At 40.9% G+C, this 125,638-nt stretch overlaps 1 protein-coding gene and 1 non-coding gene across 2 annotated transcripts; both read right to left on the reverse strand.

The window, feature by feature from the left end:
- Nucleotides 1-3,251: 3,251 nt before the first annotated feature.
- Nucleotides 3,252-121,372, reverse strand: KCMF1 (potassium channel modulatory factor 1). The gene is made up of 7 exons (XM_027846131.1): nucleotides 121,348-121,372; nucleotides 48,505-48,672; nucleotides 33,360-33,499; nucleotides 14,469-14,570; nucleotides 11,320-11,494; nucleotides 7,696-7,978; nucleotides 3,252-3,877 (listed from the first exon to the last, which is right to left on the reverse strand). Exons 1-7 carry the CDS (start codon nucleotides 121,370-121,372, stop codon nucleotides 3,616-3,618), a joined length of 1,155 nt encoding a protein of 384 aa, XP_027701932.1. The 3' UTR covers nucleotides 3,252-3,615.
- On the reverse strand, nucleotides 81,001-81,224 carry LOC114031135. Its single transcript, XR_003567704.1, has one exon. It is a non-coding gene; the product is annotated as a small nucleolar RNA SNORD17 (small nucleolar RNA).
- Nucleotides 121,373-125,638: the final 4,266 nt, after the last annotated feature.

Below are 125,638 nucleotides of genomic sequence, written 5' to 3' on the forward strand. Positions count from 1 at the left end.
CCAATAGAACTCTCCCACAGGCTTTGTGGAAAGTGGAAGGTTTCCAGAGCTCTGCTTGCCTGCTGCTCTAGAAAGCCTTGGGAACAAGATTTGGTCCCATCGGGAGCTTCTCAGAGATCCCCACCCCCTTCTATGGGTCAATTCTGTCTCACAGCTCAGGTAATGCAGGTATGACTTTTCAAGACTGAGTGGCTCTGGAGGATCTCCACCAGTCCTTCCTAGGAATAAGAAGGAACTTTCATTCACCAGGATGCTTTTTTGGGAGGGGGGGGAAAAGAGGGGAAAGTTGAGGTTATCTAGGCTTAAAGCCCGAAGGGACCTTAGAGGTCCCCTAGTCCAGCGCCCTCATTGAACAGATTGAGAATCTGAGGATGGGGGAGGTGATTTGTCCAAGGTCACAGGGCAGAAAGCTAATATTCAAACACAGGTCCTGTGACTCCAAACCCACAAGGTACAACTGCGCTTCAGGATTTGCCGCAATTATTGCTTCCATTTCAGTTTAAGATATGGTAAGGGAATACTTAAAGAAAAACAACCCCCAAAAAGTTGGTGTTTTTAAAAAAAACTACTCCTTTAGTAATAAAAAAAAAATCTCAGCTCTATTCTTTTTTTTTTCTCTGCAGTTTCTTTAAATCAATCCAATGCAATGAAAATTCGATTTGGGATATGACTGTTATCACCCTACAATTTCTATTTCATGACCCTTTTGCTCCTTGGGGGAGCTTTGCTATTTTCTTAAAATGAAATCCCCTGGCACTTCTTTAGCTACATTGAGTATAGTGATGTCTCTGGAAAATCACTCCTGTAATTATCTTACATTTTACTATTAGCTTTGGGGATACCAGAACTCACTGTGTATACAATGGTATAGATTACAAAGGAGCAGAGACAGTAAAGGGTTCACCCTGGACAGTCAATCACCCTTCCCACACCTCAGTTTCACTGGGAAACATCTGGCACTGAACTTCTTCTAGCGCAAATGGGATAAGACGCTCTTTTACTGATGTCCTAACAGAAAGCAAATGAAAAATGTCAGAAAATATTCCAAGATTATAACTAAGACAGTCATCTCCCAAACCAAGTCAGGGCTAGACCCGAGTGATATGAAAATGTAAGCTAAAACAAATGCCAGTGTCTACCCATTTGCTTGTTTTTCCCCCATCAGTATTTGCAGCACATTTCTATTCAATAGTATGAGAGAAATCAAACAGTGTGATGATACGAATTTAAAAAACCAAAGCAAAAAGTGAGGGTGCAAGAGCTGGAACAGCTTAAGTTATGAAAAGAAAGCTATTTTTCTATATATGTGCACCTAAATCTAGACACACTCATTCACACTTGAATACACTCTTTGAGTTTTTCTGTCATACCCATATTCCATTTATCCTGGATTGATGGGGGATGAAATATTTGTAAAATGTTTGCTAAAAACAATATAAGGATGCCATGTACCTTTGGATATCCTGAAATGTTCAATTAGCATTGAGACTGTCCTCAACAGACTTGCACATTGGCCTCCAATGTTCAAAAAGAACAAAAAATGGCTTTTCCATTTTCTAAGAAATTCTGAGGAAAAGGAGTGAATATTAATAACTTCTACTTTGCACACCCAAAGGAATTAATTCATACAAAACCAAGAATGCTCTGTTTAGGATGAAGGGGAAAAAATACCTGGACTGGAGAGTCCCAATTTGAAATCCTAGAGTAGAGCAGTCAGCATAGTTCACCAACACCAAAGAAATTCAATTGAACAACAGTCTTGAAAATGCTTTATTGAACTGTGTGTCTTATTGTAATGTGCAGAAGATGTGTTTGAAAAGACTACAGCTTGAAAATTGTTTTTGAAAATCCTCAACAATCAATAAAAAAATCCCTACTGGGGTTAACTGCTAGGATGACCAGAGGCCTAGTGTAAAATTTTTCCCTTAAAACATTTTTCGTTGCAGAGACTAAAGAAAACAAACCTATTATTATGTGGAAACCATTGGAATCTGAAGCTTCTTTAGGAAAATGAAAATGAAACAAACCTTTTTTTTTTTTTGACATGTGGGATGAGCTTTTTTTTTGGGGTTACTTTAGATTAACATACACGTCACAGTTCTCTTAAGAACACCAGTGGGTATTCAAGTCTGTAATTTAATTCTAAAATGTTTGAATCATTACAGAAATGGAAGGACACAGAAAAAGAAGGCAAGTGAAGGATGGCAAGAGAAAGAGAGAAAGGGAGAGAGTAAAGGGAACTGGAAAAGACATGATTATGGATAAGCCTGGTTGTCAATTTCTCAGAAGCTGTGCGAACTTTGTTTGAATGTCCTAAACTGACATTCCAAAACAATTCCCTCCCCATCCCTGCCAACCCCACCACCCCATCCCAGCTGCTGTCCCTGCCTCAGGGATATTATGAAAGTCTATGCACAAAAAGAACCCCACTGTACATTTTTTCCTTTTTTTTTTTTTTACATAGAGGATTAATAATATAGGCATGTAGGTGGCATGATTCAATTAAAAGGCTTTTACTTTTTATGCCAGAAAACCCCAATAAATAAAAGGTGCTAAAGTGAGCATTAAGAATTCAGTTGTAATATATTGACAAAGTCTGGGAAGTCACATCCTCAAGCTCCCCTGGTACTGACAAGTCTTTGCAAACTAGAAGCAAATACATAAATAACTCAAAATATGATTGAGAAGGTGAGGCTTTTAAAAAACTAAGACAACATAATCCAGGTTAACTTGTTGAACAGTGAATAAATGAATTCATCTACACCTGAATAAAACATGTTTAACAATCGAAAAATTTGAAACAACCACAAAAAAGTAAAAACTTTAAACAGATACGAACAGGATTTGATTTTGAGGGCACACAGACGCCCCTGCAGCAGATTTCAACAGTAGCTTTACTGTGGTGTCTTCTCGGATGCATTAAAGAGGCTGAACTCCACGTGGGCAGCCGAGCAGACCAGTCCCCCAGGGCGAGGGGCTTCGCCCTGCAAAGGGCCCACTCCACTGCACAGCTGGCGTCCCGTGCTCGAGGCACAGAAAGGAAGGGGGTGATTCAGTCAGATGTTAGGACATTATTCAAAAGCTACTTCATGGCTACAAACAGCTAGCGCACACTCACTCTTGGGTCATGTAACCTTTGAATAATGTTGGGGAAAGCTTTGGGTCTCATATAGTTTTACTCCTTGTATTTAAGTTTTTAAATGACAAGGTCACTAAAACTCATGCACGCTGCAAAAAACCTCATGCAGTAGTTAAGGTAAACCATCCAAGCAGTTTTTATTCATTAATATTCATAAATACACACAGCAGCTTCATTAGAGATTTCAATTTTCCTCTTCAGTTTGAATGTGGAGTATTAGGAGCCTTTTGCATGTCAAGGTACAGGAAGCAGGATCACCCCTGCACTGCTACCTACATTTACCTGCTAGAAGTAAAAATTAGTTAAGTGGAAATGATTATCATATATATTTTTTTCTCTCTTCCTTTTGAATGTACACAATGTAACAAGAGTGACAGACCTGAAATTACAATCACCAAAACAAACCCAAGATAGTTGTTGTCCACTTTCATTGGCAAATACAGCACAGAGGACACTGTCTGCGAATTGGGGTGTCATCAAAGAGGAGGTGGTGGAGGCTCATTCCCTTTATTACTCTCTTTTAAATTTAGGTTTTCTAAAGCAACATCTAAAGGCATAATATCTACACAGCCCATAGCACCAAAATCGGCAATTTCCCCCCGTTCATCCTCATCTGAGGAGGAACTTTCTTCACGCATCAAAGTGGACAGTAGAAGCTCTTGGACAAACAGGCTACGGTCTGCCCGCTCACTTTCCATCGACTGACGCTCCGTTTCAGACATCTTAGGATCATTTAACCTGGAGGACAGCAAATGAAAACAGAATTGGTCAAAGTCAGCAGATGATGGGCTATGTACAAAGGCCCTAAGAGGGAGGCCAGGAGGCAACACCTATGCCCTCTGCCAAAAGCCGGTAACGTCTGTGCAGCTCAGGCCATTTGTAAAAAAGAGACAGTTCTCTGCCAAATATGTTTTCGCATGGGCAGATGGGTCCTTTCTTTGGTATGATGGAGATCTGTGCTATACCAAGGTAAAATTTGGTTTAAAAACAGGGTTCATGTGGTAAAAGAACAGACCCTCAGAAGCTGAAACTCCTGGCCTGCTCCGATTTCCAGACATGAGGACCTCCCACGCCTCACATGCTGCACAGGTCCTCAGAGGCCACAGCGAGGACACCCTACTCCAGCAGGTCCTCCCAAGCGCACAGGCTTTTTCCAGGAAGGCTGGATGCCTGGTGTCTGAGGACAAGACTAGAGAAGGTCAGAGGCTCCTCGGGGCTGGCCACAGGTCGATGATGTTCTCAACCACAGCAACTTTTGGAAACCAACCATCTCCAACTGTGCCCTCAGGAGTCACTGCTGTGCCGTTGGAGGGAGGGCCATACACTGAGAAAACCTTAGAACTTGCAAGTACTGAACAGAAACACTCCTTGGGCCTCAGTTTCTTCATTGTAAAACAGGAAGTAGGAAGTAAAAGAGGAAGTAACTTACTTCTCTGCTATGCTGAGAAAGAAGTACACGTACTTAGCAAGGTTCCATATGAAATTGGGCCATGAAAAAGCAAACAGATGTTTTTATAAGTAAACAGATGCTTTTATAGAAAGCTGGATTTGCAGGAATAGCACCTGGCAATTGAAAGGCTAGCAAAAAATATCCTCCATGAGACATGATCTAAATGTAATTAAAAATCTGGGGAAAAGGGGCTTAGCTGAGTCGTATTCCCCAAAGACATCTTCTTTCTGACCCCGGCTCCACCCATTTCTTTTCTTTGCTACTAAAAAACCAACGTTAACTATTTGAATACATTTCTTTTACTTACAGGTGGAGTTGGGGAAGGAGTGGAGGGCAAGATGAGGATTGCATCTCCCAGGTTTCTTGCTCAGAGCTAAGAGCTGTCCACCCCTCAGGGAGGGACTGGACTTCAGTATTGGCTCCAAAGAAACAAAGGGAAAGAGATGGAATGGGGATGGGAAAATGGGGATTGGGGACTAATGGAAGAACAAGGAGGAAATGGGAAGTGGCAGGACAGAGATTTTTCCATCAAATAATCCCAACGTACCCCCAGAAGAACAAAGGGCAGTTTTTGTTTCCAAGGTTCTTTTAGCAACTGAAAGCAATTGGTTTTCTTGTGGCCAGGCTGCTGCACAGACACAGGAGAACATGACCCAGGAGGCTGGGGCAGCAGGACACTGGGCTCTTGGAGTCAGATCAATGCTGAGGGGACAGAGAATAATCCTAAATCACCTGTGGAATGACTTGTTCTCAAGGCAAGAAATTGAGCTAAGATAAGGCTCTAAAGAATGGACTTCAGGGGGTAATTTCTTAGTGATAAGAATGCAAATCAGGAACTGACAGAAGCCATGAACCAGTATGATGGCAAGATGGTGCCTGGTGAGGTAAGCTGTAAATTTTCAATCAAAAAATAAAGTATCCAAAGCCTAAATAAAGCTCAGATCTTTAGCCTGAAGAAAAAGGTTTTCCCTGTCCCTCCTGGGACAGCAGTGAAATGGTTAGTAGGGTAGGTGAAGGTGTACTAAATGTACCTTCTTAGTAGGAAGCCAATCTGAATTAATCAGGGCAGGCTGGCCTTCCTTTGGAAAACTGTCCAGGGTTTGCTGAATCTATGGACAAAGCTAGCACCTGGAAAGGCCACTCTTAGGAATGGGACTGGGTAAGGGCTTGCCACGCTCCAGAGCCAGGCTACGTTTGGAACATAGAGGCAACTGCATAGTCCCTGGCAGGATCAGCGAATCCCCTGGCTGTGAAGGCCAGGAAAGAAGAGGCGAGGTCAGAAAAATTCGACTACACCTGAGGCCTGACCCACCAATAAGCAGTGTCTATTCTGATGCCCGCGGACACGCTTGCCCTAGCAGCTTGAGGTTCCCCTTCTCCTGGATGAGGTGAAGGTTAAGGAGAAGGAGACCGGTATTATTTGTGGGCACCTGACTGACTAAAAGGTCAGGCTCTCTCTTGAAGCCTGAGAGCTCTGTCTTCCTAATGGTGTTCTGGGTAATTTCTGGTATATCATCTCTCCTAGATGGTGGCAAAAGCCCGTGGTAAACCATAGACTGAAGGTGATTAATAATGAACCCAATCAAAAAACTTTTTGAGTAGTAGAAAGCATAGTAGGAATACTGTTATGGCACACTGGATCTTAAGAATATGTGCTAGGCTCCTCGGGCAAAGTAATTCCATATTTCAGAGGATACCAAATCTACTGGTGGGCAGGCGAGTGAGGTCAAGGGCCCCGGTGAAGAAGGTCCATCTTCAGACCAGCACATCCCAGGTGAACACAGACCTGAGAGAGGAACCCTGAGACAGGGTCCCAAAAGACACAGTGAGTTCTGCTTTAGGAGATGACAGGCCTATCATCTGAAGAAATGCATCCATGTCTGAGTAGTGGTGGCTGTCACTTGGGCCCCTCCATAAACTGAGGGTTCGTCTGAGAAAAGAAATCTAAGTTGGGCCTCTGGTTGGGTGAGTGAATCTATGTCTAATGCTTCCCTTTAGAAGAGAAGAGAACAGGACATGTGGAATAAGCTGACCCAAGCAGTTAAAACCCAGTTTAAGCTCATGACAGATGCTGGTCTTCCTTTCCTGATTCACTTTTCCAATTTATATTCTACCTTTCTCCACTTTCTGAAGAGGCTCAGTTTTCTTTAGCTTTAAGCTCTGTCAATACAAAATAAATCCACAGCTCATCATTTCATTTTTTTCCCTTTCCTGTATCCTTCTGAAAATCACATATGTGAATGGTTGTGCGACTTGAGTCCAGAAAGTAGGCGATGCCCTAGAGGCCAGCAAAGCTGGCTTCAGTTGCAAGTGAGCATGGCTGGGTTACTGGCCATCATGTGCACACACTGACCCTGGCCTGTTATTTAACCATGCTGACATGCCAAGTCCCAACTGTGCACGACCTACACTCTAAGTTTCTTTGATAGCAGGGAAGGTCTATAACATCCATGTCCGTTTTAATAACTCTCAGCAGCAGGAAAGATAACAACGAGAAAGCAATGTGAATTATGCTCACAACTTTGCCTAATATTACCTGTACATGTACTATCATGATAGGTAAGCTTTTTGGACAATAAAGAAAATGACACCCAGATTAGATGGAGAAATACAGAAAAACACTTTCCAAATAAATATCTGGCCAACTCCACTTTAAGGAGGCAGCATGGAATGGTAAAAAGGATGCTGGGCTGGTAAGGCAGAAGACCTTGATCGGCGAGATCTGCAACAAACTCGAGTCTCATTTCTAAAATGGGACCATAATAGATGCACAATCTACTCGGGTTTTTGGAGGAATCAATGTGATCATGACAACAATCCACAGCGCATGTGATGGGCTTTGGAAACCCTGCAGCATTTCTGAAAGAGGAGCGCTATTCATTGTCACACCAGGCCAGTCAGCAAGGAGCCAGTCCTATGTCTCCAGGACAACTGAGGGAAACATTTAACATGCAACTTAGCCTTGGGAGCTGTGGGTTTCACAACTGATAGGAATGTAAGGCTTTAGAGTTCCAATGGAGGGGGAAAGGTAAAGTTAATTTAAGATGAATCCTCCCATATTCAACGTCTAAACAAAGCCCCAGGAGAAGGGCCAGAAGGCAGCTACCTTGTAAGCAGGAACTGGGAGTTCTGAATAGTCTGCTGACTGTTCTCCGTGTTGGTCGTGTTGGTCGTGGCCGTCGACTGCGTGATTGTAGCGGTGACGCTGCTCGCGTTGGTGCGCCGGGTGGCATTGCGGGCGGTCTCCAGCTGCTGCCGCGCTGCCTGTGCGTGCTGTCGTTCTAGCTGAAGCTGCATCTGCAGCTGCTGTAGCTGAGAAGCTGAGGGGCCAGAAGAATTGAGTTGTCCTCCCGCAGAACGTCTCACTCCTGATAACTGAGATAAAAGCTCTGCCAAAAGAAATGGAGAAAGGCTGTAACCCTGCGTACTTCAACGGGCACAAAGCAAATGCGCCAGATCGTGGTGAAAAAGCGCAACAAAACATGCCAACACCCAGTGCAGGGACGCCTGGATAAAGGCCCCCTCCTCGTTCTGACTATTCAGCACAAACACGAAATCGGAGGGAGGCTTCCCCTCATCACTCAGCACTTCTGGGCTGTCTGCTCATACCACTAGTGACCTCCACTCAGGGGAGGTGAACCTAGTATCAGCCAAAATAAAATTTTTAAGAAGAATGGCTTAGAATAGTGCATCACAGTCCTACAGGGGAAGGAGAGGCAACAGTTCCTGCAGGAGGTCCTCAAACCCACATGCACACTAGTCATTTTCACTTTGCTTTTCAGGGTAAACAGAACAGATTCAATAAGCAACCAGACTTTCTGTTGACTGTCTCATATAAATATCTACTATTTTTTCAAATGTACATGCATACTACTGTTATCAATAAAAACAATTAATTTAAGAACATTTGCTGAATTCATGGTAGTTTTTTTAATCAACCATTAAAAATGGTTGAATGAAAGATTGCTTTGTTAAAGCAACAGACAGATCAGAGATGTTTTTCTGATTCCCCACTATTTTGGTGTGTGTATGTTACTGATTTTCTCCTGCAGAGAAACAAAGAAGTTGAGCACATAAGAACAACGTCATACTTTTCAAAAGTTTTAAAAAGCGTACCGATATCTTTTGTCTTTACGTCACTTACGTTCTGAGCTTAGCATAGTACCTGGCACATGACTTGACTTTCATTTCTGAATATTTCTCATTCCCCCTTCCTACCTGGTGCTTCATCTCTAGTAACGAAGAATAAAACGAAGCAAAAAAGCCCAGTTCAACGAAACTATCCAATACATCAAACGAGTCTGAGAGGGCATGCATTGAGCAGCTCAGACCCGTGACTGGGCAAGCCACTCCCCAACTCTGCTTCCAGAGTTGAGCCCTGCTGTGTTCTATGGCAGCGCAGGAGGTTATAACCAGAGCGCCGTGCTCAGGAACGGGCACCAGCTGTGAAGTCTGTCCACAAAACGGTAGCTACCATAGGGAAGAGGGACTCAGGAAGCCTGTCATGGGGAGGACAGGCTGAAGAAACTCAGACTGTTTAAGCCTAGAGAAGAGAAAACAGAATATGCCCTAATTGTGCTCACCTCTCAGCCGGCTCATACCAGCTGGAGAAACAATCAATGAACTATACAAATCATGGCTTGAGTTATTGTTCGGCTGTTTAAACTTAAAATGATGGACAAAATGTAAATATTCCAGATGAACCTTAAAAGTGTGTTTTGTGGACATTTTTTTTTCCTGGACAGTTGGCTGTTAGCCTTCCTTAGCCCACCACTGATTGTTCTTTTCAGTTATCTAGGACTCAAGGGAAACAAATTTTGGCTCAGCACAAGCCAGATTTTTCTAACAATTAGAAGGGCTCAAAACCAAAATGGGCTCTCTAGAGGGAAGTGAACTCACCCACGGATGTAGTAGAGGACATTCTGATAAGAGGTCATTGGAAGGGACTTTAGAGAGAGCATCTAGTCTAACTCTTTCACAATAAAAGGTGGGGAGACTGAGATGAGAGATGAAGCCACCTGTCCAAGGGCAACCATGTAATAAACAGCAGACCTGGAATTCAAGCCCAAGGACTGTGACCTCCCATCTGGAGCTCCTTCCCCTTCTGCCAGGATCTGCTCCCAGACTCCTGCACTATCTTCGCCATCTTGGTCGAGTGCCCCTGACTATCTGCCAGGTCCAGATTCACCTTGCTAGACTCACTTCTGCCTTGCCTTTTCAACTCTGACAGATCCCAGAAGTCCATCCAGTCCCCTTGGATTCTGAGGCATGACCCCCTTCTTGGGACAGAGAAGACTCCTGTTTCCCTCACTGAGCTCCTCACACTGACTGCTGACTTCTGACACGCTAGATGCATGTATGGGCTTGCCATGTTGTTCGTCTGTCCCTTCTGTCGCTGGCCTTGTCCTCAGGGTACATGTGGTACTCCAAGCTCCACGCAGTGACCAGCAAACCTCTAGATTACAGAACCAAGAGTTGGAAGGAAGCCCTCAGAAGGCCATGTGATGAAGCCTTGCCAAATAGCCTGGTCCTGACTAATTCACAGTTGGGCGGAAATGCTTCAAAATCAGGGCAACAGAAATGTGTGCTGAATCATTCTTGTACTCCTCAGCCCTCAATCCCAGAGGGAGCTTTTTCACTTGAGGAGGGCCTCCCATAACATTCTGACAGGAGGGGAGGGAATCTACTACACGGCAGAATTTGGACTGACCTAAAGGTAACAAGGAAGAATCATCTGCATCAGCTAATCCAATTCCTTTTTAATTTTAGCAGCAAGAGGAAATAGAAGCATTTGTCAAGTTTGCTGCTTGCCCAAGGAAAAGAACCCCATCCTGTGAGATAAAAGGGGGTATCAGGCAGCTCTTCTGCTCCTCCAGGTTGCTCCCACTCACCTCCCCCTTCTTCGTGTCTGACTGTTCCCCAATACAGAACTAGTCCTGTGGCAAGCATCACTTCAGCCCAAACCTGATGGACAAATACTTCACAGGGCTGTGTTTTTAAAAATTAAAACATTTTTTAATTGGCTTACAAAGGAGCCACAGACTATAAATGACATAAGCAGGGAAGTAGTTTGAGTGCAGACATCTCCAGTTTGCTGTAACAAGCTTTCACTCTTAGCCAAGCCCGTGGCTTCAACAGGAAGGTCTGGTTTTAAACAAAAAGTATTTACAATCATTGCTAGTTGTCCTTTGGAGTTCAAGGCAGAATTACAGGCTCATGGTTTCTGGAATGGTGGGCAAGGAGGATCAGTTATGAACTTTGTGTCCCAATATTTTTTCACTTATATCGTCATAAGCTATTAGAAGATGCATTTTCCAATATCTTGCCTTCATATTCTTGTGTTTTCACAAGATTCTCCTGTGATTTTATACAAAGACAAACATGTTCTCATTTGACTTTTGTATAAGAAAAGACTAATTTTTTAAGTTTTTTTTTCCTTTAGGGCATAAAAACATAAGAGAAAATGTCATCAAAAGAAGTCACTTGTTTTTTCCATTAGTTACTCAGTGCTTGGGAAAAAACCAAAAAACCATAGTAAAGGAAAATGATTCATGTTCTATATTATCATCTTCTAACATTTTAAGAATTTTTTTATTTTAAATGAAAATATACCAAAAACTGGTAGCTGTTTGATGGTAAGGGAACAAAAAACATACATGTCGGAATCAAAATTTTAAAAGGAAAAAGACAAAGCAATTTTCTTTAGGAGGCAAATACAAAAAGGTCTTACCAGCGATAGGATCCATGGCTTCCCTATTGCTTGGAGAATATGAACTCTGCGAAGAAGAAAGCCCACCAGTAGAACTGCTAGTAAAGTGCATGTTTGATCTACGGGCCCGAGGACCGCCTAGCCCCCGGCCAGGGTGAAACATTCTACGTACATGTCGAACACCACTCGATTCATCGTAACCCACAAGTTAAGAAAAGAAACCAAATGGCTTGGGAAAATCAATACAAGCTTAATCTTTGCTAGGCAGGCAAACAGATTCTTCTAAAATGGCTTTTGACACTTGAATGAAACGTCTTGTCTTGGTCTTTCAGTTACAACTCAAATGGAAAACAAGCCATGCTGCTTGAAACCAGTGGAAGAGTGAAATGTCAGCATTTGAATACAGGATCACCTCACTCACTCTGGGCAGACTTCTAGCAGCCTCCCAGGAGGACAAGAATGTGGCTGGCCAGCGGATCCCTGTCATCAGGCTCAGATTCTCTGACTTGTGAAAATCATTTAAAACACTACATCTACCTGATGGTTACAATAAACCAAAGGTATCTTCCCTAGTCAGCTTGCATCCACTTTTCCAACTTATTAGCACTAAATTTATTCATGGATTGTAATCTCACTATTACATGAATTTGTGCTAAGAGGTTTTAGAGAGGGATCACACGATTACAGAGTTGGACCTGGAAAGTATCCAGAAGTCATGTATTCTAACTCATATTTTACAGATGAGGAAACTGAAGCACACAGAAGTTATGGGACTTGCCTAAGGTCACATAGGCAGTAAGTGTCAGAGCCAAGGTTTATATTCAGGTCTGCTGAACCCCAAAGCACTGTTGTCTCCATCAGACCATGCTATTCTTCCCCTTAAAACCCTCTGCCAGGTACGTACATCAAAGGCATTGTTGAAGGAGCTGGATTTAGAACCAGAGGGCCTAGGTTCAAGTTTTAGCGCTGCTGCTTAGTAACTGGAACCTTGGGCAACTTCCTTAATCTCACAAGGCCTCAGTTTCTTCACTTGTTAAAAGGAAGGGGAGGGAGTTGGATGACATGATCTCTAAGGGCCTTTCCAATTCTAAATCTCTGGTGCTAAGAGCAACTTTCTCAGACATTTTTTCTGTAATGATGTCTCATATTCTGAACTTGCTCACAGGTTAAGTGAGATTTGCTAGGTAGGAAGAGAGATGGCAAAACAAATTTAAGACACTAACTTCTTCAGGAGTGAGCTTTATAACTACAAAACTGTAACTGTAAAGCTAACTTTTGCCATATTCATTTCAGAACTCCATGTTGTATTCCTGAGTAGAATATATGCTCCTTGAGGGCAGGACTCTCCTTCATTTTGTTTTTGCATCTCCAGTGCCACCCACAGAGTAGACACTTAATAAATCCTTTTTGGTTTGAATTATCGCTGTAAGCTTATCTTTCAATGAAGGTAAAAAAAAAATTAATGACAGAGCTAGTCAGAAAAAAATATTTTTCCACCTATGAATTAGATTATGTTCTCAGAGAGCTCAATGGATGCTGAACTGTTTTGGGAGTCTGAGGTTTGATTTGGTGGCACTCTGAATCATTATTAGGAAATGACAAAACAGTCAACCTGTCCTTAACCACACTCAAACTCCAGAGGGCGGAGTATTTGATTCACTAGGAGGTATCACCAAAATACACTGGATTCATTGGCATCTTTTGGGATAGATTATGTTGAAGAGGAAAAAAAAAGTTCTGCTGCCTCATGATTTGCTGTTTTTTATAATCTATATCTAGTTTTCTAAAGTCTTGTTTGACTTTCAAACAAACACAAAATGACCTTCGGACAGCCCGCATGGTTCAATTCATTGCCTTTGCTCAGAAAAATATTTTTTGCTTTCTGATTAACACTGGGTTGGAATTAGAGGGCACCCTCTAATTTTTTTTTTTTTGTTGTTGCTAAGAAACAATTAAATAAAACCCAATCCAGGTACTCTAATGGTACCTACCAATCAACATGTTCCTGGGCTCCCCATTTCAAGTTGTGGATAGATTTCCATTTTCTAAGGTAAGCATACCTTTCTTACACTTGCATCTTTCACCAGTTGGTTAGAATCCCTACCTATCAAGGGATGGCTTCTAAAATGTGCTAATTCTGTTCTGCTACATGTGTATATCCAGCACTCCATTTGTATCACAGTTTTTTCTGCCTCATATACATGCAAGTGCCAGACACTCACCCTCCTTGTGGTTTGGTTTCCTCATTTCAAAATGGGAGTAATAATGCTTTGACTAACCCCTGGGCAAACCTAAAGGGCGTCACCCATCTCTCTTTCTCTCTGCTGTTCTCGTCATCTGCGTCTCTACTGTAGGCACCCCTCTTTGCCTCTGGGTCAAGAACTGTTATCTCTCACTGCTCCTTGTGTGTCCATTCTACTCCCATTTTTATTCTTCCTTGTCTTGTCTGTAGTAGATTTTTCATAGACATCATCAATATGAATTCTGAGTGCCTCTTTCCCTCTGCTGAAAGAGCTAACCAATAAGAGTGTGTTGTGTAATCCTTAGCTCTTTGGCTCTTCTTCGTTATTTTCCTTGGCAATAGATTCTCAGGTTATGCTGCTTAGCGTCACTCCTTTCCTCCCCTACACTTACTTCCCATCCCCCTTGCCATATTTAGGTTTGGCCTCCTTCTACATGTTTGGAATTCCTGAAAGTCTGGTTTCCAGGGCCATGGGATAACTGAGGTGTTACTGCAGTACACTGGTTGTCTAGTATCAGAGAGGAGACTCTGGCTTTAATAAAATATACTGATTATAACAGTTGTTATTTATCATATAGAGCAGATCAATTTTCAAAGAACTGAAATGCTGACTCTCTTGATTAAGGAAGGACATGGGACATTTAGTTCTATACAAGGCCATATGTAATGGCCAGATGATTAAAAATCTACCTACGTGAGACGTGCCATTTGATTTTTTGAATTATATTGAAAATAAGAGGACTAATATGCACAGAAGTTCATCTTTAAATGAGTTTTGTTTTTTTTTTTCCATTGGGAATAAACAGTTCGGAAGTTTGGTCTTTTCTCTGACTTGCTTTTTAGACAATTAAGCACGTTAGTAGCTAGAGCCCAGAATGACACATGCAATTTCTTCCTTTCTTTTCCTTGCTGGCACATAAAAGGATATTAAATCTCTAGGGGCTCTGTGTTCAAGTGTGAGATGAGCTGCAAAGTCATCTGTGACATGATTAGGATCTCCGCCAGGTAATGCTGCACAGATTGGACAAATCTGCAATAAAAGCCAGAAGAACAGGGTCAGTAAATGGCTTTTTAACAACAGAGACACACGCCAGTGAGAACCGAAATGTGAACATAAGAGAATACCAGCTTGTCATCACTGATCACATTACAACTTAGCAAACACAAACACGATAAAGAGCACGACTGAAGCATCCCAAGGAAGTGTCCTGGCTCTCAGTGTCTGAGCTCTCTGATGTCACTGCTAGCTTCAGACGAGCTTGAGTACGAAGAAGGGCAGGCTTCACTCCCAGTGTGGACCCATGAGAAAATAAAAATGGAAAAACGCTCCTCGTGTTGTCCACGGTCTTAGAGAAGTGCTCCGCTCAGATTGGTGCTGGACACCCTGCCTATACGGGGTCTGCTCACAGACTGATCCATTCACACCAGCAAGGTCAGAGCTAGAACCAGAGCCCCTCCCTAGAGAGTAACCGTACAGTCCTGGACAAGAGGCCAGGCCAGTATTACAATGTCAATGTAGGGTCTGAAGAATTTAAATGGAGGGTGGGAAAACAAGTAAGGTTTTTTCCAGGGGAAAGGAATACAAATATACAAATACAACTGTAAACTCCTGTAGGATAAATAAGATGAACTGAGCCCACATAAATGATACCAGCTGTTAAGAAAATGGTCTTCCCGTCTCCAAAGGCCTCGTGATGGAAAATGCTATCCACATCCAAAGAAAGAACTAGGGAATTTGAATTGCTATTTTTTTCCTCTTCTGTTGAGTTTTGTTTCCTCTTTCTGGTGGCTCCTCCTATTGGTTCTAATTTTTACTTACAACATCATTAATGTGAAAATATGTTTAATAGGAATGTATATGTATAGCCTATTTCAGATTGTGCGCCGTCTTGGGGAGGGTGGTGGGGAGGAAGGGGGAGAAAAATTTTAAACTCAAAAGCATATGGAAGTGATTGCTGATGAATCAAAATAAATTAATAAAAAATTAAAAAAAAAGACAGCCACAAAAAAAACGATCTTCAGGAAAAGACACATACAGGGATATGAGAATAAAAATATAGGAAATGTTCATCTAAGGTACAAGAGCTAGGGGGTTAGCCCACTCACTATAAAGAATCCAGGACCAAAAGGCAAGGAGCTTCGAGTACAAATCTCTGACATAGAGTGCAGGGAACTGGGAGAAGAGGTATCACGTGAGGCCAAAGAATAAGAATCTGAGGAAAAAGGTAGAGAAGCAAAAAAGATCTAAAAGGCAGATTCCAGGGGGAATTGGGAGGAGAGGGATTTAACCAGAAAGGGAGCTCCCCCCTCCAGAAACCCAGGGGGTGTTGAGGGTTCATAGCAACACTTCAGCTTTTAAAAAGCTGGGAAAACCAGAGCGAATATGAAGAGTTGTAACCTTTCTGACTTCTTTGGCTGGGGAGGTCCTTCAGTTGAGGCTCCTGCTCACTGCAACAAGCCCCAGAATATTACACTGACTTCTCAGTGAAATATTAAGCACTTAAGCCACTTTCCAAAGAGTTCTGTTCAACAATCCAAACAGGAAAACCAAGTGGATGAAGAATTTCTTTCGTCCAGACAGAGAATGGGATGAACAGCCCATTGAGTACCATCAGTATGAAGAGGCAGAGAACTGACTGGCCTTTATTTGGGAAAAGGAATGGCTATTTCGGCAACCTCAAGCTGCTTCCCTGAGCAAAAGCCCATCTGGGACGCTTCATTGCTATGAATCGTGGAACACCATAATCTCCAAAGAATTTAAATTGTAGGTGACACCAAGGACAATGGAAAGACATGATGGGCACAGGTCCACAGAAAGTATCAAAGATATCCTCCAGACCAATCATGTATCAAGAATGAGGAAAAAAAGATCAACAGCCCCAGTGCTACACTGGTACCTGCAAAATAAGGTTTGTTAGGGAGATCCCCTAAGAAGAACACAAAGAGTCCCACAGATGACCCCACGGATGAGCTGCAAACAGGATCGTGACAGCAAGACCTTCTACTTTTGCAACCAAAGTCTGATTATGTTTATTTGGTGAAAAAACCCTTTCTAGAAGTAGAAACAGCAAAATAACATGGTTTAAACAGAAAGGGAGAACTTTAAAGGGTGGCAGGGTCCTTCCTTGCCATCAGCCCACTGCTGGAGCTCATCTGCCCCACCTTTCTCTCCTCTCTACCAAGCAGCTGACATTTTATTGAATACTGTTAGGTTTGCAAAATGCTTTACATACATTATCTTATTTGATCCTCCAAACAACTTTGTGAGATAGGCACTCAATAAAATAGTGCAATACAGTACAAAGCAGAGGCGTCAGACATGCAGCCCCCAAGTACAGCTGAACCAGATGAAAATGTAATTGGGAAACAGTTAACAAAACAAATAAAATAAAACACAGGTAAGACTACATTTCAAAACTAAGCCAATAAGGGGCTCACAGGGCTCTTTCCACATGGTTTGGTGGCCATGGTTCTATGTGAGTTTCATACCAGAGAACACAGATTCAAAATCTATTTCAGGTACTATTTAGTACCTGGGGAACCACAGGCAAGTCACTTAACCTTCTCTCTCCCTCAGATTCCTCACAGGTAAATTGAGAGGGAAGAGCCCCCTTCAGTTTAAATCTCTAATCCTATGCGTTAATCCTATTTACAAATGAAGAAACTGAGGCTCCAAGAAGGCAAGACAGAAGCTTATGGACTGGAGGTCGGCTTCAAATCACTGGAGAGAGAATCTCTATCAATGAGATCAGGGTTCTCTGTTGTGGAGTTGGTGCATCACTGAAAGCCATCCTGATGACAGGACACAGAGCTGGAAGGGGGCTCAGAAAACACCTAGTCTAACTCGGAAGCCTACACAGAGCATCAGGCAGGATTCTGTTTCAATTCAATGCAACAAGCGCATTGTCTACTGTGTGCAAAGCTTTGGGAAGCTAGGTGGCACAGTGGATGCTAAGCCCAGAGTCTGGAAGACTCATCATCCTGAGTTCAAAGCCAGCCTCAGACAATTCCTAGCTGTGTGACCCTGGGCAAGTCACTTACCCCTGTTTCCCTCAGTTTCCTCATTTATAAAATGAGCTGGAGAAGGAAATGGCAAACCACTCCAGTATCTCTGCCAATTAAACCCCCAAAAGGGTCACAGAGTAGGACCCGAATGAAAAATGACTGAACAAGTGTGCAAAGCACGATGCCACGCCCTGGGGCTAGAAAAGAGTTCCTGCCTTCGATGGCCCTCCTTCCTGGAGCCAGGAGGGTGCCTCTTGTCTTGCTTTCTCCCACTACACCAAGGTGCCTGAACTAGCTGGCCTGCGCTAAGACAAAGAAGACATGACCAACAATACGGGGTTGGCAGGAAGATGGCTCAGACTCCCAAGAAGGTGCTGCATTCCCTTTCACCACGGTTCTAACTCTTCTCAAGTCTGATTTTGCAGGAATTCTGGATCTGAACACAAGCTTGCAAAGGCATTCTGTCTTGTAAGTGAAAAGGTCCACTGTAAGAAAAGGTGCTGCTATTTCAATCAATGAAGCAATGAGAAGCACCTACCAGGGGCCAAACAGTGTCCCAGGTGCTGTGGATACAGAGATAAAAATGAGAAGACCTGCACACCAAGGAGCTTAACTTGGAGACTGTAAATTTAAAATTTTTTTTGATAATTGTATTTCAATATAATTGGTTTCCTTGGTGGTTATGTATGTATCCCTATATATTTTATGCTAAGCATTTAAAAATATCATTCTGAGAAGGGTTCCACAGGCTACCAAAGGTGTTCCTAACACAAAAAAAGTTTAAAAAAAAAACCCTTGAGAACCCAGCTACAGGGGAAAGCAACATATATACATGTCAGTGTATACAAAAATAAATACAAAATAATTTGGAGGCAAGGAATTAGAATCTGGTGGAGTACAGGAAAGGCCATATGCAGGAGATGGCATTTGGGCTGATCTTTAAAGAAGCAGAGATGAGGTAGGAGGATATTCCAGGAATGGGGACAGCCTATACAAAGGCATGGAGATGAAAAGCATTAATAAGGCCAGTTTGGTCAGACCATTATGAGTGCGAGGGGCTCAGGGCATCTGATCTCTAGAGTTTAGTGAGCAGAGGAGAGGCACGGTCAGATAAGAGCTTTAGGACCATGGTGTTAGCAGCTGTACAGAGAACACCCTGGAATGGAGAGAGACTTGAGGCGGGGAGGCCATTTCCTAGGGTGGGTGAGAGGTGGGGAGAGGCTTGAACCCAGGTGGTAGCTGAGGGAGCTGCGCTGTCAGAGGGGCAACTGACAAGATTCTGCTGCTGATTCGATCTAGGGGACAAGGGGACCCAACAGGGAGGAGTCAGAGAGGGCCTGAAGGTTTGAGTGGCAGAAGAACAGAGGCGTCTTCCCTGCATGTGTCCCCTGTGCCTAGACCAGTGTTCTTCCTTCCTCATCACTATCTGCTGGCTTCTCCAGCTTCCTTTAAGTCCCAGATAGCCCCTGCCTTCTACAAGAAGCTCCTCCCAATTCTCCTAATGCTACTGCCTTCCTTCTGCCGATTATTTACAATTTAGTTTGCCTATAGCTGGTTTGGACACAGTGGTGTGCATGCTGTCTCCCAAATAAGACTGTCAGCTCCTTGGGGGAAGGGACTTTCTAACCTTTCTTTTTATCCCCAGTGACTGGCACATAGAAGGCACTTAAAAATATTGCTTGATTGAGCCTTGAGAAGTTCAGAAAAGAGGTAGTTTGAGGGAAAAATAACGAGTTTTATTCATGTTTGAGATGCCTACAAGACATCAGGGGCAGCTAGGTGGTACAGTGGACAGAGTACCAGGCCTGGAGTCAAGAAGACCCAAGTTCAAATCTGACCTCAGACACTTCTTAGCTGTGTAACCCTGGGCAAGTCATTTACCCCTGTTTCCTCAGTTTCCTCATCTATAAAATGGGATGGAGAAGGAAATGGCAAATCACTCCAGTATCTTTGCCAAGAAAACCCCAAATGGGGTCACAAGGAGTCAAGCATGACTGAAAAGACTGAACAACAAGACATCAAGTTTAAAATATCCACCAGGCAGTTAGTGCTATGGGATTAGAATTCAGGGCCAAGGCCAGAGATGGATATCTACATCTGTGTAGAAATGTGCCTGTGGGGAAAGCCATTCAACCACTCTGGGATTAAGTACTAAGATCTCTCCAACTCAGTTATCCCTTGGGATACCTACAGTGTCTGATAAAGTTATCTTGCCCCTCCCCCTTTACTTCCCTACATAGGCTCCAAAGACACCTTGCCTTGGACTTCAGGCCTGGGCCCTTGGAAGCCATTCTCTTCCTTTAACCTAACTTCCCTATCTTGGCTGTCCCTGAAGTGAATTTTTGTGGCTGAGGTCTTATGGATTGGCTTGACAGTGAAACTGCCTTTTCTACCTCTGGCCTATCTCATCAGGCTTCCTTAGGTATGGGTTTCCATGCTGCTGAAAGCCACAACATGGCCTTTCTTCCCAAGACTCAATTTTTATTTCATTTTGAACTTGTGCAACATGACTCACTGACCAACAGCGGGGCCAAAGGACAACTTTCCTTATTCTCAGTCATTGGCTCCAACTACTTTCATATTTTATGATGAATCATGGCCCGTGTGTAAGCCCCTTCTTAGTGGAAGAGAAAGCATGAATTTTGCTGATCGTGTGCATTTTAAACTGTAATTACAAAGAAAAAATACGTGAATATACAGTATTATCAACACAATTTCTCACAATGGCCCAAATCAGAGGGGATTAACCCATCATACTTGGCTTATTCCCAGTTACACAGGATCCCTACATAGATAGTAGCCAAAAAAGGTAATGTGCTCTTAGGCTACATAAAGGAATAAGGAGACTGCAATCTGGAGTTCTGCATTCAGTTTGAGGGACCACATTTTTATGCTGGAGAGTATCCAAAGGATGACAACCAGAGTTATTATGGGCATGGGAATCATGCCATATGAGGACTGGTTGAAGGAACTGGAGATATTTAATTCAGCTCTGGTGTAAGGAAAAACTTACTAACAACTGCAGCTACCCAAAAGTACAATGGGTGTCTAGAAGTACCAACAACTTCCTTCCCATTGAAAGTCTTCGAGAAGCTGCACGATCACTTGGCCATGATGGTAATAGGTCAGAGACTCAACCTTTGTGTCATGGGACATTTTTGGCAGTCTGGTGGAGCCTAATACTACTGTGGTTTGTTGCCTAAATTCTGAATTGAAGGAAATGCAAAATTTCAGTTAGAGCTCAGGGAAAATAAATATATAACTTTCCCCCTTGAGTTAAGAACCCTTGCTATAGAGGGCATATGTTTAAAGGTATGGGATGTATTAGAAGGCCACTGAGGTCTCTCGGAACTTCAAAATTCTATGATTTTGTGATATGGCCTTCAACTATCAAAATCACAGGATCACAGATTGAGCGCTGAAAGGGACTTGAGAGAATATATACTCATTTTTACAGATGGGGAAGCTCAGGGTCAGACAGGCTGGAAAGCCTGCCCCAGTCCCCCCAGATGGTTCAGTAGCAGGGCTGGGGCAGGACTTCCTTCTCACAGACTGTGAAGTGTCTGAATTGGGGGCAGGAGAGAGTGGACAGAGGGAGAAAGATACTACTGTGGTCTGTGCTCCTTAAGTGAGGAAAGAAATGTGTGGTGGTAGTGAGAGGTTTAGGGATTCAGTATTCCAATCTACTGATGGGGAATTTTTTGAAGTTGACCATGCAATTAACTCAGAGCAACCCTTCAAAACTAAAAGTGGTGCGTTTCATAGTAAATACATTAATGTCCTATACTTTCCTGTACTTGTCAAGAGGCACTCAAATCCATCTCTTGGGGAAACAGAGGCGGAAGAAGTCACAGACGTGCTTGCTCATTAATTAAAAGATTTTAACACATCATGTGAACCTATCTCTCCGTCGAGGTAAAAACACCAGCGTGTGGCAATTGTAAAAATGAGAAAACCTTTCCTCTGAACTCTGGGTGTACTGACTTTGCTCTTCATTTGGGACTTCATCACATACTGCCTCTGCCTTGGGACTGACTGCTGTCCAGCATCAAGTCTCACCTCTTCAACTAGACTGTAATAACAAGTTTCTTGAGGGCAGAGAATGTTTCATACTTCTCTGTATCTCCCACAAGGCCTAACATAGGGCTGAGGACATGATAGATGATTAGGGTTTGTCAGGGAATAAAAAGCTAAGTGTTTGGAGTTTCAGCTTCCTTATAACTCTGATCTAAAAAACGTATATAACTTCTCAATTTCTGTTAACTTTTTAATCAACATAATCACTTTGGAAAGTTCATCTATTTTCAAAAACTGTTATTCCCCTCATTCTAAACTGACTTCTGTTTTCTCCCTTACCCCAGGTCAGGCCTGGGGGTTTACACATGCCAGCAGCAGGGGTCACACTTGGCATCTTCCTCCCACCTGGAGTCTCCTTCCATCTGTCTCGTCCCTTCCCTCCCTCCCCCCTCCCTTAGAAATACTGTTTGGGAGGTGTCTTAAGGAAGCACCTCATAATGCGTGTTATGTTCCAAGAGAGTAGCAGCTGCATATCAAAATCCAAGGATCAGGGAGTTTTCAGCAGGGCTATGTTAACATGCTGGCCACTATTTTAGAGGGCAGGGATAAAGAGGCCCACATGGTGTAGAAGCAGTAGCTTCCAAGAGTGAACAGTGCTGCAGAGTGCATGTCTGGGTGTTACTAGGTGAAGAATGGGCAAAACATATTCATAAATGTTAATCTTTCTTAAAAAAGAAAACCGGAAACAAAGACCAACAACCGACATACTTTGTTGTATATTCAAGTCATTATGATACTGAGCATCTGGCTAAGTGGCAAAGCCCTGGTACGATATTCTAGGTGGGATTGATTCTCTCTATTTAACTCATTTGACTCGTTTTGCATATAGTGCCCGGCACCATGTTAGAGGCAAACCACAGGCAACTTGGTCTAGTGAAAAAACAATGACACTGGGGCAGGAAGCCCTGGGTTCCCATCCCACCTCTGGCATCCCCACTTGGCTGGCCCTGGTCAAGTCACTCTGGTCCTTCCTCATCTACAAAGTGAAGAGCTTGCATAGGGCGGCCTCTGAAGTTCCTCCCAACTCTAAGTCTACAGAATAAAAGCCAATTCATTAGAGTCATTCCTCATTCAACAGCCATTTATCAAGATGCTACTATGTGTGAGATAACTGTGTTGGGCTTTGGAAGTTAGAAGGATAATTAAGACAGGTCCCTGACTTCCAATTGACAGTCCAGCAGGAAGGACACGATATATGTACACTCCATTGTGGTTGTTCAGTCATGTCTGACTCTTGGTGACCCCATTTTTCAGGCAAAGATACTGGAGTGGTTTGCTCTTTCCTTCTCCAGCTCATTTTCCAGATGAGGAACTAAGGCAAACAGGGTTAAGTGACTGGCCCAAGGTCACACAGCTTTACTAGCTTGCTTACTGTGTCTGAGGCCAGATTTTTTGTTTGTTTGTTTGTTTTCTTTGCTAGGGAATGGGGTTAAGTGACTTGCCCAGGGTCACACAGCTAGTAAGTCTCAAGTGTCTGAGGCCGGATTTGGACTCAGGTCCTCTTGACTCCAGGGCCAGTGCTCTATCCACTATCTAGCTGCCCCTCATGAGGCCAGACTTGGGGGCGGGGGGGGAGAAGAAAAAAAAAGAACCTTTGAGATCATCAGCTCAATGGGACACTGTAGAGTCACTGTAAGAGGTCCATCTCATTAAATGACTCTGTATAACAAATAAGTGAATCTACCTTTTGAAGACTAAACCATTTCTTATCGCTGTTGTGATTCATAAAACATAAATTCATTTGCCATTATGTACTTCCTCAATCAGCAGATATTAATAATACAATTATCGTTTGGCTTTATTTACTGTGTCTGAGGCCAGATTTGAACTGGTCTTCACGATTCCAGGCCCAGTTCTCTGTCCATTGCACCACCTAGCTGTCCCATGATATACACAGACCAACACATAATATTATAAATCACTATTGTGAAAAGTAGGATATAATAAACATAAAAGAAGTACAAAGTGTTACCTAAGTTCAGAGGAAGAGGGGAAAGCCCTTTCATAAGAGCTGCACGTAGGAGACGGCATCTAAGTTGGGTCTTGAAAGATAGGCAGAATTTCATAATCTGCAGACAGGGCATTCCAGGAACAGGGAAGCATGAGCAAAGGCAGAGAGGCAAAAACTACTAAACGTGTAAAGCAGATGTCAGACACACAAGTGGGTAGTAGGTTAGGATCAAGGAGATCCCTAGAGATAGGGATCATCGGGAATTTCACATTTCCCACCTTTTTTCAGAAGAGGGAGTGAAAACTACGCTGACACTTTCCTATCTGGTCCCCTATAATCAAGAAACAGATCACTGCAGTTCTGTTGATTTTCGCCTAACAAAGGGTTCCTTTTCACAGAAGCAGGAGCAGAAGGCTGATAAATAAACCGTCGCCTAGGCTGGAGTGCCAACCACAGCTCTGGATTGGCACCTCACTGTGACCCCACTTGGTGGCTGGCATGCTGCTCCTCTGCTCACCCTCTGAGGTTCCTGACAAAGGCCTAACTGTACTTCTTCACACTATCAGTCACTCGGTTCAAAGTTTCCACTGAGAACCCCCCAAAACATGGCAGCGGGCGCTGATGTCACCATTTTGTCATGTTGACACGCGTGTGCCACAAAGCAAGCAAAACAAGGTTCTTCCCGGGGGATTCTAAGAACGTGTCAGAATGTGAGGGGCAGGGGCACATGCTTATCTATCAGAGCATACTGCACTATAAAAGCTGGGGCCATCTATGTACAAGATTTGCCTCTGGGGGTGGGTAGGTTAGAGGACACTGCCAGATCAACTGCAGTGATAACAAGAGCAACGGGAGTAACAGGCCACGTTCGGCGGTGCTCGTCGCCTCCCCTTATCCCCTGTGCTGGCATCTCATTCTACAGATGAAGACGCAGGCTCAGAGAGGGGAGGTCAGCTGCCTAACACAAGCCAGCCAGTAAGAGGGAGGGAGGGCCAGGACCCAAAGCAGCAGCTCCTGCATTTCTGGGCTCACTGACAAAGTCAGGCGGTGATGGAGAAGGAATGGAGGTGATTCTCCACGGTCACGTGTTTGACTCCAGTACTAAGCGGGGAGAAACGACAAGGGATAGAGCTTGGTGGACTTCCCAAGGTTCGGATTCAGGATGGCAGAAAGAAGAACTTAGAATGATGAGGGTAAAGCAGGCTGCCAGTCCCTGCAGTGGAGGAGCCAGAGCTTCTGGGAAAGTCTGGCTTCCTGCCAGAGATAAATGCTCTATCAGGATCCTGTCTAGTGAACGTCAAAAAAACAAAAAAAACAAAAAAAAAACTATGAGGTCATGACAAAATACAAACATATATCAAAGACGAATATAGCTTAACTGCTAATGACAGTACATTTTATTTCACTATTTTACTTGTCCTTAGGATCTCTGCCAAAAAAACCCCAAGACAATAAAAGGAGAATGATGTAATGCGTTGCATAAGGACTATTGTAGAGTTTAAATTTAAGAAGATGAAAGCAATAAATTCTGTTCTCAAAATGGTTATGACAGGGACAGGAAGAAAGATGGTCAGTGGTCACCAAGAGTGTGCTTTACGATGGCAGGCACCATAATGCTACGAGGAGTGGGGGCCGGGAAGAGGATTTATTGGTTACCACCACAGTGGAAAAGAAAGCTCTCTGTCGGCTGTAGTCATGGTTTGTTCTGGCTTATCCAGTCTGACGTGACTACCTCCTGGCAACAATGGCCTGTCTAATAACTTCCAAGACGAGGGGATAACGCTAAGAATCTCTGATTCCACCACAGTGGAGAAGAGTGAGCTTGACACCAATCCCAAGTTTTCCCTTCTGTAAAATGAGTAACCTGTAGATTTAAATTTATTACACAAGTGTTTGATTCTCGGTGACCTCTCCATCCATAAGGATGCTCCACAGCTTACTCATAGCTCTACCACCTCCTTCATTAAAGTGACCTCCCCCTAGAACCCTCCAATTTTATACAGTTCAATACAAACCTGTGTAATAGTTTAATTTCACGGGCCCATCAAAGTGCCATTCCCACCTTCCTGCCTTTAGGCATTACCTTCGTGACTCCTTTCCAATTAGTCAAAGCCTACCCATGCTTCAAGGCCAGCCCAGGTCTCACCTTCCCACGCAAAGTCTCTTGACTACTCCTGTCCACAAAGATATTTCCACAATTGAATAGTCTTATTTTGCTAGCTGGCTACATCATCCATTTTAGTTTTGTCTCACAGCACTCTAAACTCCTTATGAACAGAAAAACCTATTAAAATTTATTTTTACTATCCTCCTTTAGCCCCTGACACACTGCTTAACAAAGGAGGTGCTCAGAAAACACTTGTTGAATTGAACTCAGAGTGTGGTACATCTGGATCTGTTGTATAACCAAAGCATTTTATTTTGTTTAAGGTTATTTGCTAATGCTTATATATAAAGTTCTTTAAGCTTATAGGACCATACATCTGGAGATAAAAGGGCCCTCAGACACCATCACATCTAACTCCCTCCTTTTACAGATGAGGAAACTAAGGTCTAGAAAAGTTAAGTGATTTTCCATGGATTTACTTCAACAAGTATTTCACGGATCCCATCACGTAAGCACTGTACTCAATACTTTGGAACTTTAAATGGGAAGCATGTACGACCCTTGTCTCTGACTGAAACACTTACAAATTTAGAGCTGAAAGAAATCTTTGATATCATTAGCTCAATGGGACACTGTAGTCAATGTAAGGGGTCCATCTCATTAAATGGCTCTGTATAAGAATAAGCAAATTTACCTTTTGAAGACTAATGTCTTACTGCTGTTGTGATTACTAAAACATAAATTCGTTTGCCATTATGTACTTCCTCAATCAACAGATATTAATAGTACAACTATCCTTTTATAAAACCAAGATCTAACATAACCCACTTTCATTTTACAAAAGGGGAAACTAACGCCCAGAGACGCAGAATCACTTGCCCAACATCTTTCAGAGTTAGTGACAAACTGGGACCGGAAGCCACATATCCTGATCTTGAGACTCCTAGTCTTAGTCACTTAACCAATCAACTAGCATTGATTAGGCATGGACTACATGCCTGGCCCTATGACAAGTGCTGGATTAAACCAAGTTGTAGTGATAAAGCTGCAGGCTTGAGAGCCCATGAAGGAACACAAGAAAATTCAAATGCTTTTGTTCTGAATATCCCCACAAAGCCAACTATACCTTTCATCAGTAAGCTGTGCTCAGGGTTACACAAGCTGGTCAGCTATGGGTCATCCAACAGGTCCCCTTCCTGTAGCCTTGCCCACCATGCCGTCTACAGACCAAAGCCTTTCACTTCAATGTACTGGCTCGCCTGGATAATTTACTGACTTCAGGTCATCAGAGCTAAAGTTACACCCGAGCCAAGCTAGGTGCCAGCCACCTCACTCTGGACTGGCATCCCATTTTTCATCTAATTAGTACATGTTTTTATGCCTCTTATTGCCAATAGTGCTAGTTAATCCGATTTATTTTCCTCTTCAGTTCCATCTATCAACTCCAGGACCTCTCTCCCAGAGTTGGTGTGAGGACCAAATGGGATATTTGTAAAGCGTTTAGCACAGTGCCTGGCACATGGGAAGCAAGATACACAAATTTAGAGAATTCACCCCAAATGTTCACATGGACTATTTGTGCCCGACCTGTGGTAGAACATTCCAAGATTGTACTGGTCTGATCAACCACAGACACACTTAACGTGACTCTAGCATACTGATGTCATTTTGGTCTTCTTCAAGAACAGTGGACAACAACCAACCCACCGTTACTACTACTACTAGCTCAACAATGCTTCTGGAATCCTTGCTTCTTTCTATAAGTGGCCTTAGAATATCTTAAAGTTTTGTTCATATAGCAAGATAGTTTATGCCTTCCCACATCTTTTACATTATTTACATTACATGTACATTTTACATTGTCAAAGAAACCCCCGAATAATTTAGTTTTGACTTTTGAGTCCTATTTTAGACTTACGACTGAAATATGGGTGTGTCTGGTGTTCTGGGAATTCAAACTTAAAACGAAAAAATGAAGCCACTCTGTGAAATACTGACTCATAACAAGATGGGAAGGAAGTTGGTTAGCTTCCTAAATCTGCCTACTACTTTTCACTCTGTGCTCCCTCTCTCAGACTGAAGGTAAGCACTGAGCTAAATGGCTATAATCTTATTATTATCATTATTCTTTTAATTTTGATAGTTGGGAGAAATAATTAAGCATTCATTCAGGCTGCATGAAGGAGTGAGAACTAAAAGAATCAGAAACAGTGCTGACAAATAACCTACTCTATTTTATTGTAGCACTAAGATCTCAAAACTAAGGCACTGGAATATAACCCCCAGAGCCACACACACTGGAGATTCTGGCAGTCAGATATGACCTAACTCTTCTAGAATTTGAAAATGAGTGAGAAATTCAGATGAGACCTGGGTTCCAAATCTACTAATTATTTTTACCATCTCTTGTTGTTCATTGGTTTTTTAACCTACCTTCCCTATAAAAACACTACCCTTTTGAAAGTATACAAATAAAAAAATCTAGTGCTAACAGAATTCCTTTCAGTCGACAATTTCCCTTATCTCAAGATATCAGTGAAGTGTATTCTACGTAAAAGATCCCCCCCCCCCAACAGCCCTCTTGTGGAAATACTAGGGAATCTGGGAATTTTTTTTAACAGCTTCTTTCTGGCTGGGGCTCCCAAGCACTGAGGAGCCAGATTCTCTTTCATCTTCTGTTCGCTGCCTGTGATCTCCTGCCATATTTGACCTCAGTTCTTCCAAAAGACTTCCTTTGTGAGGGCAAGGCATAGAAAATGTTTCCATATGGTTTTCTTGAAATTAGCATCTGCGCACAGACCTATGCTAACTCCAGATTTGGCCTGGTAAACCAGAAACCATCACCCAAAGAAAACGCAAGGCGAAAGCAAGAAGGAAGCGTCTCGACCTGACTCTTGCTGCTACTTTTTAAACCCACATCTTTTCAGAGTAGCTGTTCTCAGTTGTGATCACCCTCATTCTGGAGAAAACAAATCTATCACGTTAGAAACAACAGCAATGGTAGTTATTCAGGGACATTATCCAACAACCACTTCTTAAGCTCCTTCAGAACTCTGGGTGAGGAGCTGGGGAAGTGGAGACTAACAAACACCAGTATTTGGAGAGCGCTTCAAAGTTTCTCGAGTACTTGTGCCTCCCACCAACCTGGCGAGACAGGCTCCATGGAGAGAGCAGAGAAAGCGCTGGCCTGGAAGTCAGGAGACAAGAGAGATCTGCATCTCATCTCTGCCATGTCCTAACTATGTAGTCAGCCCTCTGAGTCACAGCTTTCTCATCTGTAAAATGGGGAGAGTGACACCTATGGCCCCTACCCCACAGGGCTGATGGGACTCCTACCCAGGGCAGTGTCTGCAGGCGATTTTCAAACACTTAGGTGCTAGAGAAATGCCGCTTACGCTTACTAGGACCACGTTACTTCAGAGAAGAAGAAAAGGAAAAGGCCGTGGAGAGGGTAAAATGACTTTCCCAGGGTCTCATAGCTAATGTCTTCCTGTACCTCACTTGCAGGCCTGGCTCAGCAGTGTCTGCAGGGCGCACAGTAATTCTGGAGAAATGCTTGGTGACTGACTCCAAGGCCATGTGCAGCACGCGAGATAAACAGGATATGGCCCCCGAGAGTAAGCTCATTCTGCTGACAGTCTAGCATAGGGAATGCAGCAAATGCAAATTGGCAGCATCATAAATCAAATATGCAAAAATTACATACCAGAACAATTGTTTACTAACTACAGTGCAGAACAGACTGTAATGGGGTCATCAGTACAAACCAAACGCTATTTGAGGTCATGTTTGTCTGTACTTGCATCCGAAGGCTTTCACACAGAGCGTAGGCAAACCCTACGCTCTTACTTAATAGATGTTTGGTGAGCATACTAAAGGTGGGAAACGCGGTTTCTGAAAAATATGACTAAGAGGGCTAGATCAAATGCTGCAGTCATGCCCAGTAAAATGAATGAAATTAAGGTTCACTGAATTAACCCAGCAAAACTGTTATTTGTCTTACGCTGATCATCAAAAGGGACAGATTTGGGGGGCGGGGCCCTCCCATTTCAATGAATATATCTTGTCCACAGGAGCCAGGCCTTCCTACTCTCTTTCTCCACAATCTTTCTAGATGCATATAGTTGAATAGCCAGGAAAAAAATGGGCCTGCCCAACTCCTATTTGGAGTATTTAAACAAAGTATGTTGTTAGTTCACAAATACAAAAATATTATCAATTTGCTTTCCTCAACAAGAGATACATTGTGAGTAAAAATCAAAGCAATATCTTCTGGGCTCATTCAACCTAAATTTTTACTTTCCCTGACTGATGGTATAGATAGTGAATTGCATGGTAAACAGTGTGCCTATCAAGGAACTTCAGAATTACAGAGAAAAACTGGATTATTTAAACAGAGATTTGCAGAAGCTGTGGTGGACAGAAGCCATTGCCTCTTCTAACAGAAGGAGATGCTTTGGAAAAAAAGTTTTTAAAACCTCAGATTTAATGATTCTATACTAAAAGGGGAGTTAAAAGTCAAAGCTGCTAATCCATTCCTTTCCTTCTCCTTTTTAAAAATTGTATTTAATTGGTAAAATCAGGATACAAATACATCTAGTATTGTCTTCATTTACAGGATGAAAATGAAAATGAATTCACCACAAACCCTTTTAACTTCCTTAGACTATCCATGAACAATTTAGTTTCCCTGTCAATTATGGGTTATGCCAAGCATACCCATAAGTTATGGATCTACTGCTTTCTGGAAAGGGACAAAAGCAACCTATGTCAACATGCCAATCATGCCACAAGCATTGAACTGTCTACTACATGCCAAGCATGGTAGGAAGAAAAAAGACAGAAAAAACAACAACAACAACAATCAGTCCTCTACGGAGTAGAAGCAAACTGCCATTAGGCAACAAAGGACAGCTGAGGCAGCCAACAAAATGTGCCGCAGGAGAGATTTCTACAGTGCAATTGTATGGAGACCCTCACATAGCACAACCAACAGGAATGGCAAAGAGGAGTCAATAAGCTGAAGTGTTTGGTCATCCTTTTTTCAACAAACTGTTCTTTACACAAGCAGCAAAGGTTCACTACCAAATCAAAGGATGATGGAAGCACATATGACATACACAGGCTAAGCGAGCTCATGTATTGTTTGAGACAAAAATCAGTTTATTTCAAGGAAGCCACTCTCAACCTCAGGCGTCATAGTGGAAGGGGATGAGTGAAGACCGATTCCAGAGCTTAGGATAGTGCCTGGCATATAGTACGCACTTTATAAATGCTTGAAGCAGTGGGGTGACACACTAGATAGAGCACTGGGCTTAGAGTCAGGAAGTCCTGAGTTCAAATACGGCTGCAGACAATCCTAGTTGTGTGACTCTTCACATGTTGCTTAACCTCTATCTGCCTCAGTTTCCTTGTCTGTAAAATGGGGATAATGATAGCATAATGTTGTGAGGGTCTAATGAGATGTCTGTAAAGTGCTCAGCACAGTGTCTGGGCATTATTATTCTTGCTGCCTGACTGATGGTCACTAGTCCATGAGGCTACTGAAAGCCTTGCCCACTGCCATACTGGCCCTGCTGCCTTCCTCCAACCTTCCAAATGTTCCCACTGTGCTCCTAGCCTACGGTTGATAGATATTCAGAGGGATGTTTTAAGGTCTCCTACTATGAGATTTATTTCTTTTGAAAAAAAAAATAGCAGCTATTTGCATGTTAGTTCAATGTTTGCCTCAGAACAAAACTCTGAGTTCCTGTTATCCCTATTTGGGCAGCGTCACACATCTGGTTAAGTGTCTGAGACCACTCAGGGCTGGGTCTTCCTCTCTCCAGGACACTGGCCTGGACTGCCGTGCTTTTCCATTGGCAGTCTACTCTGGTATTCTCACATTTCAGTTACACCTAGTATAGTGTCTTGCATACAGCAGGTGATTAATATAGATCTGCTGAACTGGAACTGAAGGACTAGGAGCTCATATTCATCTTCTTAAAATTCTAAATTCACTTGATCATGATACTGTATATATGGTATTAGAGAGACTACTTCAGCTCCTATGTACTTCTCATAACCCCCTTCTCCCTTTCAGGTACTCACAGGATCACAGATATAGTTGGAAGGTCCAACCTTCTCTTTTTTTTAGATGAGGAAAAGGGGACCCAGAGAGTTAAGTGCCTTGCCCAAGGTTCACGGGTAGGAAGTAGCAAAGCTAGAATTCGAACCTAGGGCAATTGGCTCCAAGCCTAGCACTCTTCCCAGCCCCCTTTGGTGCTCTCCATCACCAGGGCTGCCCAGGTAGGTGCTATTTCTGTTCTCACAGTTTCCCCTCAGCCTTTTCACTCTCAAATTCAGCTTGTAGGTTCTTGACCAAGGCAGGTTCCTTCATGTGTCCATCCAGGTATGTGCACAGCAGCAAAAGGGATCCAAGAGAAGGAGGGTTCCTGCTCTAAAGGAACCCAGGCCAGAGCCAGGCAGGAGAACAGAAAAGAACCTAAGGTTCCAATGGAATAAAAGCAATTGCCAATCTAGGCAAGGAGACAGGACACACACAATCTGAGAAACAATCAGAAAATACAAACCAGTGCAAGTCGAAAACACTTCCATGCTAAGGAAGTGAGGAATGTGAGTTAAGGTTAACGGAAGTCAGTCTTGACTTGGGGGCCGGAAGAAATGATGGATATCAATGAGCAGAGTACAGCAAGAAATGACTGAAATAGGCTACACATCTATTTAAATCAGAAGAAACCAGAATTTCTTACTGCCTGTGTAAACTATGGTAGGTGTCATGGTGAGGCTGTAGGCAAACATTCACTAGTAATGACTCAGACTCCTCGGGGGGGAGGAGTTGTGGGAGGAAGAAGATGAGTCTGTTTCGCCAGATTCTGTCTCTACCACTCGATGCCTGCTCAGGCATGTGCACAGACAGGATATCCCCCTGCCATGCCCACCCCACTGGAGACTGTCCCAAAGAGATGCAGGCTAGAACAAAGATACCCTGGAGTTCTGCAGGGAGACACAGAAATACACCCTGGAAAAGGAAAACACAGCAAAGACATATGAATTAGAATACAGGAAGAGGAGAAAGAGATAAACAAGGAGATCTCATTCATACTGATACCAAAAGACATTTATTAGCAAGAATGAAATAAGCCTTTTTCAGGTACCACTGTTCTCAAATTCCTTTAATTATCTTTGGAAGCAAGTGGTCCAGGCTTTAAGAAAAAGGAATACGGTCAGGTATATGCTTTAACTGTGGGACAGAGCAGTGTATTATTTTTCACTTTTTGTTGGTTATCATTTTGAAATACATTTTAAAATTTTCTTGGTGAAATTCATTTTTTAGAACAAAAACTGCTCAAACAGCTAGCATAATTTATTGGCTTAAAAAAACAGAACTCAACTCAAGGTACAGTAATCCCTTTAGGCTGATTCAATACTCAATGTCTAAACTTCCTTTGTTTTTTTGGATTAAATTAGAAACTTGTATCGTTTAACATGGATAGGCAACAGAAAAACATACTGCCTTCGGACATATTTACAAGAAACACAGTTTACTCTGTGATGAATAAGAGCAAAACTTTTGACATGGGTATCTTAGAGACATTCTCTTGCACTAATGAAGATGGCTTCCAAGATGAGTAATATACACATAAATACCATTTCAACACAACACTGCTTCTGCTTACCACTTCTGTTGATGTTTCCGCATGTTCAGAAGTAACATGTTCTTGAAGAGATGTCTCCGTATAACCCATTTTTCCACAATAGGGACAAGTAAAAGACTGCGGCTGCTCTACTGAGAAAGCTTCTCCACCATAGTACAAATCTGAAAAAAATATGGTTGAATGTCATTGAAAAACAGTAACTAAATATTACTTTAAAACAGAAAAACTGATTATGTAGTGGAGTGACAGGGGGAAAAGCTGTTTCCACTGTCTATGCCTAACTCGAGTTCATTATGGTTAAGTCTCTTTGTTCCTTCTTCAATATTCTCCCTCCTGACATTACCTGTATCTGGTCATCTTGTCTATGAAGAACTTCTTGCCATCCCTACAAAGTTTAAATAGATCCTAAAATCCCACATCATATGGAGCTCTTCCATTTAAGGAGAAGCAAAGTTTCTATTTCTCCCTTTGGCCTCAGTTTCCTCATCTGTAACATGAGGAGGCTGCACTAGACTACTTGTAAGATTTCTGTTAGCTCTAGATCCATGATCTTGTGTGTGGAAGAAAAATATTTTAGGCACTAGGGGCAGCTAGGTGGCGCAGTGGATAGAGCACCGGCGCTGGATTCAGGAGGACTTGAGTTCAAATCCAGTCTCAGACACATAACACTTACTAGCTGTGTGACCCTGGACAAGTCACTTAACCCCATTGCCTAACCAAAAAAAAAAAAAAAAAATTTAGGCACAAGTCTGCCAGATACAATTTATTAGTTAAATGATTATAATTCTAAGTATCTCAGTTTTGAACATAAGTTCTTAACCTTTTTTTGTATCATGGAGTCCTTTGGCAAGTCTGGGGAAGCCTATGGACCCCTTTTCAATAATGTTTTTAAATGTATAAAATACATACAATTAGAAAGGAAATCAATTATATTGAAATACATTTATCAAAGTATATTAAAACAAACAAGTTTGAATTCCCCACATTAAGAACCCCAGGCTTAGAAAAAAATCCAAAAAACAGACTGGAATCAAACCTGCCTATGAAATCTCTCCCCCACCAGCCACTCTGGAGTTATGGTAAAATAGTTAGATTTGATTCCTCAAGGAAGGAAGGGAAGGGAGGGAACGAGCATTTCTATATGGCACTTACTACTCTGCTAAACACTTTACAATTATTATGTCACTTGAGCCTCACAAAAATCCTGTAAGGTAAGTGCTGTTGTTATCCCTATTGTACAGTTGAGGAAACTGAGGCAAGCAAGTTAAGTGACTTGCGCAGAAACCACATTTGAACTCAGGTCTTCTTAACTCCAGGCCCATAGTTTTTATAACAATCACTTAAAATGTAGGTGTAACCTGAAGAATAATTTTCCTAAAACATTCAATCCCTCTTTGACCATTCCCTCTAAGGATTCTTCTTTAATCTTATCAAAGGTGAACTCAAGAGATATTCCCACAAACTTCTCCCTTCACCAAGTCCGATCATTACCAAATTCATTTTGGGGAGAAGCCCTTCAGGCTAACTGATTAGGCCTTTAAAAAGATTTCAATGCAGCCCATCTTTTTGGAATTGATCCTTAAAGACTGATAAGAGTGTTTCATTCAGGTGGGACCAAGGACTTCAGACCAAAGTATTACCTTACTATTCTGTAATAAGCAGCTTCAAAATGGGAGAGGGGCTCAGTTTGCTTCCGCATATGGAAGCACAGATTATTGAAATCTCCAAATAATAAACAATCCACACTAAGCCAACAATACCAAACAAACACCTCATACGCTAAAAACCTCAAACGTAAGACATCAGTATTTATTTTTACCTTTCCACTACACTAGTGTCCTATGATCCTAGTAGTTAATGTAGATTTATTAATATATAGTTGCTTAAGGGAAAATAGCAGAACAAGCTACTTCACTATTTTGAATTAGACCTGAAGACCTTGGGATAAAGTCATTTGTCCTGGTTCCTTTGTACAGGAAGCGCTGCTTGGACCAACTCCTTACACAATTATGTCTGAGAGGATAAGGAGGGAAAAAAAGAACTAAAGTATAAAGTATATAAAATATATAAAGTACATAAAGAATTAAGTATATAAAAGTGTAAAGTATGGAACTGGTTAAGCAATGGGAGCTGAGAGAGCAAGTCTAATCATTTCATAGAAAATGTTCCGAACATCTAGTATAGACATCCCTAAATCAAAAATAGTATCATATGTAATTAAACATAAGCGGTACAAAGGGAGATTTTTCATGGTAAAGAACTATCCACTAATATTACAAGATATAGCTAACCAAATGTGGGAAGATACAATTGTTTTTGTGGTCAATTGAAGGAAAGGGCAGTATACTTCACTTTATTCTGATGAAATAGTAATCTCACATCCATTTCATTAGCAAAATTTACATAGTGGGAACGGTGATTAAAATTTTAAAATAACTTTAAATGGATAGTAACATTTTCCTAATTCAAAATTACTTGATTAATCAACAAGAATTTATTATGTCCAATACTGGACATATGAGAAGTATAAGATCTTTTCCTAGACCTTAAAAAGCTCCATAGTCTAGTCCAGCAGGGAATTCACAGGGAGGAAAACAAGGCTTTATATAACCAGATGGTAAGAAGAAAGAGTGCTGACTGAAAGGACAACAAATCAACCAGCATTTTACTAATTGCATACCAAGCCCAGGTGGTGGTGGTGTTCACTTGTTTCCTACTCTTTGCAACCTACGGACCATAGTATACCAGACCCTTCTGTCCTCCACTATCTAGTCCATGGGGTTTTCTTGGTAAAGATACAGAGTGGGATGTCATTTCCTTCTCCAGTAGATTAAGGCAGAGTTTCAGTGACTTATCCAGGGTCACACAGCTAATAATGTCTCAGGCCAGATTTGAACTCAGGTCTTCCTGGGTACCCTCCTTAAATGAAAGTTCTGGAAAGAGCCATTCAATGGGAGTGGGAGGATGGAAGGGGCTGAGGGTACTCCTGAGGTATGAATTTCAGGGCTGAAGTGATTTTCCAGAAGTTTCCATGATTACCATCATGAAGGCATGATGAAGTCCTGAGTATAGTCATTCAACCCAACTGGCCCTCCATCTGCTGTGTCTACTCTAGGTCATCCCTTTCTTGGGTTTTGCAGTAGCAGGGATGGTGTGGTCAGTGAATAAATACTGAGCACCTACAATGTGCCAGGTACTGTGCTAAATGCGGGGGATTCAAAGAAAGGCAAAATCTAGTCCCTGCTCTCAAGGAACAAATAAGATATGTAAAGGACAAATTTCAGATAATCATCAGAGAGGAGGCACTAACAATTTATTTTGATTTATCAACAATTACTTCTATAAGTTTTTGAGTTTTAAATTTTTCTCCTCCTCCCTTCCCAAGATGGGCATAATCTGATATAGGCTATACATATACATTCCTATTAAACATATTTTCACATAGTGACGTTGTAAGGAAGAATTAGAACCAACAGGAGGAAACACCAGAAAGAAGAAACAAAACAAAACAGAAGAAAAAAAATAACAAATAGTATGCTTTGATCTGCATTCAAACTCCATAGTTCTTTTCTTTGGATGTGGATAGCATTTTCCATCATGAGACCTTTGGAGATGTCTTAGATCCTTGCATTGCCGAGAAGGGCTTAGTCTATCAACATTAGTCATCACACAATGTAGCTGTTACTGTGTCCAACATTATCCTGGTTCTGCTCACTTCACTCAGCATCAGTCCATACAAGTCTTTCCAGGTTTTTCTGAAGTCTGCCTGCTCATCATTTCTTTTTCTTTTTTTTTTTTTGCTCATCATTTCTTATAGCACGATAGTATTCCATTACATTCATATACCACAATTTGGAGAAGGCACTAACATTAAAAGGGATCAGGAAAGGCTTCTTGTAGAGGGTGGGATTTTAGTTGGAACCTGAAGGAAGCCAGAAGGTGTTGTCAATCCGGGACCTCAGTGTCAGCTCAGGCTATACACCGGTGAGCTTTCAGTGTTCTCAGAGTAGTCTGATCCCGCAGAAAATCTGACTGCTGCCTACCTGGCCTGAGTTCGGCAAGTTCCTGGTCTAGGCTGTTGGCTCAGGCCTGGCTGGAAGTTCCAGTAGACTGCTGCTAGACTCAGCTGTTGTGAGGCAGCTGGAGAGTTCTGCTGGTTCAGAGGGACAGAACTACAGGCTCTCCTTTGGTCTGGTTATTCTGCTGAAGGCTTCAGACTGTGCTGAAGACTAGAGCTGAGATTCTGCTCAGCTCCTGGGGTCAGAGCCACAGAGCTGCCAGTGCTCCTCACTCAGAACGCGGCCTAAGGTCCCCAGTCGCTCTCCATCCTGGAATACCATGGCTAGACACAGGCTCCCTACTCAATCCGTCCGACATCTGTGACCCAGAACTGGGTAGTGAATGGCAGAGCTACCAGGCGGCACCTGTTCCTGCAGCTTCCACAAGGGCATCTCCCTCTATGGGTCCGGGAGCGTTTCTTGTCCTGGTGCAGTCTCAGGCCTCTTTCAGTTCCTGTGTGCTGGGATATCCATCAGCACGTCTCCGGCTACAACTCGTCCCCAACCTTCTCTGTTTCTTCTCCTATGCCGACCTGCGCTAGCAATGGCATTGTGTTTCTTTTTCCTTGGATTTCCTGCTCAGGACTCTACCTAATGCATTTTCTAGCATGTGCTGGAGGGGGGGAGCTCAGCTGTACTTCCTCCTGTTACTCCATCTTGGGTCCACCTCCCTCCTTGTCTCTTTAATGTTGCTTTCTACTTAGGATATAACTGCACATTTCCCAGATGAGAACGTGCATTTGGGTTATACCACAGTGTTTTGGACGATTCCAAATTACTTGCTACTGCAAAAGTCCATCATTTGACACCAATATTCTCCCATTACAATTAGCTTAACAAACCCCCCGTCACTCACTTATCCCTCGTCTTCTTATTTTTACCATTACACTACTTCTCATACACATCCCCTTCTCTCCACTCATACAGCCACCATGCTGGCGCATGGCCTCATCACCTCGTGTCTAGACTATTGCAATAGCTTCCAAACTGGACTCCCTGCTTCTGGTCTCTCCAAATTCCAATCCAATCCATCTTCCACTTAGCTGCCAAGGTGGTTTACCCAAAGAATAGGTCTGGAGCCCGCTCCCTCCTCACCTTCACCTCCAAACTTCCCTGGCTGCCGTTAAGGCTTAGCTCATATCAGAACCAGAAGAATGACTTATATGACAACAAGAACGCTGTGAAGACAAACAACTTTTAAGACTTACAAATTCTGATCAGTGCAATGAGGAACCAGGATTCCAGAGGGCTCACGGTGAAACATGCTACCCACTTCCTCAGAGAAGAGTGGACTTAAGGTGCCGAAGGAGGCGTGTTTTTTGGATCTGGCAAATGTATGGATTTGTTTTGCTTGACTAAATTTATTTGGAACAAGGGTTTTCCCCTACTACATGGGGAAGAGAGAGGGGGAGAGATAATAAATGCTTATTAATTAAAAAGAAAATACAGCTCAAATCCTGATTTCTACAGGTCTTTCCCAGTCCCTCCCACTGTTAATACCAGACCCCTAAGCTTACTTTCCACTTGCTCTTCCTCTGTGTGATAGGTCCATAGCTATCTGCATGTTGTCTCTAGCACACAGCCATCCTCCCAATCACGTAGGCTGGCAACCTCAATGTTGTCTTCAACTCCTCCCTTACACATACCTCACATATCCATTCTGACAGTAAGTTTTATCCTTCCTGCCTCCCCATCCCTTCTTTCTACTAATACAGCCACCACCCTGGTACCTGGCAATAGTGTTCTGGTCAGCTTCTTTGCCTCAAGCCTCTCCTCCCTCCAATCTATATTTCCGTCAGCTGCCAGAGTAATTCTCCTAAAGTGAAGGTTTGACCATGTAACTCCTGATTATTCTATAAACTCTGATAGATCCCCAGTCCCCAGGACTGAATATCAAATCCTTTGTTTAGCATAAGCTTTTTGAGGCCAGGGACTGGGGTTTTGGGGTTTTTTTTGGCCTTACTTTGAATCCCTAGTGCTTAGCAAAATGCCTGGCACATAGTTGGTGTCTAATAAAAGCCTGATAATCAGAAAAATCATCACTATAATGACCTAAATAATAATGAAAAGATATGCTCAAAAAGTGGCAGAAGAGACATCAAAACGCATGTGGCTGGAAAAGGACAGGCTGGCCATGTTTCAAGAAGGAGTGATATAAAATGGAGAGCATAATGCGGTGTTCACAAGATGGTAAAGAACTAGATGAAGTCCTCCAATGCACTAGGCAGATCTACTGTAAGAACAAATGGACAAAAATCACATAAGAGTCTGGGCTTCAGTGTCATGGACTTAAGATGCAGAATGCTGGAAGATATCCTCACATGGAGATCACAAACCTATTATTGAAATACTCAATAATGAGACTATTTGCTCTTTAAGGGCGAGTAAAGTGTCTTAAACCAGAAAAGTCGAAGCTCCTTAGCATGGAACCATTATGCCGAGCATATAAAACATATCCAACAAAGCCTAGTTGAATAGTTCTTTTATATCAACTTCCATGGTACCCACATGCCCAGTATTTGAGTCACTCCTTGGAGTTAAAGGTATACAGTACAAACAACCTGTTAAAACACAAATCTCTTTCCTGAGGACCCTAATCCTATTTTATCCATTCAAATGCACTGGCTATATTAATACAGATTAGTTTATCTCCTGGACCTCAAAAATGTCTACTGTGTCACATCTAGAGGGTTAGTGTGATTACAGCTTGGCCATGTATTCTAGGAGTAACTGTATTCCCATGAAGGGCAGGCTAATTTTTCCTAAAAAGGGATTAAGGTGAGAACCACTGACATAGCTTCCTACTGGCCTAAGTACAAAAGTTTATAATAGGTATTATAAGGAGTAAGGACACACATTGCCCGACCAAGGCAAATGCATATAGAATCCTTCCTGAATATCCTTTCCATGCTAAGGCTAAGTAAACTTCCTTTAATTAACTGTTGGTCTATGAATGTCTCATACCTTTCCAATCCAAACCAGAACCACCAGAGTAGCCTGATTCTGCCCTGGCATATAATAGCATATTACAGCTGCTACAGAAATTCAACTTTAAACTTTTGCTCTAGTAATTGGTATTTTATGAATTTTTTTTTAATACCAAAAATGAGAGGATTTTTAAAATGGCAATAGTAGTTGGAAAATATGAAACTATATGTTCACACATTCAGGTATGCAGTCAAATCCAAGAATGTTAGAACAGTAGATTTGAAGAGGGAAGGACAAGAATTCTAGAAATGAAAAGTGATTATTTTTTTTGGCTGGGATATTAACTTATTCCAGTTACAAAGATAACATCGAGTCATTTAGTTCAATCATATGTTCTCATATTACTACTTATCTCAGCAAGACATGTGAAGGCCTGGCCAGTCTTTGTCAACTTCTGGAGGGCTCTGCCATCTCTCCCTCTACCCTTGCCCCTAAATATGTGTGTGTGGGGATGGCTTTTAAAAGGATAATTACAAGGATTTAAGAATGTTCATGTTTTGATTCTTAGGTCTGTATTTACCCACTAAACATTTCTAAAAACTCTACAGTAAGGACAGACTCTAGATATTTAGATGGTCCCTTCATAGGAAGAGTATAGTAGAGAAAGGTGATTCCCCTTTTTGCTGAACCACAATAGACACCTCAGAATAATGGATTTGATGCCACCTAACAAAAATGGATGCTCCACTTCTCACCAACCTCATTCACTCACTCACCCACTTTGTGGCTCCTACCAGCGTTTTCATAGACATGAAGTAACAGGCCATATGCAGCCAGGGTTTCACCTCACAGAGATCTGCCTTAAGGTATCATTCTTCCTTTTTTTCTTTTTTCCAGCTAGACAATGGGGTTAAGTGACTTGCCCAGGGTCACACAGCTAGTGAGTGTTATGTGTCTGAGGTAAGGCACCATGCTTACGAAGGCTGCACAAACCTCTCATAAATAGGAGAGCAAATTAGATTTTGGATTTCTTCCCCAAGAGGGTAATGGTATTTTCACATGAAAAGGGATTTTCTTCTGTTTCTTATAAAGCAGAAACTATGAAATGCTGGACATTTTAAAGTTTGGCAGCTTATAACTCCATTTGTAATAAAAATTAAAAACATCTAAAATTAAAATTAATTAGTGAATTTGATATTATCGCCTAAATAAACTACACTTTTAAACTCTTAAATGATCACTTTGGGAGCAAATCAAGTTATATACAATGTACTTTTGTGTTCCTAAACTAATGATATTACTATGTGTATGGTGGATATTTTAGAAGTATTATCTACACTTTAATCCCTACCTCCTGCATAATTTTTCTCTCTAGGTATTTTCCCATGACTTCAAAATTTCTAGGAAGTCTCTATCTCGAATGCCACCTCATCCACTCCAATTCTAATCTAGGAGCTCTTTGTCTATTGAAAGCTTCCTGTACTAGCCCATAGGTAAAAATAAAACATTCAGAAGCCCCTAAGCAACTCTGCTTCCTTCTGGTGGGCTGTAGGAGAAGTGAATGGAGAGCCTGATTTAGAGTCAGAAAGGCCTAGGTTCAACTCTCACATCAGGCACATCCTAGCTATAGAACCCTAGGTACCCAAGGCACTCCTCTAAAAATAAATTGCAGAGGGGCAGCTAGGTGGCGCAGTGGATAGAGCACCGGCCCTGAAGTCAGGAGGAGCTGAGTTCAAATCCAGCCTCAGACCAAACACTTGACATGTACTAGCTGTGTGACCTTGGGCAAGTCACTTAACCCCGATTGCCTCACTAAAAAAAAAAAAATAAAAATAAGTTGCAGAATAACTGTTTATCTACATTGGCAGAAGGGATTTCTTCCCCTGGAGCCCACACACTGACAAAAGCACGAGGCCAGAGCCCTCCCCTCCAGAAGGAATAACATCCTGGTGCAAGATTGGTTACTGGTAAAGAAGATGCCCTCAACTGCCATTTGTGTCTGCACAGAAGAGATTCAAGGGTTCGAGAGCATGGCCAACTTTAGCACTTGGCTTTTGAACTCAAATTCTTTCTGAAGATTTGATATTACAACTGATGGGAGAACAGTAACATTTTAAACATCTGTTACTGGCCCTTTTCTGTTATGTTAACCTCTCACCTCTTTCTCTCCCTTTCTTGCTCTTATTCTAAGTTTCTCCTTAAAAAATTTTAACTTAAAGAATACTCGCCTGGCATTCGGAGTCTTCAAACACATGGTGCTCAGAGTCAGATATTCAATTAATGAAACATATTTAAAATCTTGAGGCTACGGGATATCGAACTCTAATCATCCCATTCTGTCCCCAGGGTTTTCCCTTCCCTTCTGCCTTTCCAGGTAGACTAGACTTTCGACATTAGAAAAAACAAAACAAAGAATCAAAAACAAAGAAAAAGCCACCACTCTTTCCTTCCTGTCAGCGAGAGTCATCTTCCTTTACCCAAGGCAGAAGAGAAAAAGCAGGTGACTCTCAATCTAATGGCTTGGACCAGATGCCTTCTGAGGTCCCACCTGTCTCTGAGACGTTACTTGCAAGAGCACTACAGTAATAAGTTCTACCTTCCATTCAACTGAATTTGTATTAACTCCTTGTATTATTTTTATACCACAAAATAGAAAGTTGCTATGAAAAGGCATTTCCTTGTTTCCCTGGCACTGAAAGGTGAAGGGTCTCCTTATGGACAAAAGAAGGGGAAGTGATCCATGTAAAAAGGGATACCATCAAGGGAGGCTTAGGAAGGCAGAGAGGTACTTTGGTAAAAATGCTAAGTATGTTGTCAGAAGACCAGAGTTCAAATCCTGACTCTGCCACATTTAGGCAATTCACCCCTTACACTTCTCTGGGTCTCAATTCCTCATTTGTAAAGTGAAAAGGCCAGACTAGAACCCTTCCAACTCCCTCATTTACATTTGAGCAAACTAAGGTATGAAGCAGCAGAGACAGGATTTGAATCCAGGTCCTTGTAGACCTATTCTTCTTTCTCCCTGAGACCTCCAGCATCTAGCTTTATTTCCTCTCCCTCTTCTTAAAAACAGGCACTTTGCTATATACTATAGAACAGAGTAAGATTGTACACGAAACTGCAACTCTCTATTATGCTGATCTTTTAAAATATATAACTTCAACCTGTAACTTTCAAAGCCATCTTGCTTGTTTGTGATTTGTTCTAGCATTTCATGTGCTTTCTTCTATGCATTTCTAAAAATGCTTCAATGCCCCTCTTAGTTTTTCTCTTTTGGGGTGGGGATGGGGGGAGGGGAACTCTCTTTCTAGTTCCCTCTTCCTCTCACTTCTGCCTGCAAATTTAAAAGAAAATAGAATACAAAATCCTTGAAACAAGTATGTAGTCAAGCAAAACAAATTCCCACGCTGGCTGTGTCCAATAAGGTATGTTTTCTACAACTTAAGTCTGTCACCTCTCTGTCAGGAGGCGGACATAATTGCTTCATCATCTGTCCTCTGGAACTGTGGCTGATCACTGCATTGGTCAGAGTTCTTAAGTCTTTCAAAGTGCTGTTGTAATTGTATAAATCCTTCTAATCACTTCATTTGAGATCAGTTCATGTAAGTCTTTCTAGAGTTTTTAGAAACCACTCTTTGTCATTTCTTATAGAAAAATAATATTCTATTACATTCATATACTATAACTTGTCCAGATAATCCCCATTTGACGGGTACTTTCTTAGTTTCTGGTTCTTTGCTACAAGCAAAAGAGCTATGAATGAATGAAAAAGCATTTATTCAGCACTCACTATGTGTAAAGCACAGTTATTGCCCTGAAAAACTCATTCTAATGACAAAGTCACATTTAGAAGGTTCCAACTACAAGTCAGGTCAAAAGGGTCCGTGGCCCTTGGGGTACAGTGTCAAAGCAGGCCTCTTCTTTCATGTCATTTCTATGATAAAATCATGGGAATTTTTTTTCCTGTAGAACTCTTTGACAGGCCAAGGCAAAATGGCCAGAACTTTGTTTTCTGTCCCTTTATAACTGCAGCTACAACACCCACAGAAGTACCATGAACACTGGCTCCCACGATGAAGGCTGTACTGGAAGCAGGAGCACATTTACATCTGTGCCTGTACCTATAGCTATAGAGACAGACAGACAGGTAGACCATGTGACCTTTACACATTAGTGAACTTTCCTCCCTTCCCAATCCTGATCAGTTCAATGTTATTCGAGCCTCTATTTTAAAACCCTTCATCCCCATCTTATTACTGTTTACCTCTTGACAACTCTAACCCTTGTGGTCAAGATGGCGCTCCTCCTGCCATCTGTCTCTTCTGCTCCTATTTCTGTGCTGCTAAAGGTGCCAGAAGAAGTCATGCAATCACGTTTCACCTGGGCCCTTCCTACAGTAAAGCAATCCTTTTTCATTCCTGCCTGATTCTCTCTCATTCACCAGAGGCGGTTCCAAATGTTATCTTCTCTCCTCAAGTCTCTGATAACTTATACCTCACTCTCTCAACAGAAGACCTTGAGCCTCAACTTTAGTGAGAAAAGAAGCCCAGATCTCCCCCTTCTCTCCTGCTCTACATCTTAAAATCTTCTGACCTCCTCTGTCATCCTCTTCCTTTACTCCAGTGTCTGGATGAAGAAACAGACCTCAACAAGGCTAACCTCTCTCCATGGACCCTTGGCCCCATTCCTGGCTCCTCTAGCAGACTGCCCCCACAATTAGCCGCCACACTCCTCCAATCTTCAATCTCTCTTGTCATCTGTCATTATTTGATACCTACAAATGTAGTCAGGTGTCCCCCAGTCTTTAAAAAATTCTCATTTAACCCGACCATCTTCTTCAGTCATCATTCTTTCTCTCAGCTTCACAGCCAAAGTTGTCTCTAATCTGCTTTCACCATTTCCTCTTCTCTCTTTCCTTCCCTCACTTCTCAATCCCTTGAATGGCAGGCCTCATCACTCACCCTAGCGCTCTCTCCAAAGTTACCAATGGTCTCTTACTGCCAAATCAGATGGCCAAGTTAAAATACTCCCTGCTTGTGGTCTGTGCAGAATCAGGCAGTGCTGACACTCACATCTCCTGGATACACTCTCTTCTTTGAGTTTTTGGTGGGCTCTCTCGGTTCTTCTCCTGTCTTCCAGTGTCCTTCATCTTCACCACCATCTCTATCCTACCCCCTAACTGCAAGCATGGCCCAAGGCTCTGTCTTGGACCTTCTTCCCTTCTTTCTCTATACATTCTCTCTTGGTAATCTCAGCAATTTCCTTACACTGAATTATTTCTACACAGATGACAAGATTTACATACCCAATCACAGTCTCTCTCCTGAACTGCAACCCTGCATTGCCAAATGTTCATTAGACAGTTCAAACAATAAGTCTAACTGTACTTATCAAACTAGATGTCTCATAGAGAGCTTTAACCCAACATGTTCAGAACAGAACTCGTTAACTTTTCTCCTGACTCTTCCTGTCTCCCTAACTTTCCTATGACTGTGGAGGGCACCATCATCTGCCCAGTCACTCAGGTTCACAACTGAGATGTCACCCTTGACCCTCCACTCTCTGTCAGTCCTCATATCTAATACGCTGCCCCAGGTCATGCCAATTACACCTTTGTGACTGTCACCCTGGTGCTGGCACACATCACCCAGACATTTGCAATAGCCGGGTGTCTGGTCTCCCTGTCTCAAGCCTCTCCCTATTCCAGTCCATCCTCCACTTAGGTATCAAAATAACATTCCCTCATGTGCAGGTGTGACAATGTTACCCTGTCTTCCCACTCAATAAACTCCATGATCAAACGGAAAGTCCTGTGACTTCGAAAGCCCTTTCCTAACTTTCGAGTCTTCTAAAACCTGACTGCCCACCTCCTTCATGTATACTGCCATCCAGCCTTGGAAATGTTACCTGAAGAAGACATGCCATCTCCCAACTGGGCATCTGTACCAGCTGTCCCCCATGCATGGAAATCTCTGTCCTCTCATTTCTGTCTCCTGGTTTTTCTGACTTCCTTCAGGTCTCAGCTAAAACTCCCCTTTCTACAAGCAGCCTTTCCCAACCCCTCTTAATGCCACTGCCTTCCCTCTGTTGATTATCTCCAATTTGTTTCACACACATCTGTCTGTCTATGTATATATATGTACATACATATATATATATGTGTGTGTGTATACACACACACACACACACACACACACACACACACACACACACACATGAGTTTGCATACTGTCTCCTCATTAAATTGTGAGCTTCTTGGCCTTAGCAGGGACTTTTTTCAGCTCAGCACAGTGCCTGGCACTTATTAAATTCTTGTTGATTTGACTCAACTACAGGCATCTCAAACCCAACAAGTCTGAAACAGAAATAATCATCTTCCCTCCCCAAACTCAGCCTTTCCTTCACTTCCCTACTTCTGTCAAGCACACAATAAGCTCCCAGTCACACAGACTCCTACCTTGAAGCAGCTAGAAGTGCACAGATGGAGCAGAGGACTTGGAGTCAGCAAGGCCTGAATTCAAATCCTAACTCAGATTTCGGTAAGCTGTGTGAACCTGGCCAAGTCCCTCAACCTCTCTGTTCAATGATAAAACTGGGATAACAACACAACTTCCTTCACAGGGTTATTGTGAGATTAATGGGGTATGACATGTAAAGCACTTTGAAAACCTTCAAACGCTATACGAATGTTATTCACTGCTTAGAGTTGTCTTAGATTTTCACACGCTCTTTCTCACCCACACATCTAACTGATGGCCAGATCTTACCAATCCTGCCTCCATAACATCTCATTCTCCTTTGTTGCCATCTGGGCACGCAAGCAGGCCCACCTGAGTCTGGAACCTCATCCCACTTGTCTGTGCCATCTAAACATGACTTCCTAGCTGGGCTTTCTCCTCTCCAACCCACCCTCTTAAAGCATGGCTCTGACCTGCTGCCTCCTCCCACTGGCTCCCTACTACGAATGCCTTTGTCTGGCATTTCACAACCTGGCTCCCACCTCCCTTTCCAGTCTCCTTCTGTACTGCCCTCCTGTACGCACCGCATGGTCCAGCTACACTGGTCTTCTCGCTGTTCCTCAGGCAGGACACCCTCCACAAGTCTCTCTGCCTCGCTACAGGCTGTCCCCATGGCTTAGCATCTCTAGCCTCCTTCCAAAACCAATTTAAATGCCATTTCCCATGAAGCCTTTCGTGCTCTTCCCCACCCATACTTTATTTTGAGGTAATTCCACATGTACTAATTTTTTATATCTGATAGGTGTAAAGATTATCTCACACAGTGGACTGTAAGTTCCTTGAGGGCAAGGAATGTTTTGCTTGTGTATTTGTATCCCCTGTCTCCCAGAACAGTGTCTGGCTCAGAGTAGGCACTTCACACCTGCTGCTGAATGATGGACTGAGGATATTACAATAACCTATTTCAGAAAAGATAGGAAACTAAGCTAGAGTGGTGGCTGTGGGAACAGAAAGAAGGTGGAAGATGTGAATGGTGAGGTACAACCAACAGAATTTGGCACCTCAATGAATGGTAGAGTAAGGGAGAAGAACCAACTAGAACTAGAGTTGGGAGCCTAAATGACCAGCAGAATGGTGGTGCTAATGACATGGAGGAATTGGGAGGCAATATGGGACAAGTTAAGTTTGAGGTTCTGCCAAAATACTCAGTGGGATGTCTAGGAGAGGGTTTGAGGCACAGGTTTGTAATTATCCATGCCATTTGGTTTTCATATATTGCTAGAGAAAAGAAAGCGTGACTGAAGGGAATTAAACTCTCAATAAAGCATGAAATGTTCATTATTCAGTGTCAGTCATTCATTCAATCAACAAGGCTTTAAGTGTCTACTACATGTGAGGTACTGCTAAGAGACGGAGAACACAGAATGGTGAAAATGGTCTCTGCTCTCAAAGAGCTCATTCTAATGAGGAAGATAACAAGCAAATTACCTTGTACATACAAGATCTCGATAGGGTGAACTTCAGGGAGCCGAGATGGAGAACACAGGACAGAGCAAAACAGGCAGAGGCCTCCGGAGGGGAAAAAGAGCCCTCCAGGCATGGGAGACAGACAAAGGGCAGGTCAGGAGACACACTAATGCGTATTTTCTAACAAAGTCACATGCCTACTTCTAAAATTCCCCAAGGGTAGTCTTATCAGAAGTTGTACAATTCGCTACTTACCGAAATCTACCCTTGTTAGTATACACTGCATTGGATGGTCAGTTGTATGCCTTGTTGTCGTCGCACCACTTTCATAACAAGATGCACAAAGATCGTAATCGTAGCAAATTAAACACTTGTATCTTCGACCTCGAAAATTTCCTTTTAAACATGCATCACAGCTGACACCTGTAAAAGAGAACATAGAGAAGGTATAGAGAAAAGGGGCTCTTGTTTTTCCCTAAAAAAATCCAGGAAACATTTAAATCGTTCTCATGCCTATTTATTCACCTTTCTAAAATGCTGAAGTAGAAGAGATCCCCAAGTACAGAGTCGAGAGACTTGGGTTGTCATTCTCTCGGGCTCTGTTACTATTACTGTTTTCTTACCTGCTGAATGGGAATGGGAATGCTGTCAGCCTGCCTTGGGGCACTTAAAAAAAATCAAAGGAGCAGACCAGAGTGTGCGAGACAAATGTAAGACGCAGTAATTACTACGGTCTGATCAATATTTTCTATTTTTGTATAAAAAGCTTTGTTCCTGAATTGGAAAATAAAGCTTTGACTAACAAGCACCATCCTAACAAGGCAGTATGATTTTCTCCTAATGTGTGTCAAACATTATATGTAATGAAATTATTTTAGCACATCTCCTAGCATGGAATTTTATCATACTAGAAAATGTGTATAGTCAAACAATCAATTAATCAATAAACATTAAATGGCTACTAAGTGCTAGGCACTAGGCTAAGCACTGGGGATGCAAAAAGAGGCAAAAGGCAGTCCAGCCCTCAAGCAGCTTCTAATCTAATGGGCAGACAACACGAAAACAAAATGTAAACAAAGCGAGCTATAATTAGGATTAACAGGAAATAATTAACAGACAGAAGGCATTAGAATTAAGGGGGGGGGTGGCTGTGTAAGGCTTCCAATAAAAGAAAAGATTTTAATTGAGTCTAATTTAACTTCTCCAGTAAACTGCTGGAGAACTACAAATTTTCTCTTAGAACACGGAATTTTTGACTTCAGTCACACAAAGACCCTATCAAATTACAACGAATATCCAATAGATGGAAGCAAAGGAAAGATTATGGAGAAACCAGATACACTTTCCAAGCAGGGTGGTAAGAGCTCCTCATAGAAAGGCCTCATCCATTCATAGATGGAGAAAGCTTCAGGTGATTCTGGGTGTGAGAACCGTCATCATGGTGTGATCTATACAACTTGAAGTGACAGGTGCTATTTGGGCTAGGGTTCCATTTGGCAGCCATGTTACAGGATTACTTTTTTCCTCTCATCAAATAAAGGTGAGTAGTGTTTATGCCCTAAAATTCCAACATTCATATTCCCCTCAGCCTTGCTCACCTCAAGCCGGCCATAAAACCTTATGTGCCACTGTCTGTGAGCTCATATTCTACCCTACAAGGAAAAGTGGGGTCTGAACATCCGGATATCTTACATGCCAGAAAGTGAATAGCCAGCACCCAAACTAGCAGTCAGTATCATCCAGAGGGAGGACTCATACAAAGCCATGATAAAATCACTTTGACAGATCCAGACAATGTTTGAACACTGCTCGAGATGAGGAGCTGTCAAGAAGTTTTTAATCATATTTTATCTAAGACTTCCTCCTTGTCACTATCTCCCATTGGTTTTGGTTCTGGGCTCAAAAGTAACACAGAATGCATTTACTGAAGATAATCACTCAAATTTTGGCAGACACATATTCCAGCCAAGTTATCTCTTCTCTAAGATATCCATCCATCTACACAGTTGTCCCAGCACACAGTAATCCAGATGTAGGCTGATGGTATGATGGTACTACTGCCTTTCTGGATGTGAACATTACTGCTTCTATGAAATCTGCTTATGACTGTATTAACCTTTTTAGCAGCTGCCTTGGAGCACTGAGAAGCTGTCTTCAATTTTAAGAATTCAGCAGGACAGTTCTACGGAAGGTCTGGGTCTGATAAGAAACAATCTGATAAAAAGATTCCAAAGCTAATTATGAAAGAATGGGAATAAAGAAAAGGATTAGGAAATTGGGTTTTGGGGAAATGAAGTTTATAAAATAACTTGGAGAAGCCAGAGCTTTAGGCTTCCTTGCCAAGTTTTCGACTTATGCACCATTCTGGGAAATGATAAAAGATCATGTTTCCCCATTCTCCAATTCATCATTCTAGTCTGACTGGCCAAAGACTGATTCAGCCAATGCCCATAGTCACACCTGAGCTGTGTGGAAGTCAGAAGATTTGTGTAATTTCAAAGATAGAATTCTCTCTGAGACTTAGAGACTTTTTACTACTTACAAATGACTGTCAGCTTGGCTCCTAACTAGGGATTCGAAAAGAATAGAATCATGGTGCCCCAGTTCTGCCACTGTGTGATGGGGAAAATCACCTCTAAAGTAAGGGAAGTTTAATTAGAAAATCTCGAAGGTTCTACTCCAAACCTATTAGCCCCAAACAGAAACTGCTGGCACCAAAATATTATTATATATAAAACGTATGGGTGTGTAAACACACAGAGACAGGAAAAACTGTTACAAAGTTGGTGATTAGAAATTATTTTAATTTTAAAATAACATAGCACTATTTTTTTCTGATATTATCAATCACACAAGCAAATTTTTCTTTTTATCCTTTTAAAGACTATTTCATTAAACTATAAATACAAAGTATAATAAATGCTTAAAAACTAACCATGAGTTCACGTAAATTGTTGCAGAACACATGGTGGTTGCCTGCTGCCCAAAGTCATTTGGCCCCAGTCAGGCCACGGCGAGCTGGGTCATGGCCAGGCAGAGCTAGAGCTCTCTCTACTCTTAAGGTGCCTGCTTTGCTGCCTTGCCTATTCCCCCCATCCTGCCTCTGGCTATGGGTTCAGTTTTTTTGGGTTTTTTTTTGGTCACACATACCTCCTGTGTTCTGAGGAAGCCTAAGGGTCCTTTTTCAGAATTTCTTTTAAACGAATCAATAACTGAGGAAAATGTTAACTTTCAGTTAGAGGTTGGAGAAAATGTAAGTTCATGAAGTCCTGCTCTAGCAGCTAGTCACCCTAATTTGCTGTTCTAGGCTTATTAGCAATTCAATTTTACTTCAAGGGAAATTCCAAACCTCTTTTTAAACTGGTGGGGGCCAATAACTTTCCTATAAAGCCCTTCAGATATTAAGATGGCTGGAAATCAGTCTATGGAGAAGCGAGGTTTTATAGTACCGCATTAAAACTGAGCTACCAGCTGAAGTAATTACAGGAACCTAAATACGACAGCCTGTGTGTTTTGGGTAGTGAGGGGGAGAAGAGGATCCCAGTGTCCCGTGGGACAGATTACCCGATGGAGTCTCAAAACGAAAAGAAGAAAAGATGGAGGAGATAGGTCCGCTTCCAAGTGAGTTGGCCGGGGAGGTAAGAGAGGGGAGACCCCAGGCTAAGTAACTACTGATTCCAGAGAGGTCAGGGAAATTCAAGGTCAACATGTCTTATTCCTTTCTGGTCTAAGGTCTCGCTCCTTCTCACTCTCTAACTACTACTGTCATTAGACAAACATAGACTCTTCCAGGACTTCCTTCCTTCCCTGGGTTTACTCTGCTCAGTCTGTCCACTGCTCCCTGGGAGGGAAAGGCCAGATGGGAAGCTCCCTACTTCTGAGCTGGCTCTTACACAAGCCACACTGATTCCAAGTCGCATCGATGGCTTTGGGACATGCAGGAAAGCCTGTAGCCTACAGAGAAACTAGAATAGTCTCCCTGGGCTTGTGCCTATTTTTATCAGACTGTAACAACAGCATAGGGAGTAGAGCTCTGGGTATACAAATGTACACTGAAAAAAGAATTGGTTCTTTGCAGAAATGAAAAAATACAGTAATAAGTCCTAGAAAGAAAATGTTGAAAATTTTCTGGAACACTTTCCATATAGAACTTGGGTGAAATCTACCTTTTTTTTTTTAATAATTTATTTTTAGTTTTCAACATTCATTTCCATACGATTTTAAGTTTTAAAATTTTCTTCCCCCCCCAGATGGCATGTAATCTGATATAGACTCTACTTATATATACATATTAAGCATATTAGGTGAAGTCTACTTTTCAACCTTTCTTTGGAGATCGTATGGCCAGCACACAAAACTCTGTAAATGACTACAGGACAGGACAGGACAGGACATGTCTAGCGTTACAGCAAACACCTGTTGGGAGGACCATAATGCACATTTAGAAAGCTAAGGGCTATCTTCCCCAAGACTGAAAGCAAGTAAGTGAGGGAGGGAAGGCACAGCTTTCTACTCTCAGAAAATAGTGCAGCTTCGTATTGCTTTAGAAATAGTTTTAATTGGCCAAAATATGGAATCGTTAGAAATAATTTTAATTGGCCAAGATATGGAATCAAAGTTCCATATGGCTATCCGTCCCTCTGGCACCTCAAACTTGATGTTTACTACTTTTCCCTCTAAACTTGTTTTCCTTCTGATTTCACTAATTCTTTAATGGGCACTATCATTCACTCGGGTTCCACGTTCTGAACCTTTTCATAGGATAATCAAAGGGCTTGGGATAATCTCCAAACTCTAGCACCTATGTGATCTAATAGCATTCATAGAGCATTTAAGGTTTGCAAAGTGCTTTACAAATATCATTTCATTTGATCCTCACAACAGCCCTGGGAGGTAGGTGCTATCATTTTTCCCATTTTTCATAACTGAGGTACGCAGAGGTTAAGTGACTTGCCTAGGGTCACACAGCTAGTAAGTGTGCTCTACTTGCTACACCAGCTAGCAGAGAACTTCAGTTGTCTAGGTCTATTTCCTCATCAGTAAAATGAGGGGAGAAGACTAGAGAATTTCAATTAAAGAGGGCTCTAGGAACCACTCTAAAGTGGTAAGAAAACTTCTTTCTTTAAAAAAAAAAAAGCTACTTTTTTGTTTCATATTAGCTTTATTTCTAAATACGTCTCTTCCTCCTCCCCTACCCAATAAGGAATCCTTTGTAACAAAGAATAAAAAACAGAAAACATAAACAGTTCAGCAAAACCAACACTTCAACCTTGTCTGAGAGCATACGCAATGTTGTAGGTAGGTGTACATTTTCTCAATTTTGTCCTCACGCTTGGTCACTATATGTAGCAAAAACTATATATTTTAAAAAACTAACTGAAATATTATAATCTTTAAACTTAAGTTCATTTTAAGTGATGAATGTCAAAACAACCTGACTATGACAACTTTTGCCTAAGTATTTATTAATTAATTAATATAAAATAATAATTAATTAAGTATCCACTCGTTCACAGGGCTTGTGAATGAAACTGATAAAAAAATATTTACTGAGTACCTCCTGATATAAGTAAGGCACTGTATTATGGAATGGACTGCAAAGTGCTTTTAAATATGAGCTATTATTTTTGAAGATGGGATAAGAAATGATATGTTACAATCATTAATCTCTTCTGAGCTCTGGTTCTAGCCCCAATGACCAATACATGCCGTAAAACAAAGAAATGGATTCTGAGAGTTGTTATACAATTTCCACACTTTCAGAAACATGCTGGAAAAAATAGTTTAACTTTAAAAATGAGGAAAATAGTGTATGAAATGGAAATTTTCAGGTCCTCGAGCATAGTAGTAAAATAGAAATACACTGTGTTGCCCTCAAATGCCACAGGGACAGCGTGAAGAGTACCTTGGCCAGAACACCATTTCTGCCCGGAGAAGATCCTTGCATTGCCTTTAAGGTGAATAAAGAGCTGTTCACTTGGCCCCATGTTCAGGTAGCCACTTTACTGTGAAAGCTACTAAAAATAATGCCTAGAGAAGAATTCAGATCACTCCTAAACACCTAGTACTGTGCTTTCCCTTCAGCCTTTCACTAAACAGGTTCCTGTGTCCAACCCTTTTGGCTTCTTCTGGTACGTGCCTACTTTTTCTACATTTGGGCAACCCTATGTAAAAAGCAGTGTGGTACAGAACAGTAGTTTGAGGGCAGGCTGGCCTAGGAGTCAGGAAAGCCTGCCTGGGTGCAAGCCCTGCTCCAGACACAACTTAACCCCGTGACTATGGACAAACCCCTTCAAAGGACTCAGCGCTCCTGATAAATCTCTAATGTTACTAGTTACCTAATGTTGTTCATATGCATAGGTTGAAGGAAGAAACTTCTGCACTAGGAGCTATTCCAACAGACCCATGAAATTAGAGTCGCAGATTCCATAAAAAAGGGTATGGGACACCATCTCCTACACCCTTCCATAAAATGTTCTGTCCACCAATTCTCCCAGAGAATAACTAAGTCCTTTTGGAACTCAGCTGAGAATATTTGCCTAAAATACAAGCTTCGAGATTATAACACAATACAACACCTATCGCTGTGTTAGGAGTCAAGCTGACAGTCATTTGTAAGTAGTAAGATTTTTACCATCTAAGACTGTAAAAGGCTCTTACTCTTTGAGATAATACTGTCTTTGAAATTACACAAATCTTCTGACTTCCACACAGCTCAGGTGTGACTACAGGCATTGGCTGACTCAGTCTGTGGCCAGTCAGACTAGGATGATGAATTGGAGAATGGGGAAGCATGATCTTTTATAATTAATTCCAAGAATGGTCCATAAATCTAAAGCTTGACAAGGAAACCTCAAGTTCTGACTGCTCCAAGTATTCTATAAATAGCATTTCTCCAAAACCCACTTTCTTAATCCTTTTAAAAATTCCCTTTCATAATTTTCTACGCTTTCATAATTTTTTCTATGTAATCTTTTCTTTCACAATTTTACTATGCTTTGGAATATCTTTTAAAATTATTTTTTATCTATTTTGTCAAATACTTCCCAAATACATGTAAAAAAAAAAGTTTAACAATCATTTTTTAAAATTTTGAGTTCCAAATTCCCTTCTCCCTCCTTGAGAAGACAAGCATTTTGATTTCGATTATATATGTGAGATCATGCCAAACACATTTCCATATTAGTCACATTGCAAAAGAAAACACAAACAAAATAAAACAAGAAAACTAAAGAAAGTTTTTAAAAGTATGCTTCAATCTGCACTCAGAGGGTATATAAGTTCTCTCTCTGGAGGTGTAGCATTTTTCATCATGAGTCTTTTGGAATTGTCTCAGATCAATGTCTTGATCAAAGGAGCTAAGTCACAGTAAGGATAATTACAATATTGCTGTTATGGTGTACTACATTCTTCTGGTTCTGCTCATTTCACTTAGCATGAGTTCATATAAGTTTTCTCAGGTTTTTCTGAAACCATCCTGCTTGTCATTTCTTACGGTACAATAGCATTCCACTACAATCATATACCACAACTTGTTCAGCCATTCATTCTCCCATTGGTAGACATCTCCTCGATTTCCAATTCTTTGCTATCACAAAAAGAACTGCTATAAATGTTGTTGTATAAACAGGTCCCTTTCCCTTTTCTTTGATGGAATCATTTTATCAGACTGTTTCTTATCAGACTCTTCATTCACACTCTATCCCAGACCCTTCTTAATTGTCCTGCTGAATTCTTACTACTGAAGACAGCCTCTCAGTGCCCCAAGGCAGATGCTAAAAAGGTTAAGGCAGTCATAAGCAGATTTCATAAAACAGTAATATTCACATCCAAGAAGGCAACAGCGCCATCACACCATCAGCCTACACCTGGATTACTATGTACTGGGACAACTGTGGGAACCTGGGAACACTTGTATGAACTGATGCAGAGTGAAGTGAGCAGAAGGAAAACAATTTATACAATAATGACAACATTACAAAGACAACTATTAAAGATAACTATTCCTCTTTTCCCCAACATTATTTAAAAACTATAACAAAATGATGTTGTCTTTGCATTCTTTGCCAACCTCAGACAATTCTGAGAGTAAGAACTCCTGACATTATTCTTACATTACCACGCCACACTTCTGAATTCATCCTGTTTCCTGTACATATCTTTATAAAAAAACAAAATAAAAAACCTCAGTTGTTTGGGGAATTCCCTATGTATCCACATTAGTCTCTTTATTCAAACCCTGTTGTTCTCCTCATAAGAACAGTTTACTTTCCTCTATTCAAATGTCATTCTTGAGATCTTCCTATCCCTGATGAACAGACTTCATCTACAGAATTTTAGTTCATTGAATCCTACCTGTAAACCCTTTAAAATCTGCTTTTCCAAAATCTAGGGTTCATTTCAGACATTTCCCCCTAACCTTCCTATTATTTCCATCCCTGAATTCAGTTCCTCTTTTCAGTGTGAATCAAATCCAGAATAAAATTTCCTTTGTTGGTTTCAACACCTTTTAAAGGATGAAAATATCACAAAGAGAAATCAAGATAAATATGAAAATATGAACTACTCTACTTTAAACTCAAATATGAACTACTCTACTTTAAAGAGAGAGGAAACTTGAGTTCCAAACCACTACTATACCATGAGTCTGTGCCAAGCTAGTGATCTACTTACTCCCTGAAGTCAGCTATTTCCTCTTCCTGTACAAGTGGTCTATAGTATATGACAATATTACTTCTGCTTCTGTCTGCATCGATCTTCATTCCAATGTTTCTTCTCCCTTTCCAATTTCTGGATTTCTTCACTGGAGCACATCTTCTTAATATATAATGCTATCCAGTCCCCTTTAACCTATCCTGTTTCTTCTGAATAAGGTATATGCTTCCAGCCTCATATTCCAGTCATGGATCTCAACTGTCAGTTAAAACCCATTAAGTCTCAATGATACCTATGAGGTCAAATTTAACTTTTTGCATAGTTCATCTTGCATGGACACAAGCATGAATCTTATGCACAGAAATCGGAAGCCAAGGTCATGGTTTTTATCATTGACTCTTTTTTCCTGGGGGGGAAAAAGACAGACATAAACCTCTCCCTTCTAATTGGCTTTAAGCTTGAGGTATAAGGGGAGAGGGCTTGGGGCAGGTAAAGAGGTTGCAAAGAACATCTGGAGGAGTGTTTCATGCAACAGAAAGAGCACAAGAAAGACCTACTAGTAATTCTCCTGGTGCTGATAAGCCAGTCATTTTATTTCTCCAACCTCATCTCTTCCTCCTCTATAAAATGAAAGCAGATAATATTTGCACTACAGCTAACTAGCTCAGAGAGTTACTGAAGATCATTTGACAAAAGAGAAAAGCTCCTCTGCATGAGTTTTGAAGTCTGTGAGCCCTTTAACTGCAACAATGTAGAGATAGGAATAGTTCTGAAATGACATGCTTGTTTAAGGGGTTTATCCTTAGATGTAATGTCTCTTAAAAAACAAAAACTTAAAACCAAAATTCTTTGTTTAAGAGGCAAAACCAGCCCTTGACAAAACTATATCTTAAAGGGCTACCCCAAACCATTACTGAGTATACTTTATATTTTGGCTAGTACCCCATATAATGATGGGTCATCCTCTGAACAGGTAGAGTACACACTGATGAAACCACAGATCCAGACTGCCACAGAACTGCCCAGCTTTGTCTGTAGTTGGAGAATTGTATTTTTGTTGAAGCACTAAAAAGGTTAAGAGATATTTACTCAATATCATTCATTTAAAAGAATAAATTTGAAGAAAAAACTTCAAGTCTGTAGATTTTTTTATGGTTAACATTGCCAAGATTGTATAGTTTCTTTTCTCTACTTGTAGCAATGAAAATAAATAAGCCTTCTTAAAATCCTCTCTTTTCATAATTTCTGATTCGGCAAACATCAATTAAGCATCTGTGTGCCTAGCACTGTGCTATGATATGCTGAGGGAGGTAAAAAGCTGAGATTACTCACCTTGGACCACTACTCTCAGTGCGCTCACAGTTTGGCAAAGGTATATAGTATATAATGATAATAAAAAATGTTATGTGTCCTCAGAGATGTGCAACATAAAGTGTTAAATATGATCTGAAAGAGTACAAATCTGTTTCCAACTAAGCAGATATGGGAAGGCTTCCTGGAGGAAGTGGCATTTCAGTTGGATTTTAAGAGGATGGGCAGAAATTCAATAGTTAACAAGGGAAAGAATGCAAACATTCTTTACATCAATTGCCTCTGATGATAAAGATCTGATGTCCACGATCAGCGTGTTCACAAAGTGTTTTCAGTTAGCAAATCACTTTTACACACGATAACCTGGTGAGCCTGGCATATGAGAACTAGGTGCTTAATAAATGCTGTTTTTCTGCCTTCCTACCCTAGAGTGCTAGTAAGTGCTCAGGCTGTCACTTGTCCTGAAGTCATGCACATTTTATCAAGTGACTGAAATCTACTGCCTAACCCCTCTGGCCTTCTCGCAGCTGCTTCTGCTGGGATGGTCCAATCCTACCCTGAGGTACCCAGTACCCACACTGCCAGAACTGGGTCGTAGGTGGTTACTTAAGTGCACCCTAGTTCTAACTCTTGCAAAAGCCACTTCTACTTCTTCTTGAAGGGGGGAACTATCACAATTTTTCTTCTGACCCATGACCTTCCTACCCTCAATATTCTCTTATTCATGAATGAAACAAAAAAAAATGTAGTACACTACTTCAGAAAGGATGCCTTTCTACTAAAGGATTCCTGTTCTACTAACACAAACATTCAATGAAGTTCTATTTGAAGAGTAAACTTAGAAATGAATACTTACATTATTAGTATGCTCCTAAGTAAAAACTATTAAATGAAATTCCATGTTTGCTAGGTTAATGTTATTCCCAAATTGTACCGAATTAGGCTCCAGTGAAAAGGGATTACAGAGGATAGAAGTAAAGAGCCCTGGCCCCCCCAGTGTTTGCAATTTGCACAGACCTGGAGAATGGGGGTCCATGGCACTGACTGAAGCCGTACGGGTTTGGGGACTGGAGGAGTTTACAGCACAGGTGGGGAACAGAATTATGACGTAAACAAGCCATAGTTGTAATCAAGAATATAAGCCATGAAGCTCAAAAACCCACCATGTCTGAAGGGGAAGTTCATAAGAGCTGGCAAGAAACAAGGTCCTAAGACCTGCTATAATAGCTGAGTAATGAAGCATCAACTTAAGGAGATGGCAAAGAACTCTCTCCATTTTTCCCACACCACTACCACCACCACACACTTGCACGTTTGTTTTAATGACCAGTTCCCTGGAGAATGAGAGAACTATTGTTACTGCCACCTTCACCGTTACTTATCCTCAGCAATGCCTGAAAAGTCCTATTAGACACATGGAGGAAAAAAAGAAGCACTTCCAAACCATCCTCACCTTGTTAAGTGGCTAGGAAGAAGTAGGTAGCCCCTGGCCTGAGACTGGCACTGTCTCAAGGAGGGTTCCACATTCCTTCGACTAGGAAAGAAAAGACAGATTCTCAAACCCTTCAGTGGATGACAAGATACATGCTTTTTCAAAGACAGTATAAAGCTCATCATAGTTACTCTATTTTGAAAAGCACTTAAAAGGTTTGGGCCCCCAACCTTTGCACACAGTCTGAACTCCTTATGAAACGGTGGAATGTTAGAGCACTGGATTGGGAGTTAGGACATAGTGCCTCTAGCCCTGACTTTGCCATTGTAGCTGTGTGATGGAGGGAAAGTCAACTAACCTCTCTGGGCCTCGGTGGGTTCACCTATTAAATAAGGGGTTAGATGAGATGACCTCTAAGGTCTCTTCCAAAGCCAACATGCTAGGATTCAATTCCCTTTTATGGAAGAGTGACAAGCTTGGTAATATGAAGGAGTGCTAACGACAACATATGCTTGACAGTAGAAAACCTTCCAATCAAAGCATTTAGTACAATGCCTTGCACAAAGCAGATATGAATTTGTTCAGCTGTTAAGTGGACAGGCACTGTGCTAAATGCTAAGGACCCCCACACAGTCAAAAGGCAGACCTTTAATCTCAAGGAGCATAGCATCTAAGAGTGAGACAACAAGCAAACAAATATATACAAATATGCTATGTATAGGTAAATAGGAAATAACTGACGGGGAGAAATCACTAAATCATGAGGTGGGAAAGGCTTCCAGTAAAAGATGGGATTTTAGTTGGGACTTAAAGGAAGTCAAGAGACTGAGAGGAGGAGGTAGAGCATTCCAAGATTGGGGGGGCAGCCAGAGAGAATGCCCTAAGCTGAGAGATAGAGGGTCTTGTTTCAGGAGCAGCCAGGAGGCCAGGGTCACTGGACTGAAGAGTGTGTGTCAGGGAGTAAGGCATAAGAAGACTGGAAAGGTAGTGGTGATGGGGAAGCGTACGGGTGGGGGAGGTGCAGAGAGGGCAGGGGAGGTATCGTCTAGGTTATATGAAGGGCTTTGAATGTAAAACACAGCATTTCTATTTGATGTCCCAGGCGTAGGGAACCACTGAAGTTTACTGAGTAGAGAGGTGACATAATCAGACATGAGGTTTAGGAAAATCACTTCAGTGGCTGAATGGAGGATGGATTAGATTGGAAAGAGCTTTGGAGCAGGCAGTCAAAGGGGAGAACAGGATGTATTCAAGAGATGTTGAGGGGGTGAAATAGACAGGCCTTGGCAACAGATCTCTGGGGTGAGAGATGAGGAATCCAGGATGACTCCCAGGTCGTGAGCCTGAGGGAGTAGGAGGATAGTGTGGTCCTCTACAGTAAAAGTGACATTAGGAAGTGGGGAGGGTTAAGCTTAGGCTTGTGGCTGAAGGATCTGCTGGCTGATTTTTATCAGTAAATCCTTAAGGTACGACAAGGAGTCGGAAATTTAATTCTGTTTAGTTTTTAAAGCAAGCATGGTAGAAGATGATAATGCTGTTCCATATATCTGTGTAATTCTCAAAAAGAAAGATGCTTTTGACCCACCATTATAGAATGCTATTTTGTCAGAAGTGCCAATGGAACTACACTGACCATCCCTAAGCTTTCTCACTCAGTTTCCTTCATCAAAATGCAATTGTAGGAGGGTTAGCTAATCAATTCAATGCCTACCAAACTGACCACTTGTAAACTCAGTTTCATTTATAAGGTTCCTTAAGCAAATGAACTAATAATAGCTAGAACATAATCCCAGACACTCTCTTAATCTGTCCATCTTTGATCACAATGGCAACTGATTGAGGGAATTTTCATGAGTTCACATAAAACCATCTTCACACTACTAATGAAACAACAAACCCAGCATCATCCTTATATGCAAGTAAAATTACAAGTGCAGCATGGACTGTGCCTCTTTTGACCCCAGAGCACTGGTGCTAATGAGAGAAGCAAAGCCTGATGCAGGAAAGACACCAGACTCGAGTCAAACTGAATATGCGTTACAACTGACACTTACTAGCTGTGATAAATCACGGGAAATTCTGAAGCCTAGTTTCTTCATCTGTAAAATGGATACTACCTACTTCACAGGGTGGTTGTAAGAAAAATGCTCTGTAAACCTTCAAGTGCTATTGGAACCATTATTTAAAATTTTTTTTAAAAACATTTTTATTTAAAGTTTTAAGTTTCAAATTCTATCCCTCCCTCTTTCCCCTACCCCTTCCCCACGACAGTAAACAATCAGACAAAGATTATACATGTGCAATTATATAAAACATTTCCATATTAGTCATTTTGTATAAGAAGACTTGAATAAAAGAAAAAAATGAAAGAAAGTGAAAAATAGCGTGCGTCAGTCTGTATTCAATCAATTTCAGTTCTTTCTCTGGAGACACAGTATGCTTCATCATTAATCCTTCGGGACTGTCTTGGATCACTGTATTGCTGAGAATAGCTAAGTCATTCACAGTTCTTCATTGAACAATATTGCTGTTACTATGTATAACATTCTTCTGGCTCTGTTCTATGTGAACCATTATTAATGATCATCATAATGGATAAAAGAAAATAAAGTCAATTACTCCCTCCCCCACAAACCCCCAAACTCCACAAACAGCAAATCTGCCTTACACATGAGTTTAATTGTCCTAAAAATCCAGCCTTCATGTATTCAGGAAGGACTTTTATAAGCCTAGATGAGTTCAGAGAAAGATTTATGAGGATGTAAGAAACATTCAAGATGATGCTGCAGAAGGATCAGCTGAAAAAAATCAGGGAAGAAAAGACCTAAGTAACTGACACTGGTTTCCTTCAAGTATCTGAAAGGTTGTCCTATGGAAAAGGTATTGGATTTCTTTTGCTTGGTTCCCAGAAGTATAATAGGTAGAATTTGCAAGTAATAAACTTAGGGTAAACCCTAAGAAAGAAAAACCAGGGCAGCTAGGTGGTGTAGTGGACAGAGTGCTAGCTCTGGTGTCAGGAGGACCTGAGTTCAAATCCAGCCCCAGACAATTACTAACTATGTGACCCTGGACAAGTCACTTCATCATTTGCCTCAGTTTCCTCATCTAGAAAATGAGCAGGAGAAGGAAATGGCAAACCACTCCAGTATCTTTGCCAAGAAAATGCCAAATAGGGTCATGATAGGATTAATCAACCAAACAACAAAGGAAAAACTTCCTAAAAAATTAAAAATTAAAGCTAACAAAAAGTAGAATGGGCTGCCTTGGGAAGAAGTGGGTCATCTTTTGACAATGGAAGCTCAAGCATCTTCTTGTGTGTGGAGCCTTTCCTGATTCTCCTCCACTGCTAATGCCCCCCCCCCCTTTAAATTACCATGTTTATACTTGCTGGTATAGATTTGTAGGTAATTAACTTTCTATTTCTGCTGTCTATATTTTCATCCTATGTACTTGTGGTCTCCCTCCTTAGAATGTAAGCTCACTGCAAACAGAGTTGTTTCATTCTTTGCATTTATATCCCCAGTTCTTAGCACAGTGCCTGACACACAGTAGGTAGTTAATATATACTTGTTGATTGATTGTCAGTCTTATAGTGAGGATTCATTTGGGGGCAGTGGTAGGAATACGTTAAATGGTCACTGAAGTCCCTTCCAACTATGAGAATCTGTGTGTATTCAACCGCACTGTCAGGACCATGAGTCAGGAATTTCTGCAGAGAAAAGGCAAATAATCAAGGCAGAACTCTACAAGGAATTTTGGTGTCTATCAGCACTGCATTCTGGAAGACTGCTACCCCAAGAATGAGAAATTGAATCTGTTTTTAGTTATTCTTAAATAATAGATAACAAGTACTAGATAACTGTTATTTCCTTCTATATGCACAGAAATCTTAAGTCAAAAATAGGTCTCTCCTTAGACATGCTCTCCTGCTCATCTGATTAATTCTAAGGCTCTCTTCCTTTTATGCTCAATTTTCTATCACTTTCTGCACTGTTTTCATGCTTAAGACACCTTCAATTAAGAAATTAGTGATAAGAACATTTTTATTTGATCAAAATTATGTACTAACACAAGAAAACACAGGAAGCCAATACTACAAGAAAAATAAGAGACTCAAAATAGCCCACACTTGTAACTAAACAGAAAATGATTCTTTGAATCCTACCTATGATTACATTCACAATAATGTTGTTTAAAAATATGAACATATGGACAATACAACCCCAAACAACAAGCTGTGTAGTCACTGCAAGGCGTGGGCATTTGGACAAATCACCTTTCCAGTTGTTTAATTCTGACCCAGTCTTTAAAGTGCATTTCCAAAGTCATTTCTTCCAACCCGATTTCCTGGTGGTCTCACCCCTTCCCTCCCTCCCCACTTTGCTTGTACATCTTTTAAGTGCCTTTTATTTTGTACTGCTGAGGTATGCCACACCCAGTCAGTCAGAGTAGGAATTCTGCTCTACATACAATAAACATATAACGTCCCTTGAATTAAACCAACGATTTTCTGAACCTGAAACATTTAATTCAATTATCATGACTTAAGCACCTACTCAGTGAGAGGTGAGCAATAGCTACTTGCCCCACAAAGAGAGATGACAGCTGGTCACAGCAGCTGACTTACCTAACTCTAAGCGCTTGACAATTATTTTCTCATTTGATCCTCATAACAACCCTGGGAAGTAGGTGCTATTATTATACCCATTTTACAGATGAGAAATCAAGGGAAACAGAAGTTAAGTGACTGAACCAGGATCCCACAGCTAGTAAGCATCTGAGATCTGGTTTGAACAAGGGTCTTTCTGACTCCAGGTCTGGTGCTCTATCTACTGTACCATGTTTATTTTCTCTGGAGGACTACAACCCATACAAAGATAGGTAGGTAGGTAAAATCTGAACTCAGTCAGGAAGGATTCTGAGCCACTAAGTTGAGGGAGAGGGAAAGGAGGGCTGGACAGCAGTTTGCACAAATGTACAAAGGCTGGAAACAGAATGTCAAGTTTAGGGAACAGCTAACAGACAGCCTAGTTTGACAACACTGTAGAAAGTCTGAAGGGAAGCAATGTGAAATAATGCTGCCAAGGTACGTTACAGCCCGACTGTGGAAGGTCTTAAATGCCAGTCTAGAGCTTGTATTTTATCACAGAAGCAATAAGACACCCAAAGTTTTCGTGCGGAACAGTGACCTAGTCAGACGGGGCCCTTCAGAAGATGAGCTTGGCAGCTGTGTGGGGAGCAGACTGGACAAGAGGAGGCCCGGCAAAAAGAGACCCTGATCAACAAAGGATTGCAATGAAGGCCATGAGGGCCTGAGCTATGGAGGTGGCCTAGGTAGTAGAGAAAAAAGTATCAGAGATTCGGAGCTGAAGGGGACCTTAAAGGTCATCTGGACAAATCCCTCTATTTTACAAATAAGACAACTTGAGACTCAAAGGAGTGACTACCCCAAGGTGGAAGAGGTCTAATTAAATGGCTCTTTGACTCAGAATCCCTCTTTTGCACCACAGTGTTATCCTAAATAGAGAAAAGGGGAGATGATGCCAGATAGGGCTGGAAAGGCAGAATCAACAGGACTTAGCAAATAGTTGGATGGGGTGGGGGTGAGGGAAATAATGAAACAAGGATGACTGGAGAGGCTGTAAACCCAAAGTCTTCATCAGTTAGATAAATTGTAAATTCATTTGATCACGGTCATATTTATACTTCTGCTGTCAAATTTTAATCAAAGAAGGGAAACCCATTTATATTGCCATTCTCAGTGTTTTCCCAATGCATATTATGGGTTCAATTTTCCCAGATGGTTAGAATTTTACAAGTCTTCCAAAATCAGTCAATATTTTTTCATACTTAGTCATAATGAAGACATAAACGTGCTCAAGCTAAGACTTGTGTTAAGTGTGTATGAGGTCACATCATCGAGTCTATCCCATACTTGAGCAGGCATCCCTAGCCAGTGGTCACTTAGGCCTCAACTATCTCCGAAGACAGCACTTCTCGGTTTTTTGCCCAGTTCTAATCGATAGGAAGTTTTTTCTTCTATTCAGCTGAACTCTACCTGCTTCTTCTAACACCTGCTCCCTGAGTGCAAGCCTGCTCCCACATGACAACCCTCCAAACACCTGCAGTCAGATCCCATGTGTCACCTTCCTTTTCTACCTTCTCTTGCACATACTTCCTTTTGACGAGGTGGTTTTCTGGTCTTGCTCCAGCCTATTGGTGCCCGAACTTGAACAACATGCTGCAGGTGGAGCCCCACCCAATGAGGGTGGAGTCCAGCAGATTCTCATCACCCTCATTCTGGCTAGTATATTTCTGTTACTGCGCCTAAGCCGGCATTGATTTTTCTGCCTGCCCTATTATCTTGATCTTTCAGGCCACTAAAAACCCTTTAAGTCTTTTTCACATGAGCTTAGGCATTCTTAGGCCCCATTGTCCTTGGAAGTGAGACTATAAGCAGGAGTACTGAACCTAATCTTCCCATGGCCTGGGATCCCTTGGCTTAAATGTAGACCTGCCTAAGCTTCAGTTTATTCATATAGTATATAAAATAAAGGGGTTGGTCTAAATGAGAGAATCACAGATTATCCAAGATGGAAGCAATTTAGTCCACATTGTAACTGAAGGTCACCCTAAACACCATGATTGATGAAGAGTTATTCAGCCATCATCTGAATTCAATTCAATAATTAATTCTCATGTGCCAGGAGCTGTGCAGGGTGTGGGCATAAAGGGAAAAAAAAATCCAAAGAGCCCTTTTTTCTTAAGAAGACAACATTGTACTGGGAAGAAGAAACATGACTATAAGAATAGGAAGTACACACAAAGAAAAGACAAAGTAATTTCCACAGGGAGGGCAGTAGGAGATACAGGAACAGGGAGAGCTCCCTATAAGACAGGGGATTTGAGCTGGGCCTTGAGGGAAGCTCTGGATCCTGAGAAGCAGAACACAGGAAGAAGTGCATGAGGGCAAGAAGGGCCCAAAGACATGAGAACGTACTGTAGGCAGAACCACCACTGCACCTGCCTGGCAAGGCAGGCCTTTAAATCTCAACTACAGGAATCTGTATTTTCTCCAGAGGCCCGTGGGAGCTGCATGGCCTGTGCTGTGTGGAGGAGGCTGACAGGCCAATGAGGGGTCTGCTGGACTTGTGGAGGTGAAAAGTGATAAGGGCCTGAACCAGGGTGGTGGCTGCTTAAGTGGACAGATGACCGGGTGTAGTGATGGTAGAATTTACGAAGACCTGTAAACCAACTGGATGTGAGGGGTGAGTGAAGGCAAAGTAGGTGGTGACTCCACAGAAATAGAGGACAAGGAGCTGTTTTATTTGTTTGAGGGACAGGGTGGAGAAGTCAATAGTCAATAAACATTTATTAAGCACTGACTGTGAGGCACTGTGCTAAGTGCTGGGGATACAAATGTGAGAACAGAATGACAGTCCTTGCCATCAAGGAGATCACAATCTAATGGGGGAAGACCAAACACAAAGTGAAGCTGAAGGGGGGAGGGGAGGTACCTCCCCTGGGTCCAGCGCCAAGAAGTCGGTCAAAGAAGTCCCAAAAAAGGACACCAGTTGAGAAATGAGGAGATGTCTGAGCAGAGCTCTCTCTGAAATGGAAGCCTTACTGTCTAACCAGAGAGGCTGAGGATGAGGCTATTCCAATAACGAGCTTCCTAGGGCATGGTAGAGAAGAGGTGTAAATAATAAGTTGTCTTTTGGGACAAGTTGAATTTGAGATGCCTACATATCTTCTGATATTCAGTGGGCAGTTAATGACGTGGAACCGTCGCTCATAAGACCAGGGCTGGCTACGTAGACATGGGAGTCATCAACATAAAGACGAGAGTGAAACCCAAGAGTATGGATGACCTCATAAACAGACAAGGCAGAGAGAGCTAAGGGTCCAGGCCAGGGCCCTGCAATATACCCACAGATAGAGGGATCGTACAGGGATGATGAATCGGTAGAAAGAGGGAATGGCCAAACAGGTAGGAGGAAAACCAAAGGAGCAATATTGTGAGGACCAAGAGATGAGACATTATCAAGCACAGGATAGCTAACAGCGTCAAAAGCTAGAGAGAAGTCAAGACAGAACAGGACCCTAAGAAGGGGCCACTGAATAGGAGTTAATAGATCATTGATCATCTTGGAGAAAGTGATTTCAGTTTAATAACGAGGGTAGAAGCCAAGTTAAAGGTGTTGGAAATTGAGAGTACAGGAAGTGGAGATGAGGATATACAATATTTTCTAGGAGCTTGGCTACAAGAGAGAGAAGCCGATTTTACCTAGATGCAGGTTTGATCATGTCACTCTCCTAATCAATAAATTCCAGTGGCTCCCTATTACTTCCAAAATCCAACAAAATTTCTGTTTGGCTTTTACAGTCCTTTATAACCTCGTCCCTTCCTTCTCTTCAAGTCTTACTTTCCTCCTTAATCTGTGACCAAGTGACACTGACCTCCTTGCGGTTTCTTGAACAAGATACTTAATCTCTAAACTCCAAGCACTGTCATCAACTATCCCCCATGCCTGGAACTTTCTCCCTCCTGGCTTCCTCCAAGTCTCCCCTAAGGTCCCACCATCTGTAAGAAGCCTTCATAGGGCTCCTTGACCTTAGTGCCTTCTCTCTAAGTTTTTGCTGTCCACTTTACATTGCTGATGCATATTTAGATTGGAGTGGACTAACACACACAATCCTCTCTCTCCCAGCCCCAGTTCTCTTTCTGAAAGCCTTCCTTATCTTGTACTTGTGAAGGTGATTTTTTTTTATTAGATTAAAATACATTAAAAATTAAAATTAAAATTTAATTTTAATTTAATTGTATTAAAATTTACACTTAGATGTGTAAAGCTTTACATTGATTCCTATTGAATTTTGGTGCAATACTCCAGTCTGCCAAGATCTTTTCAGATTTTTATCTTCTAGTACATTCACTATACACCCCAGTTTTGTGGTATCTTCAAATTTGATGAGCATGCCATTTATCTAATATTACTAGGAAAAAAAGGTTAGATAGCAGAGGGCCAAACAGTCTTCCCTAAACTAAACATACTCAATTCCTTCAAATGATGCTCATATAAAAGAATCTGGAGATGCTTCACTAACTCTGCTAGCCTCCTCTCAAGTTTATCAATGCCTTCTTCAGTTCTTTGGAATTTATTTCCACTCCATGATAGTTCAAAGATTGCTGACAGTGGCTCAGCAATCCTATCCACCAATACTTTCGGCATTCTGTGAGATAGCTAGCTAGATACAGAATTAGAGAGACAGACAGGAAGGCTATTTGTCAGCTGGACCTGGTGACTAATTCATCAAGGAGATTTGGAAGACCTCTTTCTACCTTCACACTTGTCTCGGGTATCAACATCCTTTTAGCCATTTTGGTTCTGACTTTTCCAGTACAAAGACCATTCTTCACAGAGAAAACAGAAACAAAATAGTAATTGGAAAAATTCTGCTTTTTCTCTGGCATCAGTTATCATCATCCCAGCAACCCTGACCAACTGTTCTATCCCTTTTTGATTCTCCTCTTTTTTAAAACCCAGACTATTTTTTATTCTCTTTTGCTTTCTTTGCCAGAATCAGCTCATTCTGAGCTTTATCACACTCTCTACACTATTCTTTTGGGGCAGCTAGATAATGTGGGGAATAGAGCACCGGACCTGCTGGAGTCAGGAAAATTTATCTTGCTAAGTTCAAATCTGGCCCCAGACACTTACTAGCTGTGTGACTCTGGGCAAGTCACTTAGCCTTGTTTGCCTCAGTTTCCTCATCTGTAAAATGAGCTGGAGAAGGAAACAGCAAACTACTCCGGTATCTTTGCCAAGAAAACCCCAAATGGGATCACAAAGAATAGGACATGACTAAAAATGACTGAAATGAAACTACACTATTCTTACAGTACCATATCACATTTTTGTACTTCATTACCTACCCTTGATTTCATCTTCTGTGTATTTCTTTTTTTAAAATACATAATTTGGCAGACAAGTTTTCTCTGAATTTTTCACCAGTATCATTAGATAATCCCCTCCTTCCTCTTATGCTGGAATTATTTCTCTTTGAGTTTTCTGGATTTCACTCTTGAGTTTCCTGTTCCTCTTAGACTGACTTAATATAATCCTTTAGACCACGGGATAGGATAATACATATCCTTTCTCAGAATTGTTTGAAATCTTTCCTTCCAAAACCTAGGATGTATGTCAGACTATTCCCAACTTTCCTCAAGTGTATCACAAATTCCAAGAAGGAATGGTTACTTTCCTCTTCCCTCTGCCTACCAAGGTTCCTATCATTTACACACCAATAATTGGCTCTCTTCTTTTTGATGAGAATCAAGACTAGAAAGGAAATTCCTTGCCTGATTTCACTTCTACAAAGTGACAAAATTTTCATTAAGGCAAATCAAGAAATGATTAGCTATTCTGCTTTGGACAGGGAGAAGTCCAGCAAAGAACAGATAACTGCAGTTGCCCATCCCTATTATGTCATGCCTCTATACACAGCCATCTGTTTCTAGAACTCCTCTCATTCCTTTTTCTTTCCAGGTGATTCATGACACTCCGTTGACAACACTGGTTCTGCCTCCACTGGAGCCCAAAGGCTTCCACTATGCTTCCTTCCTCGGTTCCTGGGCATTTTCCTCCTAGCATAATGAAGTCACTGCTGGATTTGGAGTCAGGAAGACTTGGGTTCAAATCCTGCCTCTTCTACTTTGTACTGGAGTGACCATGGAAAAGTCACATATCCCTTCTGAACTCAGGTTTCCTTATCCGTAAATAGGAATAATGATGCCTGGTGGTTGTGAAGACAGTGTATGTAAACTGCTTTGCAAGCTTTAAGGTACCATAAAATGTCTATTAGTATTAATAATAAATGATATTCCATGATACTCTACCCCTTTAACTATTTTCTCCTTTTTAAAAAGGGGCAACCCTTCTAGTTTTTTCTACGTAATTGTAGCCACAGATCCGATTCCAACCATGTCTCAGCATTGTCTCTAAAGTCCAATGTATCTCCTTGTCTTGAGAAAAACCTCTCCTTCACTTTGTTTGTTATCCTTCCTCTGTGCCTTTAAGCAAAGGCATCTTAGGTCAGTGGTTTTATTACCAGCCTTCTGGAATTTTGTCTCTTGTGAATCAGTGTGCCATTCTCCTTCCTACATTATAATTCCTCTCTATAGTGTCTAGCTTGGTAGAAATACAGAGCTGGTGTTCTCCTTCTCCCCTTTTAGTTCAAAGCTGAAAGACTCTGGGCAAATACATGCTTAGGGCTCTTGCTAGGTAAACAAAATGTTGGAGTAAGAACAGTAATTATGGATATTTAATGAAGGCAGATGTGAGAAGAAAGTGGAATAGAAGGGATAATATTTCTCTTTCTTGGAGATAATCCTACTAAGGAGATGATGTGTTTTCTGTTAAAATATAAATGTGCAATCTTATTGACTTAAATGGATCTGTGATTTCATGAACATGAGTATTTCTTCCAGCAGGGTAGATCACAAGACCTTCTTGATCCTTTGCTATTCTTGTTAATGCTCTCCACAAAGAATTTAACTCAAGGATTCTTCCCCTTGGTCTTGTCTTACTTTTGGCTTTATATCTTCAGTGCCTTGCTAAGGGCCAAGGCATGTCATGGGTACTTAATCAATGCTCCCTGATTGATTTCTTAGGCACTAGAGGATCACTCAGACATATCTACATACTAGCTCTCATTTTCATTACATGACCACCCCACCTCCTCTATCCTACATTTTTTTCCCCCGAGATAGCTTCTATGTCACTTGTGGTATATAGGAGCCACCCAGGAGATATGTGGCAACCTACTTTTTTTCATTATGTATCTTTTCATTGTCCTGTGGATCATCTACAATTTTGGTTCCTTGGAGCCTGGTGTTCTAAGATTTGTAACCATACAGCATCAGAAGAGGGACATTTATATTGAAAAGATGGGTCTTTTTTTCATTGTGAATCACTGAGATAGTTTAATAGTACTATAAACAGGTAATATGAAAATATATGTGCTACTGTGTTGTCAGGAAGGAACTTCTGAAAAGGGGATTTGATTGCCAGATGCCTTCCAGAGTCAACACCTTTTTTAAAGGTATATTAAGTATAAGGTAGAGAAACAGGGACAATGACAACAAACCTTTATTAAGCACATACAGTGTACCAGGCATTGTGCTAAGCACTAGGGACAAAAAAGCAGAACACTGTCCCAACCATGAAAAAGGCTTCGTCTTGGGGGAGGAAAACCCAATAAAAGTGGGGCAGAGAGCAAGAACTGGTAGGAGAGGGATTGGGGAGGCAAGAACTTAAGATGGCAGAAAAGGGGAAAAAAGGTGAAAGCATCAGGGATCCAGAGATGAGATTCCACGAATAGAGAGCACCAGAACAGCTCTGACAGAAATGATACAGGACAAGAAAGTAAGGAGGAGCTGCCATCTGCACTGGGGGAGAGAATATTCACAATGGTGGAATTGTCTATCCTTCCAAATATCAAAGCATATTAGGTTAGGCAAAGAAAAGTTCTTAAGTCTGAACTTCAGGAGAACCAAAATCAGGTTGTGTTGAGGAAAGCAGCAGTACGTTAGGACAATTTCAAATAGAAAGCCAAGTGGTAGATCTAAAGTCCAAGGAAGAAGATAAAAATCTCCCTATCAGAAATCAAATGAGACGCTAATAGGGAAAGGAAGTCAACCTGAAATTAAAGGTAGATGAAAGGCAGACTCAGTAAAACCAGATTCCACTTCAGATAGATAGCTTGTGTAAAAACCCGAATAAGAGAAATTTATAAAGACTTCTGTGAACCAATAGAGAGCAAAAGTAAACGGAACTAAGAGAATAATTTATACCATGACCACAAAAATGCAAAATAAAACAACACTGACTTCACGCTTCCTGGCAGATTAACAGGTTTGGAATAAAACACATTTCCAGATATGACCAATGTGTACATTCATTTTGCTTGACTGTACTTAGTATTAAAAGGGAGGGTTTCATTGGGAAAGAGGAATCATGGGGAAGTTCCAAGAATGTATTTTTTTTTAAGAATGTATTTTTTTAAAGGAAAGTGTATCAATAAAATATTTAAAAAGAAAAAAAAAACCCAAATAAACTAATAGTTCTTAGCTGAAAATATTCTGTACCTTAAATTCCTTCATTACTCATAGTATAGCAGTTTTTTATGAACTAAAGACAACTGACCTTAAATCAGACAACTTCAAGCAATAATTATTTATTAAGTACCTACTATGTGCAGATGTGATATTCATTAATATTTTGACTGGAATCTCTTGATTTTTAATGCCTTATAATTGAAAAGGCTCAGAAAAGACTGGCCCTCAGGGGGCGGCATCGCACTCGCAGTACTGGGAGAGCCAGCGCCAGAGCCAGAGACAGTGGGGAAGGCAGGAGGGCTAGGCTGCAGTACAATGGCTCTGTGCCCCTTCTATTTCCTCATGGAAGCACCTATCATTTGGCTTTCTAGGATCCCACGAAGAAGTCCAAAATGGCCTTGTTTCAGACTGCTCATCACTACTAATTCTATTCTCTTGGATGCCTGGGGACTTTCCTTGAGCACAACTTTTTTCCGGAAGGCAAGCACTGACCTGCCGCTGACTTCAAATCTCAATGCCTGAAGTTCTCCAAACAGCCTGGTCATTTTGCCAGTTTGTTCCCAACCTAGCTTTACATTTCTACTGTGAAGTATGTAGCTACACTGCTGATGTCACCTTCTCCTGGTACGGAGGAGCATGGGCAGTGGGGAAGAAGGGTGCATGGCTCCATCATATATAGCTCCTCCCATCCCCCCATGCCAACCGTGGCCTATGTCTCTTATTCTGGAAGATCATCATATATAAGGACAGCATTTAGATTTTCATGCTCCATCATTTCCTTATATCTTGTTAATCCAACAGCACTGCCAATTTTTGGCTATCTACTTCTTCTGGGTCTTTTTCCAGACCCACAGTATCAAGTATTATGTTATCTATGTGGATTCCAAAGACAGGTTGCATAGTGTAACCCCCTTAAGACATGTTGACCAAGTTTGCTTAACAGTCTGTTTTTGATAAATGATTACAATGATCCTGATGGGAAGGCTCCTCTCCTCAGAAAGAAAACCTAAAACACTTCAAACCGGTTATTTCACAGGCTCCCCAAAGGATCTCAAGGACTACAACAGTTAGTACCTAGGATAATAGTTACTCAACTTAAAGTGAGTGCACAAGATTTAACCCCACTGCACCCTATAGGAAAGTCTTTTAAAAGAGAAATGTGTGTGTGTGTGTGTGTGTGTAGACCACGGCAGGTGAAACAAGGGGAGAAAATCAGGTATGATATGGTGTGATCCTGAATGAAGTGAGCAGAACCAGGAGAACATTGTACACAATAATCCAAAATAAATTAATTAAAAATTAAGAAAAAAAAAAGAAAACCAGGTGTGGCCACTATGTCAGTTTTAGGGTTTACTGGGGTGTTTTTTGCTCAGTTATACTTTGTTGCTACAAAAGTGAGTTCTTGGGGGCAATGGAGGTATTGGGAGTGACAGGAAAAAAAAATTTAAATCCATCAATAAAACATTAAAAACAAAAAATCTCCAAAATTTTAACAGATAAAAAAGGTGGCATTAGAATGCAAGGTCTTTGAAGGCAGGAGCTAATCATGTTTTCTAACTTCTCCCTCACAAAATCTTTATGAAATATGCTTGTATACTGAATTTTAAAAACAATCACTCTGATTAAGAACAAAATTTTATTCAAGTCTCCCGATGAGGTAAGGGACACTCATCAAAGATAACCCCAAATTTGAGAACATGGGAAATTAAGTCAATTCTACCTCCTCAACATGTCTAGCATATATCCCCCTTCTTTCCACTCAGTTACCATTCTCATTCAGCCTCGCATCTCCCAATAACCTTTGTAACTACCTTCCATGAAGCTGCCGAAATAGTCTTCCTGAGGTAAGGTCTACCCATGTCACTTCCCTGTTCAAAAGAACTTAGGATAAAATACAAAGCTCTCAGTCTGAAACCTTTTAAGGCCCTCCACAATCTGGTTCTAACCTACTTTCTCATTACTCTCTTTCACAAACTCTAAGCTCCAGTCAAACTATACTACTAGCTGTTCACAAAATCAATCTTCCATCACCTTCCTGCACGCATTTGCTGTGCCTTTAGCTTCTAAACCTTTACATCCAGACCCACCCTCACTGGACATCCCTGCCCATTCCGCACTCTGTGATTTGGCTAAACTTGCCTTTGTCTGTTTCTCACACACAGGACACTCCATCTTCTTTCTCTGCAGCGCTGCACTAGCGGCCCGCCATGACTGGAATGCGTTTCCTTCTGTCTGCCTCTCAGAACCCCTCTCTTCCTTCAAGACACTTCCTATAGAACATTTTCCTGACTACCTCCCTACAACTGCTAGTACCCTCCCCTTTGTATTTATCTGCTTTGCTTTTAGTTACATCGATTGTCATGTTTATTCTGTATTCATGCATGCTTGTTTCCTCATTAGAATGTACAAGCCTGGAGAGGAGGAAACATTTTGCCTTTTTACATCCCTACACAGTGTCTGGTACACAGTGTGTGTCCTTAATAAATGCTGAACGATCCCCATCTTTGCTTTTCAGGGTCCCTATCTTCAGTCAAGGCTCAGCTCAGCTGCCCCTACCTTCCCTGCTACCCTAGATGCTAGTCCTCTTCCTCCAATTATCTTTTATTTACTTACTGCTATATATGTTGAATCACCCCCAATAGAACAAAAGTTCCTTGGGAGCAAGAACGATTTCATTTTTATCTTTGTATTTCTGGAACCTGGCACACTGTCCTACACACATGGCTGGCAACCTGTATGGCTTTTAAATAAAAGTAGCTAAATAGTGGCAGCACAGAGAGACAGTGAAAAAGACAAACAGATGAGAGAAGGCAGCAGCCTAAGTTTAAGGTGAAAGATAAGCATGGTTTTGGACACGGTGAGTTTGGTGTGATAGTAGGGTTGAAGAAGTCCTGAATGCAGTTGGAAATGCCTATTTTAACTTTAGAAAGGATATTGTGACTGAAAATATAGATTTGAGAGTCATCTACACAGGAACAGTAAACTGCAAATGAGGAGGTACTGTCTTCTCCCTTAATATGGGTACTAGAAGACTTAAGGATGTAGCTATAGAAGCCATATAGTCAATGAAATCTACCAATATCTTTTCCTGGGTGACAAAATATCAAGAGTTTTTCTAAGCCAATGGAAAGGCAATGTGGCACAGTGGAAAGAGTGCTAAGTTAAGAGTCAGAGAACCTGAGTTGTAATTTTGATTTTGTCACTTACGCTGTCACCTTTGGCTATTCATAACTTCTCTAGATTTCATCAATAAAATGAGAATTGAACCAGATATGACCTCTAAAGGCCCTTTCAGCTGAAAAACTATAATCTTATGATATTCAACAAGTATATAAGCATCCGAAGTGGAATATGAACCCATGTCTTCCTGATTCCAAACTTGGCATAGCCTCACATTGCTTTGTATTACTTCTAATATAGTTCAAAAAGCTATTATCAAGGTGGATTTAAATAATAAACAACACTTACAAATACTAGAGTTGACTCAAAATTAGATTTTATTCTGTGGCTCTCAGATTTTTTTTTGTTCTACTTCTATCAATTCCATATCCGCGTTTGCTTTTTTGTTCCTAATATGTTGTACTTGGTTCCTATGAAATTCCATCAAGTTTTGGTATACCTATCTTCCCCAACTTTTCAAGTTAAAATATTATTCCTATGTTCCAGAGTATCAGCATTCAAGCAGAACGGAGAAGCATCTACAAATCTGATGAACACAATTAAACCTAGGACAGCTTGCTTTCCAATTCTATACTCTTTAGTATATACTTGTTTTTATCAGTAACGTATAATTCAGCAATTCAGTGAGTTTTAGAGCTGAAAGGGATCTTTGCAGTTATCTATTTCAATTTCTTCACTGTACAGGTTTGCAATACTGAGGCCCTAGGGGGAAGTGATTTTCCTGCCATTATCACACAGTTAAGAAGATGGGGAAGCATTCAACCCAGGCTCCCTGAAACCAATCTATCAATAAACATTTATTGAGTGTCTACTATGTGGCACTGTGTTAAGAGGTGGGGGTACAAAAAGAGGTAAAAGATAGCTCTTGCCCTTAAGGAACTTATAATCTAATGGAGGAGATATGCAAAAAAATAGGGCAAGAGCTATCTTTTCTCTTTTAGAGAGAAAGAAAATTATATATGAGATAAATAGGAAATAATTAACAAAGGGAAGGCACTGGAATTAAGAGGGGTTGGGGAAGGCTTCCTGTGGAAAGGTAGATTTTAGTTAGGGCTTGAAAGAAGCCAGGTGGGTCAGTAGTCAGAGCAGAGAAGGGAGCCATTCCAGGCATAGGGAATAGCATGGGGATGGAATGTCTTATCCATGGAACAGCCAGGAGGCCAGTGTCACTGGATGAAAGAGTACATGTTGAGGAGTGAAGTGTAAGAAGATAGGAAAGGTAGAAGGGAGTTAGGTGGTGAAGAGCTTTGAATGCCAAACAGAACATTTTGTATTTGCTCCTGGAGGAAACAGGAAGCACCACCAGAGTTCACTGAGTGGGGGAGGTAACATGATCAGATCTGCACTTCAGGAAAATCACTTCAGTGGCTGAATGGAGGATGGATTGGAATGGGGAGAGACTTGAGGCAGGCACAGACTACCAGCAGGGTTTTGGAATAATCTAGGTGGGAGGTGATGAGGGCCTACACCAGAGAGATGTCAGTATCAGAGGAGAGGAGGAGGCATATTCAAGAGATGTTGCAAAGGGGAAATTGGTGGATTTAGCAGCAACTTGGATATGAGGGGTGACAGTGAAGAATCCAGGATGACTCCTAGGTTGAGAGTCTGAGGGCCTAGGAGGAGACTGTTGCCCTCTACAGTAATAGGAAAGACAGGAGGGGGGAGGGTATAGGAGGAAAGATAGTAAGTTCTGTTCTAGACATATTTAGTATAAGATATCTGCTGTTTGAGATGTCATCCAGTTTGAGATGTCTAAAAGGCAGCTGAAGTTGCCAGACTAGAGGTCACAGAGAGATTGGAGCAGGGAAGGCAGACTTGAAAATCATCAGTATAGAGGTAGCAATTAAATCCATGGCAGCTAATGAGATCACCAAGTGAAGCAGTAGTATAGAGGGAGAAGAGGACTCAGGACAGAACCCCGAGGGACACCTATTTTTTTATTTTTTTGTTGTTGCTTAGTTGTTTCAGTTGTGCCTGACTCTTCTGAGCCCATTTGAGGTTTTCTTGGCAGAATATGGGAGAGGTTTGCCATTTCCTTCTCCAGTTCATTTAATAGATGAGGAAATTGAGGCAAACAGGGTTAAGTGACTTGCCCAAGGTCACACAGCTAGTAAATACCTGAGGCTGGATCTGAACTCTGGTCTTCTTGACTCCAGGCCTGGCACTCTATCCACTGCACCACCTAGCTGCCCCTCACCTATGGTTAGAGGACCTGATCCGGAGGAGGAGGATCCCGCAAAGAAGACAGAAAAAGAACAGTCAAAAGGTAGAAAGTAAACAAGGAGAAAGTGGTGTTTTGAAAACCTAGAATGATAAACAGAATCAAAAGAGAAGAGTGTCAAAGGTTGCAAAAAACCCAAAGACCCCAGCCTCTGGGATAAGAACCCACTCTTTGACAAAAACTGCTGGGAAAACTGGAAAACAGTATGGCAGAAATTGGCATAGATCAAAACTCACACCATATACCAAAATAAAGTCAAAATGGGTTCATGATTTAGATATAAAGGCTGATACCGTAAGCAAACTGGGAGAGCAAGGAATAGTTTACCTATCAGATCTATGGAGAACAGAAGAATTCATGACCAAACAGGAAACAGAGAACATTACAAAAAGCAAAATGGATAACTTTGATTACATTAAATTGAAAAGTTTTTGCACAAAGCCAATGCAACTAAGATCAGAAGGAAAGCAGAAAATTGGGAAAGAATTTCTACAACCAGTCTCTCTGATAAGGGCCTCATTTCTAAAATATATAGAGAATTAAGTCAAATTTATAATAATATAAGTCATTCCCCAATTGATAAATGGTCAAAGGATATGAACCGGCAGTTCTCAGATGAAGAAATTAAAGCCATCTATAGTCATATGAAAAAATGCTCTAAATCATTACTGATTAGAGAAATGCAAATCAAAACAACTCTGAGATACCACATCACATCTATCAGATTGGCCAACATGACAAAACAGGAAAATGATAAATATAGGAGAAGATGCGTGAAAATTGAAACACTAATGCATTGGTGATGGAGTTATGAAATGATCCAACCATTTTGGAGAGCAATTTGGAACTATGCCCAACGGGTTATAAAAATGTGGATACCCTTTGACCCAGCAATAGCACTTCCAGGGCTATATCCCAGAGAGATCATACAAATGGGAAAAGAACCCACATGTACAAAAATATTTATAGCAACTCTTTTTGTGGTGTCAAAGAATTGGAAATTGAGAGGATGCCCATCAAGTGGGGAATGGCTGAGCAAGTTGTGGTATATGAATGTGATGGAATACTATTGTGCTATAAGAAATGATGAATAGGCTGACTTCAGAAAAACCTGGAAAGACTTGTATGGTCTGATGCTGAGTGAAGCAAGCAGAACCAGAACATTGTACACAAAAACAGCCACGTTGTACGATGACTAATATTGATAAACTTAACCCTTCTCAGCAATACAAGGATCTAAGACATCTCCAAAGGACTTGTGATGGAAAATGCTATCCACAAAGAAGAAAGAACTATGGAGTTTGAATGCAGATCGAAGTATAGTATTTGCTATTTTTTTTTCTTCTGTTGTGTTTTGTTTCCTCTTTGTGGTGGTTCCTCCTATTGGTTCTAATTCTTACTTACAATATCACTAATGTGAAAATATGTTTAATAGGAATGTACATGTAGAGCCTATATCAGACCACACGCCATCTTGGGGAGGGAGGAAGGGGGAGAAAAATTTAAAACTCAAAAGCTTATGAAAGCGATTGTTGATATTTCAAAATAAATTAATTAAAAAAAAGAAAAAAAGGTTGCAGAGAGGTCAAGGAGAATGAGATCTGAGAAAAGACGATTGGATTTGTCAAGTCAGAGATCATTAGTAACTCAGGAGAGAGCAATTTCAGTGGAATGATAAGGTCAGAAGCCAGAATGTAAGGGGTTAAGAAGAAAATGAGAGGAGAGAAAGTAGAGGTACTTATTGTAGGTGACCTTTTCTAGTTTAGCCACAAAGAACAGAAGAGATACAGGATAACAAAGAGGGAGAGACTGAAAATAAGTGAAAGAACGAGGATGACAGAGGAGATGGAATAGATGGAATGGCATAGCATGGACAAATAGAAGGGTTAGCCTTGATAAGGGGTAAGGCCACTTCATCACATGAGACAGAAGTGAAGGAGAAGACAGTGGCGAAAGACAGCAGATAGGAAATGGCACCAGATGACAGGAAATGAGGAAGAGGGAGTTCACAGAGAATGGTCTCAATTTTTTCTGTAAAAATGAGGCAAAGTTCTCAGCTGAGAGAGTTTGGGGGTGAGGGAAAAGCCATGGGAGATTTAAGGAGGAATAAAAAGGTTTGGAAGAGTTGCTCCGAAAAGTAGGATAGTGAGTTGATAAGGAAGGTATAGTAAGATTGCCTAGCAGGAGTGAGGGCCCAGTTGAGGTTATGTGACATAAATTTGCAGTGGACCTAGGCAAAACCAAATGTTCTCTTAACTACAGCAGTATGCTAACAGCAATAAGCCATGTAAAACAATGTGTACTGTGTGTTTACTTATGTTTTCTGTTATTATAAAAAATTCAAAATAAGTTTGTTTACTACTATGCAATGGGGACAGGGATAAGCAACTACTGGCATTAGTGATAACAGGCAGTAACCATCAGTTATATTGTACTACTATGATTTATTCTCATTATTTTAATTTCTCTCCATCTTTCTTACTGAATCTGGAGTCAGAGAAGCTGGGTTCAAGGCCTATCTCTAATGCTTACTACCTGTATAGCCTTGGGGAGATTCCGAGGCTTAAGGATTCTCATCTATAAAATAAAGGTGTTGGACCTCGTGGTCTCCAACGTCCCAGCTCCAATTATGATCTTATGAACTTCTTTCTTCAGCTATATTTTGTGCCACCCAGTGGCAACTAGAGCCTCATTATTACATATTGCTGATGGCACTGAGGACTAAACAGGTTTCTAATTCTTATGTCAAACTAGTAATATGTCTCAGAAAACTCGTAGCTGAATTGTAAGTTCACTAGTATAAAAGTGTATTGGGCTTGAAGGCAGTAGTATGTGATCAGACTCCCATCATTCATCTTTGCAAGAGGAAACCTCCATCTCTGCTGACACCATACACTCCTTCATAAATGCCACCAACTGTCTACAGTAGAACACTGCAAGACCGCTGGGCATTTGGAGACTATATGGCACAGAGTTCCTGAAACAGGAACCCAGCACTATAAGAAGGTCAGTGTACAGTGATCTCAGAGAATGGATAAACTTCGTCGTCATTTCACACGCGTCCAAAGAGATGTTCCAGTCCACTTCAAGGAATATTGCCAGCCAACCCAGGATTGATAAAAAATTAAAGTACAACACTGCTAAGATGCTTTAACAGTATAGAAAAATCACATCTCCAATATATTTTAACAAAATTCCAATTAATTACACCCAAATTTGAAGCCATGGGAAAAAAAAAAAACTATCTGCAGTTTACCATTCTCTTCGCCCTTGTTGACCTTTATTGATGTAGAAAAGTTGTACGGACACAAATTTTCTTTTAGATTTTTTGCATATTACTATCTGATCTAACTAGTGTATTGGGCTATTGCCCAGCTAGCTCTACATATAGAGCAATACGAGCCAGAATGGAAAGTATTAGGGGGCACCCTGTACTATTTCTGGCAACCAATCCCTTTAGTTTTTCTGATTTCTCATTTTCTATTTCTTTTGTATAGAAAAGCCTTTTGAATAGAGTCAATCAACAAACAAATATTTACTGAGCACTTATTATGTATAAGGCTAGTAGGGAGAAAGTAAGGGAAAACAGAAAGCAGTATATAACTTAGTTCTTGTCTCAAGAAGCTATCTGCTGGGGCAGCTAGGTGGTGCAGTGGATACAGCACCGGCCCTGGAGTCAAGGGGACCTGAGTTCAAATCCAGCCTCAGACACTTGAAACTTACTAGCTGTGTGACCCTGGGCAAATCACTTAACCCCAATTGCCTAAAAACAAAACAAAACAAAAAAAAAAAGCTATCTGCTTAAATTAGACACCTATACACAGTTGAGATAACTGAGGATACAAAGCAGTTTTTAAGTATCAAACAACAACATAAGCAAAGCTGTCCCATCGCCCCATCGATGTTCTCAGGAGATGAATGTCAGTTAAGAGAGCAGAAGACTTTACAGAAGAGGTAGAAGGCAAATTATCTCCGAAGAAGGAGGGGCTGGATAGGCAGGGTAGGGACAGTGAGTCTATCAGCTTGACTAAAGCAGAAAGTTCATGTTAAGGAACAGAGGGTCCTAAGACCAGTCATAAGGGTAAACTGGGGCCAGTTTTTATTCGATCTTGAATGCCAGGCTAAGAATTTTCTTCTGGAGACAAGTATTCACTCAAGTTTTCTAGCACAGAATCACCTCTTGCCTCTGACCCTTCCTCTCCACTCAAATAGCCACTACCCTAGATCAAGGCCTTCACCACTCCACACCAGGACTATTACAATAGTCTCCTAACAGTCTCGAAGCCTCAAGGCTCTCCAGACTCCAACCCACTCTTCACAGAACTCCCAAAGTGATTTTCCCAAAGCACAGTTCTGATAATGTTACTACCCTACTCAATAAATTCAAGTGCTCCTCTCACCTCTAGGATCAAATATAAATTCCTTGGAATTTAAATCTCTTCACCACACAGTCTAAACTTACCTTTCCAGAATTATTATACATTATTCCCCTTCCTGCATCCTAAGGTCCAGCCCAGCTGTACAGGTCTCTGAACATGGCATTCACCTCTGGCCTTTGCAATGGCAGTCTGGCATGATGAAATAGACTATCTCCTCAATGATAACTCTTGAAAAGAATCCCTCTTTCTCTTAAGGATGCAGCTCCAGAATCATCTACAGGAAACTTTTCTTCATCCTGGCTGCTAATGCCTCCCTCCCTCCCTCCCCCCAACTTGGATTTCTTTGATATTTATTCGATATATACTTATACACAGACATGTCTCCACAATTGAATGCAAGCTCCTTGAGAGAAGGGATTGTTATTTCCCCAGAACCCCACACAGTACCTAACATACTTATAGAATGGGTTTAATAAATGCTTGTTGACTGACCCAAGGCACTCCCCTTTTCCTGGAATGCACTCCCTCCTCATCCCCACCTTTTAGACTCCCTGTTCCTTCAGGTTGTTCCATAGAGGGTTTGGCAAGAAGGTAAGTCACAGTGATACTGACTATTTATTCCTGGACTGGAGTGAGACACAGGAAGGAGTTTGATGAAGAGGATGACATGGGGAACCTTGGGCAGCTTTCTTACCCCCAAGTCATTGACTTCAAGATGTAGTGTGATGGGAATTTCTAGGACATCAAGTAGATCTATTTAAATGTAAGCATAAAAATACACATGCCCCAAACAAATATATACATTCTAATACTAGCCATGCCTCTGCTACACTCTCCTTGTGATATTAGTGAGGCATGGCTATTTTCTCATTTCTAATCAAGAATGGACCTAAGAAGAAGCAGTGTTAGGAAGGGGAGTGGGGGACCTAGGCCATGTCCCATCTCTGCAGCTAACCAGGCAACTTTCCCCATAAAATGAGCGAGATGGAACGAATGATCACTAAGGTTCCTCCTGGTTCAGCTTCTAAGTACTGGTTTCTGTTGAACACCCAACAGTAAGGCCACCAGGGTGACAAAGGATACCCCTTGGCCTCACTGCCAAGACAGTCTTCACTCTTCTATTTGTAGCGCAGAGAAAATTCCAGTCTGCAAACTCAATCTCAAGCCCTCAATATTTCCGATAGTTTGACAAAAAGTGTAATCCTCTAGTTTATCAATCTCCTTTAGGCATCCTAATGAAGGTTAAAGAGTCCTGGACTAGAGTTAGAAGACCAAATCCTTAATTCTGCCATAACCACAAATGAGTTAGGCACCATGAACAGGTCACTTTCACACTTTTATCTTTCGAAAATAGTCACTTACCCCACATAGCTGTTGTAAAGATGAAATAAAACAGAAGTGAAAACACTTTGAAAAACTGTCACAGATATGTTCTAGATCCAATTGGTTTTGACCTTTCAGCTGTATATCAATAAGCCAATGAATATAATAAACCTGTACACATATTTAATATCTTACCAATACCCAAACCATTACTTCATAATTTTGTATAGGAACCAATCAAAATAAGTAAGGTACATGAAAGCGTTCCTGTGTCATACCAGGAGTATAATGACTGATATCATTAATCCATTTCCATTCATAGACCCATTATATGTCTATAACTATCCTGATCCTCCAAATAAGGCCAAAGAATTTTACTTCTTGAAGAAAAGCCCTAACATAACCATCAATTCAGGTCAGTGGTGTCGAAGGCTAATAGAACCAGGGCCACTAATCCATACATAAGGATCCCTGAGGTTGGGGCAGCTAGATAGTGTAGTGAATAGAGCACCAGTTTTGGAGTCAGGAAGACCTGAGTTCAAATCCAGCCTCAGATACTTGACACTTACTAGCTATGTGACCCTGGACAAGTCACTTAACCCCAATTACCTCACCAAAAGGAAAAAAAAAGAAAAGCAAGTAGCATAAGGATCCCTGAGGGTCTTTACAATGTTCATATTATCTATGTTTTATTGAATTTTGTTTATTTTGTAAATATCTCTCAATTACATTTTAATCTGGTTCCAAAGCACTTGCAAATGTTGAGGGCTCCATGTCTGACACCTCTGACTTAGGTTATTAAGCATCTTTTTTTCTCTCTATCTTTCTTTCTTTCCTTCATTTCAAGTGATTTGTACCAACACCAGCATGACAGATCTAATTTACAGCTGGGATGGACTTTTGAGATCATCCTAGCTAACCTCCTTAATTTGCAGATGAGGAAATGAAAGATTATGTGATTTGACTAAGCTGACCCAGTAGAGCAAGGGTTAGACCCCAGGTCAGAGGACTCAAGCCTTCGAACTCCAAAATCAGTTCTCTTTCCATTGTGCCAGATTAGCTAATACAGAAAACTATAATTTTACATTAGTATGAATTTTGAGAAATAGCTCATCAATGTGAATGGAAAGTTCATTTCTTATCACCTAGACTACTACTATAGGTACAATGAACATCATGATAATATATAGCTTGCAGTAACAAGGTTTTCCCCATGTCCTAGTCACTAACCATTCTGCTAATGAGGACACAGAGAAATTTAAGGAGAAATTTTGTATAAAAGGTATTTTGACAAGTCTTTATCCATTTACAGCTAAAATCTCTAACAAAAATGTCATTTTAAACAGAGGTATAAAATATCAATATGCAGCAATTATAGTTGAATGTGTATACAATATGAAGTGTTAGTAACATTTAAAAGGCTTCTCTGGCTCAGGTCCAGCCACGTCACTGTCTGGCTCAAAGATCCTCAGTGGTCATTCCCTAGTGACTGCAGCATGAAACTCTTCAGTTTGGCTTTTACGGCCCCTACACAACCTGGCTTCCTTCCACCCTTACTTTACGTTGTCTCCATGTGTTACTCCATCTTCTATTCAAAGTAGACTAACTGTTACCAAAAATTAAGTCGGCATACCCGCCCTTTAGTGCAGAGGAGCATTCCATCCTTCCAGTCTGGAATGTGCACCTTCCTCATCTGCCCCTCTCAGAATCCTCATCCTTATCTTCCTTAGAAACTCAGCTTAAGAGCCACTTCAAACACTGCCCCCACTGCCCAGGCCCCAAGCATTTTCTCCTTCCTGGAGAACAGGGGCTGTTTCTTCTGTGTCTCTGTATTCCCCACTGATCCAAGGCTTTGAAGTAAGCATTACCTGCCTACTTGCTGAATTCTTGAAATATAAGTTATGGTTATACATACATAGATATGTAACCACACATACGTATTAAGAGTATTGGGGAGAATAAGGGTGGAGGTATAAGCACCTCTAAAGTACAGGAGATCTTGGCTATACAGATGAAAAAGGCAAGGCAGCCTCAATTTCCTACTTTGAGAACCTTATTACATTAATGAGGGGGAAAATGAGGCAAACTACTATCAGTCCCTTATCAGTTGATTTCCTCAACATCACCTTCCTTCTTTCCTCCAGGAGACCCTTTCTCCTGTCAATGCCAATGCCGACTTCTTTACCTGTGTCCTTCATACTCTCCCTTCTCTTCAAGAAAGCTGCCTCAATCATCCTCTCCTTTTCACACCTTGCAGCTTAATTTTTCTGTTGGTTCCTTCCCTGACAAATATGAATATGCCCGGTCTTTCTCCTCTTTAAAAGCTCTTTACTTGGCCTCACCATCCACACAAACTATTATACTTTACATCTCTGCCCCCTTTCACTGCCAAACTCCTACAAAGTGCGGTTTACTCTCCCTGCCTCTTCTTTTTCACTGCCCCCCCCAAATCACTTCTCAGAGCTCACTCTTCAACTCCTTACAATCAGGCTTCCCAACTCACCACACTACTAAAACTGCTACCACACTACTAAAACTGCTCTCTCAAGGATACCAACAGATCTAAAAGTCTTTTCTCAATCCTCGATCTGTCCTCGATATCTTTATAGCTTTTGAAACTACCTTAGAGTCACCAAATCACAGAATTTTAGAACAAGAATGAACCTTAGAAATCATCTAGTTCAACCCCCTAGTTTTGGGAAATGAGGAAACTGAAGCATTAAGAGGTTAAGTGACTTGCCCAAGATTGATGCTAGCAAATAGCTGGGGCAAAATTCAAACTCAGGACCTTTGACTATTCTAGTGTTTTTCTGTTAAATGACACTGCCAATCTCTCTTCGATACCTTCTCATTCACTGACTTCCCTGGCACTGCTCTATTCCCGTTGTCATGCAATCTAAACTCACCTTTATCACAGAATTTTAGAACCAGAAATTACCTGAATGGCCACTGAGGATCAGAAATCACCAGTTCAGAGATGGAGGAGACCTTAGATGACTTCAAATCAAACTCCCCTCATTTTAGAGAGAAATCAGATGAACTGCATGGCCAGAGTCAGAGCTAATAATGGTCTCAGGCAGGGTCTGAATCAGGTCTGACTCCAAGTCCAGCATTCTAAACCACTATTCTGCTACCTCATCTAGTCTAGCACCAATCCTTTAAAAAAAAAAATCCCTCTACAAGACATTTGACAAGCCCCAGCTTGACCACCTCTAATAAGGGGTTCGGAGCCCTACCCCCAAATGTAGCCCATTCTACTTTCTGGATAGCTGCACTCATTAGGAAGTCTTCCCTCTGACATTAAGCCTAAATTTACTTCTATGCAACTTCTATTCATTGATAGTAGTTCAGCCCCTCAGGGCCAAACAGAACAAATCTAACCCCTCTTACACGTGGCAGCCCGTCAAATATTTGAAAACAGCTGTCATATCCCCCTCGTCTTCTCTTCTTCAGGCTAAACACGTCCAATTGTTTCAACCAATCCTCAAATGTGGGATTTGAGGCCTTTTATCATACTGGCTGCCTTTCTCTGTCACTGTCAGAAGAATGCCCTTCCTAAACTGTGGTGCCCAGAACAGAACAGAACAGAACAGAACAGAACAGAACAGAACACTCCAGATCCGATCTGACTAGGACAGACTACAGAATGACAGACTGATGTGGGACTTTCAACCTTCTCTACTCCTAGAAGCTTAATGTAGTCCCACATGGTATAAGCCTTTTTGATTGCCCCATCTCACTCACTAATGGTTCATATTGAACTTGTAATACACTAAGAACCTGAGTCCTTTTTCAAAATGCCCTCTAATCTATTCTGTACTTACATAGCTTTTTTTTAACCCAAGTGTAATACTTTACATTCATCCTTATTAAATTTCAATATATTAATCAGTCCAATGTTAAGATCCTGTTAAGATTCTTTCAAGACCCTGACTGTCATATGGTATCCCTGAGTTGTGTGCTACCTTCAAATCTGATCAGCATTCTATCTATGCCTTAGTCACCGGTCAATCCAAATCACTGGTAAAAATGTTAAACAGCACATACACAACCAACCACAGATCCCTGGGGGTACTTCACTTGAGAACTCCTTCCAAGATGATATGGAATGATTAACAACTATTCTGAGTCTGTTCATCCAACCGGTTCCAAATCCATCTAATTATACTATCATCTAGCCCACATCCATCTCTCTCACAAGAATTTTACGAGATACTTTATCAAATGCTTTACTAAAACCTAGGTAAACTAGACCTACTTCACTCCCCTAACCTACTACTCAGTATTCTTGTCCAAAAAAAAAAAAAAAAGTTATTCTGACATGTCTTGTTCTTGATGAAGCCACAGTGGCTTTTTGGTGATCTCTTCCTTTTCTAGATGTTCACTATCTCTCTAACACTATATCAGAATTATGTCAATGATCAAAGTCAAATCCACTAGTCTGTAATATGTTAACTGTATTATCTTTCCTTCTTTGAAAAGAAGAATATTTGCCTTTCTCCACTCCTGCATCACCTCTCCTATCTTCCATGACCATTCAAATCTCATTGACAGTGGCTCAATCATCATCACATCAATGTTCTTCCAGTACCCAAGAAGGTAGCCAGGGCCAGGTGACTTGAATTCATTTAGGCATCTAAGTGTTCTTTTACTATCTCTTTGTCTTGTGTATCGACTCTCCCTATTATCCATTTTTATTCTGTTCCTTTCCAATGTAAAGGTCAGTCTGCTTGGCAGAGAAATCAGAAGCAAAATTAGAAGTAGGCTGCTCTGTCTTCTTTCTCTCTGTCATCAGTTATCACTGTTCGATCCACTCTGAGCAACAGGGCTTGTCCTCTCTTTGATCCACCGCTCTTCCCTATATATCTAATTTGCTCCTTCCCTTTTGTTTTCCTTAGCTTTTCTCACCAGGCTCAGCTCATTTTGAGCTACATTATCTGACATAATTCTTAGGGTTATGTGGAGTGTTTTTTATAGCTTCTGTCTTCTGCAGATATATTTTAAAAATCTAAGTGGTTACTTTTCTCTACACTCATATCTGTCCCTTCAGATAATTCTCATTTTTCCTTCTCATTGGGACTAATCCCCTTTGGGTATTCAAAACTTTATTAGGAGTTTCCCATTCCTCTTGGCCTGACTTCCTCTATAGTATTGTACTCCATGGGATCCTACCAATCTTTCCTCTGAACCCTCTGAAATCTTTCCCAGAATGTCCTTTACTGGTTCACCACCCATTTTTCACCCCCCCCAACTCTACCCCTTTTTAATTGTTAGAATACAATAAACTTTTATTAAGCACCTACTATATTCCTGTTAATGGACCCACTATCCTTCCAGTTATCCAGGTGCAAAATCTGTCATTTGTGATTCTTTTCTATCACTCACCTCACATATCCAATCAGTTACCAAATCTTGTTGTTTCTCTCTCCATAATATCTCTCATCTCTATCCCCCTTCTCTTCACTTATACAGCCATACTCCAGTTCAGGTCCACATAACCACTAAGCTCTATTATTCCAGCAGCCTTCTAATTGGTCTTCATGCTTCAAGTCTTTCTCCTCTCTAATCTATCCTCCACTCAGCTGCCAAAGTGAATTTCCTAAAGTGCAGATTTGTGCAAATTAAAGCAACACTGAGGTTCTAATTCATACCACTAGCCTGGCAAAGATGCAAAAGAGAAAAATGACAAATGCTGGAGGAGCTGCAGGAAAACAGGCTCACTAGTGCACTACTGATGGAGCTGTGAATTAGTTTAGACATTTTGGAAAGCAATCTGGAAGGGTCCTATACTTCTGCTCCCTTTCACTATATCCAAAGAGTTACTCCATTGTGAAAACCCTTGGGCCCAGCGATCCCTCAGAGATCTAAGGGGAGAAAAGCCTACATAGAGAAAAATATTTATGGTGGCTCTTTTTGTAATAGCCCCAAACTGGAAACTGGGTGGTGATGGGGAGAGTCTTCCTACTGAGGAATGGCTAAACAAATTATGGCATATGAACTCTGTGGAATATTATCGTTTCATAAGAAATGATGAAATGGGTTGTTTCAGAGGAAGCTGTGAATATGTCTATGAACTGATACAAAGAAAAGTATACCAAACTAGAACAATTTTTATAACATCATAGAGAAAAACTTTAAAAGACTTTAGAACTCTAATCAACGCAATGATGAACAGTGCACTAGTCTAGATGTAACACACCACCCATCTCCTTGCTAGAGATTGTTTGCCATACTAATATATACATGTTTATGATGAGGATTTTGTTTGTCTTTGTTATTATTATCGCTGTTGTTTGTTGGTATTGTTCAAGGCAGGAAGGGAGGCTGTAGGAGGGACAGATTATAAAGGCATGTAAAAGGCATGTAAAAATAATACAGTAATACAGTACAGGTTTGATTGATCATGTCACTGTATCCCACTCAAACTCCAGTGACTTCCTACTATTCCAAATAGAAACTCCTCTCTTTGGAATTCTTTGACTATCTCTCCATTCTTCTTATTCACGGGTCCCCTTCACACACTAAAGTTCCACCCAACTGGTCTGCTCCTGCAATAGTACTCCCAATTTCCATTCCTTTGCACTGGCTATTCCCAATACTTGGAACACTCTTCTTCCTCACCTTTGCCTCTTAGAAGGCCAGATTTTTACAGATTTTTGAGACTCAGCTCAAATGCCACTTTCTGCAAAAGGTCTTTGTCAGCCCCCTCCAGCGGCTAGGGTTCTTATCTTTGATCTATTTTACATGCATCTAACTTATATATTGGCCACTTAAGCAGGGCTGTCCAGCCAGGTTCTTCCTGGCACTCCTCTGCACACTGCCTCCTTTGGTATTCTCAACAGCTGTCCCAGACTCAGTGACTATCTCAGTTCAAATACCACAGCTCCACAAGCAGAATTTCTTTCCCAAACTATAGTCTCACAGCCCAAACTGCCTTTGGGACATTTCTAAATGACTGTTCCAGTGGCACAGCAAACTAAACAAAATCCCAAAGAGGACTCATTTCTCCTTCTAAATTCACCTTTCTCTAAACTTCCCAACTTCTGTTGATCATGGAATCATACCTCTAGAGGTGGAAGGGACATCAGTGGCTTCCAGTCTGCCCACTCTCTTTTAGAGATGAAGGAACCAAAGCCCAGAGACATCAATTATGTTGCCCAAGGACACAGAGCTAAGTATCAGGGGCAGAATCCCAGCCTACCCTACGGCCTCTCTGCTATACACCCTATTACCGTGTGCACTGCCACCCACTACCTGTGAAACGGTGGGGAAATGATTTGACCTCTCTGGGTCATAGTTTCTTTATGTGAAAAACAAGGCCACGTAGTCGATCCCTCTCCCAGCTTAGAACCTACGGTTCTATGATATGCCCAGTCACCCAGGTTTGTAACCTTGACTCTCCTCCCACACTTCACTTTATATACAATTAGCTACCAAGTCTTGGCAATTCTACCTCTCCATTCATGCACCCTAGGCCAGGCCCTTATAGCCTCTCTTCTGGGCTACTGTAATCATCTCCTAATAACTGATCGCCTAGTGTTCAATATCTCCCCTCTCTATCCCAGCCTCCCTATAGCTGTCAAAATAACTTGTAATCCTCTATCACTTCCTCACACAAAAACCTTGAAATAGTTTGTCACGGTTCCTCAGTTAAAGTAAAAACTCCTAAGCCTGGCTTTTAAGACTCATATCTACCTGGTCCAGGCAGATTTCATACTTAATCCCCTTCACTTACTCTGCATTCCAAATATGATTGGCTCTTTCCTGAACTCAACATTCTCTCTGTATTTGCATAAATGCTGGCAAGGTACTCTCCTGACTTCTCACCAGTGACATGGGTCTTTTTGCTGCTCCTCCCACAAAACACCCCATCTCCTAACTGATTTATTCCCCATACCTGGAATTCTGTCTCTCCTGATCTCCACCTCCTGGGTTCCTTCAAGTCCCAGCTAAAATCTCACCTTCTCTACAAGAAGCCTTTTTCAGTCATGCTTAATCTTAGTGCCTCATCTCCAACCAGTCCTAAACATATTTTGTTGGCACATAGTAGATGCTTAATAATTGCTTGCTGATTGACCTTCAATGCTAAGAATCCTTGACTCTCTCAGGACTCAGACTCGGTGCTACCTCCTCCAGGATGCCTTCCTTTATTCCCCTAGTTTTTAATGGTCTCTCCAATTAAGTTGTTTTTACTAATTCATGTACGTGCTCCATTTCCCAGTAGAAGGGATGCTCCTTGAAGGGAAAGATATTCTTCTTTGTTTCCCTATAACAATATGTGCAATCTAACTAAATATTTGTCAAACAGAACTGAATATTTACTAAAGCAACAATTTAATTCACATACCATCAGTGAAAACATTCAACAGTTACCTAAATAAATTCTGTCCTATACAATGGAAAGAGCACTAGATCTGGAGTCTGAGGATCTGGCTCAAATCCCAACTCTGTTATTCAGTATCTCCATCTGTAAAACGAAGGGTTGGAAGGGATGACCTCTCAAGTCCCTTTCAGCTCCATACCTAGAATCCTATGATCCATCATCAGGAGCTAGGTGGTTCAATGGAAAGAACACTGGACCTGAATTCAAATCCAGCCTTAGGTACTTAACCAGTTACATGACCCTGAATAAATCATTTCTTTCAGCCCCAATCTCCTCATCTATAAAATGGGGATAATAACAGAACCTACTTCACAAGGTTGCTGTAAAGATAAAATGAGATAATATATGGAAAGCACTCTGCAAATCTTCAAGCGCTCTATAAATGCTCTCTGTTACCTCTGAGCCTGGATGAACCTCGGGAGTTGAACTGCATGACCTCTAATGTCTCTTCCAGCTCTAAATCCATAATCTCATGACCGGTCATCTGCTTCCTCTCTCTCTTTCCCAAGGGAGAAGTCCTGGGAAATATCTGAAGAAACAGACATCACCCCGTCCAAAACTTTCTCAAGAGCGTCATTTATTTTTGTTTTTTGGAGTCCACCATGTTTCCAGGTACAGTAAACAAGTAGCAATAGAAGTGATGACAGAAACATCCACCTCCAGGGAAGACAGACCCAGGAAAAAGGCCACTTCCCCATTTTCCCTTAAAAGCTTGCTTCAATCACCAAGAGTCAAGGCAGAGCTCTTCAGGCACAGCAATTCCCCAAAAGTCACAGGAAAGGTTTATTCTCTCCTGTACCCTGGGGTTATCATGCCTCCAAAAAGACAGACGATGGCTTAGTGGATTCTGTCTTCCAAATCAGAAAGTTCCAAGTTTCAGTTCAGTCTCTGACACACCCACTGCCTAAGTGAACCTGGCTAAGTGAAGAATTTCTAGGTCTCCAAATACTCTCCAAGAGGAAGTGCTGATTTGCATTGTTAGAGGGAGTTTCCTCAAGGAGTTCCAGATACCAAAGAACTTACACAATCTCCACCCTGTGCACCCTTTACCCTCCACTACTATGCTCTGGACCTGAAATGAGAATTCCATCCCAGCCCAAAGTCCTCCTTTCCTCTACCTGTATTACACTGGAACACTAAAAGCAAACCAGTAGGGAAACACTTAGCAGCTCTGATGCTGAGAACTGTGTACAACCATCCTTTTAACACAACACTCTACCACCAACCTCATTTATTATTTTTTCAAATTGAAACAAAAGCGAGATGCCCACTATAAACAAATAAATTAAGCTATAGACACAACAGTGTACCTGGAGGCTGAAAATCGTTATAAAACTACTCACTTTCAAGCAGGTACTTAAATATTTCTGTGAAAAATCCACACAACCAAAAGGCAATTCTTCTAATGGTAAAAAAATGCTAACAACATATACACAAACAATCTACTTCTGCCATTTGATCAAGAAAGGAAACTTGGGCCCAATTTTCCAAAAAACTCAAAATACTAAAAAAAAAAAAAAAAAAAAAAAGACAATTTTACCTAACTAATTTATTTATGCCATGCCATCCCAATTAAATTACTAAAAAATTATCTTACTGTGTCAGAAAAAATAATAACAGGATTCATTTGGAAGAGCAGAGAGAGGGTCAGGAACTTCAAGGAAACCAGGGGAAAAAGATGTGAAGGAACTGGATTCAGTAGTATCAGACCTTAAACCATATTATAGGGTGAGAGCAGTGTTGAAGTGTGAAATCGAATAATTTTTATTATTTTAAATTAAAAATTTCCTACATATATATTTTCCTGCATGTAGCCGAGAATAGAGGGAATGCAGAAAATTGGGGGGAAAACTCTCATAGACAATCTCTCAGATAGAATGTGATTGGGTCAGAATATTGTTGTGGTCTAGGAAATGATGAGCTGGTAGACTTAGAAAAATATGGACTTGGACTTATGAAGGAAGATGCTCTCCACCTTCAGAGAGACAGGTGACAAGTGGAAATAAGCATAATATAGTCTTACATATAAGCATTTGAGTGTTTATGTGTATATATGTATATGTTTATATATATATCTATGTGTGTATATCTTTGCGCTTAATTATATAGTCTTTTTAGGGAGGAGGAAGGAAGAAGGGGAAAAAATAAAGTAAAAAGTGCATAGCAGAGGACAAAAGAAAACATACAAGGAAGCAAAAGATGGCCAACTTTGAAAATAAGGTATGGTATTTATTACACAGGTTTTCTTGAAATGGAAATTTATTTCTTTATATTGAATCCTCTCATGTTCTGCTGTGTACATGGCAATTTTTTTTCTTTTCTTATTTTGTATTTAAATTTAAAATAAAAAAAAATTACAACCCTCCCCCCAAAAAAACCCAGCTCTTCCCCCAGTCACAGCTGTGATCACAGAATTTTAAAGCCAGAAGGGTGCTCAGAGTTTCACTCTATCAACATTTATTAAATGCCTACTATACAAAACTTGATCTCAAGAGCCTACAATCAGGAATGACAAGGACACAAATACCTACAGCTTAAGGAAGAAAGAACAAAGTACAAGGGAGAAATCATTTTATCTGAGGGGAGGGAAGGGAAGAGGTAAATTGAAGGCATGGGAAAACTACCTGAGCAAGTACTCTAAAAAGAGACAATGTAACAAGAGCAGGAGGCAGAGAGCAGCCCAGTTTTTCTAGAAAGCTGAATACATGAAGAAGTAGCAGTATGAGAAAAGGCTGAAAAGGTAGGTGGGAGCCAGCCTGGTAGGTGACCCTAAATGCTAGAATCAATCACTTCAACTTTATTCAGGAAGGAACAAGAAGCCACTTACGGCATTCAGAGAGGACCACATCATCCAAAATTGAATCTTCTCATTTGAAAGATGTGAAAAGCGACCTCCACAGAGATGATTTCATTTGCCCAAATGCATGCAGCTAATTAGCTATAGCAGCAGTATTAGAACTCAGTTCTCTTGACAGTTGGGTGCTGTTTCCATTATCTGACTGCTAATCTCAGAAGAAGAATAAAAACCAGAGAGGTGAAAAATGATGCCTTAAGGGATTTCAGAAATTAAAAACCTGTGTGTGGGAAAATTCATTCTTCATGAAAAAAAAAAAGAATATAGCTCAAACATCTAGAAACTGCCAGCGCTAGTCATAAAAAGGCATAACATAAGTGAGCTTCATGAAAATCCACTGAATCCATGAAAACTCATGATTAGAACATTTTTTTCTCCATTTTCTTTTAAGTTATATAACCAAGGTCAGGTGGAAGGACCTGGGGACATTTAGCTTGGAGATGAGAAGCCTTAGCACCACATGGTAACTTTCATGTGGAAGAAGAATTAGACTTGTTCTATGTGCAATAACAGAATTAGAAAAGAAAAACAGATTTCTGCTTGATGTAAGGAAACTAAAATTTCACTAGTAATTAGAGGCACTCAAAATTGGAGCAGGCTGCCTTGAGAGAGAATGGGCTGTTTCTCACTAGACCCCCTAACACAGTCAGCAATGGCAGTTGGACAGCATTCCTGTCCAGGGGGGAACTGAACCAGGTGGCTGCTGAGTAGCCGTCCAATTCTCGATAGTCTGGGATAGGCTTCTGTTTGTCGGTCAGTCTTTCTAGCTCTGTGGGCCTGAGCAGGTGGCAGGAGACAACCCGAAGACAACCACTGAGCCATCCTGAGGATCAGGAATACAGTGTACCATCAAGTACTTGCAGGACAGAAAGTGGGTGAGAGTTGACAGGGAGCTGCCCAGGGCGTCACACAGTCTCTCACCCCCAGCACAGCAGAGGATCTTTGCGACAAATGTTTGGAGCACATGGACTAGAAGCGCAGAGGACTGGCAAGCCTGGATGGTTTGCAATCTGCTTTGTTGGAGGGAACTCCCAAATCAATGAGATCACAGATCCATTTGAGTACAAGATCTATACAGCAAGGCTTCTCAAGTTCTGGCTTGTGGCACAGTATTTTTCTTTGGCGTGAGGAACCCTGGCTGACTAAGGCAAGTTACGTGTTCAAGTTCCATACATTTTTGGGCACACCAAGCAAGGACTTATGCTGCAGTACCTATCCTATTTAATGCTTTTCCCAGACAACTTCAAATGTAGACAGAGAGAATGCTTATCAAGGTAGATTATGACAAAAAATCAGCAAGTTTTGCTAGCTCTTATAACTAACAGCTAGTGGTAGGTAGCTAGGTGGCTCAATGGCTGGAGCACTGGGCCTGGAGTCAGGAAGACCTGAGTTCGAATCTAGCCTCAGACACTTACTGGCTGTGTGACCTTGACCAAGTCACTTAACCCTGTTTGCCTTAATCCAATGGAGAAGGAGATGGAAAACTATTCCAGTATTTTTGCAAAAAACAAAACAAAACAAAACAACAACAAAAAAAACCCCACAACACCATACTAGACAGCACTATATGGACAGTACTGGCATGCATGCTGTGTTTCACAGGGTCAAGAAGAGTCAGACATAACTGAACGACAATAGCTAATAGATAATGAGCGAGCCAGGTTTAAGCTCAAGTTGACAGCTATTTCTGTTACATTTCATCTTGTTAACTAGCTTCCAGCAATCCAGCCTATCCAGATCTTTATTAATCTAAATTCTGCTACCTAACATATCAGTTCAGTTTTGTGTCATCATCAAACCTGGGTGCGCACGTGCACGTGTGTGTGTGTGTTTGTGAGTTTGTGTGTGTGTGTGTGTGTGAGAGAGAGAGAGAGGGAGAGAGAGAGAGAGAGAGAGAGAGAGAGAGAGAGAGAGAGAGAGAGAGAGAGAGATCAGCAAACTGGAAATACAGGTTCAAAAACTTAAGTATAAATCGGAGAGGTGTGACCTCAACTTCACATGAAAGATTTGGGAATTTTATTTTGCTACAAGCTCAATAAAACTACAATTTGACATCACTGCTAACAAATCCCCTCCAAAATTAATGACAGGTGCAGTTTCCAAATCAAAATAATAGTCCCAATATAAACTGCATTGGCCAAACTACATTAAGGACACTACATACTGTTTTGGGGTGCCACATTAGAGGATATTTATTTATAAACTTAATGGGAAACAACCAGGATGGTGAAGGGTCTGAAAACCAGCCATCATGAGAAAAAGCTGAAAGAACTAAGAATATTTTGCCTAGAGAAGGGAAAGATAGTCTGGGGAGAGTCAAATATGACAGTTATCTTTAAAACACTCCATGGGCTTTCACAATGAAATGAGATTAGATTTACCGTATCCTTTTCCGGCAGGTGAGGATCTTGGGGACAGATTTCAGCCAAATGTAAAGAACAACTCACTAATAATTAAAGAGGTCCAACAACAGAATAAGTTGCTTCCCAAAGCAGTAAATATTCTACAACTGGAAAGTTCAAGCAGATGTTGAAATGACACATAAGTAACAGTCGCACATTATATTTGTTCGGTTTTTGCAATGAAAATTCAGTACCTTTAACGACTGCATACATTCAGAGGGAAAACAGGGCATAGTGAATAGAATGCTGGACTTGGGAGTCAGAGAAGATCTGAATACAGATTCTGCCCACAACACTTTCAGGCCCTGTGTGCATAGGCAAATCCAGAGCCTGTTTCCTCATCCAAAAAATGGAGATAACAATGTCTGTAGTAACTACAATATTCAGAACACAAGTTCAAGTCCAGTTACTTGTTCCAGTAAACTACAATACTGCCCACTTGACACAAATTTAAGAAAATATACTTATTTCCAAAACCACGGTCCCCTGAAATCTCTTGGCACATCTTGTTATTTTAATACAGTAATGAATAGATTAAAGCAAAGTGAAGTGCCAGATTTATGATGTGGCTTACAAGTGGAAAAATTCTCTCCCTGGGACAGAATTCCAACCCTGGGACTTCACATATAGTAGGGACCTCTTATATGTTTGCTGAAATGAAATGACTTATATTCACAACAGTAAAGAAAGTATTGATTTGGGGATCAGAGGAGCTCAGTTAAACATTAGAAGGATCAGTCACATCAAGTGACTTTGAAATAAAAATAATTTTACTTTGAAATAAAAAATTTCCCATTTTTCTTTGCCTTAAGAATTACAAAACAAAAACAAACAAGCAAAAAACTAACCCTGAATGCTCTGAAATTATAATAACCAAGCTTGGCCCCAAAGATGAGAGAAGAGAAGAAAGACATCTTTCCCTGCTTCTTGTACAGAAGTAGAAGATCATGGGTCTGGAACAATGCATATAACCTCAGACTTTTTGTCATTTGTTGCTTAGTTTTGATGAATTTTGTTTTCATCTCTTTTTAAAAATTCTTTATAAGAAATGGCTTTTCTGGGAGGAGGCATGAGAAACAAACAGTGGAAAATGTAGGTGAAGTAAAAATAAAAACTAGCAATGCAAATGCGTACTTTTTTCTCCTTAAAAGGCTGGATCAAATATGATCTCTGTGGTCCCTCCTTATTTTAAAATTCTATGATTCTAAGAAAAAACCTTGAATCACATCTAAAATCAACTTGGGTATAAAGAACAATACCCCAAGTTCTAACTATATACACTTCCTCAAGTAAGAATGGACTCAAACCAGCTTTAGCTCTTGTGCATAGCTCTGACAAGTACATTAGCAAGAAATGAATCTGCCCATTATAAATGACTGCAGTGCTCATGGTGTCGCGCACAAGCAATGCAGGAAACTGGAAGCAGCTGGCTTTAGGAGAGACTAGAGCAAAACCCAGCCAGCTCCCTCTGTAGAAACCACCCTGGCCAGACTTTCAAAGGGGCCGGAGGAGGTTTATCCGTGGTTCTGTTTTTTTTAGTGGTTTACACGGTATCATTTTAAACTTGGGTTAATTCCCCAGGTTTTGCTGATTGCACTTAGCTTGCCTTTTCTAAAAAGCTGTAAGAAACTTGATCAAAAGGCCAACATATCTTCTACCTCTTTCATATTCCTTGCAGCACTAGGTACAAAACTTAGCTATTTTAATAAATGGTTGTTGAACAATCAACAAGATAGAGATAGTGAATGTTCAAAACCATACTAGAAGTTAAGGGGAGAAAGTAGAATTCAATTAACAAAACTTTAATTTACAGAAATGTCTATAACAAAAGTTATGCATTTACCAAAGTATTATGAAACAGAATACACAGTGCCTATTTCCAAATTTCACAAAAACATTGCCTATGGATTTAAACTTTTACTTCAGGGTGCAAAGCTATTTCTGTAAGGAGGTTATATTATCTACAAGGAGGAAAAATCAATAAAGGCCATAGGATGTAAATAAAAAATACTTTTTTTGTTTCTCCACAAATTCTCCATTGACAATCTATCACTGTGCAGTCTCTAAAGCCACTGAGACCGAGGCCCTGGCTGCATGGAATTTCCTTCTGGAACCTAAGCATCTCTTTTGTATCGAGTAGCCTCACTGATCCTCAGACTGGTTTCCTTCCTTGGACAGATTTAAATCACCAGACAGCCTGCTCTTCCTGGGTCTGAGTCCTTTCCAAGATGCCCCTCAGATCTTTTCAGTCCACTGGACAGCTTATCCCTGCCTACCAAGATGAGTGTGTCCTCTGATCTCTCTTGGGCTACCCTGCAGCTCTTTAAGAGACCTTTTCTTGATCAATACAACAAAAAGCACTTAAACTCTCGGTGTGGCCCAGGCACTGTGCTAAACTTGGAGGGCACAGAGAATGGCAAAACATCGGCAGTCTCCCCAAGCTCATGTTCTAATGAGGGACAACCATGCACGGAGGAAATGAGAGGTAACCTCAAGGCTTTTTTGCGTGCCTTTGTGACACCGACCCCTTTGGTAACCTGGTGAAGTCTACAGATCCCATCTCACAAGGTTTTTAAATACATAAAATAAAATAAAAAAATAAATAGGAGTATAAGGGAAACCAATTATGTTGAAACACAGTTATCAAAATATGCAAAATAGGCCAGCATTGATGGATTGTAGGGAGTGAAGTACAAAAAGGCTGGGAAGGCTAGAAGGGCCTAGATTATGAAGAGCTTTAAATGTTAAACAAAGGACTTTATATTTGATTCTGGAAGTAATGCTACTAGAGTGTATTAAGTAGGAGAGGGAGGGTAATGTGGTCAGACTCATGCTTTAGTTAAATCACTTTGGTAGGTGAGTGGGCAAGGCAAGGAAACTGGTTAGAAATTTACTGAACTAGTCCAGGCAAAAGATGATAAGAGCTAAATAGGGTGGCTGTGTGAGTGTGAGAGAAGGGCTTCCTTATATGAGACATGTTATGAAAGCAGAAATGATAAGATTCAGAAGTTAAGCTAAAAATGGCATTCAAAAAATACTTTGCACATATTTATCCTGGCCTTCCAATATTATATTTTAAAACAAAGGTTTACAACCTGTAAAAACTGACAACTATATTTCAATATAATTGGTTTCCTTTTTTCCTTTTTAATTTTCTGCATTAAAAACATTCTGGGAAAGGGTCCAGAGACTTCACCAGACTGCCAACTAGGCCCATTACACAAAAAAGGTGAAAACCCTCTGTTTCCCATTGGTTTCAGAGTGTCCGATGGGTCACCAGCTTTCACTGGAGCTCTCCATTCATTTTCCAACAATTATATTTTGCCTTTTCCAATCACAAATGCTGAATGGAGCTCTCTGATTTCTGTCTTCGACCAGGATGTTGGATGCAATGGTGCTGTGATCACAGTTGCAGCAGCTTAACAATGGGGAAAGGACTCCCCTTTATAAAGTAACATTTGCTTCTCCTCTGATTTGAAAGTCTCACTAAAATAGATGCAAATGAATTTTAACAGCAGAAAAGGGGGCAACAATAAAAATAATTTTAGAAAATTAGTCAGAGCTCAGGTAAAATTAAGATAAATGCCAAAGATTCTGTACCTGGGTTTCACTGAGCATGGGACCAATGGACTGAAGCTTGGAGAAAAATAACAGAGGTGAGGGCAAAGTCAAGTATATGGGTTAAAAACAATTAAGTGCCCAACTACCAAACTGTGGCTAGGAAAATATCTGAGGGGTTCAGTGAATCTCAGGCTAAAGAGCAGTTAAAAGCGTGACAGCACAGCTGAAAATGCTTTCAGATGTGAGTCTAGACACCAGAGAGGCCTAGTGTCTGGCTGGTCTGGCCAGGTGTAAGAGTACTAGGTGTAGGTCTATGGGGGACAAATAGCTGTCTTCAAGTACCTGAAAGGCTGCCAGGTAGAAGAGAGGCACAACCACAAGTAATGAATTGCAAAGGAACAGACTTCAGCTTATTTACAAAAAACAAACAAACCACCACCACCCAAAAAACTCTTAAGAATCAGAGGTACATAAAAGTGAGCTCCCATCAGAGAAAATGTGCTCTGCACACTTTCATTGTTTACTTGTCAAGAACGCTAAATTTTGTTTCAGGTATGGTTTAGACTAAGTGATTTCTGATATCCCTTCCCCTGCTGAGATACTGCCAATGTGAATAGTAGTAGTAGTAGTTAGTAGTTGAAGCAGCAGCAGCAGCATTAACATAGTACCTACTATGTGCTAGGCACTTTGTTAAGCACTTTACAATTACTATCTTGTTTAATCCTCACAACAACCTTGGGAGGTAGATGTTATTATCATTATCCTCATTTTATAGATGAGGAAACTGAGGCACAGAGAGATTAAGTGATTTGCCCAAGGTCACAGAGCTAGTAAGGGTATGAGGCCAGAGTTGAACTCAGTCCTCCTAACACTAGAGGGTATCACTATCCTCGAAGTCATCCAAGTTCACAATCTAGGAGTCATCCTTTACTCCTCACTTTCTCACCCCCAGCCCCACCATATGCAATCAGTTGTCTGCTGATTTTACCTCTGTGACATCTCTAGTGTATGCCCCCATGTCTTCTCCAACATTGTCACCATCCCAGACCTGGACTCCTGCTACAGTTTGCTGGCAGTCTGCTGGCCTCGGTTCTCTCCCTCCTACAGTCCATCCAGGACATGTTTTCAGGAAGCAGGGAATGTGCTATTATCTTAAGGAAAGGCTGAAGAGGGAACGAGGGTGAGAAGGGACGGCTGAAGGAAGAATAAGCCCTCGGAGACGAGCAGCAATGAGATCAAAGGCCTTGGCGAGGAGGCCCACCTCTTCAATGTCGGAGCAAAGGAGAAGAAAATGGAGGCCAAGGTGGGGAGGTTCTGATATACAGAATAGGGAACAGCATAAGACAGCTTGGGGACATCTGCGGCTGAATAGAGAAAGGAAAGAGATACAGCAGGAAACACAAGGAAAGAAGAGGAAATTTATACCAGTACTTGTAAGGAGAGTAATAGAGTCAATTAGGGAAGAAGGAAAGGATGGCCATGCAGCAGACACATTAATCCCTACCTATGACTGAATAACAAATCTGTTGTGGGCCTACATCAGCTAACTATGTGACATCTCCACTGGTACTCAGCAGCTCAAAAGCAGAAAAGATGGAGGTAACTCAAAGTTGGAATGTGGCAGGGTATGAGGGGCACCATGAGGGGTCAAGGGGCTTGAGGTAACAGGAAAATGTATAATTGTACAGTTAGCTATAGGTTCAAGACTGGCAAGAGAGGAAAGGAAGCACAGGGCCCAGGTAATGCCTGGGAAAACTAGGAGGGGAGTGAAGACTATAGGTCAGAGTGAAGAGAGACAGGACAACTGGAAGGGCTGGTCAGAAAAGAATTCAGAATTCCCTAGCATGGTGGTAGAATAATTTGGTGTGATGGAGAAATCAAGCAGGATGACTTCAGAAAAACCTGGAACTGATGCAAAGTGAAGTGAGTAGAACCAGGAGAACATTGTACACAGTAATGGCAATATTATACAATGAATTGTGAATGACTTAGCTACTCTCAGCAATACAATTATCCAAGACAATCCCAAAGAACTCATCATGAAGCATGTTATCCACCTCCAGATAAAGAACTGATGCTGTCTGAATATAGACTGAAGCATGCTATTTTTCACTTTCTTTCTTTCACTTTTTTATTCGAGTCTTCTTATACAAAATGACTAATATGGAAATGTTTTACATGATTGCACATGTATAACCTGTATAGGATTGCTTATTGTCTTAGGAAGAGGGGAAAGGAGAGATAGACTTTGGAACTCAAAACTTAAAAAAAAAAAAGTTTTTAAAAATTGTTTTAATATGTAATTGGGGAAAAATAAAATACTGTATTAAAAAAATAAATGTTGATTCACCTTGACTCTTCTTCCTAGCTTGGTGTATAAAGGACATAAGAAAACATATTCAGTAATGGAGTGGGTGACCAGAGATAGAGTCCCCTGACAGTAAGTTTTCTTTGAGTTCAAGAGGATGGAAGGAGTATGAGGGGAACAGATCCAATATAGAGTGAAATTAGATGAGGAAGGGCCCAAAGGAAGAGGGGAGCAGAATAGCACAGGAGTGAAAGATAGAACTGAGGTGGATGTGGATGAGAAAGTGGGCAGTAGTGCAGGGGATTGGTGTTGACGGTGACTCAACAGAGATAAAGGGAGGCAGGAGTTTGTTATTATTTTCTCAGATGGTTCAATGAAGAGAAGGGGGAAAGGAACCAGCATTTATTAAGTACCTACTATGTGCCAAGCACTACGTTAAGCATATTACAAATATTCTCTCACTTAATCCTCACATAACCCTGTGAAGCAGGTGTTATTATTATCCTCATTTTTCAGTTGGGGAAATTATGGCAGACAGAAATGAAGTAACTTGTCCAGGGTCACACAGCTAGGAAGTGTCTGAGGCCAGATTTTAAACATGGGTCTCTCTGACTTCAGGCCCAGAGTGCTATCTACTGAACCACTTATCTACCTCATGAGAATAGCTAGCACTAATACAGCATTTTGAAGTTTGCAAAGCACTTTACAAATATTATTTCATTTGATCCTCACAACAATCCTGAGGGGAAGGAACTATTATTACAGATGGCAAAATTGAGGCACAGAGAGGTTAAGTAACTTGCCCAGGGTCACACAACTAGCATCTGAGACCAGACTTGAACGGAGGACTTTGTGACTAAAAGTCCAAAGTTCCATCCTCTGTGCCTGTTAGCTGTCTGTGAAAAAGGCTAAAGGAGGACACACATGTGGCTAGAAGTTTAAGAACAGAGGACTTCTAAATCCAGTTTCTAGGTACATCCAACCATTGTTGTGGTGACCCTGGGCAGAGAAGATGAAACTTAGGCAGGGTTCTACAGCAAGAAAGCTTCCAGACTCTGTCCCTAGAAGGCCAGGGTTAGAGCACTGCTCTCCTAGGGTCAGTAATTGGAAAAGGGTTAGAGCCTGGGCATTAGTGGAGGTCCCAACCTGCCTGGACATTTAGTGGTAATTGAGGGGAACGCATAAAACTAGGTAGTCAAAACACTTGGGCTCTAATCCTGACCATATATGATCTTGGATAAGACACCTGAGTTCTCTGGTTCCTCATCAGTAAAATGAGTGTTAAACTAGACAAGGTCTAAGGTCTGTTTTAGTTTTAGAGTTCTAAAAATCCAGGAATCTGATCCTCAGGCTTAGAACATGCAAGAGACAAGAAAGAAGAAACTGTGCATGTCCCCTTTGAATCCTGGGGGTTCCCCCTGTCAACCCATATTTCCTTCTCAAGAAATGACGGATTCTCTTTACTGAATCCTGGAGTACAGAGTCAAATGAAAAGTCAGCGAGAGAAAAATAGATGGTGTTTGACACAAATTAAAGTGAGAGGGGAAGAAGGTAGCTTCTCTTTAATCTCCTCAGTTCCCAACTCCCCCATCACACCAAATTATTCTACCACCATGCCAGGGAATTCTAAATCCTTTTCTGACCAGCTCTTCCAGTTGCCCTGTCTCTCTTCACTCTGACCTATATTAGTCTTTGCTCCCCTCCTAGTTTTCCCAGGCATCACCTTACAACCTCTTTCCCAACACAGAATCCCATTAAAACATTTCCCCCAGAGAGCTACTTGAACTATGTCAGAGATAAGGAGCCATTCTGAAGTGGTCTGTTCCACTGTTGGCCACCTCTGTGTTTCTAATGTGTCACAGTTCTTCCTTAAAATGGATTGCTATTCTCACAATAATATTTCAATTCAAGATCCTGGCACAGCATTCTGAACATAATGAGTACATAGCAAATCGATTTCCTCTTCCACATGAAAGTCCATCAACTATAACATAGCTCAAACGTGCTCCACACTCACCCCCTATCAGGAGAAAACAGATGTCCCCAATACCCTTAAGAGTTCCGCAGACAACAGTCCCAGGGACGTCCTACTCTCTAGTTTGTCAATACTTGGATCCTTCCATGAGTTAGCACTGCATCCATGCGAGTACTCTCAGCAACCAAGATGTAAAACAACTTCTCTGTGACATAACAAGTCTTTAAGAACTGCTATGGGAAAAAAAAAACTCATAACTCTGTGACCAACCTCATAACAAGTCTGGAGCCCCCAGCACCGAGCAAAATGCTCCAGATGAGGACTTGGAAAGAATACAGTACTAGCCCCTTCCCACCACACACTAATCTCCACCATAAAAGCCCTCTCTCAAAGCACACTGTTTTTACCAGCTCCAAATGACTGTTCATTCATATCCAGCTCAAATCCCTAAGTCTTCTACATTAAATGCTAAGCCGGGGCCCCCCGACTGACTTCTGTAATTGGTGTTTCTAAGTTAAATATTGTGGGGCTTTAAATACAGGCATTTCATCCAGGCTGAGATAATTTACGGTTCTGATTTTTCCATCTGACCTATTAGTGAGCATACTCAACTTGGTGTTGTCTGAAAATGCAATCACAGACTGATCCAATGGATTCTGGAGAGCAGTTTGGAACTGTGCCCAAAGGCCTATAAAACTGTGCATACCCTTTGATCCAGCAATACCACTACTAGGTCTGTATCCTAAAGATATACATGTATGTATGTATGTATGTATGTATGTATGTATATGTATAAAAGGGGAAAGAACCTGTTTGTACAAAGATATTTATAGCGGCTCTTTTTGTGGTGGCTAAGAATTGGAACAAAAGGGATGCCCATCAATTGGGGAATGGCTAAACAAGCTGTGGTATATGATTGTAATGGAATATTATTGTGCTATAAGAAATGACAAGCAGGATGATTTCAGAAAAACCTGGAAAGACTTACATGAACTGATGCACAGTGAAGTGAACAGAACCAGGAGAATGTTGTACATAGTAACAGCAACACTGTTCAATGAAGAACTATGAATAACTTAGGCATTCTCAGCAATACAATGATCCAAGACAACCCCAAAGTACTCATGATGAAGCATGTAATCAGCCTCCGGAGCAGAAACTGATACTGCTTGAATACAGCTGAAACATGCCATTTTTCACTTTCTTTCATTTTTCTTTTATTCAAGACTTCTTGTACAAAATGACTAACATGGAAATGTTTTACATAATTGCACGTGTATAACCTATATCTGCTTACTGTCTCATGGAGGGGAGAGGGCAGGGAGGGATAGAATTTGGAACTCATAACTTTAATTAAAAATGTTTTAAAATGTTTTAAAAAGAAAGAAAATGCAATCACAGGCCCTTATGTCACTTCAATTCATTTCAATTCAGGAAATAATTATCCAAAATTAACCACTTACAGAGCACTTTACAAAGGGACAGGAAAGCAAAGATAAAAAATGGGGCCCCCACTTTCAAAGAGCCTGCAAATTGAGAAGAAAGTGAAGGGATATTCCAATAAGTATAACACAGGTAGAAAAACGCATAGGAATACAGAGGAAAACTCAAACAGAAAAGGACTAGCGATTCAGGGAGGGATTCACTTTTAGCTCAGAGGTTTCATGAACAGGTGACACACGAATTAGGTTCGACAGGAAGGCAAGATGCCTTTAACTAAGTTGCTAGCTTGAAAAAAATGTTGGGCAGCGCAGGGTTGAAGACAGAATGACAAGTCATACAAATGAGCCATCAGAGACCTCTCTCCAGATTAACATTCATTCGTTAATGAACATTTTGGATACAGTTGTTCAACTATGAATCTCCATAAGTAAACTAACATCTACCTCTCATTTCTACATCTCATCTATATTCTTACATTATACTCTTATCCTAAAAGATAAGTCAAATGACGTGCTGAACACAGCACATACTATATGGCATTCCTCTCTTCCATCATCTGTTAGTCCAATAAAAAAAAAAGGGGGGTGGGGGAATAAAGTTAATTTGGAAAGATGTGTTCTTACTAAAATGAATCCCAATGATCAACTCTTTCCTAAACATCCTCCAATATTGGTCAGTAATCTACTCTAGAATTTCACCTAACATTCCAGATCTCCTAAACTTACTTTTCTCTCACCACTCCCTCACACTTTAATACAATAAATACTTCTCTCTAATAAAACTCCCCTGACTCAGTATTCCATGAAGTCTTCTGATTTCCAATTTCCATGCCAATGTTCATCCCATTCCTCCAGCCTGGAATGCCCATACTTTGTCTCTGAATACACAAATCAGATTCAGCCTTCAAAGGTCACCTTAAATCTCATTTCCTCCCTAATGCCTTCCCTCCTCATTATCCTCTAAACATTTTAAGCTCAACCTGTCTGTTCCATTTATTGAGTCCTGTCCTAAAACTTAATATTTAATGTATGTACATCTTACTGCCTCAACTATACTGTAAGCACCTGGAGAGCAAGGCCCATGACATAGTTCCTTCTCCTTTATTATGCCTGGCAGGCATAATGACTTGTATACTGTAGATGATCAATAAGGTACCTCTTGACTGATTAAGCATTTCAGAATAGCAAGTGACATTTAGGAGAAGGGAGCAGCATTTATTTATTAAGTTCCTACTATGTTCCAAGCACTGTGCTAAGTGCTTTTTAAATGCTTTATAAATTGTATGTATCTCATACAATCCTCACAATAACCCTGGGAGGGTAGGTGCTATTATTATCTTCAATTTGCAGTAAACTGAGGCCGACAGTGGTGAAGTATCACACAGCTAATAAGTGTCTATGGCAGAATTTGAACTCAAGTCTTCCTGACTCTAGGCCCAATGTTCTCTCCACTGCACTACCTGGCTGCCTCTTATTTAGTGATGAGTTACAATGCATTAAAAACTTTATCGCATTCTGGCCTCAAACCAGAAAGGCACTCAAGTTATTATTCCCATTTTACAGATAAAGAAACTGAGATTCATAGCAATAAAGCAGTCTGCCCAAGATCACACAGCTATTAAGTATCAGTGATCGGATTTTAGTCTGGGTAAGCAGGTTCTGACTCCACACCAAGTATTCCATCCATTACGCCACACAGCTTCTCAAAGTTTCTGTCCTTCAGGACTTAAAATCTAGTTGGGGGCGGGGGACGGGACTTAAGATAAAGACACTGTAGTTTTGCTGAGGAAAGCCGGGCAGAAGAGTGGGTAGCAAAGAATAGCATTATTAAGGAAAATTTTCACAGCAGATAAATCTTTGAACCAAGTATTTTGGAATCTATCATTTCATAGCCGCCTTCCAAGGAAGGCCCCAAATTTTTCCATGAGAGAATTTATTTTTCATTTCCCCAAAGTGAAAAGATCCTATAAACCCCACCCCAAAAGAGAAGAATACAGACACTGCCAGATGCTCAGTAAGCCACCACTGACTAGAGTGTCATAAGCAAACAGGCATGTTGGCACCTCCCAGCCTCTCTCCAAAAGAAATACACAAGCACTATGGTATGATAGTGCCAACACTGTAATAAATGATGTTGACCTTGGATCTGAAGATCCATATTAATCACAACTGACCCTCTGGGGATCCTTGCCTCACCCTAAATATTAAAAGTAACTTTGATTCTCAGATATACATCAAGTCTACAGTTGAGGGACAGAGCCCAGGAACTTGCTACATGATAAAGAGAGCATACCTTTATTAAAAAGTTTACTATAGACAATCAAGAGTTAATTATACAACCAACTCTCCCTATGACAGTCATGGAAACTAGGGACAGATGACATTCACTTGAAATTCCAAATCACATGTGCTAAGGCAAGGCAAAAATCAGAGTAAAAAGAAAAGGATACAAAAGACCATCCGAGATTAAGAGCAAATTGTATAATTTGCCATAAAAAAAAAATGCCAAGGTGAAACTGCTGTGCCTGAGCAACAGATAAATGATCAAAAGATAGGAACCAACAGTTGTCAAAAGAAGAATTACAAATTATTAGCAACCATATGAAAAAATGCTCCAAACCACAAATAATAAGAGAAATGAAAATCTGAATAGCCCCTTATAGCCTGCAAATTGGCAACAAGGAAAAATAATAAGAACAGTCAAGGTTGGTGGGCTTAGGGAAGACAGGCACATTAATGCACTGTTAGTGAGGCTGTGAATAAGTACAGCCATTTCAGAAAGCAATTTGGAATTAGGCAAAAAAAAGTGACTAAAATGTCCACACTCTTTGACTCTGAGATTCTATACTACTACTAGGCTTCTATAGTAAGGAAGTCCTCGTAGTTACCAAATATTTATAGCAGCACTTTTTTGTGATGGCAAAAAAATCTGGAAACAAAGTAGATGCCCATCGATTGGAGAATGGCTAAACAAACTGTGTCACATGAACATAATAGAATATTATTGTGCTGTAAGAAATGATGGATGTGATGAATGAAGCGAAAGAGCTACATGAACTGATGCAGAGGTCAGTAAGCAGAGCCAAGAAAACAACATACAAGACTTCAACAATGTAAACAGAAAGAACCACCCCCCAAAAAAAAAGAAAGAAAATGTTACATTACAAAGAACAAGCAGGCTCCAAAGAAATATGATGATACCCTACCTCATCCTTCTGCATAGGTGGGGAGGGGGGTCATAAGTGGGATACACTGCACATATTTCAGACTCTTTAAATATATTGACCAGATATGTTCATTTTTAGTTTCTTCTTTTTTTTGTCTTTAAAAAATATTGTTATATAGGATGGCCCTGTGGGAGCAGGAGAGGGAGGGAAGGGGAAATACTGGACCAAAATTATGGTGATGTTAAAAAAATACATCAATAAAAACTTATTATATGCTGTCTCTGTCTCTCTCTGCCTGAGCTCAAAGCATTTGGGCTAGTGAAGCCAAGGTTCCACTGGTTGAGGTTAGTGCCACATCCATAAAAATTGTCCCTCAGCCAAAGAATGTATCCCTAATCCCAATCATCTGAAAAAGACATGACATTTCTAACAAGGAGTAATAAGAAAGGAGTGTTATCAATTGGTCAGTCTATACTCAGCTGCACCTACTGGGGAGAAAGCAGAAAAAACTGAAAAATTCTTAAAAGTACACTTTATACTAGCAGGGAGCCATGCTTATATGCAAAAGATAACAAATTTATATGGTTTACGTTAGGATTCTTCAAAAGACCACACTAGGTGTATATATAAATATATATATATATATATACACATATATATCTAGTTTATATATATATATGTAAACCCAAGAAGTACTCATACATTTATATGCCTTTAATATTAATTACATATAATTTGTACATAATCTCTGGTGATTTTAAAATTTTATTATCTAAAAGTTATCTTTATTGACTTTTTTTATTTCTTTTCATCTGTTATCACTAAGTCTTATCTTTCACAATAAATATGTAATAAGGAAAATAGGGTAGACACACTTTACCAGAGGAAATGGACAAGATGAGGGCTGCTAGAAAGCTTTCCTTGGCCTTAATTTTAAGAACTCCATTTTAAGTATTATGGTTTGAAAAGCCAAAGAAAATAGTATATCACAAAAGGTTAGACTTCTAAATCTGATGAACATTTTTCCATAACAGAAAAAAAATCCTACAAAATATTTAGGCACAGGTATAGAAGAGATTGCAGAGCTGGAAAGGATCTTAAGAAATGCAATTCAACTCAAATTTTTAAAAAAAATCAAATTGTTGTTGAATTTAGACCACCTCCTAATTTTAGAGATGAGGAAATGGACCTAGAAAGGTTAAGACATTTGCTCAAAGTCATACAATTAAATGGAAGAACCATGACTATGTCTGAAGCTCCATTTAGAATTTTGTTTGTTTTGGAGGAAAAGGAAGGCAAAGTGAAGAAGTACAAATTGATAATTCAATGCAACATGTTTTTGTAGAAGTGCAGCAAAATACTATACTTTCTATTTCTAAAGCACCACCCTTCCAAAAGTTCAAAGTCTCAAAGAATTCACTGTAGATCTAATTCAAACTGGTTACAGAGCATGAGGAGGCGAATGGGTAAAAGGAGAGAGTCCCCAGTAAGGAACTCGTGTTGTTGACAGTTCGGCTTAAGCTGATCTACAATGTTTCCCCAGGCCTCCTAAAACCACTTTCAGTCTCTGAGTTTGCCACATCATCAGCCAATCTGACTTCCTACGGTGAGAAGCCACGTTTATCATTGTAGGATAAATAATAGAGACACTGTGATTTTAAAATTACACTATATTAAAAGTTCCTCACCTTCAATTTATTTCTTTCAAGTAACCAAAATTCTATTAGGACCAGAGATGAACTATCCCTTGAGGCTTCACTATTCATAGTCATTCACTCATTCATAAACCATTTAATTAAGGGTCTACTGTGCACAGAGTGGCAGCTTGATGGCTTGGAGTGCTGACCCTGGAAAGAGGAAGGACTGAGTTCAAATTCTGCCTCTGATACAGCTCCATGACCCTGGCAATTCATTTGACAATTTTAAGCCTCAGTTTCCTCATATGTAAAATGAGGGTAATAATAGCACCTACCTCATGGGATTATTAATGAGGACCAAATGAGATAATACAGGTAAAGCACTCTGCAAAATCTACCATGATATATATATACACACACACATATACACACATATATATACATATATACATACACATATGATAGGTATTATCTCAGTTCTGAAGATAGAAATTTAGAAAATATATTCCTTGCTTTTATGGAGCTTACAGTCTAGTATATGGATCAAACACAACTATAATGCACTTATCACACAGTAAGTATATTTGGGGGGGAGGAGGCATCTAAGTGGCCCAATATATACAGTGCTCAAATCTACGTCAAAAACTGCCTTTATCATTATGTCCTGTAACTCTTCTTCCTGCCAGATCATATCAGCTCTGAAAATCATACCATCTCAGTACCCCCAGGGATAATAAGAGCACCTACCTCCCAGGGTTGTTCTGAGGATAAAATGTGATATTTGTAAAGTGTGCTGCAAACTGTACATTGCTAGCTTTACATAAATGATAGGCTATTAGCTCTCTAGACCTATGACTTCATCTACATAGGGAACTTCTGGTATGGAGACTCTCTCCACTAAGATAAGGGTGCAAATGTCCTAAAGCTTATAATTTGTTTGTTTTTTGTTTTTTTGGGGGGGAGGGGACTCAGTGGTTTAGTAACTTGTCTGCTATCATAACAGCATTCAGTCAAAGGCAGGAGGGGGGACAAGTACCCAAGGGCAACAGCCCTCTTAGTTCACTGTCTACTCTGTCTCTCACAGTCAATAACAATAAAACAAAAACTGGAGGTGGGGGGAGAATGGGGGAAGGAATGCCTGCCAAGAGAATCATTTCTGTAGCTCAAAAGTGGAAGGTACCTCAGAGACTATTTAGTTCAACCTGGATGTGAACAAGAACCTCAAAGAGGGAGAACCTACTAATTCCTAAGGCAGTGTATTAGGAGGACATTTCTCCTTACAGAAAGTCTAAATTTGCCTCTTTGAAACTCACACCCACTGCTCCTAGCTCTACCCTCAGAAGTCAAGCACAACAAGCCCAATCCTTATTCCAGGTTTTAAGAAAGGTATCAGGGCTCCCCTGAGTCTTGCCTTCTCCAAGATAAGCACTCCCAGTCAGTCATCTTGATCCTGGGATGGTCCTTCCCCATCCTGCCTGCCTTCTCTAGAAATTCTACAGCTTATCAATGTCATTGCTACACGTTGGGCCTACAAACTGAATGTGGCACTTTCTATTTGGTCTGAGCAAGGCAAAGTATAGGGGGACCTGAATCTCCCTAGTCCTGGGCATTGTGCCACTCAATGCAGCCTAACCCAGTACTGGTTTTCCTGACTACCAGGTAGTAGGACACAGCTGGCTCCCTGCTGGAAGTTCTCTAAAAAGCCCCGCTCATTCTCAGAGAAGAATGACCAGCCATGTCTCAACCAAGGCTGAGTTTGAAGTGCTAGTGAGAACATTCAGGTGGAAATGTCCTGGAAGGATGTGAAAATGTAGTTCTCGGGGCAGCTAGGTGGTACAATGGATAGAGCTCCGGCCTTGGAGTCAGAAGGGCCTGAGTTCAAATCCAGCCTCATACACTTGACACTTGACATTTACTAGCGTGTGTCTGTGGGCAAGTCACTTAACCCCAACTGCCTCACCAAAAAAAAAAAAAAAAAGTAGGTCTGGAAAGCAGACTAGGTCAACAATGGAGACAGATTCCAGAACCATTTGCCTAGGGATGGTAGTTAAAGTAATGGGAATGAGCCGGTCAAGAGAATGACACAAAGGCAACATGGCATAGTAGAGAGGGCTGAGCTTGGAGTCAGAGACATCTTGGTTCAAACCCTGTCTGTGACACAAACTAGCTGAATGTCCATGGGTGAGTCACTCTCTCTGTTCCCTCACTGTCCTCATCTATAAAACAAGGATGATAATAACAACATCTTTAATACCTCACAGGGTTGTTGTGAGGCTAAAATAAGAAGATGTATGTAAAATATTTTGCAAACCTTAAAACACTAAATAAATACCAGCCACTATTAAGGCAAGGACTATAGAGAAAAGGGAATCAGATGAAGGAAAAGTAGCAATGATGATGGAGAAGAGGAAGACACAGGGTAAGCTTGATTGCTGTCTTTATGTGTTTGACCTTGGGAAGAGGACAAAGACAAAGAGAAATAAAGGAACATCTGGAACTAGAAAACTAGAAAGAGTTGAGTTTCTGAAGCCAGGGAAGTTCAGAGCAGTAGCAGGGATCAGCAACCATAATGAAGTCAAGGAGAAAGACAGAAAAAAACCAGCAAGATTTGATGAGGAAAAGGTCAACAGTGACTTTTGAAAGAAGAGCTTCAGTAACAGGCAGAATAGGTTTCAGGAGACTGTAGGCATTAGATCTAAACAATGTTATTGTTCCTAGTTGAGGGGAGGAGAGATAGAGATGGGCTAAAAGGATCATGGGAAGGCTTTCTGAATATTAAAGACATCTGAGCAGATTGGAAGAAGATGGGAAGGACCCAGAAGAGAAGGAAGGAGAAAAAAGGAGAATGGTAACTTGCAAGGTCTTAAAAGAAGCAGGTAGGAATGAAAACAATAAGGATAAATTTTCCTGTGGGATCAGAAGGGAGAATAGCTGATTATACTGATGTGAAACAAGACAGAGATGTTCTCTACAAGTCCTACTTCCCTAAGGAAAGGAGATGGACGGAAGACAAACCCAAATTCACCTCAAAAATCTTTCAGTCACACAGGCTACTAGTCCCTACATTTTTATTAAGGAAGTAGGAATGCACATAGATTGGTGGTTATTTGCATGGTCAGGTTAGGTTTTGTTTTGTTAAAGTAAAAGTAAGGTTGCCCAAATACCTTTGGAGAAAATAGTGTAAAAATTTGATCCTAGGTCCTCAGGAGGAAAAACTCGAAAAGAAGACATTATAAGACAGGTATTGATGACCAGAAAGTCAAATACATTTACAAGGCACAACAACATTAATCAAACATATAGATACAACGAGGGACAAAAGAAAGCAGCTAGATCTTTATAAAACTCTGGAAGTGCGGATCAATTTCTACACTCAGATTAGAATGCATAAATAGCAAAAAGGATACAAAGACTCCAACCTAGCAAGCACCATCTTCACCACACCATCTCCTACCTCCATCAAAGAACAGTAAATTAATGGAGTAGGAGAGGGCTTGCTAGAAAAGACCAAGGAGATCTATTTATCAGAATAAATTTGTTTAAATGAAATAAAATTTAGGTAACCTAAAATTAACTTGTATTTGATTTTGTTTTGTATACCTCCATTCTCAAAGACAACAGCCAACTGTCTAAAAAGGTGGCTCAGATATCCCCATCTGTTTTAAATGCAGATTTCTGATGCCTCCCTGTCTCTGGTAGCTTCCAACCAGTTTGTAGGAAATGCTTTAGAAAAATGGAAGAACATTTGATTTCTTTCTATACTTCTGGTTAAATACAAAAATTCTCCAAAAATTCTAACATATGCTTTCATAATACTTTATTTTTTCCTTTTAAAAGGTATACAGAATTACTGGTCCAGGTGAAGAGCAAATCAACAAGCTAAGACTAAAATTAAAGCTAGAGCTATGTAAATATGATTAACATTAGGCACAGCAGAAAAATCATCTGACAAACATTTCCACACAAGAATAGAAAGGATCATAGCGCTAGAAGAATCTTAAGAGATGCAATTCAATTCACTGTTTGTGAAACTGCACTGTTTTTTAATTAAAAACACTCACTCATTTTCCACAGGAGCAAAAACAGAAACCCAGAAAGGTCTAACAGCTTGCATAAAGAAACAAAGCCAGTAACTGGAGGGGTACACTGATCTCTAACTTAATTTCAGCATACTCCAATAAAAAGTCAGACCAGGAGTTCAGTGTTCACCGCTAGTAAAATGGTTCTGATTACCATTTTCTCCCATAAAAAATGAAAATTATTTCCATCTCTACATATATATAAAACTTATTTCATAGGGCACATACACTTCAAAATGAAATTAGTTGTATTGCTGTTAATAAGACTTAATAAATGTTAAAATGATGGGAGGGAGGGAGAGGTTAAAAATTCACTGCCTTGCTAAAACAGCAAATAAAGTTATCGTTTCCTTCTACAGTCATCCTTAGTTTTCCAAGGCTATACCATATCAATCTTGCAGAGAAAGTATCATTGCAACAATCCTGCCTCTCTATTGCTGCTGTTTAACTTACCTCTCTAGTACTCACACCTAGGTTAAAAGTGGCAAGAATATGAGCAGGTAAATGAATTTTTATACAAATACTTGGGGGCAGGTAGGTGACGCAGTGAATACAGCTCCAGTCTTGGAATCAAGAGGACCTGAGTTCAAATCTGGCCTCAGACATTTGACATTTACTAGCTGCGTGACCTGGGCCAAGTCACTTAACCCCAATGGCCACACCAAAAAGCAAAAAAACAAAACAAAACAAAAATACAAATACTTGGACTAATCAGTGCATTACAATAGAGCTAAGTGGAACATGACAAGAGAACTTTTATATAAACTTCTCCATATTAACAGTAGATATAGCTAGCTAACCACAGAAGAGAAGCTAGATGGAGCATGGAGATAGAGTGCTGGGCCTGGAGTCAGGAAGACTCATCTTCCTGAGTTCAAATCCTGACTCAGACACTGACTAGCTGCATGACCCTGGGCAGGTCACTTAACTCTGTTTGTCTCAGTTTTCTCTTCTGTAAAATGAGCTGGAGAAGGAAATGGCAAACCACTCCACTATTTCTGCCAAGAAAACCCCAAATGGGGTCATGGAGAGTCAATGACTGAAAAATAACAATGGCAAAATGAACACTAAAATTGTTCTTTTCTCTCCCTAAACATCAATAAGACCAAAGGTATTCTACCATAGGCAGCAGAAAGAGTCAATATCTGGATTCCAGTTTTGCCATGTTATTAAGGAGGCAGGTGATCTAGGGCAAGTTACTTCTCCTCTCAAGGCCTCAGTTTCCTCTTCTGTAACAATGGATGAGATCATCTCTAAGGTCCAACCCATAACTAAAAAAAAAAACCATAATTCTGTATGTATAAGTTCTTTGAGATTTCAGATGACAGAAACAATAGTCAAAGATATTATTTAAAGCAAGAAATGTATAACTAAGGAGAATATTAAGTAGAGTAAATGGGAAACACTAAAGATAATAAGCACTCTATATTGTATATAAAACATATATGTATGTATGTGTGTTTGTATACGTGCACAGACACATGTAATTGAATTATATGTCCCAAATGTTAGAATAATTGGTTAGTTTAAGCCTGAGTGGCGCAGTGGGTAAAGCACTGGCCCTGGAGTCAGGAAGGCCTGAGTTCAAATCTGGCCTCAGACATATAACACTCACTAGCTGTGTGACTGTGGGCAAGTGACTTAACCCCAATTTCCTCAACCAAAAAAAAAAAAAGGATATTTCAATACAATTGATTTCCTTTGTAAGTTTATGTATTTTATGTATTTAAAAACATTCTCTTGAGATTCATAGGCTTCACCAAACTGACAAAAGTGTCCATGATCCCCCAAAAGCTTAAAAACTCTTAATTTAAGTATTTTCCTATAAAAAATACAAACTTCCTAATTAACTCTTAAATTTAAAGTAAAGTTTAAGGAAGAGGTTGCAAATAAACTTTTTGAAGCAGCAAATGCACGGATGTTCAAAAACATAGAGTATCACAGTCCTGGAGCATGAGACGAAAATGTCTGACAGATATCAAAAATGACTTTCAGTGACACTTGAGTATTTGCTGAATGAATGAATGAATGAATGAATGAACACTAGTCTAATTTACCAGGTGAGGGAAGCATGGCACAGCAGAACAAGCAGCAGCTCAGGAGTCAAATGAGCTAAGTTCAAGCCCGCCAGCTATCTGACTGGATCTGGGAGACCCTGACCAAGTCACTCCCAGTTTTCTTTCTCTGTAAAACAAGCGGGTTGGTTTACAGATGGATGGTCTCTGAGGTCCCTTCCAGCTCCAGACTTAGGATCTTACGGTAGAAAAAATACTGAAGAAAGAAATGTCCATGCCAGTCATTGGGAAAGCAGAGCCCAAAAGAGAGAAGGCCGCGTTCTGCTCAGTTCTAAAAGAAGAGGTTTTCTTTTTTCTGGCACCATCTCTACATTCAGCTCACATAAAATGCTCCTGCTTTTCCTCTCCTCCTGAACCCATAGTTTTTCTAAAAGTTCTCCTCACAAACCCTCTCCCTCACTTCCCAGGTCTGCCAACCCCACCTGGGTCACAAAAGGCAAGATTTCACTGGTGTTTTTGGCAAACATTAAATATGAGCATATCTAAATGATACTTCAACTCACCTGTCCTTCCAGGCAGACAGATATAGAGCTTCTTAATTCAAAAAGGATTTTTTTAAAATCACTAGCACACAAAATTTTAAAATGGAGTAGAAATGAAGCTTTGAACACGTCACTTAGGAAAGGTTGCTGATCCCTAGCTTAGAATTATAGTAAGATAAAAATAGATCCAAACAAGAAATTTTAGTAGAAAACACCTGTCAAAGACTGCCCTAAGAGCTCTCATTAGCTCAGCATTTGATTGCTTTCTAATTAAAGTTCTCTTACTATATCATGTTATACAATAGTTCACCTACTCTGAGCAGATGCAAATGGGAAAAAAAGCCCACAATTCAGGCAAACTGTAATGCGAAAACCTCGGCCTTCTCTCTTTCCTACATAGCCAGTCACCAAAGTTCTGTCTAGTACACCCAGGAAAGCTCTCCTAAGCATTCCTTCCCTCTTCTCCATTTTCATTTCCCCCACCCTAGTCCACACCCTTACCACCTCTGCCTGGTAAAACTGTAATAGGCTCCTGAGTTCCTTCATTCCAGTGTACCCTACAAAATGGTAGTGTCTGAGTAATCTTAAATTACAGCTGCAATGAGAAACTGCCACTCAAAAATCTTTAAGAGAGTTCCTACTGTCCACAAATACAGTCTAGAATCTTTAGTGTCCCATTCCAGCTTCTCCATGCTTGGGTCTCAATCCACCTTTCCAGTCTTCTTTTCTTGCTTCCCTTCTGGCACTCTCTTCTGGATGTTTACTATGCATGACCATCTTCAAAACGTTCCCTGGGCCCAGAATGCCCTGTCTCCCCCTCTTCCAGGTCACGTCTGTCCTGCTGCTGTGCTTCTAGACTCCAGCGATGAGCCTCCCATAAACTTCTGTAAGACTTTGGCTGCTTTCTACCCCACCACAAAACTGCCTTAAAAGCAGTGGTTGTATACTATACATATGTGTATTCTTTCCAGCACTATACTCGATAAATATTCTGTTGAATGACATCACTTGAGCTTCTATCCTGTCAGAAAATAATACTACTGACCCGCAATCATCAGGAGATGCTGCTTTTTCCAGTAAAACTGATAAATCGGTGCCATATCTTCTCTCCTAACTTACCTTAAGACAAATGGGATGCAAATGATAGGATGGCTGGCTGGGGTTAGGGTTCTAGTTTGTAGCCACAGAACAGTGAAATCAGCTGATCTCAAATAAAAGACTGTACCCACAACTTTGGCTTCCTTACATACTGCTCATTGACACAATGCCTGAGGCAAATACTACGGTCCTTATTTTGTCTGCACACGTGGCATATTCTCCAAACACAATTTTAAGTGCCACCGGGGCAGAAACCCACAGCATCTAAGATCAGAGAGGTTCATAGACGTGTACAGATGTGAAAATTGAGGCCCACTGAGGGGAAGTGATGAGCAGATCTGAACTCAAATTCTGATTCCAATATACCATCTTGTTACATTTCCCTAAGTTCCTATGGTAGTGTTTTTGCAAATACTATATATTTAATGGCTAAAATGAAATCAAAATTGTCAGTAACCAACTACAGCAGAGTAGCAGAGAGGGTGGCCCTGAAGTCAGGAAAACCTGGATTTAAGTACTGCCTTTGACATATACTAGCTATGTGATCACTGGCCAGTCAAGAGAACAACTTTAAGAATGGAAGGAATAATTACATCAGGAGTTCCTAAACTAATTAAATCATAGTTCAGGACCATTCCCTTAATAACCCTCCTTCAAACAAATAAGCGCAAGCACCTAACATATATGCAGAAAATTGCTAGACCCTGGGCATTCAAAGATATGTTAAAACATTGAAACATTGTTTCATTCAGACTTCTTCTATTTTAGTTAGAAGGGACCTTAGCTATCTCATTCAATCACCTTCATTTTACAGATACACAAAATAACTTACCTATGGCCACAATGCAAAAGAGAGACAATACAGCAGAGTGGAGTGGGCCAGTCTCCTCAATACTAAACATCCTTTCAGGAATACCTCAGTAAGTTCTACAGAGGGGTTCTTAACATGGGCTCCCTGAAGGTTTGTTTATTTTAATATTTTAATAACATTTTCTTTGTAATTCTGTGCATTTTATGTATTTAAAAACATTCTCTGAAAGGGTTCACAGGCTTCACTAGTCTGCCAAAGGGGTCTGAGACACAGAAAAGGTTAAGGACTCCTGTTAAGGTTAAGGACATCCCTTAAGGGGTGTTAGAAGTGCTTTTATAAATCCCCTCCCCCTCAAAAAACTCTTGGGGCACATTTCCACTCAAGAACAGCTCCAGGGCATGCTCATAAGAAACTCATCCCCATAACACTCCACCAAACCTCTGCAATGACCTGCACCTCAAATTAATTCACCTCTGGGGCCACCTGGCCTCCCTATTTCTCCATTCCCCCCACTATATCTCTATCACTAGAATCTGAACCCCTCCCTCAGAATACCCTGGGCATAGTCACTCCTTTCCCATCTGCATACACTTACTTGGGAAACTGCTTTTGGTAATCCCTCATTCTACAGAGGAATTCCAGGTTATGGTCAGCTGCTAAACCTGATAATCACTACATTATCTCTAAGTGTCCTTGAAGTTATAAAAACAATTGTGACAAGTATTCATGATTGCAACCCTTCATAAAGACTACATCTGCTTTCCCATTTCATATTATAAGTAAATCTGAAGACTAAAGGGAATACACGGTTACATATTTAGGAAATAAAATCATGTCCTCTAGCAAAACATTGAAATACACAATTTACGTCTTAAAGAGCAAAGGAATTTTATTTAGGATCTAGCATTTCAAAACCTGCCTTTTGTAAACAGTATGAGAACTGGTGTCTATAAGAGCTGAAGTTCATGTGACTGGCTTTTCTGTAACACTGATATTTCCAGTATAAACAGGACATTTATTGCTACATGAATCAGAACAGATTCAATAGCCAGACTAATTAAACTTCCATTCAAAATAGTTGTGAGAATTTAGCCCCTCAAACTTGGCAAATCCGAACTACCAACTTAATAATGCTGTATAGCATAAATGGGAAAACTAAGAGATTAAGGAATCATTTGCCTAGCTTAAAAACAGTGACAGTACCGATGCGAAGCTTCTCGATGACCATTCCAAAGCAAAAGCTGCATTGCTGAGCTTCTATATTGTGAAACTGGCAGCTTTACCCAAATAAAGTTCTTAGCATGTCTTGACTTTCCCTCTAAAGACATAGAACAATTGTTTTTCCCCTCAAAGTTAAGCCCTGACTTGTCTGAAAGCTGGAGCTTCCTCTCCTTGAGCTCAGTTGCTAAGTAAGGCTTGGGAAGTCAGGAGTCAAGAGCTCTGCCAGCCACACGAAGGGATGGCAGGGCCATCATTTCAACAGGAGGCTTCTAGCACTCAGACTAAGCCTGGAGCAGCCTGAAATCAGAACCTGTGACGTTTCCCCCTGCAATCATGTTTAAGACAATTCAATTGTCAACATAAATCTGATCCATAATTTAATAAATGGCAGCACACTAGGTACAAATACATCATCAGTCATTGGGCTTAGATAGAGTCTGGTACTGCTTTTTTTTTTTAAAGTTGGGGACTCAGCTGAGATGGAAACAATTTTAATACAAAGTTAATATTTTTTAAACGTTAAGTATACATTTAAAAACTTGTTATATATATAGCTGTAAAAAACTTTTGTGGGGGTGCCAATTTACAATGCTAAAAGAAGGTAGACAGGAATCATCAGAAGAGACTGATTTCTAAGCTTGGTCTTGTAATACCCAAGCTCTCACAACAAAATTTATTTTAATTTAGTTTAGCATAAATTTGAAGTAGTGGACTGCCTTGAGGCTAAGAAGTCCTGGGTTCAAGTCTACCTCTCTCTCTCTGACCCTGGGTCAAATCACTTAAACTCTCTTAAGACTATAAAGAGTCAACTTGGTAGAGGCATTTTCTCACCTGGGAGTTCTTGTAACAATGAAATTATAGGTCTAGTTCCTATCCCTAATTTGTGTGAGTGTATGTGGAAGGGTGCGGTGTACATGTGAATGAAAGAAAAAATGAGATGGAGGGAGGAGAGAGCATATGTTGTCTCCTCCACAGAAGGGGGAGGAAGAAAATGTAGTCGATACAGGGTTGGATTTGGAATCAAGAAAGCCTGAGTTCAAATCCTGCCTCATATACTTAAAGGCTACATGACTCTGGGCAAATCATTTAACCTCTCCATGCCAAATGAACATGAACTGGATGGCCTCAAAGTTCTACGCCAGCTCTAATTTATGAAATGAAACAAGTAATCAAAGAAAGCATCACAATTCAAAACACTGGAAATCAATGGCAGAATGACCTATTTATTTTTATATCCTAAAAAGGTTTCAGACCACATACTTCTAGTTATGATAAAGATGATGCTGACTAATTCAAGTATGGTACAAGATAATTTCATTTGGTCTAGTAAAAATATTTAAATATGATTTTTTAAAAAATTCTTTCATTTACCAAACTACAATGAAATGAGATTCATGTGAAACATCTCCTTCCTCTCATCTATTTCAAATATATTCAACAGAGTGTTGAACAGCGACAAATACAAAAAGAACAGAAAAAGTGACTTGCTTGGGAAGCAGGGTGGTTCAGTGGGAGGGGGACCTGGCTTAGAACCCTGGCTTCCCCTCACTTGGGATAGAAGTGACTTGACAAGCGACTTCACTTTTCTGGGCCTTGATTTCCTCATCGGGGACTAGGCCAAGATGGCCTGGACAGGCCCTTCCAGCTCTAAATCTAAGTCCTGGGATTGATGATACTAAGTATACAAACTGCAGGCAAAGCCTCTGGTCAGTTTCAAAGAAAATGTCTTCTGCCATCCTTGGTGCCTAAATTGTGAAAAGGGCCGAGAGCATCACTAGAACACATGTTTCATCACTCTTCTCCCAAGCTCTGCAGATCTTGGAAGTCACATGTCTCTGCACTGACAGCTCTCATCAGGCAGGGGCTTTCTCAGGCTCACAGATCTGAAGCTGGAAGGGGCTTGCTTGCAGGGCAGTCAACTAGTCCAACCCTCTCACTTTACAGAAGATAAACCGCTCTCCAGGAAGCTCCTTGAAGGAAAAGGAATGGGCTGGGAAATAGGGGTGATGACAGAGCCTCCTGTCCCACCTCATACAAAGCATCTGTGAACTGAATTAGCAACCACTGCCCTACAGAATCAGCCTCTCCTCATTCAAAGGAAATGCTTCAAGCTTCAGCAGCATCGAAGAACTTCCACTTTCTCTGCTTCCTCGTCAATGACACCCCAGCAGGAGACTGAGCAGCAACAGCTAAGCAGGAGGAGCACCTGCTCCACCAAGCTCACCTTCCCATGCCCATGGAGTTCTATTCTCACGAGCTGTTCAAAGGTCATTCCTGCTACGGTGAGCTCTCTCTCCTTGACCGTTTCAGCAAGGAGAACATACTACTTTAAGGGGTATGGTGTGTATACAGACTTGACAGCTAGAGAGTCTTGGTACTCCAAGCTTCCTTGTTTACCAAAGGTAAATGGTTTCACTGTAAGTCTCACATTCAGCAAAATGTTTACAGAACGGGCATTAAGACAAATAGTCAGTATGATGTCAGTAAATGCATACAGTCGCACAAGCCAAAAAGGAAGCAGAGAGACACAAGTGGAAATAAAGCTTAACAAACCCATTACGATCAGCAATGCTCAGATCTTGATATCCAGTTCTGGGCTTCACAACTTTACAGGAGCAGGAGAGTCCGAAAGGATTCAGACAACAGCAATGGACACGATTAATAGGTTGAAAAATTATAGCAGTGGGAAACAATGAAAGAAAATGGATTTGGTCTAAAGAACTATGACAGGAGGCAACTTTAAGCATCTGCATTAGAGTGAGGGCATCATACTCAAATTTACTAATGGACTCAGGAGAATACTAGCTCAGGCAGACTATTTCACAAAACATAAATCCATAAGCTGAATGATGATTTTTAATGTGTCATGTTTAAAAATATTTTGTAGCTATATGCTTAGCACTCAGACTTTGGCACATGAATAGAATCCCAAGAAGCAGGAAGGTATTTTTCTATTATAATGTACCAATGGACAAATAATTAATAGGGATGTTATCTTTCTTAGGAATGTGTGGTATTAACTAATTTTGAAACATAAGCTGCCAGAATAATCAGTTTCAGTCTTTAATGTGCCAGGTTATTAAAGTAAATCAAAAGTTACTGTAGCCTTTCATAACTAGTTCTTCAGGAAAAGACCAAATGTTGGAAAATGGGTTTAAGTTGCAGATCTCAAAGTATTTAGTTTAGACATAAGGAAAAATGTCTAACAGTCTAACTCTTTAGCAGTAAGAAAAGGTTACTGGGAGATCTAAAATCAATCTTCTCTTAAAATATCTTTAAAAATAGTTCTGCCTGAAGCAATGGGAATGGACTATTTGACCTCTCAAGGTCCCTTTCAAGGCTATGATTATGTGATTTTAACTTACAGGCCTGCCGTGTGAGGAGGATGTCATACTGTCACTATCTCTTTGACATAGCTAGGATACACCTAAAATTTGCAGTCTGAAATGAAACTTAACATGACAACTAAAATTTGATTACAAATCCAATACTTTATTACAGCCTATCTTTCAATTACTAAGACCTGGGAAGCAAAATTTCATCAAGTTGATGAAATAAGTGTAACTTCTAAATGTTACTATGTTACAATGGTACTAACCTCCTAAATATTTTGGTGATATTGCTATTGTTACCAGACCCTGGGGAGGCAGTGTGGTAGAGTCGACAGGGTGCTGGCCTCTAAACCAGCACGACATGGACTGGAGTTCTGCCTCTGGCTGTGTCACTCAGAAATCCCTTAACCTCTCAGGGCTCAAGACACCTCTCTAAAACAAGTTGCTGAGAAGGTTCAACCTGCTTAAGTCAAGGGAGTTCCCTACAACCAGAAATCACAACCAGGGCCCGGCCGGGCCCAGGCCCTCTCCCTATCCTTCCAGGACCTAGCACAATGCACAGCAGGTACTTAGTAAGTATTTACTGAGTGTAAAAAATAAATGAATAAATAAAAAGGGAGTGTGTTCGCCCTCATCTTTTCTCTCTCCTTTTTAAATTTAAACTCTCAGAGAGCGTGAACCTCGGGTCCAAAGTGCTCCCTGGCCCACCTAACAACTGGCACGGAGCCCTTGTTATTTTTTGAACCCGACTGGGAATAAAATTCAAACTGATCTGAGTTTAAAAGGGAAAGAGACCCCCCACCCCACTCTTCGGTCAGAAACCTGCAGTCTGCTCCCTCCTAAATCCGGGGAGTCCCCGGTGGGCCGAGGCACCGGCCCCACCAGTCTGCCGGCCTGGGGCTTCGGGGCCGGGGCAGAGCCCAGCGCGGGCCCCGGCCCCC

Source organism: Vombatus ursinus, unplaced genomic scaffold, assembly GCF_900497805.2.
Source record: "Vombatus ursinus unplaced genomic scaffold, bare-nosed wombat genome assembly UNPS02015066.1, whole genome shotgun sequence".
NCBI lineage: Eukaryota > Metazoa > Chordata > Mammalia > Diprotodontia > Vombatidae > Vombatus > Vombatus ursinus.

What these genes read in the sequence shown, in the direction of transcription:
- KCMF1 (XM_027846131.1), bottom strand. Translation starts at nt 121,372, where the DNA reads ATGGTCATCGAGAAGCTTCGCATCG. An exon ending in AGCCATGGATCCTATCGCTG is followed by an intron (nt 7,979 to 11,319) that starts GTAAGACCTTTT and finishes TTCTTTTGGCAG; the next exon opens with AGCTTTTATCTCAGTTATCA. An exon ending in TCCCAGTTCCTGCTTACAAG is followed by an intron (nt 3,878 to 7,695) that starts GTAGCTGCCTTC and finishes GCTGTCCTCCAG; the next exon opens with GTTAAATGATCCTAAGATGT.